This window comes from Sturnira hondurensis, unplaced genomic scaffold (genome assembly GCF_014824575.4).
Source record: "Sturnira hondurensis isolate 20B ecotype Veracruz unplaced genomic scaffold, ASM1482457v3 Scaffold0001120, whole genome shotgun sequence".
NCBI lineage: Eukaryota > Metazoa > Chordata > Mammalia > Chiroptera > Phyllostomidae > Sturnira > Sturnira hondurensis.
Window position 1 is genome coordinate 4,942,349 of NW_028073751.1, and position 143,482 is coordinate 5,085,830.

Genomic DNA, 143,482 nt, shown 5'->3' on the forward strand with positions numbered 1-143,482 from the left:
GTCAGGGTTCAGTTCCTTGTGGCTGCAGGACTGAGGCTCCATTTCTTTGCAGCCTGTTGTCTGGGCCCTTCCCTGAGCTCCTAGGGACCTCTCATGAGGAAGCCTTGTCAACAACAACAAAAAGCCTTTCAGGACTTGAAGGACGGGCCTTACCCTTGTAAGCCTTGAGGTCTCAGGGACTGTCAAAGGACATTAAGCTCATGGCTTTAAAACATAATGTCTCTTGTATTTAGTGGTTGAATATTCAGGTGTCCTCAGCACTGGTGTTGGGTTTGATTACTGTGTGCTGTTCGCACCATCGCCACCTTTCCTGGGCCCGCCCTGCCACTGCTTCCTCGGTGCTGTGAATGAGTTTTCACCGTGATAATTATCATTCTCATGGACAATTCCACCAATTCTCGTGGCCTTTAGAATAGGGTCTCCCTTAGACACATTTGCTTTTGCAGATTTTCTAAAAATCAAATTTATTCAGCTACAGTTTACATATCATAAAAAGCACCTGTGTTAAGTGCACAAGTTGGTGTTTTGTGAGAGTTTGACATCTGCGTGACCACCACCACAATTGGGATTTGCATGTCCATCGCCCCAGAGTTTCTGTGGGGCTCATGCCCGTCAATCCTTACCTGTCATCTTTCCCACCCCAGGCAAACACTGACCTGCTTTCTGTCACCATACAATTGGCTTGTTTTTTCTAGAGTCTCACACACACACACACACACACACACACACACACACATTTGTCTGGCTTCTTTAACTTTGTGTAATGTTTTTGAGATTCATCTATGTTGTCATGTATATCAGTAGTTTTTTCCTTTTTATTGCTGAGTAGATTTTTATTGTATGGATATACCAGAATTATCCTTTTTTTCTGTATTACTAAATTTGTTAACATTTTCTTAAGCATTTTTATACTTATATTAATGAGAGATGTTGGTTTTCTTTTCTTAAATGTCTTTGTCTGGTTTTGGCATCAGAGTAATACAGGTCCATAAATTAAATTGGGAAGTATTTGGGACATTCATTGGCAGTTCCAGATGGCTTTTCTTGGCCGTTTGTTGGGCATTGCTTCCCCAAGGGGCCCAGAGCTGTCTTTCAATGAGCATTTGCACAGAGGAGGGCTCTTGGGGTTTAGGGGCCTGGCAGCAATTCCCCATTTCCGTTTGGGGTATGGGTACATCGGTAGGTGCCCATACACCAACCCTCCAAATCCCTGACCTTCCAAAGAACTTCAGCCTCCCACTTGAGTCTGGCTGCTCCTGCCCCTCTGGTGCAAGGCGGAGCCCCCCCACTCCTTCTGCGATGATCTAGCACAATCCTCCTAAACCAGAACGGCAGTCCAGGTGTGAGTGGAGGCATCAGGGAAGGGGCTGGGAAAGGGCTGGCGAGAGGGGTAGGAATGCTCACACCTTTAAGAAACATGTAGGCCTTGCCTGACGGTAGAATGGGGAAAGGAAACACTCCATGTTCCCTTGTAGGTATCCAGCAGCAAAAATTCAGGAAAAAAGTTAGTTTTCCCCATAAACATTCTCTATCAAACCAAGGAAAATTTAGATCCATATATAAACTTCCAGGAAGGGGTCTTACACATCACATAATATCCCTCCTCAGCCACGTATCCTTTGCAAACATGGAGGCTCTCCCTCCTCTCCATCCCTCAGACATAGCCAAAGATATTTGAAAACTACTATTTTATTAGGTTTGGGGGGGGCAGGCAGATAAAATTCCTGCTGAGCTAGGCTGATACCCCGAGTTGGCATGCAGATCGTGGCCAGCAAAGTCGGGACAAGGAACGCATGATGACGACTTGCAGCCCAGGATGGAGTTCGCTGCATTATGCCATAAAAAACCTATGATCTTCAAGTGCCTTTGTTGCTGTTTTTGGCTAAATATTACAGCAAGGATCATCATTCTCAATATATAGGTTCTAATTCTCATTGTGTGAGTATAAACACACATGCATTTGCAGTTAATAGAGTCATCCTGTGAGTAAGACATTAGCATCTTAAGAATGTTGAGAGTGTGTTTCCCTGTGCTGTTTGGGAGACTCACCATAGACTCCTGAAGAGGCTGGAATGAGTTACCTGAACCATGGCCACTCACAGAGACTCAAGGGTGTCAGTCCCTGTCACCAGGTAGCACCACTGCGAACCATGCATGTAGCTCAGATAGGAAACCAGAACTGCATGGGAAGTTTACAGGAAACACTGACTGGTTTATCAGAGGAGTTGGAGTTAGACTGTGAGTATAGCAAGATATTGGGATCAACCAGTTCTCAGGAGCCAAGGAACCAAGATGGTGCTGGGAGGCCAAGTAGCAGAAAGCCTGGAGGAGTGAAGCTTAGGATGGAGTGAAGGAATCAAGGCCTTATTTTTACGAGTAGCAGCTTGAGAGAATGAAAAGTACAGAGAGCAGGGAGGTAAGTTACCAAGTTCAGGTTCTGCCTTTGCCACACTATAGTCTTGTGGCCTTGGCCTTTCTTCACTTACTCTCTCTGGGCCTTAGTTTGCTCATCTCTAAAAAGAAAGTTAAAGAGGTCAGTGATTAGATTATGTCTAGAGTTCAGGTTCTAAAGCTGTACGTGAGGACATGTGTTTATTATTGTCTGTTGGTTTTATAATGTTCTTTGTCAAGTTGGTAGCTGGTCTGCAATGTTATCAGTGGGAACAAAAAAAGGAGAATTTGTCTCTGCCTCCATGAAGGGCAGGGGTCAGGCCCAGCCGAAGGCCCTCAGAGAGGGGCCAGGAGTCGAGAGACTGCTCAGCATTCATTCATTATGGAAGATTTTTCTTGCTTTCTGTAGAAGATTTTGTATTTTGTTCAAGCATATGGCAACTTTGCTGAAGGAAGCTAGAAGTTGGAACTTGGTTCCAACTTGGTTCCCTAGTATCCTAAAAGTTAAGAAAATTCCACACAATTTTGTAATTTTCCTTATAATCAATAATGTAGGTTCTATGCACAATTATACTGAGTGTAAATATTGACGGCTCTTAGAGTGGTTAGCATACTGTTTTACCTAGCTCCCCAGCTTTCAAGGAACCATGCCTGTCTCCTGGGAACTGCACCCCTCACCTGCCCACACCCAGTCCTCTAGCCTCGGGGAAAGCAGGCCTAGGAATGCAATGTGGTCACTATCTCGACACCGACACCTTCTCCTTGCTGGAAATCTGCTTTGAGACCGAGAAAACATCACAGGAGTCATTTTGGAATAATTTTTGCTTCAGAGCTCAGAATTTTCATGAGTGAAGATAGGAGGAGGAATAGATTTGGGACTGAGGAAGGGACATCTACTGACTTTCAGATCATTTGCCTTCATCCACCTGGCCATGTCCAGAGGGCACTTGAACTTACTGACCCACAGCCCCCAGCAAAAGTAGAGACACAGCTTGGGAGTCATCAAGAACAGGCTCTCTTCTAAAGCATGGGAACAGCTGTAGTCATCCAAGGAGAATGGAAAAAGCCAAGAGCAGACCCTTATGCAAGAGAAGAAGAGAAAAAGCTGGCAAAGGATGGCCACGGTTGTGGGCCAGGCCTGTGTCACTGTCCTTTACTCTCTGAGGAGTCAGCTTCTGGCTCACTTATGTGCCCTCTGTCTGTTTTACAATCACCAGTTTCTGATTTTTTGTGTCCAGTATGTTGGCGTTTCCAGGATATATCAATGTTCTGCTTGTCCAGCAATCTGTCCACATGCACCATTCACTGCTAACTAGGTGAAATAACTATCTGGCCTTTTTGTGTTGGCCACATTTAGCAACCCTCCCGTTCTGTGCAGATTGAAAGAAGTGGCCAGATTGAAAGAAGTGCCCATTTGACCCATTTGACCTTCCCTCCCTTTGGAAGGGATCCAGGGGCTGGGCAACAGTGCCACAGCCCTGGGGACTTGCTCTAGGCTGAAGAAAATAGGAGCGTTAGAAGCTGTCTTTTGCACTCATGATTTCTTATTTTGATGGAGAAAAAATGGGCTCTGTAACTTTCTTCTTGTAGGGAACCAACTAAGGAAGGGACTCTGGTTCTTGTGAGCAAATGAGAATGCCAGAGATTCAGACACGATCTATAGTTTTGGATCCTGCCCTTGGCCTTTGTGAGATCCCTTGGGACCATGTCCTTAAGTCTCAGCAGATTCTTCCTGCTCACCAGGAACAAGATGGGAGCTGGATGCCTTGCTCCTCTAGAGCCAAGTGTCTTGCCCCTATTTCCGTGATACTAGAGGCAGACTCACACACATAGAAATAGTGGTTTGGTTGGGTGAATACTTTTATGTTTCATCACAAAAGGTAAATGAACACGGCTTCAGTTTGAATTGTATTCCTATGGTTTATTTATGCATTTAAAACACAAGTTTAGTTTGCCATTGAGTAAAAAAATAAGAGGAATACTTTGTGACTCAGTTCAAAAGTCACAAAATGTGCAGTTTTTGGTACACAGGATGGTTCAAATCCTTGGCTGTCTCCTTCAGAGAGAACTTGGGTAACACCTTCCCGTTTACTAGGAAGGTCCAGGAAAAATAGGTGACTTCTCATTCCTACCATGCTCTCCTCTGGGTAGAGGTGAGTACGAGTACTCCTCAGTTGGGTACGCCGAAGGAGGCCCTCCTCTCCTTGTTCTGTCCTTCCTGTTTTGCTCATGATCTGGCACACTCTCGTGGTAGGATGGGGTCATTCCTCAGGCCAGACGTCGCTCTCTTTCTGTCTGAGGGTTCAGGACAGAGCCTGTACATCACCCCTGAGACGCCTGCCCTTGTGAGAACAGTGAGGAGGTTAATGAGGTGTTGGTGCGATGCTCTCCAACTTTTTAATTAGGAGTCCTGATGAATGGCTTGCTCATAAAATCCTTTTTCCCTGGGTGACACCCTGCCCAGCAAGGAGAGGTGAGGAAGTACATCGTGAGATAAAGCAGGACCGTCCATCTCTGTCTGCTTTTTCCCAAGTTTGTCCAGCTCACATCCAGGGCCTGTCACTGCCATAAATAATGTCCCAGGGGCTTCCAGAGGCTTTCAGAGGCCACAGCTGCCAGGGTGACATGAATTACCGTGGAAACATGAGATAGCTGGGAGCTTACATTTCTCTCCTGCAGATCATTGCTTTGGATCCAGAGTTTCCCTCAGCATTTTTCTGTGTTTATTAGATGAAGCCTTAGATTGGGACTTGTGTGGGACTGGCTACTTCCAGGTGCTACTCACAGTCACGACACCAGGAGGTTTCTGGGGCCATTATTATTAAACAACCCAGGAGACTTTCACTGGGAGAACACAAGTTTTGCCAAGTTTATTGCTCAGAGGAAGCACGCTGATTGTTCCCTTAATTGTATCGTGATGGATGTGTGTTCCAATGATTCCCAGGACCCTGCGGATGTTACCCCTGGGACCCAGCCACATTTCTGGTTCCCAAGTGAATCAAGTGTTGTCCAGGAAGGGCACCAAGGCTCGACGGACAAGCAGCATGATTCTGTGTGGATGGATGAGGTGCAGGGGAAAAAGTCCCTCCTAGGAATAGAAATACGGACCCTTCGTTATCATTTTACAGAGCATGTTTCCCAGGCTGTGATCTTTGGACACTTCAACAGCTACAAGAATCCATGGGAAGCACGGGCGGCTTGGGAGGGGAAGCAGTGACCAGTGGTTACAGGAGCAGCGGTGGCCCGTAGTGCCATTGCTCCTTCTGCCCCACTTTTTAAATTAAATTTATTGGGGCAACAGTGGTGAATGGGATCCCATGGGTTTTAGGTGTATATTTTTATGGTACAGCATCTGTACATTGCATTGTGTGCCCACCACCCAAAGTCAGACAATCTCCTGTCACCGTGTATCAGGCCCTTGCACCCTCACTACCCCACCTCTTCCCTCTGGTGACCGCTGTACAGTGCCGTCTGTGTCCTGAATTTCACTTTTATATCCCACGTACGAGCTCAGTCATGTGGTTCTTGGCTTTTTCTGACTGAGTCATTTTGCTAGCATAATATTCTCAAGGTCCATCCATGTTGTCGCAAATGGCAGTATTTCATCTCTTCCAAAGGCTGAGTAGTATTCCATAGTACGTATGTACCATTTCTTCTTTATCCTGTCCTGTATTGAAAGACACTCTGGTTGTCTCCATGTCTTGGCTGCCGTGAATAATGCTGCAATGAGCATAGGTATACCCCACTTTAAAAAATGTACTTCCCAAAATTTTTGTTTTTGTAAGTATATTTTATTGATTATGTTATTACAGTTGTCCCAATTTTTTTCTCCCCTTTCTCCCCACTCTGCCCTATACTCTTCCACCCTCCGGCATTCTCTACCCCCTTAGTTCATGCCCATAGGTTGTGCATATAAGTTCTTTGGCTTCTCTATTTCCTATATTATTTTTAACCTCCTCCTGTCTAATTTATGCCTACCTTTTAGGTTTCTTATTCCCTCTACCTTTCCCCACTTTCAAAAATTTTGATGAGTAGCTCTGATTTTTAACACATGTGTAGATTAACGTAACCACCACCACAATCAGGGCGCAGGACAGTTCCAGCGCCCCCACCAGCTTCCCTTGTGCTCTCCGCACGAGAACACCTTTCCCTGCACCCCCAGCCCCTAGCAACCACCACCTGTCCTCCATCCCTATAGTTTTGTCTTTTCAAAAATGTCACATAAGGACAATCATACAGTGTGTCACCTTTGGAACCTGGCTTCTTTCACTCGGCACAATGCCCTTGAGATTAATCCAAGTTGTTATATGGATCAATAGTTTGTTCCATTTTATTACAACATTTGGAAGTACCATAATTTCTTTATCTGGGCACCTGTTGTAGGATGTTTGGGTTATTTCCAGCAATTTCAGTACCTTATTTAAAAACGTTTAATTAATTTATTTTTAGATAGAGAGGAAGAGAGGGAGAAAGTAAGGGAGAGAAACATCACTGTGTGGTTGCCCCTCGTGCATCTCCTACCGGGGACCTGGCCCACGACCCAGGCATGTGCCCTGATTGAGAATTGAACTGGCAACTCTTTGGTTCACAGGCCTGCGCTCAATCCACGGAGCCACACCAGCCAGGGCTTTAGTACCTCATTTTAAAATATTGCTGTAAAATATGTGTAATATAAAATTTGCTACATTAACCATTTAGTGTGTGGTTCCATGGTATTAGTTACATTCATTATGTTGTGTGGCCCTCACCATTTCCCATCCCCAAGCCTTCCGTCTCCCACGCAGACACCTGGTCGCCATGACACAGCAGCGCCCCCGCCCTCCCCCCCTGCCCTCGGGCACCTCTAATCCACTTCTTGTCTCCGTTAACTGGGCTACTCTAGAGATCTCGTGTGAATGGAATCAGATGGTATTTCTCATTCTGTGTCTGGGTTCTCTCACTGAAAACAATGTTCTCAGGTTCATCTGTGTTGTCGCACTGTGTTCCTCTTTATGGCCAGATAACAAAAGTCCCTGGTGTGTACACACCGCATTGTGTTTATGCCCTCACTTTGGATGCTTCCACCTTTTTGCTAATGCAAACCGCACCGCTGTGAACGTGGGTGCGCAGTGTCTGTGTCCCTGCTTTCGACTCCTTTGTCACCTCTACTTTTTAGTTTAAATTGATGGGTGGGGGCATATGTGTCTGGAAATTCCATTTCCTAAGAATCTGGTATTTCATGTGAATCTTGTCATAGTCCTTTGTATTTGCTGTTCCTAAAGATTTGAGAAATTCCACCGGTTTCTTTCTTCATTAGTCTCCATGTCCTGGGAGAAGGAGGAAGGCAGTCACACTTGAGGTATGGGGACAGTGGAGCCCGCCTCTGTGCGTGCAGCGTTCTCCGGGTGCAGGGTCATGGCTCTCCGTGTTGAAGTGGTCTTTGGGAAGCACTTCCTGGTCTACTTTATCTGGCCTTTGCTGCATTTTTCTTATTCAGGAGAGGATGTAAGGATGGGGGCAAAAAGTACCAAGTGAGACGTGGCTTTCTCACTCTGCAGGATCTGCTTCTGTTTGCAGACTTAGCCTGGACCTACATCGGGCAACCCAGGTAATTTCTATCCCCAACTTAGGGTACTTGGAAATGGGGCAAGTCTGAACTATAAGAAATCTGGGGGCTAGATTATGATAACCTTCAAGGATATAGCTTTGGGACCAAGAACTTAATAGACTTTACTTATTTAAGAGATACCTTTTGATTTCTGGCCAAGATGGAGGCGTAGGTAGACACACTGTGCCTCCTCGCACAACCAAAAGAAGGACAACAACAATTTAAAAATAAAAAACAGCCACGACTGATAGAAAGTTGAACTGTATGGAAGTCGAACAACCAAGGAGTTAAAGAAGAAACATCCATCCAGACTGGTAGCAGGGGCGGAGATGGGCAGCTGGGCGGAGAGGACTCGAGGTAAAACACTGGCTAGCATACCCAGTGAGGCAGCAGATAGTGGAGCGGGACACTCAAGGCAGCAGCCAGTGGACCCAGGGAAGCAATGGGTTGCGGACTGGGCAGTCCCATATTCAGGCTCAGTTAAACTGGCAGAAACAACTGGGAAGTGGGACAGACTGCACAACCCAGCATCCCAGCATCCCAGTGCAGGGAAATAAAGCCTCAAACCACTCAGTGAAAACACTTATGGAGGTTGGGGCAGCAGCAAGAGAAACTCCCAGCCTCACAGGAGAGCTCATTGCAGAGACCCACAGGGTCCTAGAACATACACAAACCCACCCACCTGGAAACCAGCACTAGAAGGGCCCAATTTGCTTGTGGGTAGCAGAGGAAGGGACTGAAATCCAGCAGAGAGAGGAGCAAGCGCCATTGTTCCCTCTCCACCTCTCTCCCAAATATAGCATCACAACCCAGCAATGTGGGTTGCCCCACCTTGGCAAATACCTAAGGCTCCACCCCTCACTACATAACAGGTGAGTCAAGATTAAAAAAATGGCCCAAATGAAGAACAAATCAAAGCTCCAGAGAAAATACAACTAGGCAATGAAGAGATAGCCAACCTATCAGATGCACAGTTCAGAATACTGGTGATCAGGATGCTCCTAGAATTGGTTGAATTTGGTCACAAATTGGATGAAAAAATGAAGGCTACACTAAGTGAAATAAAGGGAAATGTACAGGGAACCAATAGTGATGGGAAAGAAACTGGGACTCTAATCAATGTTGTGGACCAGAAGGAAGAAAGAAACAACCAAACAGAAAAGAATGAAGAAACAAGAATTCAAAACAATGAGGAGAGGCTTAGGAACCTCCAAGATATCTTTAAACATCCCAACATCTGAATTATAGGGGTACCAGAAGGAGAAGAAGGAGAACAACAAGTGGAAAAGTTATTTGAACAAATAATAGAGGAGAACTTCCCCAGTCTGGCAAAGGAAATAGACTTCCAGAAAGTCCAGGAAACTCAGAGAGTCCCAAAGAAGTTGGACCCAAGGAGGAACACACCAAGGCACATCATAATTACATTGCCCAAGATTAAAATGAAGGAGAGAATCCTACAAGCAGCAAGACAAAAGGAGACAGTTACCTACACAGGAGTTCCCATTAGACTGTCAGCTGATATCTCCAAAGAGACCTTACAGGCAAGAAGGGGCTGGAAAGAAGTATTCCAAGTCATGAAAGGCAAGGACCTACAGCCAAGATTGCTCTATTCAGCAAAGCTTGCATTTAGAATGGAAGGGCAGATAAAGTGCTTCTCAGATAAGGTCCAGTTAAAGAAGCTCATTGTCACTAAGCCCTTTTTATATGAAATGTTAAAGGGATTTATCTAAGAAAAAGAAGATAAAAAACATTAACAGTAAAATGACAGCAAATTCACAATCATTAACAACCACACCTAAAACAAAAACAAAAGCAAACTAAGTAAACAACTAGAACAGGAACAGAGCCACAGAAATGGAGATCACATGGAGGATTATCAGCAGGGGAGTGGATGGGGAAAGAGGGGGGAAAGGTACAGAGAATAAGTAGCATAGATGGTAGGTAGAAAATAGACAGGGGAGAGTAAGAATAGTATGGAAAATGTAGAAGCTAAAGAACTTATGACACATGGACATAAACTAAAGGGGGGGAATGTGGGTGGGAGGGGATGTGTAGGGTGGAGGGGAGTGAAGGGAAGAAATGGGACAACTGTAATAGCATAATCAATCAAATATATTTTTAAAAAAGATCCTGGAGGGAGTCAGGGGCACAGGAGACTAAGTGTTGAGTTGGAGGTAAGCAGAACTATAACTGAGACTACTACTAACCAGGGTTTTCAAAGAGTTACACTGTCAGTAAAGGAGGGGACCGGAGGGAAAGTCTACCATTGGCCTAGGGAGGTGGCTGTCCTCCACTCCATATCATGAAGAGGAAAGGTTTCCTCTAAGAATTTATAATTTTGGATCTGTCTTCAAGTAGAATTGGGCTATAAATTTATACCACCTTCCCGGCCTAGGAACCCCTTGCCTTCAAAATTAATAAAAGACAGCAGTCTGTGGTATTCTCTGGACACCAGGTGAAAGCAAACAAAAAACCTCTCTGCAGATTCAAAAACCCAAATTAGGAAGTATGGTTTTTCCATATTTAATGCATTGCCAATCACTGCTCATAATCCAAAAATTACCTATAAAAAGTTAAACGAGAAGAGTCAGCAGGTACAACAAATGACACCACTGAACACCTGAGAACTTCAGATACTGGGGTGACTGGATGTCAACTGGATGTAGACCATAAATTAAGTATATTTAAAGTAATGAAATACATGTTTCAAAAGCAACTTACAATTTGAGAAATAAAAGGACTATCATGAACACAAGCCACATTTAATTCAGAAAGCAATCAAACAGAAATTCAAAAGAAAAATAGAGATACTTACATTGAAAATCTAATGGGTGGACTGCTTCCAAAAATGTCAGAGGAGTGAAGTGGTCATGAAACACTCCCAGAGAAAACAATGACAAAAACAAGATTTAAAAAGTCTTTTTTTAAAATGAATAACTATTTAAAGACCCTGGAGAAGTTCCAAAATCAGACAGAAGTAGAAGGGAAGTTTAATTTTAAAAATCTGCCACATGAAGGGGTAAGAGTTGAGAGTTTATGTCTTCCTGGCTTGCGAGTGGTGCCCAACTCTTACAGCTATAGCTATAAAAAATCGCAGTGGAAAACCACAGCCTTACCAGCTGAAGCAAAGCTATCGGGGCTTAAGGCTGGAAATGCATCTAGAAATCTACAGGAAAAGTACTGGCAGCAGGAAAGCCACAGAAGGAGGACTGAACTCTGAGTAGGAACTCTATCCAAATGCTTGGCCAAGAGCTAAACTATGCATGTGTGGGAGGAGGCCTTAAATGGCTTGGTGAAAAAATGGGCAGAAACCAGAAAGAAATCTGCTTTTGAATAACAGAGCTAGGCATGGCCCTATCTATAAATTCACTGCCTTTTTATATATATTTTTTAACTAAATGAGCTTCCTAAACATGCACAAGTCAGGTGCCAGAAAGTTGAATCTCATAGGCTTGAAATGTCAGAGACAGAGCCCCAAATCAATGAAACAGCTAGAAACTGGGGCGAGGGAAGTCTCTAGAAACAAGAAAATAAAAAGAGAGTGACCTTCATCTCTGTGGAAATCCCTCAATAACCACCCAATTACACAGAAACATGGAAAGCTCCCAGAGGGCCAGGCAAGAAAAAGTAGCCATAGGAAACCACAGGACAGAGATATGAGCTGGTGTATATCAAAAGGGTGACAAAGTTAGAGTCCAGGCAGGTTAATTGCCTATTAGAAGGAAGAAAACAATAAGCCTCACAAGAATATCACAGACTCTAGAGTTGCCACAGGTGTTATCCACTTGGCCAAATTTTCAACCAGAAATGACCAGACCAGTAAAGAAACATTAAAGTTCACTCTCTACTTGGGAAAGGGCCGCCAAGGGAAACTGACTCTGAGTGGCTCTAGATGCTGGATACATCAAAGACTCTAAAGCAGTTACCAAACATATGTTCAGAGAAGTAGAGGAAAATATGGTATCATGTTGAATGGACAGCCAGGAACTTCCAGTGGTTAAATGGAAACTAAATTAAAAAAAATGAAAATTCCATAGCTGAGAAGTACAAAAATTGACATTTTACAAGTTCCCTAGGTGGGTTAAATTACCTATTGGATGTGGCAGAAGAAAGAATCGATGAACCTGAAGATAGAAGTGTTCAAACCAAACAACAGAAAGGATCAAATTGAGGGGGAAATGAGGAGAACCTCAGAAACATGGGGGAACAAACCCAAATGTTCAACACATACATTTGAACATACAATTATGTTCAATAATTGGAATTCCAGAGGCAAAAGAGAAAGAGAAAGAACCAGCAAGAAATATTTGGAGAAATAATTACTGAAAACTTCCCAAAGGGGCACAAGAAAACTCTCAGTGGTGGTGGAAATGTTCTGTATTTGCACCATGGTGATGGTTCCAAGCGTGTATACATTCATCAAAACTCATCTAATTGTTCAACTTAATCAGGTGTACTTCATGGTACACCAATTATAGCTCAATATAGCTGATTAAAATGGAAAATAGGAGATACACCCCTCCCTTACCCTTAAAAATCCTAATAGATGGGTTAAATATTATATTGGACATGTCTGAAGCGAGAACATGTGTAAACAGAAAAATTACCTGAAAGGAATGAAGCAGAATGTAACATGGTAAGATCAATGAGAGGTCAAGAATCACAGATAAACATAATGGAATGAAAGGAGGAGTTGTAATGTAAGAGAAGAGGGTAAGTGTGGACCAATGGGGCTGGGAGAAATTTTCACTGAGAATGTTTCAGTTTTGATGAAAGACATGAATCCTAAAGTTTGTGCAGCACATGTACATAGTATGTAGTATGAATTACTCTGCATCTAGACACACAGTTGTGAGAATGGAGAATGGTGTAGTGAATATCTTAAAAACAGCTGAAGGAAAGACAACAAAACATTAATTAAAAAAGATACACACCCCTATATACATTGTAGCATCACTAGTAATAGTAATGTAGGTATAAAAGCAACCTGGTTCCATCAATAGATGAACAGATAAAGAAGATGTGGTATATACAATACAATGAAATATTATTCAGCAATAAAATACAATGAAATCTCGCTGCTTGTGACAACATGGATCAACCTAGAGAGCATTGTGCTAAGTGAAATAAGTCAGAGAAAGACTAACACCATGTGCTCTCACTCATATGTGGAATATACAAATCAAAACAAGACACAACACAAACACACCCACAGACACAGAAAACAAAATGAATGCCAACTGGGAGTGAAGTGAGAAATGGGGACAAAATAAAAGGAAAGAGCAAGTACGTATAAAGTGGCATTTACACCAGCAGCAGACTTTTCAGCTCAACAATAGTGGCCGACGGAGAAGAATCAGGTCTTCCCAGTGTTGATAGAAAGTCGATGTCGACCCCTCCCAAGCGGTACCTCGTCACCAGCTGCAGAGCCGTTCCTGAACAGCGCCTTCTGTTTGCAGACTTCACATCACCTCGTCGTTCCCAGTCTATCAAAATATGTCCAGTCTCTTAAACTATTAAGGAATTTTATTTAAAGTAAACAGTGTTAATGTGTTAAGGGTGTTAATGACCTAATACTGTGAACTGCCAGTGTTGACCTAGCCATTTTTATTATAATATTATGTAAATATGCACAAATACATAAAACTAAGTATAAACTCTTATGCTTATAGTTCTTATACAACTATTAAACCAAGTTTTTGAATGATTTATTTATAAGAAATTAAAAACAAAATTACAGTGCCAATAAAATACAACATTTTGCTATAAATGTGACAGATGATGCTATTTTGCTGAGATTAAATGACTGAAATGGTGTTTAATAGCAGAAGATGTAGTTGTGTGTCTTCTGTTTCACGGAGGTAGGCTCAGATGGGTGTGTCTGGAGTCAGACTTCCCAGGTTGAAATCTCACTGTGTGATCTGGGCAAGCGACTTACCTCTTTGAGTCTCCGTCCTCCTCTGTTAAATGAAGGTAATGAGCACCTATGCACAAGGAGGTTGTACGGGTTAAAGGCAACAATTCAAGGAAAGTACTTAGCCCAGTGCTCTAGCACATAAAAAGAGCTTTGCGTGTTATTGCCGTTGTTATGATTTGTCCCTTTTGATAAATAAACCCACTTTAACTTCTCTTCCATTATTTGGAAAGGCCAATCAATTTGATGAGGTATGCCCAAATACAATACCACACAATTTCCATTCCAGGAAAAAATCCTAATGAACTTGGGGCCTACAAAGCTAACTCTGCGGCACCTTCATGGGCAAAGTCAAAGGCAGCAGCCACCTGGGCTCCTGGGCTTGGGTTGCCTCTGTGAGCGCTCTGTGCATCCTGATGACTGCACATGCTCATGCTGTGTTCTCTCCGAGCCGCCTGAGTGGGATGTCGCTGGCCTCTCCCTGGCCCCAGAGTGACGTGACTCCTGCAAACCTGGGAGCCCAAAGAGTGGCCAGGCTGTCACTCTTAAAGATCCTTCTTAAAAAAGACACACACACACACACACACACACACACACACACCCCTCCATGCATGCACCACTCTTAGATTTAACACCTTCCTGAAAATAAAGGGTTTTAAGTCACAGGGTTATGCCAGCAGTTAGAACTGGACTTGGAGGTGGCAGGCTATAGAAGGAGGTTGGTGAAAGGTGAGGTTTGTCATCCTTTAGAGACAGAAGAATGCTTATAACGTTTTTTAAACCCACTGTATAGTCTGTCTATTAAGAGGGCAAGCTAATCTGTACAGAATAAAACCTTTTAAGTTTCATTTTTATGGAATGGCAAATTTATGATAAGAAAGGTTAGGCTGAACTATCTCTACAGTTTGGTCAAAAGAAATTTCATTAAAAAACTAACAATACCGAAAGAGAAATTTTCACTGCTTAAAAATATTATTGTTCTATTGTTAAATAACTTTAATCACTACTGTATAGAAATGCAGCCACTTAAAATATATCAAAGGCATCTCTTTTTTAAAAATATATTTTATTGGCTATGCTATTACAATTGTCCTATTATCCCCCCTTCACTCCCCTCTACCCTGCACACCCTCTCCCTCCCCCACCACTCCCCCCTTTAATTTATGTCCATGTGTCATAGTTCTTTAGCTTCTACATTTTCCATACTATTCTTACTCTCCCCTGTCTATTTTCTACCTACCATCTATGCTACTTATTCTCTGTACCTTTTCCCTCTCTCCCCTCCTCCCACTCCCCTGTTGATAACCCTCCATGTGATCTCCATTTCTGTGGCTCTGTCCCTGTTCTAGTTGTTTGCTTAGTTTGCTTTTGTTTTTGTTTTAGGTGTGGTTGTTAATGATTGTGAATTTGCTGTCATTTTACTGTTAATGTTTTTTATCTTCTTTTTCTTAGATAAATCCCTTTAACATTTCATATAAAAAGGGCTTAGTGACAATGAGCTTCTTTAACTGGACCTTATCTGAGAAGCACTTTATCTGCCCTTCCATTCTAAATGCAAGCTTTGCTTAATAGAGCAATCTTGGCTGTAGGTCCTTGCCTTTCATGACTTGGAATACTTCTTTCCAGCCCCTTCTTGCCTGTAAGGTCTCTTTGGAGATATCAGCTGACAGTCTAATGGGAACTCCTGTGTAGGTAACTGTCTCCTTTTGTCTTGCTGCTTGTAGGATTCTCTCCTTCATTTTAATCTTGGGCAATGTAATTATGATGTGCCTTGGTGTGTTCCTCCTTGGGTCCAACTTCTTTGGGACTCTCTGAGCTTCCTGGACTTTCTGGAAGTCTATTTCCTTTGCCAGACTGGGGAAGTTCTCCTCTATTATTTGTTCAAATAACTTTTCCACTTGTTGTTCTCCTTCTTCTCCTTCTGGTACCCCTATAATTCAGATGTTGGGATGTTTAAAGATATCTTGGAGGTTCCTAAGCCTCTCCTCATTGTTTTGAATTCTTGTTTCTTCATTCTTTTCTGTTTGGTTGTTTCTTTCTTCCTTCTGGTCCACAACATTGATTAGAGTCCCAGTTTCTTTCCCATCACTATTGGTTCCCTGTACATTTCCTTTTATTTCACTTGGTGTAGCCTTCATTTTTTCATCCAATTTGTGACCAAATTCAACCAATTCTAGGAGCATCCTGATCACCAGTATTCTGAACTGTGCATCTGATAGGTTGGCTATCTCTTCATTGCCTAGTTGTATTTTCTCTGGAGCTTTGATTTGTTCTTCATTTGGGCCATTTTTTTAATCTTGACTCACCTGTTATGTAGTGAGGGGTGGAGCCTTAGGTATTTGCCAAGGTGGGGCAACCCATGTTGCTGGGTTTTGATGCTATACTTGGGAGAGAGGTGGAGAGGGAACAATGGCGCTTGCTCCTCTCTCTGCTGGATTTCAGTCCCTTCCCCTGCTACCCACAAGCAAATTGGGCCCTTCTAGTGCTGGTTTCCAGGTGGGTGGATTTGTGTATGTTCTAGGACCCTGTGGGTCTCTGCAATGAGCTCTCCTGTGAGGCTGGGAGTTTCTCTTGCTGCTGCCCCAACCTCCATAAGTGTTTTCAATGAGTGGTTTGAGGCTTTATTTCCCTGCACTGGGACCCTGGGTTGTGCAGTCTGTCCCACTCTCCACTTTCACCTGGTTTATCTGCACACTGATGTGGCACTGCCCTGCACAATGTGCTGCCTCTCTGAGTCTACCTGCTGCTGCTTTGCGAGCCTGGGTCTGACAGCCATCCTGCCACTAGTCCGCTCTGTCCCGCCTCCCTGACTCCGCCCTTCCTACCGGTCTGGATGAATATGTCTAACTCCTTGGTTGTCGGACTTCCATACAGTTCAATTTTCTGTCAGTTTTGGTTGTTTTTTTGTTTCTAAGTTGTTGTACTTATTTCAGTTGTGCGAGGGGGCACAGTGGGTCTACCTACGCCTCCATCTTGGCTGGAAGTCCTTCCAGCATCTTTTAATACCTCATTTACATGATTACCATGAGACATGTGATGAACACCAAGTCTGCCAGTTTCCACATACTGCTCTGGTTTTTCATTTTCTTGTTTAATTTATATTTTTATTCTGGGAAATTCTTAACATAAAAGTAAAAAGAAGGTACAATGCACACTCGTACACTCATAATCTGTGTTTACTAGCACTAACATTTTGCCATATTTGCTTTATCTGAGTGTATGTGTGTTTGCTGAAGCATTGTACAGGAAATTATATACATCACAACGTTTTACCCCTATGTACTTTAACTCGCATCGTCAGAAATTGAGGCTTTTTTTTACAAACCCATTACTATTTTCATACCTAACAAATTGTATTGATCAAGGATCTCCAGAGAAATAGAACCAATAGAATGTGTATCTCCCTCCCTCTCTCTCTCTCTGTATTGTGTGTGTTTGCATGTGTGAGGGAAATAGGAGAGAAAATGAAATAAGTAAGTGGAAAGAAAAGAATTATCTGAGAAATTTTACCAGAAAACTCCCTGGAGCCAAAGGTCATAACCTTCTAGATTGAAAGAGCCCACTAAAAATCTAAAACAAGGCACGGTGTGGTAATATTTCAAACACTGGAGCCAAAGAAGATATTGAAAATGGCCAGCGAGGAAGAGGTAACATTCAATTGATCAGGAATCAGAACTATGTCATGTGTCCTCACATCAGTACTGTAAGCTTAGGGGACAAAAGAGTGATGCCTTCGTGTTTCCGAGGAAGGGTGATTTCCTGAGACTTTCACACCCAGCTAGACTGTCAAACAGGTGTAAGGTGAGAATGAAGACATATTCAGGAACAAAGGCCATCTAGAAAGTAAGTTTCCACTAAAAAGTGGGGGCTAAATCGAACAAAAGGATTGCATGGGACCCTAGAACAGTGCATCTGAAACGGCACAGAGGGACAAGGCGTCTGAAGAAACCAGCGGTGGGAAGCTGCAGGGCGACAGCTGGGAACGGCCTCACAGGTGGGGTGGGCCCAGGAGGGGCATCTAAGCGAGGAACTGAACAGATGAACAGTGTGGTCGATTGTATTTAGAGGTTTTTTTAGAGTTTCTCATAAAGTTTGAGGCAGAATTAGTTAGCAATGAGTAAGTTGAAAATGGAGGAAACGAAAACCAAAAACTTGTAGAAGAAAAGACATGCAATCATCCATGCGACTTATATCTAACTAACTAATAGTTATGTAGTCTTACTCTCATGAACACTGAATCCTGAACTAACCAGTGATGTACTTTATGGGGGGTGGGAAGGGCCCTGGGATGGACTGGAGGCTCGTGTACAGCTGTCGGTGAAAAGGGTAAAAAGCTACATCCCTGCCTTCCACAAAATGAAGCCAATACATATTGTTTAAAAGAGGAAAAATCAAGAAATGCAACATCAACATGTTGTTGAGAAACACAAAGTGAACTGCCAGGAGCAACGAAAGCAGCGGCCTCGGAGAATAGCACAGATGTGCGGTGGGAGAGGAGGCTGCTGTCTTCCCCTGCACGGCCTGCAGTGCTCCGTGCCTTTCCAAACTACCTCCCTGCATTCCTTTGATTAAAGAGGTTTTAAATGTAAAATTAGAAACCATCCATTTCACCACTTTAATATTCTTTCTAATTAGTTGACAGAGACAGACATCACAATGCTTCAGAATATCACTTTGTTGGTAAAGTTCTCAGCTATCCTCACCTTCTGCGAGGGCCGAGTATTCCGCCTCCGAAAGGTGGACTGTCCAAAGCAGCCACTAGTTACGTGTGGATCTTTAAATTAATTAGAATGAAATAAATTCAAACTTTGATTCTTCAGTTGCCTAGTTGTATTCCCAAGTGTTCAAGAGCCACATGGCGCTTGTGGTGACCACAGTGCCTACAGGATTCAGCCTGCAGGAGCTCAAGGGCGGGCTTCGTCACTCACCACCTGTGTGACTGTGGACACGTCACATAATCTCTCATTGCTTCAGTTTCTCCATCTATAAACTGGGGATACTAGCAGCACCATCGCCTCCTAGGGCTTTAAGGAAAGACTGTGATAATGCATTTAAATGAAATCCTTAGCGCCATACCAGGCACGTGGTAAGCACTCAGTAAAGGTTACCTGCTGCAACTAGACTTGTCGTCATTATCCTCATCACCATCGTTTTCATCGTGCTGTGTCATATATCCCTCCAGCCACCTCTGAGCTCATGCGCAGCCCTGACAGACCGTCCCCATACACACTGACTGCATCCACCTCAAGGGGATGCACCTCACCTCTATTTCTTTCTCTCTGCCCAAGAACTTCCGTGGCTGTTGCAGGGGGTGCTTGGTCTGGAGGCAGAGCAGCCCAGAAGTGCCTCCGGAGAGAAGGCACTAGTGGGGATAGAGAAGGATGGCACTAGTGGATAAGAACCCCGCTTCCCTTGTTGGGGCCACCCTGGGTGTGCCCTCCACAGCTCCTCCACTTGTCCACGGCAGTGGCCTGCTCAGTGGTGCACCCTTTCTCCTGTGTGCTTCTTAGCATCGTCCCCCAATCTGCACCCATGCTGTGGTCTCAGGGTCTGTTTGGGGGGAATCCTAGCTAAGAAAATCATCACTATTACCCTCGCCACCACCATCACAACACCACTGTCTTCATCATTGTCATTGCCATCGTCATTGTCATCATCACCACCGATTCTGGTTCTTATTATCTCAAAACCAAGCCCCCTGACTGGTTTTCCCATCTTTCCACTGCAGCCAGAGCTACCTCAGTGCAATGTAAATGTGGAGTTACGATTTACCTGGTTAAAGTCTCCATTGGTTCCTCCTTGCCCAAAGGCAGAGTTTAAGCTTAGTTCTGCAATCGAGAACCCTCACAGCTTCTCCAGAGCTTACCTAACCAGCCTCACCCTTGTGTAATGATGCTGCTCCCTCTCCTTTCAACACCCCATTCTGCAGCCCAGGTCCTGACACATGCTCTCCCCTCTGACTGGGGTTATGCTAAACACCCCTCCCACCTGGGTCCTGTGGGAATTTCTTTCAGCCTCGCCTGGGCTGCATGCTAACGATTTGTTTATATACCCGGGTCTCCTGCTATTTTGTGGACTCCTCAGCAGGGCCCTTTTCTTTCCTCATTCCCGTGAGTTGGGTTACCCTCCCTTCTCCAAAGTGGGGATTCAGGAAGTATCTTCTTTTGGGGGGGGTTGTCAGGAGGCAGGTAGGTCTCTGGACCTCCTAGAAAAGGGAATGAGATCACTTCAGAGTGGTTGACAGATCGCATCCGTCGTGTTTCTTACAGAATCCAGAATACCAAAAATAATCTATTTCTATCCACTTTCTGTCTCTTTGGTTTCTTTGTTCTTTATAGGAGGTCACTTTTTAAAAAAATCCTCATCCAAGGGTTGATCGACCTTAGGAAGAGAAAGAAGAGAGAAAAAGATCATCGATGTGAGTGAGAAACTTGATCAGATGCCTCTTGTATGCACCCAGACCGGGAGCCACATGGACAGTTTGGGTATGTGACCTGCCAGGGAGTGAACCTGCACCTTTTTTTTTTTTTTTTTGGTGGGCAGGATGGTGCTCCCAGCAACTGAGCCACACGGCCAGGGCTACACGAGGTCACTTTTTNGTGGTTGACAGATCGCATCCGTCGTGTTTCTTACAGAATCCAGAATACCAAAAATAATCTATTTCTATCCACTTTGGTTTCTGTCTCTTTGGTTTCTTTGTTCTTTATAGGAGGTCACTTTTTAAAAAAATCCTCATCCAAGGGCTGATCGACCTTAGGAAGAGAAAGAAGAGAGAAAAAGATCATCGATGTGAGTGAGAAACTTGATCAGATGCCTCTTGTATGCACCCTGACCGGGAGCCACATGGACAGTTTGGGTATGTGACCTGCCAGGGAGTGAACCTGCAACTTTTTTTTTTTTTTTTGGTGGGCAGGATGGTGCTCCCAGCAACTGAGCCACACGGCCAGGGCTACACGAGGTCACTTTTTGACCATAGGACTTTAAGAAGCCACTGTCTGTGGGGTAATTGGGCTACTGAGTTTCTTTCCCTTAGATTTGTATAAACATGTTTATATTATCTATTTCATACCCAGATTAAGACATCTCCAGCCAGCCAAATTCCTCCCAAAACCCTGAGACTGGCACCATCTCTGAAGAATTTCCAAGTTGCCTTTCTGTTTTTCTATCTTGTGAAGGATGTGGTTTTTGGTTGTGTGATTTTTTTTAAGCCGCTTCATTTATTTTTGGACTGATTAATAGCATAGCTACCCAAACTTGGACAGAAATGTCAAAACCCAGAATTTCTGGAAGCACAAAAGTAAGAAGCAAATGAGTTCATGTTTTCCATGTGAGTGAGACTCCAATACACAATCACTGCTTCCTGTTGCATCTCTCGTCCTTGGCTGTGCTGGCCAGCCTTGCTTTTCTCTTTGGATGCGAGGAATTTGTTGGGGCGAGAAAGCGCTTTCCCTTACTCCACCTGCTGGATGGAATGAATGAAAGCCCCGGGGAGAGATCTAAATACTCAGCAGACACAAACCCAGCCCCAAAGTTCCAAGTCTGGAATACATTTCACAGTCTCGGAACTGAACCCAAGCCAGAAACATGCATGTTGATACTGACTATTTGTGTCCTTTGGCAGAGGGTTTAGAAAAGTTCTGCAATTCAGTTGCATGGGGAGAGAGTAATTATGTACATATAGCTTCCACCTGGCTATCCACAGCTGTTGGAGAATGGAGTCCGCCTAGTGTCCGTCACTGGCCTCTGCCTTGCTGTCTGGCCTCAGCTCCCACCCCCCTCTGCCCCTTGCTCTCCACACGTGGGTCTCACTGGCACTGTGTTCCCTCCGGCTGCAGGGCCTTAGCGCACGCTGCTCCCTCTGTCCAGAATGCTCTTCCCAACGCACACTCCACTGCTTCACCTAGTCCAGCCTTCCTGTCCTGTGAGATGACAGCTCATTTCCTCATGGACGCCCCTGAGTCAGTTCAGTGTCCCTGTTACACATTCTGAGGACACTGGCCACTTCTCCTCCGTAGACACTCGTGGTACTTGCACCTTTATCCTTCTCTATGGGATCCTCTGGGCAATTGCTGCCTAAAGGGCAGTGTATGCATATGACACAAGGAGTGCGTATGCAGACGTTCACTTTTCAACTTTAAAGTCACACTTTTATTTTAATGTGTATTAGAAAAAAATATCTGTATAGTCCTTTCGTGAATATTTTTGCTGACAGTCGGCCTGAAGTAGATAAAACTGCGAATCCACCTTCCATAGCCATGTGAGTTACAGGCACTGGGCATATAGGCAACATTTCTCAAAGCAGTATGCAAATAACTAAAATTTGGGAAATATGTTCATATATTTCCCCTCCCTAGATTGTAAGCTCCAGGAGAGAGCTTTTTTGTGCACCATTCTACCTACTAGGTGTGGTACCTGTTTAGGCCTCAATGAATATTTGTTGAAAGACTGGACAAGTGACTGGATGAACAGTGTAATGACTCAACCAGGGCCCCTCCCAAGTGACATCAGGTCAGCCACAGATCAGATCATTAGAAAGAAGGGTGAGGTTTCCTTTGAGGCTCATCCGTACGGATTGCACGCAGTAGACACAGGTTGGAACTCTGCCCACGTGGAACATTCTGGCTCCAAGGCTATATGTACATTATGTTGATTCGGGCGGACTTAAATTAGGGAATGATGTACCAATATATGGAACATACATGGTCATTTTCAGAGTGCTTAGAAAGATAGTAGCTTTTTAAAAATGAAAAGCCAAAAAAATTTGGTCCTGAATTTCACGTCGAGACTTTCTTCACTGTGATCATAAGCTCTTCTGTGGAAAGGACCACAGTTACCCATGTCTTCACACTGTGTCGGGCAGAGGGTCTCAGTCGTGGTTCAGCCAGTCCGGGGTGTGTGGCCTCTGCTCCAAGTCCGCCTCCTCTGCCACAGTTGGTGACACTGGAGCTGGACCCTGGGAGCGTTTTTCCTTTGTCAGCTGGTGCAACTTCAGCTTTGTCAGCAGAGGGCACTGGAGAATCACTGCCAGAGAAAGGGGCTTTGGGGTTCGTTTGCTTCGCTTCTTGCTCCTGTGACATGGTGACCAGGGACAGCTTCCTGTTGGAGGCTTGGTTGTCCCCCACCCCAGCACATGGCTTCCCAAGAGTTCTGCTGCGACCCCAGTGGGAAGCTCCTTGAAGCGCCGAGATCCTCCACTGTCCTGGGGACCACAACTGTCCCTTGTCCTGTGGAGTCTGCACCTTATCCTGGAGAGGAGACCAGCTGTTGGGTTTGTCTCCTCCTTCAGGGCTTCCTCAGCCTTGGGGACACCACCGGCTTCCCTACACCTACCCTTCCAATATCTTTAGCGATGCCTTTACCCCTCTTGGTAGTTAATAATGCTTTCCACGAAAATTTTCCCACTCAAATTTTTTGGTGTGGTTTCTATCTCCTGATTGAACCCTGGCTGACACAATAGCAGACACTCAATAAATGACTGATGAACGGATGAGTCAGTGAGGGAATTGAGGAAAGTGACTTCATTTTCACCTTCTTGCTGCTGTTAATTCTTTTTTAAAAAAGATTTTACTTATTTATTTTTAGATGGGGGGGCAAGGTGGGGAAAAGAAGGGAGAAAGAGAGAGGAACATCAACCTGTGGTTGCCTCCCCTACTGGGGACCTGGCCCACAACCCAGGCCTGTTTCCTAACAGCAACCCTTTGGTTCACCGTCCGGTGCTCCAGCCACTGAGCCTCACCAGCCAGGGCTGGCTGTTGGTTCTTGAGGACCAGACTGTTCAGGGTAGCCCTCTGCCCTGTCAGACTCTTCCCAAATGTTCAGGTTGCTTGGGAGTTAAACATGTTTAAGCAATCTATAAAGTCCATCTCTCTTCTCCACTTCAATTAAATGTTCTATGACAGATCCCAGCAGCACCAGGAACACAGAAATGAGGTTTGCCTCTAATTTGTCCCCTCAGCCCAACTGCCCTGGACTTGTGATTTTGTCCTGTGTTATTAGGAATCACCTGGCCAGCCCCCAAACCTGCGCCATTTCCCAGGTCAGAATCAAAATTTCTAATACAGACATTCTATTTTGAGAATGCCATAGATTTTACTGTTCATTTCACACAAAATTGCTCAATTCTTAACAGTTAGTCGATATTCCCAGGCTATAAACACTCCTGCTTTTACAATCTACACAGAACAGGTTAGTGTATAACAAATGTTCCTACAATTTATTTTGGAGAAAAAGTTTTGGGCTAAGGCGTCACAGTGAGATAACCTGACATCTTGCAATCATGTATCTCTTGGTCAGACTAAAATAATTTTTTTCCCTACGGCAGGAAAGCATGAGATATGAACATCACAACGAAGGGTGTTTCTGTGATGGTTCGCACACGCTGCCTGCCTGCGTCCACATCTCCACGCACAGCAGCCAAGGGGGCCAAGCCTGAATGCGAAGACAGTTCCAAATAGGGAGGGCCTAACCCTTCGTGAAGGCTGATAGAAAAGCACATCAAGGACGTGGTGAGGTTTTGCTTATTTATGTAATAAAATCAACACCCATGTTTAGCTGCCGAAAGTGTAAATTTAGTGTGTGTGATGGTGGGAAGCTGAGGGAAAAGGAAGCAATTTGGCACCTGCCTCCTCCCCACAGCACAGGCATTCTCAGAGCCGTCAGAAGACCCAAAAACTGGGCCCTACAATACATGCATTTTGTAAAGCAACCCCTCCCCCTCGGCTTTAAGCCGTGTGTGACTTGGTTTCTCTTTTTAATTTTATAACTAGGGTGGAAAGCTCACAGTGTAGCACGTCATGGTCAATATGTCAACCACAAAGTGGGTACAATGTTACAGAAAGATCCCAATTGTCCTTCAGTAAATGTCCCTGGTGACTGGAGAGAGTGTCAGGTGAACCCCCGGCGTAGAGCGCCCAATGTCAGGCCCCATGTCTCAGGCCCCAAGTTCTCTGGATTTTGGAGTAAGTCGCACATGCAGCAGCAACAGGGGATTTTTTAGGGGTTCCTTTCCAGGGTGGAGGACGGGTTTCGGGATGCTGCTTTTTACGGGCCATCATCTCCATTTTAGTGGTTGTCAAGTCCCTAGCAACTTTGAAGTGGAGAACATGCAAGTCCCACTGCTTGGTAGGGCTTAAGCGTCCCTACACTGCACTACTCATCCCGGACGTAGTTTTTGCTGCTACGTGAAAGTGCAGTTGAAGGCACATATTTGTTGGACCTGTCATCACTACCATACAAGTTAATATAGCGGCCCCGAAGTGCTAAGGTTGAGGGTTCCCCTCCCCCGCCCACCCCGTGGTGGACAGGACATCCCTCAGACACATATGAAAAGTGGTGACTCTACTCACATCGTTCTCTTTGTGGTCCAACTCACCCATCAGAGGCCAATTCTCAGCCACCCTAAGCCCCTCGAACACTTAGAGCATGGAGCTCCTTTTCTTAGTTGATTCCACAAAGATGAGACTTTTTAAATCCCCGTGTAAGATGCACACTGGTAGCGATGGTGTTTATCTCATGTCAGTCATTTTGGGTAGAGACGAGGGTAGAGAATATGGTGATTTCTAGAAAGTGTTGGGGGATGAGTTTCTAGCTTTTTCTTGGCTCACCCTCCTTGTCATGTGTTGATTAGAAATGGTTATGAAGTTGGATTTGGGTGGCAGCGGGCGGCAAAAGAGAGGAACGAAGACTGTGGGAGTTGGGGAGGGAGTGACCCAAAGCGATGAGAACCCCAAGAAAGGAGGGGGGTCCAAGCTCCCAGGGCTCTGGGGGGGCAGGAATCTGCCAGGAGGAGCCCTGGGCACCCCTGGAATCGGCAGCATTTCATTCATTTCACACGATTAGTAGCAAACCAGCCAAAAGAATTCACCAAGCCCTTCGAAATGGTAGTTTCTGGGTAGCAGGAGATCCACGGGCCTTGTTTGTTCGAGAATGAACATAGGATTTTAACTGAGTCGTGTCTGGGGGAAGGAGGATGTTTAGGGCATTTTTAAAACTTCGGTTGTTACCCATTAATGTTGTGGCCCAATAGAAAAATCTAAGTGCATCTCATATACATAGTTTTGTGACTTTTTTGTGTTTTGATTGTATGTGTATGTACAAGAGTATGTATTTGCTGGGTTGTGATGGAAAATGTCATTCATAGTGTGAACCAGACTCCAAAAAGTAGAACAATATTGCTTCAGGCAACTTTAAAAGGAAACAGAGGAATTGATTTTGGTATTTAGTCGGCAGAGTGAGCAAACACCACCCAACTTTTTTTCAACTGTTGCACGTGCATGTGTGAGTATGAGTGTGTGTGCACAGGGATAAATGCACGTGTGCATGTGTGTGAGTGTGCACGTGTGTGATCTGGTTCTGCTGTGACACTTAGGCAAAGGGTACTTTCACCTGAGAGTAAGAAGTCGTAAGATTCAGAAGTTTAAGGAGACGTTGCTTAGTGTGATAATTTCAGAAAATCTGCTGGAAGAACTATAGCCCCACATTAAGGCTCTTAGATGTAAAAGATGTACCTCTCATCACAGAGTTTTAATTGTGAATCAGTCCCTGAGGTTTTTTTAGATCACAATACCTTTGCCTAAGAACAGGCCGGTCAACTCCACAACAGTAGCATAATTTTGTCTGACTTACACCATGAACATAAATTGTCGACTGAGTTAGTTATAGTGCTTGGCTCTTTAGGCGGCAAATTTCCCGAAAATGTTTCCCTAGTGGATCCCTAGGAAAGCATCAATATTGCCTTAGGTTCCCAAACAAAATGAGGAATGTTGCTACCTTACCTTTTCCTGTCGGCCTGTAAGGTTTCGTATCTGGCCAGCTAAGTGTAGCAAACAAAGCAGTCACCCTCAGGAGTGCCAGGGAAGCCTCTTCCACAGGAGGAGGGCAGACCGTGGAGCAAAGAGACTCAGAGACATTATATTATGATCTATTGGAACATTTATTCGTACTTGTAAGGTGCAAACAAAGAGAGAGACAGTGATGTGAAATGACAGGCATCTTCTTCACCAGAGTTCTGCTCTGCAGCCCGGGAGCTCGGTTGGTTCAGGCATCATGTCTACAAGGCCAAGGTCTTAGGCTCTGTCACCTCCAACGCAAAGCAAGGACCTGACCTTCGGTGTCATGTGATGCCCCAGCAGTTTTTGTAAGTACACGCTGTTGGCCATAGGAGGCTTTATCCTCCCTTCAGAGGAAACAAGTCACCACCGCCTCCACCAGCACACTGACAACAGTCAAGAGCAAACACATTCCTGATGTTTCATATAGGACATCAGGCAGCTTGTACCAGTTGGCCTGAAAATGACCCCACACAAGGGGCCCGTGACAGGCAGATGGCTGTAAGACTGAGTCAAGGATGAGAGAGAGCTACAGGGATGCTCCACATTCAAGGAACGGGAACATGTTCCAAATGGCGTGGGGGCCACTGACTGCTCCCTTCCTCCCAGACCTGACTGGCTCTCCTCCTGATCAGAAAGTTAGCCGACGTGGTTCTGCAGTTGACAAGGCTGGGCTAACCTTGCCATGTCCTCTGACACTTGGAGAGGGGTTTTGGTCTTATGCCAGGGGTTGCTAATTCTTCCCCCATGTGGGTTTCTGGGACCTGCTATTTATTCAGCAGGAACCTACAAAAGTCTGGTTTTACTTGACTGAAAAAAATGAATCCACAGCATCTTTCTTCATACATCCAATGCCCTGGAAGCGAAGACAGCAGCAAACCAGACAGACACACTTCTCAGGGGCCCCAGTACCCAGGACAGTGCCGGACACACAGTAGGCACTTCGTAAATACTCGAGGGCGAGTCCACGAGTGGTGACTGGCCCAAGGGTGCCAAGGTCACAGCAATGGTTCTTCCAGAAGGCTCTGGGCCTCTGAGCCCACAGGCTTCCGTCTCGTCTGTTAGCATCGGCATTTACATTTTTTTGGCTAGTGTTATATTTGAATTTGATCCATGCACTGAAAATTATGGACCATTATAAATATCCTGGATTTCCTCTCTGGGTACCTTTTTCTGGCCAAATCTTTGAAGTAAAGAGATGTCAAGCCACACTGTACTATCCCTAACTTGCCTGCAAAGATTTATGAATGTAAAATAGAATTGTCTTACCCAAGTTACAAAAAAAAGTTATGAAATCATTTTGCTGTAGAAACAAATGCAAGATGGTATTATTCACAGTCATGTTAACTTGGTTCAGTTCCTCAGTCCCACCACTGCTTCGAACGTTCGCCAGGTGTCATTTTTCTTCCATTCTCGATATGACATCTCAACTGGGAATTGTTTTTCAGTGAATAATAACTTCATTTCCTTATAAAACATGAGCTAAAACTCTCATCAGTTTTTATCCACAATTATCACATCATTACTTAAGAATCTCCATTTTCAAAGAAAAAATTTCTAACAGCACAGTGGAAAACAAAGGAAAAATCTCATTTTACAGGTAAATGTAGTAGGAGTAGTAGATAACCGAGTAGCTTACACATTGTATCCTAATATCACTCTCAGTGGCTACATGCTAATCAGTTTCACTGCCTTCGAGCTATATATTTTTTAATGTGATTCAAACATACAGTCTCACAGTAAATTTAAATGGCTTATTAAACACCTTTATAGGGCAACAGTATCACATGTCAAAGATGAATGGTGTTTCTAATTTGCTAGCCACTGGGGTCAAGTTTACTTTCAGCAGGAAGCACATTTATACAAGTGATCGTAACACAAATGGTCTCCTGGGAAAAGCTGTTTGTGAGGGTTTAACATTTTTGGAGTATGCTTTTGTTTATCTTCCAAGTGGGCGTTTTACAGGCCATGGGCCGAAGCACCTGGGCACAGGCGTAAGGCCGCAATGCTGCCCGAGGGCTGGTGTTCCCTGGGGGGTGAGGGAGAGGGGCCGGTGGCAGGGCTGAGCCACCTGGGCCTGGCTACCACCCGTCAGACCTCCACTGAAAGACTGGTGGGGGACAGCAGCAGCATCCACAGCGCCTGGGAGCTAGAAATGTCACAGCTGCACCCCAGACCCACTGGGCCAGAATCGACATCCAAACGCACTCCCCCGTGTGGTCTCTCAGCACCGCCCTGAGACCCAAAAGCCTTCTTCATGTCCTGGTGGCCAGGCTCAGCTCGGGGCGTCCCTCTCTCTTTCATTCTCACTTCTAGACCCATCCAGTACAGAAGGTAACGACCCCTCAGCCTGTGTTTCCCTTCCTTTCTCATCACTCCCACAGCCACGTCCTGGACCCAGATGAGTGCACCAACATCCAATGTCCTTGATCAAAACCCCACTTCCCCTGCTGTCCACCGGACATCATCCAGGGGCTTCCTGGTGTCCAATAACTTTTGGAAGGCCAAGGCCTCATAAGGACTTCCATGGCTTGGCATTTATTCTGCTTTCTTGTGCCTGAGCTTCCTATTCCCTCACTGACGCCACATTGAGATCCCATCCCTCTAAGCCACCCACCAGAGGTCTCCCCTTGCCATTTTAATCCCTTCCGTTCTTGAGGAAGGATTTCTCCATCCCTGTTTCTACTGTGGAATGCTGCCTCCCGCTGACCTAGCCGTAAGCTTTTCTGCTAATGTTTGCGGGGCATCCAAAGGACAAAAGGGAGTCAGGCTGGATGTTTGGGGGAATTGCGGGCAGGGCTTACTCAGTAGAGGGAATCGATTGCCCTTACTAATGACCCACTCAGCAGCCAACGAACACACTTTCTTTGGCCCCACCTGTGCACTGAAAGGCCCAGCCTGCAGCACCCAGGTGCCCAGGGACAACTGCACCTCCAAAGCAGACCCTGACCAGCCAGTCCATTGGCCCCTCGAAGCAATTTGGTCCCCTCTGTTCCAAACTGTGCGGGGTAAAGAGCTCTGCAAGAAAATGAACTGCATTTTAGAAGTGCATTGCATACAAATTCAGGCTCTGTGGGCCAGGGGTTAGCGTAGCCAATGGTCAAAGGAACAACCTGGGGTCAGCTGGGGAGGACCCTCTGGGGTGGTTGGCGCCCAGAGCAGACAGACCTCTTTAATCAGAGTTGACTGGCAGGGGGAGAAACAAGATTGCTTTCTGGCCGTAGTGAGTCCGGGGGCCACGCTTGCAGCTTCCATTCTTCTTGAGCCCCACGAACCAATTCTTTTCCGCATGCTTCTTGGACGTGTAGGTGTTGTAATGGTTTTCCTCCAGCCTTTCCAGGAACAAACATTCCTCATTTGGTGTTTGCTACAAAGTAAGACCAGAAGACAGTGCAACTATCAGTGAGTAGTTTTAAGTGGAGTTCTCTGCTTAAAGCTGTGTGACCCTGGGCAAATTACCGAGGGTTTCTGTGCCTCAGTTCCTTCTGCAGTAACAGTGGGATGCTAATGGAGCCTAGCTCTGGGCCTGGGAACGAGTCTTGGAACAGGACCCAGCACCTAACCAGCCTTCAATACACATTATCGTAAGCTGCCCTTCCAACTGCTGTCCTCAGGACCCTGTGGTGTGCCAATGGGGAGATCCTGAGTGACCATGAGCACCCTAAGGGCAGGGCGGGGCGGGGCCTTCCGTCTCTGTAGTTGCCTGGCACTCAGGCCTGACCGTGAAAAATGTTCAGAACAGGTACAAGCAGACTGTGGTACAGTGGAGGCTTTTAAGTTTGGACTTGAAGAATGAATGAAAACCTACTACAGTTAATTTCCACTCTGGTGATTTTCACTAATGAGAGCAGGATTTTTACCCTAGCATTGTTAAGCACGTAAGTGCTTGCACAAAATGTGCCCTAAGTTCAAAGTGTATCCTGGAACTTAAAGTTTAAAAAAATAGCTTTCTCTTTTAATATTGATTTTTAAAATTGTACTTTTGAAAAATTACAATTTTACTTTAAAAAAAGAAAGAAAAAAGGAAAACCACCCAAAGCCCGCCCACCCACCCAGAGGTAGGTGTTCATGGTGGTGAACACCCTCCTTGTGTCTGTGTGTGTGAACACACGGAGAGAAGCAGATAAGACCAGATGGGCATAGACTTACGATGCTATAAAATGGCATGCTGTGTCTGTTGTTTTAAAAATGGGCAGTAAGCCTATGAAAACATTCAATCTCACTAGCAAGAAAATGCAAGTTAAAAAATGACATAACATATGTTGGCAATGATATCTGCAAAAAAAAAAAAGATTTGCAAGTTAGTACTGGTGGGAGTGTAGGAAATAGGCGCTCTCATGCCCTGTTGGTGACGCACATTGGTGGAAACTTTCTGAGGGTAGTTTGGCAAACTGTATAAAGTCTCAACTACCCACTGCCTGTGATCCAGCAATTACACTTCTAGGAATGGACCCTTAGGAGACAGTGGAGCAAGTATAAAACTGTATTTTCAAGAGTGCTCTTTGGATATAATGGTGACAAATTGGAAGCAACCTAAATATGCATGGAAAGGTGATTGCTTAAGTAGATAGTAATACATACATATAGTGGAATCCAATTCAGTTATAAATTTATTAAGCTGGAAAGATAGCTATAACATATTTAATTGGGCAGTTGCTTTAAAAAAGTCTATCAACTTTTTTTTTACTTGGAATGCATTTGTTAGAGAGTGGGAGGGACCCTGGTTAATTGAACTTCATATTTGTCAAGATTTTAGAATACATTTATTATATTTGAATATAAACCAATTAGGTGCGTTAAAATACTTATGCTGTATATTGGCTTTGCTCCAAGTCCAAGTCACATGGTCTCTACGGTAGTTGGTGAGCCCCTTTCTGGTAGTTTCCAGTCCTATTCGTCGGTTCTCCTACTGGGAGGTTTTTCCCCAGTAGGATTCTCTATTTGGGGGCACATTTGTCTGTCAGACTGGAAGCCCATCAAGGGAAGAGGTGGGGTCCTATCAGCCTTCTATCCACCCCAGACGTAGAGCCCTGCAAATAACAGGTGCTTGCCAACGAGGCAATGACCTCGACCTTGGAGCTGGTGGGAAGCCCTCAGAGAAGTCGTCTCTAACTGGCGAGGAGCCCCACGTGCTGCGGCCTGTTCATTCCTGGTCGAGCGCAGTGACAGCTGAGACACCGGGCCATTTTTGAATTAAGTGGGACTCTGCTGCCTCTAAAGGAGCTTATCCAGACATTGGCGTTGGAGGCTCCTTGTCGGGGCGGGAGGAGGTTGACAGCCTTGGGCCTGTGGGGGTTGCCCACTCCCCTGTAGGGTGGGCTTGCCCTGTGACACCCCTTAGTGGGCCCTGGGCCTGTTTTCTGTGATGAAGCCGAGGAGGGCCACACCCCCACCCGGTTGCTGTCTCTACTGCCCAACAGCAGCAGACACACAGAGGAGACCAATTCAGAGGCTGAGTCAACAGGCCAAATCCAAGGTGCTGCATCTGCCCCCTGCCAGGATTTGTCAGCCCCTCCTACCCATCTGGAGCAATGCCAGGGGCCTGGGGAGTAACAGCTGATGCATGGCAATTGTTTCCATTATTTTCTTTTTTATATTTAGCATGCTTCCCCCCCGCCCACCCCCCATTACATAGGGGACATATGCCCACTGTAGAAAATTTGGAAAATATAGGAAGGCATTCACATATAATAAAATCAGTCACCGACCAACCTCTATCATTAAGAGATGAAGTGATGTTCTGGTATATGGCCTTTCAAACTTATTTTTAAAAAATAAATATGCCCTTTTCACACACATACAAATTTGTATCAGGAGGGACTGATACCTAAAACCAGGTAAGAGCACAAGGCAGAGCTCTGAGGTATGTCAGGGCTTGTCTTTATCAGCAGGGAAGAATAAAAACTATGAGGCCTGGTATATTCAGATCACCCTCTGAAAATTTCAGGTGAACTTCAGTGACAGCCAGGACTGTGGAGGGAGGAGGGGGTGTTTGGAGCCTAGGGAAAATCAGGTTTGGGAGGTTCTCCCCCAGTACTTTTATACGAGTGAAAGAAGCTTACAACAAACATCAAAACTGATTTAAAGGAGGAAAACCCATAAAGCTGCATACATAACCTAAGAAATAATGAGGGCAAGGGATGGACGTGGACCATTCGTTCCACAGCTGCTGGTGACGGAGCGCCAGCCTCACCGGCCCCGGGCCCTGCTCAGTCTCTCCACGCCTCAGAGCCTGGGGCAGCCATGGCTATGCCTTAGCCGCCTCTGTTCAGACGAGGCTCCGAGTGGGGAAGGCACCCGCCCAGGTGGCAGAGGCGTGAGGTTGGATGATTGATTGGTCAGCTGATTTCATTGCAGACTGCAAGAACCACCCTGCAAGAAGTGTTCAGCAAACAGCCTGCTCGGAGCTACAGCACCCACACCACCGGTGACCCCGTCTCCTGACCCCCCGTGGGCAGCATGAGAAAAAACTGAACTGTGTTCACCTCCCAAATCCTGGCTGAGATGAGTGTCGAGAAAGGGTTTCCTGTGTCCGCTGCCTGTTGACAATTTGATGTAAGTTAAAGGGAGCCCCAGACCCAAAGCCCCTCCTGGCTGCCTTTCGTCCGTATGTTGTAATGCAGGGAAGAAGGGCGTTCTGCTTGGGCTATGCCTTACAGCTGAAACCTCATTATCGGTTGTTAGGGTATGGAGAAAGCTCATGCCAAACCTGGGGCCACTGGCTTCAGCACTCTCTCCAGTCAAATCATTTAGCAGAGGCACCAGTAAGGGAAGAATCATGTTATTCCCTGTATTCATGTTCTTTTCTCACACGGACCAGCATATACGCAGTCAAACCTGCATAAAGCACTAACTGTAAGAGGGATGGAGGAGGCAATGGAGAGGATGTGAGCTTGTGGACAAATTCTCTGTGCTTCTCCAGGGCAGGGATGCGGTTCGTTCATCTCTACATCCTTGTCAAGGCCCAACCACACTAAGACATGGGAGGCACTGGGTAAATCTCTGTGGAATTGAGTTACTCAACTTTTTCTTTAGGAGAGCCTTCCAAAATAAAAAGGCCACTCTCAAAGTTTTGCGTGTGGCATGCAAACTACTAGAAAAAGCACAGGGGACACACCTGTGACAATGTGCTGGGTATTTAAGAAGTGTGTCTGCAAGGAATGAATGAAGTGGAACTAGGTGTTCTGAGATGAGTGACTTACCAAAATTTCAATCAATGCCCCCTCTATGTCTGTGGGATAATACGTTTTGAGTATTGTGAGAGAATACCACAAGAAACTTTTTATGTTTGTGCCTAAAATAAGGCAGGGAAGAGGGTGGGAACTCGACTGGAAAAAACAACAAACAGAGACTAATTGTTGCTTTATCGTGTGTATCACTCAACGTAACAAGATTTCTGGAGACCACAAGCCTTGGCCGAGCCTGGAAGCTTGTCGGCCTCATACTTACTGAGCCGTACAAAAGCCCGTCGGAGTCCATGGCCAAGTACTGGCCACTCCCGGTGCTCTTTATGTACACCTCCCCCACGCTGTCCGCGCTGAGCTGCAGCTGAACTGAAATAAAAATAACATGAGAAAAAGTAAATAAACACTAGGCCTTTGCCAACAGGGCCCGGCGGCCAGGACAGTCGGCCATGGAAAATTCTGCTCATTCATTTCAGGGCCCTCAAGAATGAGCCTCAGATGAGTCAACACAGAGAAATACAGTTCCTTGTTCTTTGCCCTCCAAAGAAAGCCGTCCCCTGGGAATTACGTTTTCCAGAGAAGGAGAGGTGAAGCAGGAGTGCCCACCTGTCCCTGCCCCCCATGCCTCACCCAACCCACGCTGTTTTGGACCTTCCTCCTTTCCCCTTGTCACCTGGAGGGGAATAACCAGGGGAGGAAGCTGCATTCATTTCCCTGGAGTCCTGTTCCCAGAGATGCTGGGGTGCTGTGAAGTGCACCCCAGGCCGCCCGACCGTGTTCTGCCTCAGTCATCGACCTGCCTTGAGGGGTATCTTTGCACAGCCCCAGCCTTCTGGGTGTGGGAGCTTCTCGTGGACGGATTGCATCACCCCCCACCCTCTGTGGCAGCCCAGCGGGTGGAGGTGGAGGGAAACCATGGCTTCTGGTTGGGAGAATGACACACTATACCTGGAATTGCAGGAACATGAAACTGTGGTTTCACCTGGGGGCGATTTTGTTCTTCAGGGGACACCTGGCCATGTCTGGGGACTTTTTTGGGTTGTCCCACCTGGAGTGGGGTGGTGCTGTTAGCATCTAGTAGGTAGAGGTCAGGGGTGCTGCTGAACACCCTATAGTGCACAAGGCAGCCCTTCACAGCAAGAAGTTAGTGAGCCCGGAGAGTCACTAGTGCAGAGGCTGAGAAGCCTCCAGGTCCAGGGTGAGAACACGAGTTCCCCAAGTCACATTCTCCCAGTTTGCACTGACTGCTGTGCCCGCCGCTGGATACGAGCCAGACTCCAGTGCCCATTTGATAATCACTCATTTTTCTCTCTCTCCCCAGGGTGGCTGGAGAGGAAGGTGATTTTTTCTTCTTCTTTTTTTTTTAATTCTCACCAAGGACGTGTTTATTCTTTTGGAAAGTGAGGAAGAGAGAGAAAGAGAAACACTGATGTGAGAGAGAAGCATCCATTGGTTGCTTCCTGTACAAGCTTCGACCAGGGATTGAACCTGCAACCTAGGCATGTGCCTGACTGGGGATCGAACCCATAACCTTTTGGTGTAGGGGCCAGTGCTCCAACCAACTGAGCCACCCAGCCAGGGTGTGGAGGGGGGTATTTTGGTGGTTTATATTTGGGAATCAAAATTAATTTTGGACTCTTCTGGTCCATGTCTTTGGTCACTGACTATCATGACCATCATTAGTTATGACTGGGAGTGGAATTGAGAGCCGGTGTTTCCACGGAGGCACGTGGCCCGCTCCAAGGGTCGGCTTTGTCTGATGCCGGGGGCCAGGGGGAGCTGGAAAGAACACTGAGCTTTGGCTGGCACATTGAGACCCCTCATTGCTTTTTCTTCATTTTTCTTTCTTATTTAATTTCTTTGAATAAGAATTATACCCTATGTTTCAAATTCGGAAACAATATAAGAGGAAACAATAAAAATGTCCCCCACCCCTTCTAGCCTCCCATTTGCAACCGGTGGGGATACAGCAGTAAACAGGACAGGCAAGACCCTTGTCCCGTTCCCAGAACACCTTGTCCAGGGGAAAGACAGACAGACGAGTAAACCGCTCCTAGGTGTGTCTTAGATGTATCCTGCTAGAGAAGTTTCATGCCTAGTGAGCAAATACATGTTTTCCCTCCTGCCTTTTCCTACGCAAGTGCTAAGATACTATACGCACAATTCTGCACATTGGTTTTTGTTTGTTGGGCTTATCAACTAATTGGAGATCTTTCCACTTCATTACTGAAGACGGTCACCTCCCTCTTTTTCACCAGTTGAATTATGTTCCATTATGTGGCTGTACCACCATCATTTAACTACTTCCCTGTGAATATATCTGTATTTTATTTCCTTATCTCCTGTTTTCCTTATCTACTGATTCATTTCTAGGGACACACATAGTTGCATCACCCTATTGAAGCTGCCTGTCCTTGTCCTTGGACGTCTTTGCTGCAGAGACTTGGGGCCTCCTCTAGCTTCCTGGGGAAAGTGGCGTTTATCTAACTCCTACGGAGGAGAAGGGAGGCGCTGGTCTCCTTCCCCACGGGGGCTCCCAACTTTGGCTAGCTCCGAGAAAGCAGGCTGCAGGTCTCCACTGGTGTCGGGCCCTCCCCTTTCTAGCCTCAGAGCACACCTGCTGCTCAGTCAGTCAGTGCTTTGCCCATCCAACTCCTTCAACACACCAAGCTCTTTACCGCCTCAGGACCTTTGCATGTGCTCAACCCTGTGTCTCGCACCTTCTTGGTCCTGATACTCACAAAGCTGTTTCTTCTCCTCCTCCAGGCCCCAGCCTAACACCCCCTCCTCAGAGAGGCCTTTCCCACCCCAGTATCCTATGACAATCTATATAGTAGGTCCTGTCACCCTTCCCATCTCACCCCCACCTCACTGCCCTGCCACCTTGGTCCCCACATCATCATCCTTCTCGCCCCTTGTTTGTTTCCTTCATGGCACTTTATACAAAGCACAATGGTTTTTTTGTCTCTTAGGGTTTGCTCATTTATTTCTGCCTCCCCAGGAGCATGTGCAGCGGGACAAAGGGCAGGGACCTTGTCTGGCCTGTCCCTGATTAGGTCTCTAGCACCTCGTGCCATGCCAGGCCCTGCCCTCTGGGTGCAGCTAATTGTTGAATGAATAATGTCCATTCAACAACAAGCTGTGAGCTTTCAACTATGTTTCCAGTATCACCTTGTGGAGTGAAACTGGGACCAAGCTGAGAGCTGGAAGACTCAAGGCCGGGCTCTGCCACCAGCCCTCTGTGCGACCACCTTGGCCCGTGAACCTCTGGGCCACAGTTTCCTGTCAGTACAGTGAGAGGCACCTGGGCTCAGCCTCCCAGGTTTTCTCCAGCTGTAACAGTCTATGAAGCAAGTGAATACAGTTGATAACAATACCATATACAATGGAATATATTGTATAAAAAAACAAAGGAAAAAAAGGAACAAAGTACTGACATGTGCCACAATGTGGATGAATTTTGAAAACCTGCTAAGTGAAATAAGCCAGTCGCAACAGACCACATAGTTTGCGATTCCATTTAAATGCAGTGTCCAGAATGGCAAACCCACAGAGACAGGAAGTAGATGAATGGTGGCCAGGGGCTGAGAGGGGAGCGGGGGAGAGAGAAGGGAGAGTTAGGGGGTGTAGGGTTTTTTGGGAGGTGATGAAAATGTCCTGAAGTTGATTGCAGAGATGGTTGCCTAACTCTGAATATAAGAAAAACCACTGAATTGTTCACTTTAAATGGGTGAATTTATCTCAATAAAAGCATATTTAAAAATTCTCCATGTTTTCATGTATGGTTTTCACAGAACTTTCACATACTTTTTTCTGTCAGTTTCTCAGTGTAACCCGGTATGCCTAAGAGAGGCTGAAGGAGGGGTAACCATTCACCGCACCTGCAGTGTGCCAGGCAGAGAGCACGCTAGGTTGCACCTTGGCATAAACACTGTAAACTTGGAGCGTAGGCTCCACCTCAGCCTGCACGAAGGCAAGTTCTGGCTTGGCTGTGTGTCAGTGGTGCGGTCATTGGGCGAGTCGTTCTCTGCTTCCTCGTCTCCCGTGGTGGTGCCTGCTTCACGGAGTAGTTGTGAGGGTTAAATCTGGGCGCAGCACCCGGCAAGTGCCCAGTGCTGCCACTTCCCTGTGCTGAGGTGGCTTCACTGCCCCTCAGAGCATTCTCCAGAGGGGATGGCACGGGCTCTGTCCTACGGGTGAGACGACCGGAGCTCGGCGAGGGGGTGGTTTACCTCGTGCCGCAGTCAGGGGTGAAACCAGGACCTGAAACCGAGATTAAGCATTCCAAGGATCCGGCTTCTTCTCTTTCATAAAACACTTGAGCTCCACGTATGGAAACACTGGTCCAGATCAAGCCATACTCACCCCCCTCTCGGACTCCCCCATGTGCAGGTCAGGCCCGTGCAAGGTGCAGATGGGTACCAGATTTCCTTCTGTAGCCACAGCACACAGGGTGACGTTAGTTCCCTGGGACATTTTTCCAGCTCCTAATTTTACTTGTTTATTTTTTATTTTTTAATTATATTTTATTGACAACGCTATTACAGTTGTCCTGACTTTTCCGTCTTTGCCCCCCTCCACCCAGCAACCACCAATCCCTCAGGTAATACGCCCACTCTCATTCACGTCTATGGGTCAGGGTCCTGCACGTAAGGTCTTTGGCTACCCCCTTTCCCACGCTGTACTTTACATCCCCATGGCTGTTCTGTAACTACCTATTCATAGCTCTTAATCCCCTCACCTCTCACCCCTTCTCCCACACCCCTCCCATCTCTTTGTCTTTAAACTTTGGCATTTTAATTGTGATGTGTCTTGGGGTACTAACCCTATATTTAGATATTTAGTCAAACACATCCTAGGTGCAACAGAAATCCCAAGGGGCAAACCCTTTTAGGTAATCAAAGAAGTTGTTTCCTTAAAAGAGCCCGTCTTTCAGAGCAGTTCCAGGCTCACAGCGGAAGTCGGGGAGGCACAGAGACGTCCCCTGTGCCCCGCTCCCAGACGCACAGCCTGCCCAGGTCTCTGCGCTCCCCACCAGACGGGCAGCTCTGTTGTAACTGATGCACCTGCGCTGGCACGTCATTACCACCAAGGAAGACTCTGTAAAGCTTTTTATTTCCTAGTTCATTTCCGTTCTTTGCCTTAAACAATCTCCATCCGTGTTGCCGTGGGGGTGAGCAGAGCCGCGTTGCCGGCTGCGAGTCCCCTTGGGGCCGTGCGAGGCCTCGCAGAGCACGAGCCAGCGTGGCGGCGGAGGCACATGAGTCAGTTCTCGGCCAGAGCCCCAACACCGGGTTGTTACACTGGTGAGAGTTCGTCTCAAGAGTTTCCTCTGTAAATATTATTTCTCCAGGATGTCCAAGTTTCATAGCTCATTTTCACTGGATTTCCTTCTGGCTAAGTTCCCTAAACATATATCCTTCTGCAAGCAGGGCTGGCAGGAAGGAGTAACACCCAGCCCGAGCTGCCCGTGTAACCGACTAGGTGTCCAACTCCCTAGTGTGACTTCATTCCAGTTTTCCAAGCCCACATCCTCCCGCAGCTGCTGCCGAGCAAGAGTGGAAAGGGGAGAGCGAGAGCAAGGGGCTCAGAAAGAGAGGGAGGAGCTGGCCACACGGCCTGGCCGCAGGCCCAACTCCTCCCTCTGGGAGCCGAAGGCAAAGCCGCTCCATCAACACAGACACACGAACCCGCTATTGTGTGACGGGAACTGAGCTTGGGGCCCCGCAAGGGCCCTGCCCGCAGAGGCTTACACTCAGGGCTACAGAAGATCCACGAATGCTAAAGCAACAAACAGCGCAAACCCGCTTGTTTTTGAGCTAAAGGCGATCAAAAGTGCAACAACAACAACAAAAACACTCTCCCTCCCCCCATATATATGTATGTATATATACAGAGACTATATATATCTATATAGTCTCTGTATATATATATATAGAAGGAGAAGCAGAAAATAATGTATAGGAAAAAGAGCAGATTCTAAAAGAATATAGTAAAACCTTGATGAAAATGCTATTAAAACAACAACAACGTGTATCGCTCATGGTCTGCAGGGAGTAAAATAGAAAAACGGACCCTCTCCAAGTCATGCAGCAGCTGCTCTGGGGAGCATGGAAAGAAGGCCTAAGACTGGGGAGGGGACTCACAGGAACCCTAACTCTTCATTTCTTTAAAAACAATTCTGAGACAAGAACCGCTCGCTGGTAACACTGGGTAACTCAGGGTGATGGGGCTGGTGCGCTGGTAGAATTCTCCTCTGTACTTTTTGGGGGATGGTTGACATATAAAGCCCTGCTCTTGGTCAGTGGGCACGTGTTCAGAGCTGACTTGCATTTCTTGCTCCTGATACCCCCTGTGGTGCCCCATGACCCAGCACAGGCTTGACCCCAGGGACCATGTCGTTCTGAACACAGGTGTTCGTAGAGGAGAATGTTCTCCAAGGCAGGCAGGGGCCCGGGAAGCTGGTGAGGCACTACAGGGGTGGGCACCTTCCACCAGGTTAACACCAGGCAGGGAGGAGCACCTCCCCTTTATCCTATGGGAAGGCAGGTACTTGCTATGCGTGAGCAGGAGGGTCAGTGGCTCTACCGCACCCCGAGCCTGAAGCGGGGAGTGCTTTTTGAAAAATGAGGTAAGCTGCTGGTGCATAGCACCCTTATTGTTCCCCAGTTCTGAACTGCGGACAGCAGACAGCAACTTTTGACCTAGCAGGAGAAACAGAAAGCAATATTTTTAAAAGCACTCTAGTGTTAGACATAAAGTTCTTAGAGGAATCAAATTGACAAAGTACTATGGAAATGTGCTATAAGAAGGTTGGGAGTGTTCGCTTGGTGGGTTTGTGTGCCCCTTCACTAGGAATACAAAGAGCAGGGGTCTCCAACCTCTGGCCACAGACGGATCTGGGCCTGTTAGGAACCGGGCCTCACAGGGTGGGGTGAGCTTGAATGTAATGTGCTGGAATTATCCAGAAACCACCCCCCACCTTGGTCCATGGAAAAACTGTCTTCCACAAAACTGCGCCCTGGTGCCAAAAAGGTTGGGGCCTGCTGCATTAGGTTGTGCTGATTTGAGAATGGCCTCTTGGTCAAAAATAAATGTCCGGCTACGGAAAGGTCCAAGGTCACCTTGTAGATTGTGCTCCCCGCTGTCCCCCTGCTCTTCCTTTAGACTCTTTCATGGGTCTTAGAGGAACCTGCATAAAGGTGAACCCTTCTGAGTGGATATGCCAGCCCCCCAGCTAGGTGTTTGACCTTTTTTTCTGAGCAACTTTAAGTCTGTGTCTCTGGTTTTCTCTTTTGCACCTCAGAGCCTGCCGTTGACTCTTAGCAGCAGTTTATTTGCAGTAAGATACGTGATTCCTGCTTTCCAGGGGTGGAAGGGGAAGGTCACGAGCCTGTCGGCACCACTGTACCTCGTGTCCGAGTCCGGGGCCATCCTCACTCCCATCTTCCTGTCCTGCTCTAGGGGTTTTTTAAAATACGATTAGAACTGGTCGTTTAGGGAGACGCATGTGCCAAGGGCTGTGGTGCTTCTGCAGCACCCGCGGCCTTTAAGCGCGCTCTCCACCTCTGCCCTCCAGAGAGCCAGGAGAGATTACGTGCCCGGTTTATTCTGGGTCGAGACTTCCCGTCCTCTGCCGTGTTTACCCAGAGTGAGGTCAGCCTCATTCAGAGCTCTGTGAGGTTGTTTTATGTCAGTCGCATTTATAATTAAAACGTAGCCGCAAGCCGGGCTCCATAAAACATTAGAGAAAGATGGTGAGGAAAAAAAAGTTGAGTTTATGGAAAAAAAATTCCAGTGGTTTGGAATACATATATATCTGAAAAAGACTTTTCTTAGAATGTGTAAAGGCGTCTGCTTCCCCTTTCGAGTCTGAAAAAGGTGCCTGGAAAATTTTGTTACAGTCCATGGACTGTGTGATGTACACACATTTTTTAAGTTTATCTAGAAAAATCCCGTTTGTATAACCAGATAAGAGGTGTGTGGGGAGGTGGGCTGGGGAGCCTTCTGGCATCACATCCGACCAAGGCGAGGACACCCCACTGGGGAGCCTTCCCGCCTGCAGCACTGCTGTGCTCTCAGCCTCTGGCAGGAGGGTCCGGCTCTGCCCACGCTGGTTTTGTGAGAAGCTGCTTTGACTTTTGGCCCAAGATGGTGGGAGCAGAGCACCTTTACCATCAGGCTCTGAGTCTCAGCAGGAGAGAACGGAAGCCTAGATGCCTGGATGCCTGGCGACCAGGGGCGGGTGGGGTTTCCCTGAAGAGAAGGAGCCTGCCCTTTAGGAAGGGCTGCAAAGTAGCATTCTTTTGACCAGCCAACTCCCCTAGTGCCTTTAGGATGTGGTTTGATTTATAAATATTTGATTGGCACACACTTTGCTCAGAACATTTCCATCTGTGTGGTGAGCGGTGCCAGGAATCCTGCTGCGTACTCAGCGTCTTACATGCTGGGGAGGCCAGGGGTGCAGGCTGCAGGAGGGGGCCGCAGGTGGGGGACCCTCGTGAGCTTATTTTTATTCTCCAGCTACTGTTCCCGTTAGGAATCCCATTGAGGAATAAGTTGTGGGCCCCATCTCCAGAGCGGAAGTTCCAGCAGGAGAGGAGTCTGACAGGGAGCCTATCCTTGCTCCGCTGGGGACGAGAGGCAGGGCGGGGCTTGCTGGGTCCCTGCCGGGTAGCACCCAACCTGTTGCAAACCCAGACCGTCCCAGAGACACTGAGGGGGAGAGTCGCCCTCCGCCTGGTGAGCACGCATTGCGGTTATTTCATGTAACAGACTGAGGATCAGATGGCTAGAGGGGGAAGGCCACGGAAGCTTAGGGATGATGAGGAGGACGGTGAACCCATTTTCGAGCACTTACGGTGTGCTCGGTGGTGTTTGAAACACTTTTACAAACATCCTCACACTGAAAATGCCTACTTTCCTGTGAAACAGATACCCTTGTTATCCTTGTTTTTTATTTAATCTAAATTTGTTTATTTAAGTATAGTTGGTATAATTATATTAGTGATATAATTTTAAGGTGTACAATATAGCAATTCAACATTTTTATACCTTGCGATGTGATCACCCCACTAATTCGAGTCATCATATGTTCCTGTGTGAACTTATCATAATATTATTACATTTGCCTTTACCTTTTCATCCATCCCCCATCCTCCTCTCTTCTGCTAACCATTCCTTTGGTCTCTGTTTCGTTTTGTTTTTATCCCTTGTTTTCTTCTTTAGGTCCCACACATGGATGAAATCATACGGTATTTGCCTTTCCCTATCTGACTTACTTCATTTAGCATGATACTTTCTAGATCCATCTGTGTTGTCACAAATGGCAATATTTTCATCCTTTCTATTGCTGCATAGTATTCTACAGGATGTCAGTACCACCTATGCATCCGCTCATCTACTGACGGACACCTGGGCTGCCTCCATAACTTTGCAATTGGCAACAATGCTGCAATGAACAGAGGGGTGCATATATCTTTTTGAAGTAGAGCTTTTTTCCCCTTTGGATAAATATGTGGAGGTGGGATTGCTGATACATCTATTTCTAGTTTTTTGAGGAATCTCACTACTGTTTTCACAGTGGCTGCACCAATNCAAGTATTGCCCCCCCCCTCGGACCCTTTGTTCGGTAACATCACTACTGTTTTCACAGTGGCTGCACCAATTTGAAGTCCCCCTGACCGTGTACCAGGGTTTGTTTTTCTCCGCATCCTAATCAACACATGGTATCTGTTGACTTTTCGGTAATAGCCATTCTGGTTGGTATGAGATGGTGTCTCAGTGTGCTTTTAATTTGCATTTCCTTGATGATTAGTGATGTTGAGCATCTTTCCATAGGTCCATTGGCCATCGATCGATATGTCCTCTTTGGAGAAATGTCTTTTCATGTCCTCTGTCCATTTTTTTTTCAGATTGTTTATTTATTTAGGTTCTTGAGGTATATGAGTTTCTTGTATATTTTGGATCTCTGCCCTTTATTAGCTATATCATTGGTGAATATATTCTCCCATTCAGTGGGTTGTCTTTTTGTTTAGTTGATGGTTTTGTCATCCTTGCTTTGAAAACAAGGAAACTGAGGCACATGGAGGGGAGGTGACTTCCCCACGGTGACTGGGAACTATAAGTGGTGATGGGACCCGTGCCCTTGTCCATCTGATCCACACGCAGTCTGTGTGAACCCAGCGTGGTCATTCAGTCCCCTTGTGGGGCAAAACCACAGCCACGGTGCTGCTGTCGGGGCAGCAGTGGGGTATGGAGGGAGCTTTGCTCTTGGAGGAAGCAGCCAGGCATTCTGTGCGATTTCTCAGTCACTTGCTTGTCACACACCCCCTTAGCTCAGTGTTCACAGAGAGATGATCATTTGTAACCGCAGGGATTGTAGCCAGGCAGAAATGTAAGCGTCTAGTCAGAGCCTGGCCCACCCAGGGGCTCAACCAGTATTTACTTATTATACTGTTGAATTTGGATTTATCTGCCACCAATACAATTCATTCACTCATCAAATTAATGTCCATCAGACACCATACCAACTGCCGGGCGTAGCGTTAGCCACAGCAATTACAGTGCTGGGCTCGGAGTCCCCAACCACAGGGGGCCCATGTGGCAGAAAAGCATTAAAGAGTCACACAAACAAATGTGAAATTCCAACTCAATGGAGAGCTGTCTGGCATACTCCTCAAATAGCCATCTTTCCGGCATCTGTTCCTCTTCCAGGGTCCTCCCTCTCCCCCTGTGACGTCTCCATTTACCCGTTGCCCAGAGGAAAGCCCCTGGAAGTCGACATGGATCTTCTCACAACCGGCCCCAAGCCCCTTCTCACAGCCCGCGGCTCTTGCTTTCTGCCTTTGCCTGGCGTTTGTGAGGCAAAGGCAATGGAACAAGCTCCCGGCTGGCACCGCCTGCAGGGCCGGCTGCGGACCACGTAGTGGGAGTTGTTGTGAAGGGCGGAAAGTCCCACTGGTGGACACACCTCACTCAGAGCCGCAGTACAAAGCCTGCACCAGTATGGCGCCTGATCGTGCTCAAACTAGTGATCCGGAATCAGCCAGTCAGGGATCACGCACTCCATGCCTGTCCAGGTTGATCGTTTCGGAATCATCCTTGAAATGGAGAAGGGTTGTGGCAGTACCGCCACTGAGCAGAAGAGGGCGACAGAACCATGTTCAGTGGGTGCATCCAAGCCAAGGTGTCCTCTTGGCTGCAGGATCTCATGTGTTTTCAGTGTTGTCAGTACACATGGCAGTGCTATGACGGCCATTCCACAGGTGGGGGAACTGAGTCTCAGTATTTTCCATAAGGACAGACAGCTGGGAGCACTGGAGACACCCACAGCTCCAGATAGGGGAGATAATCGGAAGGGTCGTGGCGCTGGAGGCTCGACCTTGCTTTTGCAGAGCTCTTCATGCAAAATGGAGAGGATGAGAATGGTCGATTGTTAGAAAGTGGCGGCACAGGAATATGATGAACTCAGGCTTTCTGACCCTGCAGCTCAGGCCCCTGACTCCGGGGGCATGTGGGTGATTTGGTTCTCCCCGCACTGGCAGGCACAGGGGTGGACTTCTGCTCACTCACCGCACTCACTCTGATTTCTGCCCTCAGGGACCCTTGTTTTCCGTCGGGCCTAGAGTGAGTACAGAGACCAACACACTAACTCTGAATGTTGCCCAAGAGGCATTGAATCAAAAGCTGAAGCTAAGACCCCCTGGCCTTCCTGGAAAGCAGTATTATTGAAGAGAGAAAACCAGAGGAGGTCCTACGCATTAACTCCATTCTGTGTGCTGGGTGGAATATACATCAATCTTCGTGGTGCTGACAACGACAGCAGGGACGTCAACAACAGCAACACTAACCAACACGTGCTTACTCTGTGCCAAGGGACAGTGCCCAGACTTCTCACTACATTATCTGACTTAGTCTTCTCAAAAAACCTGTGAGGCAGGTGATATTGTTATTGTATAAGTGAGAAGAGTAAGGCCAGAAAGGTTCTGAAGCTTTTCCGAGTTCACTTGGCAAACCACTCACCCAGCATTACTTGTACTTGCAGACCCCTACCCCCCCCCCCCCCGAGGTTGCCTGCATTTCAAGGGTCCCTGATATCTTCCGTGAAGCAGCCGAATCCTCAGCACTGCTCAGAAGTCCCAGTATTACCTACCCAGGGTGCAGTCTATATGTTGATGATGGAATGATGACAATGAAAACATATGCCATTTGCACAGAAATTCCAATACTTGGACATTGTCACCGTAACCTCTTGTTACCCCAGAATTCTAAGTTTCCCAAGAGAGCCAGCTTAGTCCGGAGGAGCACGTCACCGAGATTGTCTTTCTCCCAAGATTCTGAGGACCAGAGAGCATTCCTGTCAGTTCAGAAGACTGATAAAACTTATTAGAGATGTTTAAAACCTTAGAGAAATTAAAGCTTGTTCCCTGTGCTGAGTGGGACAGACCACACAAATTGCATGTCTTGCCTCACACAACAGCCTACAATCTAAGGTGGTTTCTTTGCAGTAAACCTTGCTTCTATAGAGTTGATATTGTGCTAAATAGATTATTTCTTTTGCCTCGCTCGGGTGCCTATTTTTCATCCAGTACCAGGCATTCAGAAGGTCCATTTGAAGACAAGTCACCAAGACAAGGCCCAAGACATCTACCTCTGCAGCTGCCAGCCCCGCCCTCTGCAGGAGCCCTGACTGGAGATGAAAGCCACAGCCTCGTGTCTCCTGATTTCACCCCCACCTTCCTTCTCCCCACTCCTGACAGGCTTGGGCTTTTTGATCCTCTTAGCGCGGATCGCATCTGACTTTTGGCTTCTCTACAACATCTAACGCCTCAGGGCAACTCAGTGAACTCCGGATAGCCTGGCATGGGACCCCGACACCTAACCTCAACACAGCACTAAAGCAGAAGGAAGACATTTTTATTCTTTGATAGTCAAGAAGATTCTTTTCTCTGAAATTTTAACCCCGTTTATCAACGCCGCCGCCTGAGAGCTGGGCTGGCAGGAAAGCCCGGAAGAGATATTCAGCTTCTGGCTCAAATTGCTCCTGCTCTCCGGTTGCTATAAGGTCTGGAGAAGGACTTCGCCCTGCCTGGCTACCACGGCCGCACTGCAGGATGTGCGGGGCGGAAGCTGCATAATTTATGATGTGTCAGACTACAATTTGGACTAGAATTTCACAAATCAAGCCCAGTGGAAAGGTAACCCAGAGAGTCAGGAAACTTGAACCTGAGCCCACGTCTCTATGCAAGCTTTACTGCCCCTGCCTCACGCGGCTCTGCCCCTCATCCAGCAACCAGACCCTGACCAGCCTTGGGGGCCAGACGGCTCACTAACAACAGAAATCTGAACAATTAAACACTGGCTGCCACCTCTGGTCTCAAAGCAGTTGTATAAGTCAACAGAGTCCCCTTTGGGCCAGCGGTGGCTCTCACAAGTTTATTTTCCATACCCAGACCCTTCCCACATTTCTATCACCTGCCTCCAAGAGTGTCATGCCTGAATAGGACCCTGCAGAAGAGGGCACCAGGCTTAGATACCCTCCCTCCCACGACCCTTGACTGAGGAAGACAACTGAAAGGCGAGGGGCTCCAAGGAGATGGGTGCTTACTGTGCTGGTCACTCTTGTCCCTCGTCCCATCCACTGTACCATCTGGCAGGATCCTCAGAAAGTGGCCCCCATTGCTGCAGTAGAGAAGTTTGGGCTTCTTGTAATTCTCCAGAGGCAGATTAAACTTCTCGGTCAGGGCTGTGAACGTGGTGACTTCCCCTTCGGCCATGGCTCAGTGGCTGCTGGTTAGGGCGTTTTCGCGGCTGTAAGAAATCAAACAAACCTGTAGAATGTTCTCCCAGCAAAGGTGCAAGGCACACTTTCGAGAAGGGACAGAGAGCCTCGGGTGCAGGGCTCTGGTCGGCCTGGAACCACCGACTAGCCAGGGGATGCCCACGACGCAGGCCCTGCGCGGTGGCCGCTGGTTAAGGAAGGATGGCCCGGCATGGGAGGGATTGTCGGGGCATTTCTCACTTCCCAATTGGACACAGCTTTGAATCAAGCTGTGCGTTTTTTAGAACTTTAAATTTAATCATTTGGCCAAGGGAAAAAAATAATGTGTTGGTCCCTCCTTCTGATCCACACACATCCTCAAATTAAATACCGAGTTGCCCTAAAATAACACCCAAGGTCAGGCCGAAACCCACAAAAGCCGAGAGGCCGGCACTGAGGTTTTGCCCTCTCCCCTCCCACTGTTTGGACTGCGCGCTGCCAGCCCAGGTGCAGAGGCAGCTCAGACAACCCAGGGCCTGGAGACCCAGCGGCCTCGCCTGGGGCCCCCAGCCTCCCACAGCAGGGACAGCCAAGGGCTCGTGTGTGGAGGAAAATTCTGGGTTTGCTGGTGGGAATGGAACCGGCACTGGGGAACGGCACATGGTGGTGTTCGGTGGGGGTTTTAAAGGGCGGCCACAGAACCACGGGGAGTGTTCTGAGACACCCTTGCGAAGGCCAGGCCAGTCGTTGCCTGCTTCCACAGCTCACATGTCCCAGGTCACAGAGAAGGTGTCTCTCGTCCCAAGGCCATATTCAGCCTAATTATCATCTAATGAGACATGCCTATTATGACTCAGAAACCACCGTATTGCGTATTATAATCCTCTAATTTTGTTTCTGCCACTGCATGCAAATTTACAATGTACTAGAGCCAAGAAGTATGATGAGCATAAACCCTTATGCTCCAAGCATTAAAAAGCAGCTGCATGTCCCCACCGTTTAGGAGAATGACATGCTGGGTGGCCACAACAGCAAGGCAGAGGCCCAGAGACCAGGCCACCAACATGGGACCTTCACAAGGGTGAGAAGGTGCTGGTTGTCACATTGGTTATCAACTGGCCTTATACTAATAATGACCATCATCACTAATGTCTTCCAGGCTATGAGTTAATTCATGTAATCTTCACTGTACACCTTTGAGACAGGTGTTAATAGTACCCCTGTGTGTTTTTTTAAATAAAACGAAGCCAAAACTTAGAGATGTGCAGTGGTGTCCAAGGTCCACCGCTGGTAAGTGATGGAGCCGAGCCTGAAGACGGGTCTATTGAGACAAAGCCTAACTTGCCCTCGGTCACCAGGAAAGGTGCCGCGACCTCTCCTACACTGTGGTGTTACAGTAGTTCTCCGCCCCTCTAGCCACGGTTTCCCTTTCTGTGGTCTGAAAATATCAAGTGAAAAATTCCAACAATGAACAACTCCCAGGTTTTAAGTGTGCAGTACTCTGAGTGGCCCGATAGGACCTCCCAGCGTCCAGCCCCTTCCCTCCCGGGACAGGGACCCAGCACATGCACACTGTTTCACACTTAGCCGTCTCGGCTATCAGAGTGTTGTGGAATCAGGGTGCTTGTGTTCAAGGAACCCTGATTTTACTTCATGATGGCCCCGAAGGCATTTACCTAGCTCTTATTACAGTATATTATTATACTTGTTCTGGTTTATTATCAGTTATTGTTGTTAACCTCCTACTGTGCCTCATTTATAAAGTAAAGTTTATCATAGGCATGTACATGTAGGAAAATGTAGTATGTAGGGTTTGGTACTATCTGTGGTTTCAGCCACAAATTAAGTTATTTACTTGTGACCCAGACGTTGGTAATTACCACCGGCAGCGCTGGCCTTGGCCCACATGCCAGTCTGGCGGTGGGAGCCTGGCAACGCCTCCTCCCCAGGAGGACCCACGTCACCAGGCGGTAACGGACCCCGTGAGTGTTGCGGAAAGCCGGCCAGCCCCCTGCATCCCCCACACTCACCGCCCACCTGTCCCTCCATCCCCAGAACAGCCTCACGGAGCTGCTCCACAGAAATTCCTTCTGCTCTAAACAAAGGCAACAGTTTGCATAATTTGTCCTGGTGACTTTGGAATTAGGATTTGTGGAATGGAAACATCCTCTGCCCCAAGCACGTTAATGTCTCTGGTACATCTCTCCCCATTGGCCAGTCACATGGGCCAGTCACACCATCCCCAGTTCCGGTTGTCATTTGAGGTCCCTTCAAGGACATCCAAAGAGAATTCTGCATGCGCCATACAAACTATATTTAAAGTCCAACCACCCCAAATGCCCTCTTTCCACATGGCAATGCCCTCTCTCCACGGGCTGTTCGCTCTTTCACACCTCACCTGACAGGTAGGAAACTGAGTTTGCACCCACTGCACACGGCAGACGACTGCATTTGCCTTGCTCAGCACGCCGCATTTTCTTCCCAAACCCTTATGCTTTCTTCCAAACCCTCCTCTTTCATCCACAAGCCCCCAGGTCTCTGTGTCCACCTCTCTCCCCCTCTCTTTCTCTCTCTCTCTCTCACTTGGTCTCCCTACTCAGCCCTTTTCCCACCCAGCCTCTCCATCTCCCTCTCACTCCCCTTGTGCAGGATCCCTTCTGACGTAAAGCAGTTCAGTTCTTCCAAACTTGGATCCCTTCACCCATTGCCTCTCCATTAACATACAGATCCTCCTTCCTGAAAGTACAACTAAAAGATAATCAGTGCCTTTTGTTTTATCAATTTTTTCTGAGCACTTACTAAGCTTTGTCCTTACTTTGGTGCAGGAAGTAATAATTATGTGGTAGTGGCTGCCATTTAACTGTGCAAATAGCCATTGTAGTGTCAGTCTTCAGTGGGTGGGATTTTGTTTCTTCTTGTCCCTGGGCACTTTCTCCAGTGGAGGTCCCAGGTGCCCCCCATGGTACATGTCAGGGACAGCCTCCCTTCTGGATCCAGCATTTGTGGGGAGTCTCCATTGAGACGTTTCTAAGTGTTGGGCATGAATTTGGTGCTGTCTGTTGGCATTTTTGCTTCCACCTCTTGGTGTGGAGGGGAACCGATGCACGGGTGGGCTGGGTGAGGTTGGAGGCACCAGCTCTGGCCAGGCTTGTCCTGACGCTCCTATTCCTGGACACTGTCCCTGCGGGGCTCTCTGTGGCTGAACCACCTTTGCCAGAGGCCACCTGCAGTTACACAAGGCCACAAGTCTGCTCTCTGCCTGCTCAAGATGGTCAGGGATGGGGTGGCTGTGCTGGCTTCAGATTGCTCCCGTTACCCTCCTATGCAGACCCACACCTGGAAACCTGAAGGGGATGGGCTGACTCCCGAAAATAAGCCTTGAGTCAACCTGAAATCGGTAGACTGTGGAAGCAGCATTTATACATCATGCAAGACTTTAAAACTTTCCTTTTGTTGCTGAAGGAAAACCCAGAGGCATGAAAAGCCATTATTATTATTATTATTATTATTATTATTATTATTATGCTTTATTACACAGTTCCTTGCCAATGCTGTATTTATTAGAGGATGGGAATAAAGGGAGTCTGTGACGTGATAAGCCTGTTAGGTCTTAGCAGGCCCTTGGGGACTTATACAGATTGCTCTAATAAATGAATCCATTAACTACACAAAATCAAGCATTAAGCATAGTGGAAATTTATAAGCTGTGCTTCTTGTGATTATTATCTTTTTGTTGGCTGTCAGGGGAGGGGTTCTCTCTTCCCACCCCCCTGTGTGTATGTTTGCGTGTGCACGCTGGGAGATGGAAGAGATCAAGCCCAGTGGCCTTTATGTCATTGTTGAGTGCTAAGCCCAGGCCTCTGAAATCTTGGGAAAACCTGAAGACATTCTCGCGTTATCAGCGACACCAAAGCGAGGACACCGAGCCTGTTGGAACGCCTGTGTTGTGGCTGACATAGTGTGTCTGCTGCAGCTTGTGGAAGAGAATGCGAACTCTGACACGTGACCAGGGTATTAAGCATACGCTCTTATCCAGGAACACAGGAGTCACGGCTCCGTGTGGTGCTGTGGGCGGTGCTGCGCAGCCCCTGTCCACACTAACTGGCTCTGGGGCCCTGCGCGCATCGCGCGCTCCTCCCTGCCTGCCTCAGAGTTGTCTGAAGGGCTAAGCAGGCTCAACAGTCATCTCGGAAAGAACAGACACGGGACTTGACCTGGAGGAGACAGGACTACCTGGTTATGTTGAACTAGTCAAGCCTTATGTGGTCTAGGTCAGCTGTGATTGAAGGCTTAACTTAAGATAATTTTTCAACTGGTATGAAAATAGAATTTTTAAAGATTTTTATTTATTTATCTTTTAGAGGGGAAGGGAAGGAGAGAGGGAGAGAAATATCAATGTATGGTTGCCTCTCATGCATCCCCTGCTGGGAACTGGCCTGCAACCCAGACATGTGCCCTGACTGGGAATCAAACTGCAATCCTTTGCTGCGCAGGCCTGTGCTCAATCTACTGAGCTACACCAGCCAGGGCTTGAAAATAGAATTTTTTATTTCCTTTCACGTCGGGCAGAAATTAGCTAAGCCTCCCCCTGGTCCCCTCATTCAAGCCACCAAGAGAGCAGAGAAACGAAGGAGGCAAAGGTCACCGTTTCAGGCTCAGTGCTCAGCTCATCCACAGTCATGAAGTGACATCTGTGAAGCCTCTTATATGTAGGAGACCTCTGTGCTCATTTTGGCCCTGGCGACGAGAAGGGAAGACTTACAGTTCTAAGAATCAAGGGGAGGCAAACACTGATGTTAATTTTTTTGTTTTGCTTTTAACCTCTGTCACTGCAATGCAGAATACTCATGGAAGGAGATATTTTGCAAAGTGTATAAAGCCACTGAAGGTGGATGCATAGGTATCTGTTAAGATGATAATTGGATATATGTCCTCAAATCCAGCATATGTAAAACAGGCTTCGACTTTGGCTCCAAATATGCTTTAGTCCTTGCCCCCGACCCCGTCTCTATGAGTGCCATCACCTCAAAGCTTAACTATTCCTTACACATCTTAATTAACCTGATCTCGTAAAGTCAGAATGTGTGTTAAATATTAAGGGTAACCACTGAAAGCAAACATACATCAGTCAGTTCCAACCAGCAACTGGTAGAGATAAGGGAAATGAGACAAAATAAACAAAACTGTATTTATCGACTTCCGCCAAGATGGAGGCATAGGTGGAAACACTGTGCCTTCTCCCACAACCAAGTTTGAATACAACAAAGGTTTGGAGAACAAAGACACAGCCAAAGAACAGAAAATTGAATTATACGGAAGTCCGACAACAACTAACCGTTCAACCAGGACAGTAAGAGGGGCGGAGCCAGCAGCGGAGCAGGGTAGGGCAGGACAGATGCCCCGACCTAGGTGCGCAAGTGGCCCAGACCTAGTCAGGGTGTGGGGCAGACTGACCGCGGTCGCACATTCGCACACAGTGAGACGGACCCCGCAGGCCCCAGGGGGCGAGGGCTGACGGTGGTGGCACACTCGCGTGCAGTGGGACGAAACGCGTGGCCCTGGTGACGGTGACAGCTGCCGCACCTGTGGGGGCCGAGGCAGGAGACGGCAGATGGACGCCATTGCTCCTCGTTGACCCCGCCCCCACACAGAGTGTCACAACCCAGCGACTGAGTTGCCCTGCTCTGGTGAACACCTAGGGCTCCGATCTTGCTACGGAACAGGCATGAACAGCCCAAAAGATGGTGCAAGAAGAACTCAAAGTCCCAGAGCCGATAACTCTAAGCGACCGAGAAATTGCCAGCCTCTCAGAAGCACAGTTCAAGACACTGTTTATCAGGATGCTCACAGAACTGGTTGATTATAGTCACAAATTAGAGAAACATATGAAGGCTAAACTAATTGAAATGAAGGGATGTCCAGGAAACCAATAGCGATGGAAAGGAAACTGGGACTCAAATCAATGGAATGGACCAGAAGGAAGAACAAAACATCCCACCAGAAAGGAATGAAGAAATTAGAATTCAAAAAAATGAGGAGAGGCTTAGGAACCTCCAGGACATCTTTAAACGTTCCAACATCCGAATTATAGGGGTACCAGAAGGGGGAAAGAAACAGCCATGAGTGGAACACTTATTTGAACAAATAATAGAGGAGAACTTCCCCAATCTGGCAAAGGAAATAGACTTCCAGGAAATCCAGGAAGCTCAGAGAGTCCCAAAGAAGTTGGACCCGAGAAGCAACACACCAAGGCACATCAGAATTACATTAGCCAAGACTAAAATGAAGGAGAGAATCCTAGAAGCAGCAAGGGATAAGGGGACAGTCACCTACAAAGGAGTACCCATCAGACTGTCAGCGGATTTCTCAAAAGAGACCTTCCAGGCGAGAAGGGGCTAGAAAGAAGTATTCCAAGTCATGAAATCCAAAGACCTACAGCCAAGATTGCTTTATCCAGCAAAACTTTCATTTAGAATGGAAGGACAGATAAAGTGCTTCTCAGATAAGGTCAAGTTCAAGGAGTTCATCATCACCAAGCCCTTATTATATGAAATGCTAAAGGGACTTATATAAGAAAAAGAAGATAAAAATATGAACAGTGAAAGGACAGCAAACTCACAGTTATTAACAACCACACTTAAAACAAAAGCAAACCAAGAGGACAGCTAGATCAGGAGCGGAACCATAGAAATGAAGAACACATGGAGCGTTAGCAACAGGGGAGTGGGAGGAGGAGAAGCGGGGAGAAGGCACAGAAAATAGCATAGATGGTAGGTAGAAAATAGATAGGGGGGAGGGCGAGAATAGTGGGGAAAATATAGAATCTAAAGAACTTGAGACACGTGGTCATAAACTAAGGGGGGAGAAGGGTGGGGGAGGGAGTGTGCGGGTGGAGGGGAATGAAGTGGGGGGGAATAGAACAACTGTAATGGTATAATCAATAAAATATATTTTAAAAAATAAAAATAAAAAAATAAAAAAACAAAAAACCTGTATTTATCTACAAGAATTGAGAAAAATAGAAAATTTTAAGAAATTATTCAAAATTAGGTGGTAGAAATAAATCTAAAATATTTATAATCACAATAAATGTAAATGGGCTAAATTTACTAGCTACTGGATTTTTAAAAATTTCATCTCTGATTACAAAAGACACATTTAAAATGCAAGGATGCAGAGGTTAAAAGTAAAAGGATGAGAAATAGATACCTAATGATAACAACAAATTAAAAGTTAATGTGGCTATACTAATATCATATAAAGTAGGTCTAAGAAAGATCAATCAAGGATAAAAGAGATCACTGCATAATGATAAGTGGAACAATATAAAGATATAAAATGTCAAAGCTTGTGTAACAATGACATGGCCTCAAAATACATAAAACAAAAATCGACAATCCACAATGATAGTGAGAGATTTTAATACATTTCTGCCATAAATTGCAGAGCAAACAGACAAAAGCATAATAACAGAAGACTGAAATACACATTAACAAGCTCAATGAATGAGCGTAGGAGAACTCTGCACCCTACAGTCAACGAACCCCATTCTCCTCAAGGACGCCTGGAGCATTTAAAAACACTGAATGTGTGTCAGGTGAAAAGGCAAGACTCAACACAAATGAAGAACCCATTGTGTTCAGGCTGTTCTTTGGTAGCACAGAAATCACTCCCAGCCGTCCCACTGGCGACAAAGCCCCTTCGATCATACCTTTGTAATGTCTCCAAAAACAACCTTCTTCATTCCCACTGTGGCTGCCCTAGTGCAGGCACAGTGCCTTCTCTCTCCTGGGCAGCTGCCCCTGGCAGCAGCGGTGGTCTCCCTCCTCCAGCGGGCTCCCTTTTAGTCCCCTCTGGACCCTGCTGTGAGTGACCTTTCTAGCACCTGAACCAGATCATCACTCTCTTGCCAAAGCTCTCTGACTGTGTCACTGGGTCTCCTTCTGCCCTCAGGACAAATAGAATCCAGACTGGAGAGCTAGCTGGGAAGCCTGGCCCTGCTGCCTTTCCCTTTCTGACCTGTTTTTCCTGTAGTCCCCCACAGCCTCACGCCCAGCAGCATTCTTTCTCTCTCTCCCTCCACCCTTCTGCCCCAGACTGGCTAAATCATACTCACGCCTCAAAAATTTATCTCAGGTATTTTCTCCTCCAGAAAGCCTATTTGGACACCCCCCCCCCCCCCAGCCCTCGCCTCCCTCGCTTCCTCACACCGCATGTGCTGCCCTAGATGAGTTAATTCCCTAAAGCCTCCACGGCCACCCTGGATCCAGCGCAGCACTGGGAGTCAGCCCGCACGGCCCCTGCTGAGGCCCTCGTGGCTTCCTGCTGCTCTGAGATGGGACCAAGGCCCAACCACTGTGGGGCCCTTGAGGTCCAGCCCCGTCTCCGGACCTGCCTCATCTCCCGCCACACTCTCTCTCCAAACTAACCTTTCATTTCCTGGAAGCCGCTCACTCCTCCGTCCACCTCCCCCACCCCCACCTCTACCCAAACCATTCCCTCTCTCTAGAGGGCTGTTCTCTTGGCCTTCTCCCTACCCCAGTCACCCAGCTCTTTCTTGCTCTTTCTGCCAGTCAGAGTTCACTTGCCAAATCCTCGAGGAAGCCTGTCCTGACTTCCTCAACTGTGTCACTTTCCTCCAGTCCTCAAAGGACCAATGAACATCTCAGAGTTCTTACTTCAGTTTTTAACCACACTTTCATTCTTTTGACTGTTTAATTAATGTCTCTCTTCATGACTGTGCTATCAGCCTCCTGATGGTATAGATCAGGATGGTATAAATCTTGCCCACCATGGTGTCCCAGTGTCCCGAAAAATGCCTGGTACCTAACAGGCACTTGATGAGTATTTGTTGAATGAGTGAATGAATATAATCTAACTGTGCTTACATAGATATCTCCTTCATTAGTCTCCGAGACTCTGGGTTATGCCTTTCTGCCCCCTAGACTCAGCACTTGGCAAATGCCTGCATACAATGTGTCCTGTTGGTATTCATTGATTGGATACCAGACCAGTTCTTTCTCAGGATACTAGAGTGGAAATTCTGTCAAGAGACCCAATTCTTAGCTATTAATAGAGAAACTAAGCCATGAGCCTAAATGTATTTTAACTGTGTTAAAATTTGGCTAGAATATTCTACCTTTGGTTAAAAGTAGGCCCAAACCCGGTTCTTCTCTTGTAGAAGAAGCTTACTTCCTTCCTTCTTCGAAGGAAGTATTTTAGAAATCAAAAATCTAAAGGAAGGTATCAGATCCTTTGGTCTCAAATATGAGCATCTAATACCTTTATATCTGACCAAGACAAAGTTTGTGTGGTCTGGAAAAAACAGCCCAGGTTTTGTGATTTCTTCCCAGAGTGTCAGGTTGGGGAGGCCCCACTTGGTGCGCTCTGGGGAAGGAACCTTTGCCTGAAGGAAGGGAGGCAGGGTGTTCTCCCTTCCTTCCCTCTGCTCCGCCCTCAGTGATGGGAAGCAGGGCGGAGGCAGGAAAGGAGCCGCGGCTGGCTGGCTGAGGATGGCCTCTCGGCACTGCTCCCCAGCCAGCCCTGTTCCGAGAGCTGAAATCTCTCCTCCTACCGTTGGCAGTAAGCTGTGGGTGTGGCCGCGGGGTGGACCCGATAGTGGTGGGCCCAAGAGATGGCTCCTACAAGGTTGTAAAAGCCAGTTATGTAAATATGCAGGACTTTATGAGCCTGCCAGAGATCAGCCCTAGTGTGACTACTTAACACCACAGAAACAGTATAACTCAGGGCTTTCCCCCCCTCTATTTTCAGCTTTCCTTTCCCCTTCCCTCCCACCTTCCCCCAACCCTTTTCTTTTCTTTTTTCTCTCTGATAGCTGGTTTACCAACACACTACTAATCTTGGCTTTGAGCCCTGGCCAGACACGTGCTAGCAAGTTAGTCATCGAGTCTCCGTTTCCTCATCTGCAGAGGGGGGTTCCGCAGCAGCAGCTGCAGTGCAGAGTCGCTTTAAGTGTTAAATGATAACACGTACTAAGTGCTGAGCACAGTACTCGATAACTTAATAAGCAATCAATAGATGTTAGTTTGGTTAACCTCCCCCATGTAGCATACTGTTTAGTTTTGTCCACCTGTGCTATTGATTTTGGATTGAGGAAACTTGATTTTAAACATTTAGTAATATGTTGGCAATAATGGAAAAATACCATTTTCTATATGTAGGTTAGAAAGGTTCTTTATCACTTATGTGTAATGATGTTCTCATCTCATTCGCTTGGGTGCTGACTTTGTGTACTAGTGACCAGTTCTCAGCATATGTCATCGGTTTTTGTGCGTTACTGTCCGGGATGACAGAGAACCTAGGGTTCAATAGTCTTTATCACCTGTGCTTTCATTCCGATCCTTCTAATTCTATAGAATTCCCCAAGTCGCCGATAATAAACTGTCCCCTGATTTCCAGAATCAAATATTATTTTCAGGACATCAAGATGTCATACCCTAGAATACCAAACACCTCTGCTCAGTACCTGCAGATGCCCTGGAAATATAAAAAAGAAAAGGAAAGGAAAAAGGAAGGTCTGAGATCTCTAATCCGCAATTATAAAACGCTAAAGGCTCCAAATACTAGAGCTCTCTCATAATTCAAATGGTGGCAAAACCTGACCCAAACTGCCCTTCGACTAAAATCTTTACTTATTCCACTTAGTGTTAACATTCATATAATCTAGTGCAGAATTAGTAATGGGTTCGATTATACAGTACTACTCCCAACTGGAGTTGTTCCATAATATACACTATATGTATCGTACTGCCTTCCTAAAATCCCCCAAATTCTGCATGCTAAAATATATGGCTCCCCAAGGCTCTTCAGAAAAGGGCATCTGGATCTGTGGCAGACACCAGTGTCTGCCTTGGAGGGGTTGGCACTCTGGCCACAGCAGGCCCATGGAGCCATGCTCTCTGCCTAAGAAAAGAGGAGCCTAGAAGCCTGGAGCAAGCGTAGCTGGCCGGAAGTGGCCCCCCAGCAGCTCAGTCCCAGCCTGAGCTCTCATTCTCCTTAATGAAGAGTAGAAAATGTGAGCAGATGACTCCCTCCCCTGCCATCAAGGATCTCCTCCAGGACCCTTTATTTCTTCCCTTGATTCTGAACCTTTAATTCTCTGCAGCCTGGCTTTTCTAACCTCAGAACACTTCCTCTCATTGAGCATTATTCAACTGGGGGTCAGGAATTCTTTCCCCTCGGGGAAATAATTTCTCAGGGAAATAATTTTCTCTGAGTGCTTAGAGAAAAAAGCCTCCAGTCCCACAGGAAAAACGGTGTGCTCCCCGGTGCAGTGGCTGTTCTCTTCTGCCTGAACTTTAATGCTACACCTGGTCCAGAGCATCCTGCAGCCTCCCAGGCATCCCAAAGCCCTGAGTGCATCTTAAACAGACATGTCCTTCCTGCAGGCTGGTGCTTTAAAGCCCCAGGGCGTCGAGCCAAATGCAAAGTGATTCTGCAGAGGCTCCAGCAGCGCTCACCCCGCCTTCTAACCTTCTCTGACTGATGTGTCTCCACAAACCCTTGGACTCTGTCTTATAGGTTACAGTCTCTAGAACCAGCTGAGCAGGGACTTTTCTTTCTCTGAGTCCACACACCTTCCAGCTCATAGGGAAGGTGGTGTGTTTACTGGGTCTTTCCTCCTCTTATTTCCTGATGCAGACAATTAGGCTTCTCCAAAGTCAATCTCTGAAATGCAAAGGGCTTGTTCTACTTTCTGTTTCACAATAGCTTGCTTTGGGCATACCCATAAATAATAAAATAGGTCCATAAATAATAAAATGGTAACCTTTTCTCAAACATTTACTATGTACCAGGTATAGTCCTACGTGTTTTCATACATTATTTTACTTAATCCTCAAAGACATTCTGTTAGGTAGGCATACTTTTTTTCTTTGCTTGTTTTTAAGCCTGGGAGGTAAATGAATAGAATAAAATTTTCTAGTCAATCATTTACCCTAGCTGGTTCAATGTCCCAAAGTTTAATGAGCAGAACAGGGACACTACCTTGAACTGAACTCAAAGCATTTGCTTTTTTATGCCCCATTTTCCAGTTAAGGACCAGAGGCTCGGGGAAATAATTTCTCTAAGGTCCCATAGCTACTGTATTTTTTGGACTATAAGATGCACCCCCCCCCCATATTTGGGAGGAAAATGCAGCAGCAACCCTGCTCCTGCCTCCTGTGACCCCGCTCCACCGCCGCCTGCACCCCCACCTGCTCTCAGTGAGCCAGGCAAGCTACATTCAGACTATAAGATGCACCCCTCATTTCCTCCCAAATTTGGGGGAAAGGTGCATCTTATAGTTTGAAAATAGGTAAATGAATGTTAGAGCCCAGATCTGAAGGGAGGGTTGTCTGACTCTAGAGTTCATTATTTTAACTGCCAAGAAACATGGGAAAGAGAAGAAAAAGCCCACTGGGCCGAGTAACCCTTAGATTGTCTGTCCCCTTGGCCCCACCAGCCTCCGTACCTCTCGAAGCCCTGTGGACAGTGTTCTGAAAGAGACTCTTGTTTTCGTTGAATGGAGTCTTTGCCATTTCCTGCCTGGGCACAGAGCTGTTCTCGTTCACAGCCATCCAGTGGCTTCCTGATTGCCACTCTGCCACTGTCCCCAAGACCCAGCCTCATGTTGTGAGTCTGTCTTAACCTTTGTCACAGTAGAGTCACTCGCCACTGCTGATAACGGGGCTGGGCCCGGGCCAGAGACCTCTGCGGGCACTGAGCAAATGGTCCTGCTAGGTTGGGAGCCCCAGGAAAAAGGCAAGGTCTCACAGCCTGAGCGTCCTAGGCCTGGGTTTTGGCTTCTGCTGGTTCATTAACTACTCGTGTGAGTCACTCACTGTTTCGGATCCCCAGCTGCCTCATGTGTAGAGTGAAGCTGTTGTGGGAACAGATCTGGTCACTGCTGTGAAGAAAGAATAAAGCAAGGCCTAGGAAGGGCCTTGCGTACAGTGAGTGTTTGGGAAACAGAAGGTGTTGTTGTTAATAAGAGCCTATGTTTTAGTGTGTTGACTGTTTACATTTTTAGAGCAATTGGGCTTCTACAAAGCGTTTTATGAGTAAACAAGCATCTCTGAGTGCCGGTTGTATAGGCACTACATTAAGTACTTCATAATCATTCTGTATCTGCTCTTCCCTCTGTTATACAGGTAGATGCAGTTTCCTTTGTTCTCCAGCCAAGAGAACTGTGATGCAGAGGCTGAGCAGCTTATCAGGGCAAATCTGTGGTTTAGCCAAGAGTAAAATCCTCAGTCCTGAGACGTCAGTTTATCATGTCACCGCCCCGTAGGGCAGCCTCATGTTTCAAGGTCTCAGATTCACTCAAAACATTACATAATACAAAGGATGAAACTCACATTTCTGCTGGACAGATGATATCCAGCCGTCTCTGGAAGAATGGTTAGTAGTCCCTGCATGCGGTTTGTGTTTTAAGGTGCTTGGATACAAAAGAGGAATGTAAACTCCATGGAGCTCATTCCACAAGCCAGAGTCTATTCTGGTTCTTGAAAGTGGGCCACCGAGGCCCCGGCTCTGCCCGGGGGCTGCATTCCTGCAGAGATACCCAGCAGAGGCAGGAGTCCTGCAGGGAGTAGGGCCCGGGGTTTGCAAAGGGACCCAGTGAAAGTCACAGCCAAAGAGCAGGAAGAAAACAGTCACCTGCCCCAGAGCCAGCCTCCCAGTGACTAGTTTGTGCAGTGCCTACTTCAGGAGAGTATGAAGCTCGTTTCCTTTTACATTCTTTCTTTTTAAGGACTTGGACTATTTTTGGAGCTTTGTTTTACTTGTCAACTCTTTGACCTCACATGAAAAGTCCACAAGGGACCATGCTCCCATTCTCACTGTTTGCCTGTGTCAGCACACCTGATGGCTCACACGGCCCTGTGACCCCTCGTTGGTAGTGCGCACACACGTCTGTGCACAGCCCAGCTGCTGGCGCAGGCCAGGTGTGTTGGGAGGAGATGGAGCAAGAGAATATGACTGCAGGCTCTGAGAAATGACTGCTGTTTGATAAGGGGTGAAAACGCTTGGAAGTGAGTTGAAAGCTTGTGTCCAAGAAGCTCAACTAAGAAATATCTGCCTTGGGTGTCTAGCATCCAGGAAGGTGCCCGTGGTAGAAAAGAGGGCAATTACCAGAGAAGTCACAAGGGCAGGTAGGTACCGATACCCGTGACAGTGCACTCATCTGTCAGCTGTGGTCTCCCCCAGCCGTTCCCGTCCACTTTGGCAGGTAGCTCAGAGCATGGTGTCAACTCCACATGCTTTTCCTCTAACTGACCTTTCAAAGCCATTAACACCCCCCACTCCCACTGTCCAGTACTCCTCTCTCATGTTTCACAGATCAAAGCACCCTCGGTTTGGGTGGGGTGGTTCGAAGAATGGAGAATTCCTTCGCTATGGGCCTTTGAAGGCAGATTAGGCAACAAAAGTACGAAGAAGTGTCAGAGTGACTTCTCCTAACTTCTCTGGCTGCCATGTTTTTGCACATAATTCCTCTCGTCTTCTAAAGGTCCTGCATTCCTTGGCTCCTCCTTGGAGTTGTCAGGTTCAAGGGGCTCCTCTGGAATTTGATAAATCTGGACATCTATAGATGGGCCTAGGGGTTAGGCAGACAGAATGTTTCCCAGTGTTTCCAGGATGTATTCTTGAATCCTCAATGGTAAATAACTTTTCTATAGGTCAGTTCATATAAAAATAAACTAACAAATAAATGAATGCTGCCTTTTGAAAGTGCTCCCCAAAAGGAGTTGTAAAATTTCACACACTGTAGGGAGCTTGATTTGATTTTCAAAGATTTTTAGCACAGCATTTTTCTTTTGTTTTTCTTTTGTGTTTTAGAGAGAGGAAGGGAGGGAGAAAGACAGAGAGAGAAACAGACCAGTTGAGCCCATAACTGAGGCAGGTGCTCTGACTGGGAATCGAACCAGCAACCATTTGGTTTGCGGATGACACCCAACCAACTGCACCGCACTGGCTGGGCCTGGCATAGCAGTTTCAGCAGCATGACTATTATGGGCTGCCCTGAGTCTAGTCACGTCAGACCCACTGTATCTGGGGTAGTTCTTATCACTTCCCTGTCCTCTATTGCAGACCCAAATGTGTTTCTTGTGTAGTAACATTTATGATAAATGATGATTTCATTTATGATAATTTGTGGCTTCATTTGTGTGTTTGTTTATTTACTATTGTTGGTCTCACTCCAATACACCACATACACACATACACATACACACACAGGTTTGTTTTGCTCCCATCACGGGTCAGCCCCTGAATCGGCGTCTGGCACATAGTAACTGCTCGGTCTGTGTTTGGGGATGAGCGAGCTCAAAAACTGTCCTCAGAAAAGCTGTTGGGCTAAAAAAATAACCCCAAATAACCTCCATGGAAACAGGTGATGTTTAAGGCTATTTTCCATCTTCACCAGGTCCTTTTGAGTCTGGTGAATAGTGTTCGTCGGAGAGTTGTGATTCCCACGGAAGGGGTTGGGATGACTGGCCATCCCCGAAGTGTAGGGCCTGCACTTTTTTCTCTTGGTTTCCCTTCTCTTGACCCATCCTTTCTTTCTTCCTTTATTTGCTAAATGCTAAATGAGTACATACCAGGCATAGTAAACAGGGGTAACACCACACAGGGTTGTTGTAAGACCCAAATGAGATCATTGTGTTTAAGAGCTCTTGGCAAAGTACCTGACACAGTAAGAGCCTGATAAATTATAGCCATTAACATTATCATCAGAAATATTTATGAAGCAACTGTTCTGCACCTTCTGTTTCAGAGTCTCCAGGATCAGCAGAAAAGATTTGTGGTCATTTATGTCATCAGCTTTCTTTCCATAATATCTGTTTTCAGAGCAGAGTGTTACATGGTTGCCTCTTTGCTTTACAGGTGAGGAGGGCCAGCTAGCCAGAGCAAGAGTGAGGAAAGGAACAAAATATAAAAGTTTTGAATACTACTGATTTTTACTTTGTGCCTCAGGCTCCTTATACGGCTTGGCCCAGCACTGTTACTGATTCTGTCTTTAAAAAAATTGATATTATGCCCTGGCTGTTGTGGCTCAGTGGATTGAGTGCCAGCTTATGAACCAAAGGGTCACTGGTTCAATTCCCAGTCAGGACACCTGCCTGGGTTGCAGGCCAGATCCCTAGAAGGGGGCATGCAAGAGGCAAACACACATTGATGTTTCTCTCCCTCTCTCTCTTCTTTCCCTTCTCTCTAAAAATAAATACATAAAAATTTTTAAAAATTGATATTTTGTTCATCACAGACATTTTTGCATGAAATTTGGCTTTTAATAAATACTACATTGACATATTATTCATCCTGATTTCTGAATAGATTTTCCATTCAAAGCAAGTGCCTCCTCGTCTCAGCCTAGTCCCAGTGTTTTTAGCTAGTCCAAGTTTCTCTAACCTCTCAAAATTGAGCCCTTGGACTCTGGTTTTGGGTTATCAAATTTATGTACTTATCACCCACCAACATCAGTGCAGCCCATCATCAGTTCTTGGCTTAAATTCTGAAGTAGCCCCTCTTTTGTTCCCACCCCCCGACCCCCGACCCAGCCACTCATTGCTATACACAAAGCCAGAGCGATTTTTGAAAACCTCTATCAGATTGGCCACTCCCTTTTTTAAAACCTGTGGCTTTCCATTTCCATAACCCTGACCATGGCCTACAAGACCCCGTGTGGTCCGGCCTTACCTCCTGTTGCCCACTGCATTCTAGCCACGCCTGTCTCCTCTCGGATCTGCGATCCGCTGTGACCCACACGGCCGCCTCCATACTGATTGTTGCCGACCCATCATTTGCAAATTAAAGACCCACCCCTGTGTGAAGGTGACGTCCATCTCCCTCACTAGACTGGAAGCACCTGGAAGGCAGATGGTGTTTAGTCACCACCATCTCCCCAGTCCCTAAACTGTGCCTGGCGTGGGGAATCGATCCACCATCTGTTTACGGGAACGAGGGAGGGCGTGAGGGAATAAACCAGCCTTCAGCTTGTAAATCCTGACCTTGGCGCGCGGCCGCGCACTGGGGGACTTACTTTCCTGTCCCGTTCTGCTCTCTGTCGTAATGAACTTTGCTCTTCTAAAGGACGTGTTTTCCCCCTAGATTATATTTATAGAAAAAAAGTGAAGCAAATATAGAGATAATTATTGATTCTCACTCGTGAAGTCCCTGTTCCCTATCACCAACATCCTCCTGAGAGCCTGCTGCAGGATTCCTGGGAACCACAGGAAATAAGTCCACTAACCACTTGAAATGCTGTTGCAAAAATAGACCAGACTGGCCTTTCTTCCTGTGGAAGGGCCTCTTTCCACAGGGCGCACGTCGCATCGGGATTTTATCTGCTCTGAGGCGCCTCCGTCCTTAGTCATCCTTACTGGCAGCGGTGTTTATCTGCACACGCTCAGAATCCTGTTCTGAGATTGTCCCCACTACTAGGTCAGCCGGGGCAAATGGCTTATTTTACAATATATATTATATACGGCTTGACGGTCTGGTCATTTGTAACGGGACTTCATTCAGAACATTAGGATTTTCCCGTCATTAACAAACATAGGTCTATACCTCCGCTTGTAGTGGCTGCGTAGGGTCACACTGTGTGGACGCACAACACCGGGTTGACTAGTCCCCCGTCATCGCACATCTGGGTTGCGTAGAGTTCGGCAGCGCTATAAACGCGGGGTCTGGGGCGGGGCTTCCCCCTGCGGCCTCGGCAAGCCTCCTAGGGGACCCTGAGGCATGCCAGAGTGCAGAATCGCCTGGTCTGGGGTAGCCTTTTCTTTCTGTGTCAAGAGAGAGGAGAGGAATTCAGCCTGGAAGGGACGGGCCAGCTTGATTATGTTTCTCCTTTTAGCAGGGTCACTGAAATCTCTCCAAATCGACTCTCCTTGTTTTCTTTAAAAGCAGTAGCCCAGGGGACGCGGGCCATTTTGATATATTTATTTTTTTCTCTTTCTTTCCATTACTCATATTTCCTTTACTGAAATATTGTTTGTCCCTGTGAGGGGGTAGAAAATAAAACAGGTTGAGGTTCCACAAGTGAAGGCTCCAGGCCCGGCCCTGTTCCGCTGTGTGCGGCCGGGGTGGGAGGGCTTCCTGTCTCCGAGGGAGGGCGCGCCTTGACTCGACTTGGATGGCTCTGAGGCTCTGGTTTGTGCATTATGGTGGCGCCTGGGAGAAGGGCCCAGATTTCTCTAAACGAAGCTATAAACTAGTTCTGAAGAGTTGACTGGCACCTAATCACAATGTATGAGCCAAATCAGGGTGAGGAAGGGTATATGGCTCAGAATTTCAGTGAGGTTTGAAATCACTGAATTTAGTGAATGGAAACTGTGTTTCTATTTCTCTCTGCCTCTTATTTTAGTGGTAAAGTTGTTACAAGCTGTTCAAGATCCGAGTACTTAGTCGATCACTGGGTGCATATTTAATGAGCACCTACTATATGCCAGACGTGAGGAATGTAGTGGAGAAGAGGAGACTCCCTCCCGATGAGGCCCTCGTTAGTTCACGTTCCAGTGGGGAAGAACCACCATTGAATAGATGCCCAGTGAACTGCATGTTACAGGACCAAAGTCCAAGGCACCATGGGAGCCAGATAACAGCTGACCTACAGAATCTGGAAGATGGGAAGATCCTGGAGGAAGAGACATTTATATTCCTAAGTGAAGAGGGAGAAGAAGTTATTGGGAAGAGCACGTGCAAAGGTCCTGGGCCCAGAAAATGCATATTTCATTTGAGGAACTGGAAAGAACCCACCGGGGACCAGAAGAGAGAGCTACCGTTGGAGAGGCTGGAGGGCCGTTCCATGCAGGGCCCTGCAGGCCCTCATCTATAGGACTGTGGAGAACCACTGAACTGTGCGGGCTGAGGGGAGACATGATCAGATGTACATTTTAAAACTGTCCCCCTGGCTGCTGAGTGAAGGGACGAGAGGTAGAAGCAGGGAAACGAGATGCACCGCCCCAGGGAGAGGTAGCGGGACCTTAATTAGGATGGTAAACGTGGGTGCAGGCCAAATGTGGTGTCCACTCTTCACAGCATCCTGCTAGGGTATTTTGGGCATACTGGCCCACTAGCCTTCCCTGAGAGAGACAGCAGCCTTTAGCCAGTGCACAGTATCAGGAGAAGAGCTAAACTTGGCTTTGAAAGTCCCACTTCCAAATATGCCAGGAAATAGAACTTCCAGGTGAGATAGTGCTGCTTATTCATCTTCAATAGCAGGTTTGGCAGTGAGGCACCAGGTGACATAATAGATGACCAGTAATTCTGTGGAGCCGGAGTACCTCTCTGCTGGCCCGCCAGGCTGGGTGGGCGTTAGGACTCTGGTCCATGCTCTTCTCCATCCTGTCCTGACTCACCAAGTGGCTGGACAGATCGTCTGTCCCTCAGCTGCGTGGTCTGACCTTAAGAACTGAATTTCCGAGTCATGCTACTATACTCTCTGAAACCTATAAGGGGAGTCCTCTGTGGGAAGCTGGAGGGCAGGCCAGACACCCTGGAAGGGAAGGAGGGGAACAACTCCCTGCTGCCTGCTGGTCTGTGATTGGGTGGGGCTTGGGGACACCAGAGGGGATGGCTGAGGTCATCTTCAGGGCACTTCATTCATTCACTCAACAAGTGGTTATTAAGAATCTGTGTTCCTGTCCCTGTTCTCCTGTCCCTGCAGAGTCTTACTGCCATGGAGCCGATATCCCAGCCATTTCCTCAGGCGCAACCAGTGCCCACCCTGCCCCCAAGCTCTCCTGGTTTTAGTGTTGAGTTAGAAGCCCCAATAGTTCCCTGATGTGGAATCCACCCGTGGCCTCTAACAAAACCGGACTTCTGGTTTGCAAATACACCAGGTTTGCTTTCACCTCCTGGCCTTTGCCCTTGCTTTTCCCTCGGCCTGGACCTCGCTTTGCCAACATTGACACCAGTCCCCTCTCAACCCCCAGGGTACCCTTACTTCTGCAGGCCCCACCTCAGATTTGCTCAGACAAAACTGCCTGGCCCACTGGCTCCAGGCCCAGGCCCAGCACCCCAGCCTGGTGCCCCTTGCCCCTCTGTGTTGCACTGGAAGTATCACTGAGCTGTTTCTCCCCCTTGACTTTGCCCCCTTAGGGCAGAGCCCTGGTCCATTTTTTCCTCCAGTGTCTTGCACAGGCCTGGTACATCATATGTGCTTCATACATGTAAGTGGAGGGAAAGAAGGGTGGGCGCAGGGAGGGCCCATCTGTGCCATGCTGTGCGGATCACTGGTTTTGCTGGGAAGACACACTCTACACTCAGAAGTACCCCCAGGAACCAAGGTGGGAAAAACTATACAAACTTGCCAGTTGTCATACTGAACCCAAGTATGAGTATTTTTGATTAATTGAATCAACCTGAAATTAATTCTATCTCTAAAGCCATTTATCCCTCCCCACAAAGCCAACAAGCAGACCAGAGATAAAGAAACTGGGGAAGAGATGAGTTGAATCAGTATATTAGTATTCATTAATTCTCTCAGCAAATAGTTACTAAATGCTGTTATTTATCAGGCACTGAGGCTACAGAGGTGAACAAAGAAAGCAAAGCCCCTGCTTTCATTGTCTGTTTTTAAGTTTTAAGAAAGTGGACACACAGCCGAGTAAGGAAACCTGGAACCGCTGGCTCCTGCATCTCTCTGTTGAAATCAGGTTGTGGTGGCGGGAGGGGAGGTCACCCCAGCTGGTGAGGGGTGGCCAGGGGGTGTCTCTGAGGAAGTGACCCTGGGCTTGGGGAGGAGCAGGAGTCCAGCAGGGGCGTGTGCAGGGCCACATGCCCCCAAGCCCACCTCACTGGTGGGGAGGAGGTTGTGTGGTCCTCCCGGACAAGGAGCTGGCCTGTTCCAGGGAGAGAACATCAGCCTGTCAGACCTCCTTCTAATTGTTGGCCCAGAACCAGGCAGGGGACTCAAAATAACCCACCATTTAGGGGCCCGCGAAAGTTAATATAATTTATTCAAAGGACAAACACTTCTCAGAGGGCCAGTGTTGCGTCTGTTCCAAGCCTGTCCCAACCTCACCAAGCCGAACTCTGTTGTTCCCTCCTGAGAGCACAGACATTTGCAACCCCTGGTTGGCCTCGCCAGTGAATTTTCAGCTCCTCCAGGTCAGGAGTTGCATCTCACGCACCTCCTTCCCCCATCCACACACACTCTCACCTTGCACTTAGTAGGTGCTCAGTGAGTATTGTTGACCTTTCTTAAGTTGAATAAGATTTCTGGCTAATACTTTGAAAACACACTTACTTTTAAAAGCGTTTGATGTGCGGGACAGGAACGATAATTGTGGAGCATCGGACTTTTACAGGAGACCCGTGCATGGGTGGTTCTCGGGGAGCACGTTGAATGCCACAAGGCTCTCCAGTGGTGGGGGCGGGGGTCGTGGGGGCCGGATAAGAGAAGGAAGTGGTGGGTTCAAAATGGAGGCCAGGCAATGAGGACTAAGTGGACATTTGGCTATTTAGGTCAGTGGTGGTAAAAAGCCATTGAAAATCACCTGCATGCTCTGTCCAAAACTATGCCACAGAAGTTCATGCTTGCTCTGAGATTTCTGCTGCCTGGTTGGTTGGTTTCTTCATTTGGGATTTGTTTGGGATTTCTTGTTTCCTCTGTCATTTTCTTTGTTTGAGGGTGTTTATTTTCTGTAAATACAGAGTGTTTCATCCCGAGTAATCTAGATGTATGCAGCTACAATGTCTTTTTTGTTACTGCTTGATTAGTATTTTTAAAATTGCATCAGTGTTCAATCCAGAATTCACAGCAAGTGGAAACTGAGTATCACCACTGAGACTATAAAACCAGTATCGTTTGCCTCGAAGGGAATTGTGGAAAGAAATAGGACTAAATAAACTGTATTATGAAATTAAAAAAATAAAAAGTATACAACTAATTAAACTTAATTTATCTGTATGTCTTACTAAGTACTTCTTAGATGTCAGCTCCTGATTTCATTTAGCAACGTTTCAGCACAAATACCGTCACTCTCTGTTCGCAGATGGAAACAGTGTGGGGCGGTGTTTTAATCCGAGTGACCATTTACGTTTGTTGTTTGCAAATGGATTATTGGACCTAAAAAGTGGAATTGAAAGTGAGACTGGAGATCATTAATTGTTAAAATAGGCACAAATGTATTGTTTAACTGTCTCCTTTCGTAAGTAAAGATAAAATCTAAAGAAGCAGGAGAAAAACAAAGCAAAAAATTGAGGGTAGGAAGGAGCCCTGAACTAGGGGAGCTAGGTACAGCATCAGCTATTGCCCCCTGGCTCCCTGGGTCACCAGGTAGATGCACTTGGCAGTGACAAACCTCAGTTTAGGGCAAGGAATGGCCCAGTAAGAAAAGGATTCTGTGGAGACATGGAAAGAGAGAAAGAGAGGAAGGAAGGAAGGAAGGAAGGAAGGAAGAAACTAGGTACTTTGCTTTCCTCTTGGCTGTAACTTATTAACTGAATTCAGGTTCATTTCCCTTGTCCCCTTGGGCTGGGAGTAAAGTCCTGCCAGAGGCCTGAGTATAGTTCTTAGGGGCCTTCTCGGGGTCAGAAAACTCACGTGCAAGCAACTTTGTTTACATCAGCAAACCCAGCTGCATTGTGCAAGCACTTGACCGGCCCCTGACTCCCAACATGAAACAGATGTTTGGGCAGCCAAGGGAGAATACATGAGGCTCCAGAGCTGGTAAAATTTTTTCGGATGAGGTGGGAAAACAGCAGGAGATGGGGGTGGCACGCGTGTGCCAAGAGGTGACGACAGCAGTGACTACGCAGACCCATCTTTGTGCTGGCCCAAGCCTCGGGGGCTCGGGAGCAGACGCTCTGAGGCGACTGTGAAGGCCAGACTGCGTTCTTTCTGGAGAAAGCCATGTCGCTGTGTGTGTTGGACCGTGGGGTTCCGCACTGCCTTTGACCGGGATGTGGAATGAGATGGGGTCCCCCAGGCCAGCGAAGGGGACGTGGGATCAGAACCAAGATCCCACTTGGTGCCCCATCCCAGAAACGGCTCTTCTACTTTTGTCTGCCTAACCTTGCGGAGTGTCATCCATGTGCTAGATTAGGGGGTAAACACCTCCCAATACATAAACGGTTGCCTGAGTAGGTTAGTCATTACGTTAAGCATGTTTCAGGTAACGTTTACCAGCTAGAAGTATCGATAAATAACGAGAAACCAAGTCCTCCTGAAAGAACCAGGCATGCGCGCCGTACCCAGAGCCCACCAGGGGTCGGTGTGTCGGCCGCCCTGCCATTCGGACGCGTGCCCTGCGTGCCTTGCGTCCCTGTCGGGCGCTAACTTACTGATACTGGTTCAGTAAGTTCACGAAATTGGATACTGTGATAAAATTCTCCCTTGAGGTAAGTGATGAAACTGAGACAACAATTATTTAAGATATTAAAAACTGTGATTTCAAAAGACGATGCCTACACATATGCATTGGAAAAAATGCTGTGGATTACAAGCCCCTCCCCCAAATGTGGCAATAGCTGTCACTGGGTGGTAAGATTACAAGGGTGTGTTTTGTTTTCCTCTTTTTTCCCCACATTTCCCTAATTTTTAAAAGTAGTGTGTATTATTTGTGTAGTCAGAAATTCTTATTTTAAAAGTCCATTAAAATACTATATATACCTCTTGCTTCAGTCTAGGGGTCTATACCTTGAGTTAATTCCTGTAGCTTGACTTGGGCACAATTCCTACAGTTCTTGGTTCCCCACACCCGCTGAGCTTCCGTGGCATATCATTAGTTACACTGGTTATCACGCTTTATTATAATTGTCCGATTCTCCTCCCCTAGGCCGGTAGCCCCCTAAAGCCATCTAGACCACTGCCTTATGCCCATCACGGAGCAGAGTGCCTGTCACGTAGTAGGCCCCCCCAAAATGTTAGAGGAATGAATGAATAACCGCAGTAGTTCCACTCGGAGAACCAGGTAACTTGCCAGCTTTTTGATAACAATTTCTCACGTAAGTTCCCGCTAGGGCAATGGGGTTTCTTCCCCTGGGATAGGACTGGAAAGTTTCTAAGCAGGGAGCAACAGCTGACCTTGAGATTCAAAATGGTACCCATGAGGGAGGCGATGGCCAGGGGATCAGACCCCCTATCCTTATTTTGTACGTAACATAGAAAGAAAAAATATTCTCTCCTGTGATGACCATTTTTTTAACCTGACCCTCCCTTGTACCTGTCTTCCGGCAGCAGACTCTCGGTTACAATGAAGCAGGTCGGCATTCGCGTCCCGGCTCCACAACTTGCTGACCGACCGTGGCCTTGGCCAAGTCCCTGCTAACCTTTGTGCCTCCATCTGCCCGACTGCAGACGAACAGGCCTATTGTGAGGACTGCATGAACGAGCGCACACAAGCACCTGCGAGCGCAGCAGTGAAGGCTGCCCGTCACCACTGCCCCACTGAGTGCCCAGCCAACTTTCCCAGCCATCAGGCAGAGAACACTTGTTCTGACCCAGAGGTTACTCTGTCTGTAATCTCAAGCCGTACACTGGAAACAACGGCCTTCAGAAAGGCCTCAGGCACACTCGAATGAAAGGAAAGGCTTCCTCCTTACCTGCTGGCACACAGCGTGTCCCCCACCGAAGCCTGGGCGTCTCTGCTGGGGCCGTGAGCCACACTCACCAAGGACACTCCTGAGAGCCTGGCTGCCGGGCCCGGGGCTACGGGCCTCAGGAAGGCAGGGCCCCCTTTAAGCTGTTCCTCTTGGGTTCTATGACTCAGACCATCTTAGGTCATTCTGAGACAGCCTGCTCCTCCCCACCTTCCCTGCTGCTACCTGGACATTTGTCATCCTTCTGACTGCCCAGATCTGAAGCCCCCTCCCACTTTTGAGGGCTACTCACCCCTGCATCACACACACACACACACACACACACACACACACACACGTGCGCGCACATCTTGGTCTGGCTGGATCATCCTTGTAGTGTGCTGCTGGGCCACCATGCCTTCCCAGTGACTCTGGGGGCGACCCCAGGCTCTCCAAAGTCTCTTTCTGCCTGTGTCAGTCAAAGCCAGTTTCAGTTGTTTGTCATTAAGAAACCTAGCCCATTCCTCCATGTCCTTCACAATTCCTACAGCTCTTGGTTCCCCACACCTGCTGAGCTTGTGTGGCATGTCATTAATTACACTGGTTATAACGCTTTATTATAATTGTCCGATTCTCCTCCCCTAGGCTGTTAGCCCCCTAAAGCCATCTAGATCACTGCATTATGTCCATCATGGGGCAGAGTGCCTGGCATGTAGTAGGCCCCCCCAAAATGTTAAAGGAATGAATGAATAACCACAGTAGTTCCACTCGGAGAACCAGTTAACTCGCCAGCTTTTTGATAACCTGGCACCATTCCTAGGCTGATTCCAGGGAAAACCAGATTTCCTTTATTCTTTGGCAAGAAATAAGATACTCCAGCAGTGTCCTGAGTGGGAGGGCATGAGGCTGGCCATGTCCCGAAGTGGGTGAGTAATGCCCCAGGCAGCACTTGGCTTTAACCCCGGCTTCCAGGGTGCTCATCTCCTGGAGCTCCCCGCTTAAAATGGAAAGTGGCATTACTCATGGAGAAGGGCAGACAATAAACCAACATTTAGGTGGGGCCCGACACAATGGCTGAGTATTCCCGGTGACGAGAGCGCACCGCCGAGTGCTCACAGCCCCGCAGACAGCTCATCACCCAGCACCGCACTCATCGAGGGTGTCGAGAGACCTTGTGTTTCTCACCCTACTGCAGGCGTGAGGGTAGGAAATGTCCCTGTATCACTGCCAGAACATGGCACAAAATGGTGTTGATGGACATAGACTTTGGCATCCGACAGTCGTAGGTCTGAATCCTGGCTCTCCTATTGACGAGTTCTGTCACTCTGAGTAAGTTACTTAAACACTCTGATCCGCAAGTTTCTCATATGCAACATGGGGTAAATAACAGTACCTACAAGGTTACAGGAAAAGTTAATCACAGTCTTCCTGTGGATAGAGCAACAGGAAGCTGCGAGAAGGCTTTAAGCAACCCAGGGGAGTAATCCGGTGGAAGCCCTCTGCTGTAGGGGGCAAAAGTTAGCACAAGGAGGCAGGTAAGAAGTGCTGGTGGTTTGGAACGGAGCGGCGATCACAGAGAAGATGGATTTTGGAGACAGAACAAGTAGAACTTGTTGATGGATTGAATGGGCAGTGAAGGGGGGGAGAAAGAGTGGCCTCTCTGTGTGGGGGCTGCGGCACTGGGGACATTTACTAAGTTTGAACTATTTGAGAAAGAAAAGCTGAGGAATTGGACAGCAGGAACCAAGAGCTCTGTCTGTGCCGGGCGGGGATGCTGAGCAGGAAGCGTGTGAGAAGATCCGGCTACGCATCACTGTTCCAGCCTCACCCCCCCTTCCCTGAACCCATTATCTGCAAGCCATCCTTAATTCACAGTGCGCTGTTTCTAATTCTCTCCCTGCATCTTCCCTGCTCCGTTCCTTGCCCGTGTCCTGTCCTCTGTCCAGTGTAAGTGCTAATCTTGGCCTTTTGAGACCCTAACCATGTCTGCAAACCATCTCAAGTGATCCTTCCCTTCCCAATGTCTCCAGCATCAATGGTTTGTGCCTCCTGGGAATTCCCAGTAAGATACGATGCCTTATTTGTGACATTCTTCCCATCCTCCTCCTCCCTGTGTGCAACACGCTCAGGCTCCGGTGCCTCCACGGCCTCACCCCACGCCTCTCGTCCCTCGCCCTTTGTGCTCCACGTGCACCGTCGTCTTTCCTCCTCTTCCTTGAACTCACCCTGCCTGGGCCTGTGCGGCACCGATGCGTTTGCTGCGTCCTCTGCCCAAAATACTTTCCCCTCCGCCTGAAATGCTGCTCTCCCCTTAGGCCTTTGTGTGTCTGTCCACCTCTTCACGGCCCAGCTCTTGGCTCAGATGTCATCTCTGCAGAAGGACCTTTCCTGTCCACCCAAAGGGAAGCTCACCTTCTCAGGTTTTCTCTATCTCAGGACTCAGAATTTCCCTTTGTAGCGCTTGCCTGAGATGCTCTCCAATATTTGTTTAGTTTTCTGTTTAATCACCACCACTTCCAGTAGCATGTAAGCTCCACAAGAGCTTTGTCTCATTTACCCCCAACTCTTCCGTCTCTAGCAGCGTCCCAGCCCAATGGAGACTCAGCAGGTATTTATGGAATGCAGGTGCCTGAGCCGCACACCCAGAACTCCTGATTCACTTATCTGGGTTGGGCCAGGCAAAAAAATAAGGGAATTTATTTGATTTTTTTTTTACCATATGCACATTTTTTGTTTGGTCTTCTCCCCTCTACCCCTGCCAATATTCTATGGTGACTTATGCAAAAAAACGCCATACGGAAAGTTAAAAAAATACGACCAGTTTATGATTGATGTAAAATATGAAGATAACCTTTGCTGCACCTGCTGTGAGGATGAGGACCTCCTGGTACCAGGCTGCCACACCCCAGAAAATGCCCACGCTGCTCTGAGGGGGGCACAGTTGTGTGGAGGGCCCCAGAGGCGCCCTGCGGAGGGGCTACAAACACATCCCTGCAGAACTCAGACTCCTCGGAGGGAGAAAGAAGAGGCTCCGGCTGACCAACAGTGGGAGAGTAGGAAGGAGCTGGCCGCCTCTCGCACCACCTGCAGCGAGTGCGGAACACGACCGAGGTGGGACACTGGGCTTCTGGACCAGATGAGGTCTCTGTGTGCTCACTGCCCCTCAACGTCCTTACTCAGGAGAACGGTCCTCTTGTTGAAATCGGAAACTTCTTGGGGTAAAAATACCTCTGCGGGGTTCAGACGAGGTCAGGCTTGCTTGTTCAGTAACTCAAGCCCAGAAAGATGAGTTAATTCTTAAAGGAAAGGATATTAAGTTTGTTGTATTGAATTGCGCTGCTTTAATTCAGTGAGCCACAACAGTGAAAAACAAGGCTATCAGAACATTGTTGGACAGTGTCTGTGTTTCTGGAACAGGGCTGGGCTGGCAGGCTGGTGAGTGAGGTCTAAGTTGTCCAGCAACCAAAACAGCAAGGTGCTGGACAACTTCTCAGATTTACTTGCAGTGTCTAATTTTATCATTTTATTAAATGTATTGGGTGACCGTGGTTAACAAGATCATTGGTTTCAAGTTGCTTTCCTATGACACCCGATGTGTATATTGCACTGTGTCCCCACCACCCAAAGTCAAGTCATCGTCTGTCACGGTGTATTCGGCCCCCTTTACCCCTTACTAGTCCCACCCCCTTCCCTCTGGTGACCACCATACTGCTCTCTGTGTCCCTGAGTTTCAGTTTTATGTCTCACATATGACTGAAATCATGTGGTTCTTAGCTTTTCTGACTCAGCACAATATTCTCAAGGTTCATCCATGTTGCTGCAAATAACAGTTTTTCACCTTTTCATATGGCTGAGTAATGTTCCATAGTGTATATATACATATATCACATCATATTTAACCCTCTATCGAAGGACACTGTGGTTGTCTCCATGTCTTGGTCACTGTGAATAACACCACAATGAACACAGGAGATGCGTATATCTTCTCAAATAAATGTTTGAATTTTTCGGGTCGATGCCAAGAAGAATTGCTGGGTCACATGGTGACTCTACTATACTGTTTTTCATAGACATATGCACATTTTTAAAACCATGTCATAACTAGTACAGTCCCTAAATGGTTCCAATTTGTAGACAGAGTTAAGATCCCTTCACCTAGAGAACAGAAATCTCTCTAGCGTGTTGCTCCCCAACGTGGGGCCCTTGCACCAGCAGCACAGACATCACCCAGGCACTTGTTAGAAATGCAGAATCTCAGGCCCCTCCCCAGACTCGCAGGACCAGAACCTGCCGTTTAACAAGATGCACCAAGTGATTCGTACGCACATTAAATTTGAGAGGCGCTGACGCAGCAGAAATACAGAATTCCCAAAGAATTTGGCAGGTTGAGGGTGCTGTATCTGTAGGACATTGAGAATACGTCCCTCAGAGAGCTGGAAATGTGTTACTGAAGCCACAGAAAGAGAAACTCAGGAGGCAATGAGCATCTCCATCAAAAAGCTCAAGAGGTTGGACCAGGGGCTGGTGAGGTCAACTGTGGTGGGTGTTGGGAAGCCCCATCACGGGTGTGAGAGAAGGGATGCTGAGCTAAAGAAAAGGAGGTTGCCTTGTCTGGTGTGGCTCAGTGGATTGAGTGCCAGCCTGTGAAGCAAGGGGTTGCTGGTTCGATTCCCAGTCAGGGTACATGTGTGGGTTTCGGACCAGGTCTCCAGTAGTAGGCGCACGCAAGGCAACCACACATTGATGTTTCTTTCCCTCTTTTCCCCCTCCCTTCCCTTCTAGAAATGAATAAATAAAATCTTTTAAAAAAGGAAATAAAAGAAGGAGACTGATAAAGAATACTTACAAAAGTCAGAACAGGACATAGAGTCAGGAAAGGGGTGACCATGAGCATCGGATTCTGAGGGAAAGTCAAAAAGCCCAAAGACCAAGAAACGACGTTTGAGTTCTGCCCCCGATGATGGTGGGTGGGGAGGCCAGGAGGGGTAACAGGCCCGAGTCAGTGATGAAGAATTGAAGGCGGCGAGCGAGTCCACAGCACCCTCCAGGAAGGGCTGGGTCCTACCGAGAGAACAGTCACGTCTTGAGTTGAGAATGGAGAGAGTTGGAGGATGGAGAAGCGTCTCGAATGAGAGACCCGAGGATGTCTGCACAGGGAATAGGACTGGCCGGACTGAAGATCGAAGACAGTTTAATTGAAAGGGCGAGGGGAGGGGAGAATCGGATTGGATGTCCCCGTTCATTAACGTGGAGGCTGACCCAGACGGTGCAGGTGAGGTGGCAGTCCCCCGCCTTCGGGGGAGGGAACTGGGTGACAGGGAAGGCAGGGTCAGCGTCCTTTCTACCTGAGAAAAACAGAAGTGGTAGGACACACCTGTGTGTACTCTACCCAGATTTAGCAAATGTTAACGTTTTCTCAGATTTGTTTTGTAGAAAAGAAATAAAACATTAGAAAGAAAAGTCGAAGTTCCCCGTTTCATAACATTTCTATCTCCTCTTCCAAGACAACTATCAGTACTGCTCTGAATTGTGTGTGTGTGCGCCTGAGTCTAAGAGGCATAAACAGTGTACTTTGTATGATGGTTCCGCAGTTTGCTTTTGTCCACTCCATTTCCTATCTGAGATCTGTCCATTTTGATGCGTAACTGTAACACTGTAAGTGAATTCCATAAGTAAGCTCTGCCTTGACCAGCTGCCTGCATCGCGTGTGCCTCTGCTCTCTGGGGACGGGCGCTTGTGTCACCGTTTGCTTCTCGGGGCTGCCCAGACGGCTGCCGTGAACGCCCCAGTGCACCACAGCGGTGCTTCCGCTGCCCACTCTTTTGAACTTTCTGCTTTTCTTTACCACGTGCATTTTTAACAGGTGTTTTAAATAAGAAAAATAGATTTTCTTTAAAAAACCCACAGATTAGTGTTTCTCAAAGTATGATCCAAGGAACACCATAATCAGAATTATGTGAGGCATTTGTTACAAAATGCACGTCGCTGCCCCAGCCCTGCTGCGCCTACGCTGCAGTGAACCTCCCCAGGTGAGTCTAGGCAGGGGCGCCCTGCAGGCTGGGAAGCACCAGGCAGACAGATGCTTCCTCTGAGAGGGGCTGAGGCGGAAGCAGATAGGTGGCAGGAGCAGGGTGTGCGGGAGGGTGGGAGGGAGGGATGGAGAGTACCCCTGATTGACAGCTCCCCTCTGCCAGGTACTGTGCAAGGCATGACATCTGAAATAGATGGAGCAGGAATCCATGGCATTCGTCAAGACAACACGTGCAAAAGGCCAGCAAAGTGAGCCCGGCAATTAAAACAGTGTGTGGAATCTACTATCAGTGGCTGTGTGCCCTTGAGAAGTCCCTCAACCTCTCTGAGCTTCAGCTTCCTCATCTACAAAATGAGGACATAATCTGAACTTCCTCAGAAAAATTCTGTGAGAATCAAATTCCTCAAGCAGTAACCTGCAGAATGTGAAACTTATTCTGTGGGCAGTAAATGAAGACAATGGCGGTGAGAATGAGCTAGTAGTTGTTAATGTTTAACCCCTGTCTAATCCACGCCTAAACATTTTACAGTTTGGCTCATAGCCTGGGTATCTGAAACTATGTCGGAGTTTACGGGAACTGGATTTTGCTTTAATGTCTCATTATTGATAGAGATCTTAACTACGTAGCCTTCAGTCACTCTATTCTTCTCATGGGAAAACGTGATCAACACATACGATCAGCTGAGACGCATATTGTGAAATGAATAAGGGGGAAAATGGGGATTTCCTACGCTGTTGGGGGTGGGCGGGCTGAGTCAGGAGGAACAACATTTTAAAGTGTAAATATATGTTCTAGCTGAACACACACACCCGTTCCTAGCGGGCACACAGCCCGGGTTATCCCCGCCGAGGAGCTGAGGGTGCGTGAATGGAGGGGCCATGGTGCAGCACGTCCATCCGCACCTCCTTCCCGCAAACACCTTTCCTTTGGGCAGGGCCAAGGGCTCAGGGAGGCCTTGGTGCGGGGCGGGTGGGGACCAAGGTGGGGACTGAGGTGGAAGGGAAGCTGCTGCTAGGGCTGGGGGCTGCCTGTAGCCCCCGGGGTGCCCAGGGCCGTGCCTTCCTGTATCCCTGTGGCTGAGGGGAGGGGGCAAGACCCCTGGTTCTGAGCTCCTACACAGCAAGCTCTGAGTCTCAGCCCTGCCTCTCAGCAGCTGTGTCACTTAACCTTTCAAAAAATTAATAACTTTTTTAGAACAGTTCTAGGTTCTCAGCGAAATGAAGGGGAAGGTACAAAGAGTTCCCATATGCCTCCTGCCCCACACACGAACAGCCCCCCATTATCAACGCCTCACCAGGCCAGTACACTTGTTACACCTGACGAGCCCACACTGGAATGTCGTAATCAGCCCCCCGTCCATACTTCACACCAGGGTGCACTCCTGGCGTTGCACGCGCAAGGGGTTGGGAAAGTGTGGAGTGACACGCATCTACCGTGTTACAGTACAGAGCACCCTCACTGCCCCACAGGCCGGCCGCTACTGTGCACCCGTTCGTCTGCCTCCACACCCCGCCCCCAGCCCCTGGAAAGCCCTGATCACTTGCTACCTTCGTTTCGTCTTTTCCAGAATGTCACACAGGTGGAACCATACAGTGTGTAGCCTCCTCAGATGGTCTCTTTGCACTGAGTCATATGCACTCATGTGTCCTCCACATCTTTTCATGGCTTCAGAGCTCATTGCTTTTCGTCACTGAATAATGCTGCATTGCTTGGACATGCAGCCTTTCCTTAGCCTCGGTCTCCTGGGCTGTGATGTGGGGGTACTGGGGAGCACAGACAGGGAGAGTTCGTAATACTGTTCACCAAGAAGCTTTAGTCAGTGCTCGGGACCAGGCGCTGCACTGGGTGCCTCCTTCTGAACCGCCTCATCTAGTTCTCCCTGAGCCCGTGAAGCAGGCACTGTGACACCCCCCCCCCCCCCCCCATTTTACAGATGAAGGAACAGAAGCCCAGGGAGGTGAAGTAATTGCTCCAGGGCTCAGATTCAGGAAGGGACCGGTCTGGGATTCGAACCCGGACGTTCGGACTCTGCGTCTGAGTCCTGGTACTGCAACTTCCTGGGAAGGTTCTTAGCCGTGTTTGGCACATGGTAAAAACCTGTCACCAAACATTACCCCTTACTATTGTTAATATGTTTGAAGGAGAGCCACTTAAATGGCAAGGTCACAGTTCTTTTTGAATGAGAAATGTTAGCACTGAGGCGGGCTGCGGAACTGGGACTAAAAGCCAAGGGTGACAAGAGCCTCTAAGCCGCTCAGAAGAAAGTACTGGTTGTTTTTTTTTTTAAGCTCCCATTTGCTGAGTACTTACTGGACAGGCTGTTCCATTCAGCACTACGACAGCTCATTTTAGGGAACACAGCTGCCCCAGGAACGCCAGCCTCACTCTCCAGGCTCCCTGCAGCCCCTCCCACATTGCCTTTTTCCACCCCAGCTCCCCACTCCCCATCTCAGCCACGGGCCAACATTTGACTCCCGGGCGTGTGTCCCGGCCCAGCAGCAGCCCAGGAGCACCTGGGCCTGTTCAGCGTCTGGCCCGAGGTGGGCACCTGGGCAGCCGGCTGCAGACCTTCCTCATGCACTGGAGGCAGTGCACCCCAGTCCCCAGGCGGGTGGCCTCGGCCAGGGCACACCTGCTCACTCCCTGTCCCTTCCATTTCCTCCTGCCTGGATTTCCAGACAGAGTCAAAAATGGGTCCACATCAAGTAAGACTGGTTTTCTCCCAGGGTAATTTTCCATTTATAGACAGCCTGCTCTCGGGAGGCCCTGTCCTCCTCCCTCTGTCTCGGTTTTTTCTGGGTACTTGGGGATAAACTCTTGGTGGTGGTTTTTGAGACTTGTGGTCAGCAGCCCAGCTGGTCATTCATTCAGAATGTCTCCCGAAAGCCAGTGCTTACTCTGACAGGAGTTTATGCTCATTGCTGTGGCCTTCGAGACCTCCGCGGAGCTGTGTCCACATGGCCAGTGGGAAGCGAGAAGAAATGTCTGGCCTGGGCCCACAGGGTCCTCACTCACAGACTCATCCTGGGGAGATGATGAGGTTGGTAATTGCAGTAGTAATAACAGCCGATACAGCTCACACTCTTGGTGCTAAAGGGATCCACTCACTCCTACAAGGTAGACGATGCTCTGATCCCCTTGACACAGACAGGAAATGAGCACACAGACATGAAGGCCATGGCTGACTAGGCCTGACGTGGGATATGGCCCTGCTGACCTCTGTGGCCCAGCCACCCCACTTTCCCCCTCCAGCCCCAGCTCTGGCCCAGCTTTGCTTTGGTTCCATGAATACACTCTGTGCTCTCCTGCCACAGTTCCTTTGCACATGCTGTCCCCACTGCTGGACCACTGTTCCCGCCACCCTGCAGCTCATTCACCTGGCACATCTTTCAGACCACAGCTGCAGCTTCCTCAAGGATGCCCTGCTGGACCTGGCCAGATGCCCCATCCAAGCTCAGGTGGCTCCCCCTGCCTCTCCTCCAAGGGACTGGTCAGAGCTTAAATGCTACTTTTATTTGTGCAGTTTTCTGATTAACGTCTGGCCCTTTTTCCAGACCATGACACCATGACAGCAAAGGCTAGAAAGCGGTGCTTCGTACGCCATTCCGTCATTGCACTCACCACACTGGACGGCAATGATTTATTTATTCACCAGTCTCGTCCCTGGGTCTGTGAATTTCCTGAGGACACGGTCCAGTCTTTTTCTAACTCAGTGCTCAGCTCAGTAAATATTTGCTGAGTTAAATCAAATGGACTGGATTTAATTGAACAGTGTATCTGGGTAAAGAGAACCTGGAAGTTTAGAACTTTTGATGAAGCAAGCCCATAAAATATACCTGTTCTGAACCATTCCTTTGGAAATCAGGAGTGATTTCAGAGAAAAGATTAGCTTTTTTAAAAGCCAAGTTCACATACACTCTGGACAGCAGACTAGAAGGATGTGTGACCTCCCCAAAGAAGCTCCATACTACAGTTGTGAATCCAGGAGAAGTGAGGGAGAATGTCCGTGTCCCTCTCCGAGGTCCATCTGAAGTTTAGTGAAAGTCAGAGAGAGCGTAACGAACCAGTGGGTCTCCCTGGAAGCTGCATTGGGACTTGACTCCTCATAGCCCTTGGCCTTGTGCCATCCCCCCGTCCGTCTCAGAGGACCTGGCCTGGCCCACCCCCCGGGGCTGCCCCTGCTCCGAGGAGGTTCCGCTCTTGCTGCAGGAAGGGCCGCCTCTTTGGGGTTGGCCCTTTTCAGGACCCGATGCCCCTCTGTCTGGCGAATGGCTCCCGCACCTGAATGAGCAAGAGAGAGAAGGGGGCTTCTGCTCCGTCTGGAGGATGAGCAGGGCGAGGTGTGAGCGTGGTCCCCAGGCTCACTCACTCAGTGGGGACTATGAAGCCAGGGCCAGGTGACCGCAGGCTGCCACATCTAGACAGGCCCAGCCTCGGCTCTGCCCACCCTGCTCCAAGCAAAACAGGCAGCTATTTGGAAAAGCTGTTTCCTTTCATCCTGCCTTGTCCTTTCCATCCTAACAGACTATGAACATGTTTCTTGGAGGATTGAATAGCCCCTTGTAAGAAGTTAGAAAGAAGCCATTTCTGAGTTGAGAGGATTAACCTAGTTAACTTTAATGGTAGCAGGACATGATACAGTAACCGGTAATTTGAAAGCACATTATTGAGGCTCCAGTAACCCACTGTGATGCTCTTAGACTTCCAGGCATTTTGCGATAAAAGCACCACCTAGTTATCACACACGATGCATTAAAGTGACACCATCCTCATCCTGTTCCCTACCGTGAACCTGCTCCTAGCACTCTTCCTGGCACATCATAGGTGCTCAGCAAATATTTGTTAACTGAATGGAGGACATATCAGGCTGACTTAAGGTTCTGACAACTTTGTAGGATGAAACAGAACCCTTCAATCTGAAACATGCTTTGCTCAAATGCATTGGGTAAGGACACCTAGAGCTGTTTGCCCTTCTCCTTTGGCTTTTAGACCTATTCCTACTTTTCCAAAATCACAAATGCATTCCGGACAGTTACCAGACTTAATCAGAATCCCGTGACTTAACCCAGATTGAACGAGGGTATATTTTAAAAATAGTAACCAAAGGAATCATTTTTTAAGAGGAGAGTGAGTCCTGTATAACCTGAAAGTATACACAAACATTGAAAAAGACCATCTTAGGGTGTCAGTGGCTAAGGCAGAGAAACTCAAAGACAGACGTGTTGACGTTAGAATTGGAGCAGCTTTCTGAGCTCTGAGAATCTCACGAGTCCTGTGCTTGGTGGGCGGGACCGGGCTGGTGCGGCGGAGCGCAGGTCCAGAAGAGGGCGCGCTGAGCTAAGTGTGCGGCGGCCATGGAACCCGGCCCGGCAGGGTCTGTTTACAGCTCTGTTTCTGCCACTTGTTCGGTGTGTTTTCGTGTTCTCTGTAGGCACAAGAGTGGGTCCCGCCGCCCCCCACCCTCCCCGGGCTCTGTGACAGGAATGATCTTCTGACAATATAATCAAACTGATGATTTCACAGAGTAAATGCCAAGTCCCAGGAGTATAATCTTGTTTAAAAAATTTTTTGATGGACTTCAACCGTTGGTCTCCCTGAAATCTGTGAACAAATTTTCCCATACTGTGACTCCGTTTTACACTTCACTGGGCCCTCGGGAACCAGATTCTTCTCCAGGTGCTGACTCTAGGCCTAGGAGATGGATGCCCAAAGAAGGGCTGGGTGGAACTTTTCTCTAGTTATTTGTGTTTCTTCCACATGAGTGAGAGTTACCTATTAATAAATACGGTCCTACCCACAATGTCTTGATTAAAAAGAAAGCTGTACAGGGTGGGGCAAAAGCCAGTGTACAGTTGTGAGTTCATTATTTACTAATTTTTGTATTGTTTTCCAGGAGACACTGTAAACCTACTTTTGCCCCACCCTGTATTTTATAAGCAGAACGTGTAGTTAGATTAGCACTTAAAATGTTTGGATTTAATGTGTGTGGTGTTGAACATGTCACATAAATCTAAGACGACATTTGTCACCCAGCTCCCGCTCTACCACAGGGCTGAGGCAGTCAGGAGCGGTCCGCGGGAGGCCAGCATCCTTACGGGAGCGACTGGGGAACGACCCCCAGGTTCAGTTCAGACACACAGTAAGTAGTTCTGCAGTTTTGCTGCGCACGGACAACTGCGGCCTGAAAACACAGGGCGGGGCAAAAGCAGGTTTACAGTTGTTCCTATGAAAAATGATACACTAATCGATACCTAATAATACAAGAGTAAACTGTGTTTCCTGGACTCACTACAACCCTCCTGGGCCCCGCCCCGTGTACCCTCAGGTGGAGGTACTTTAAAACCTTGTTTTCAGTCTACCAGCTTCCTTGGACGTATGTCTTCCCTGCACCCTCATTCCCGCCTCCAGGGGAGAGTGAGCGGATTGAAAAGTCCGTAGAGAAAGCAGCACACTTGACTGGTGGGTCCAGTGCTAAGAATCTGCCCCAGAGAGCAGCGCGTGAGGTTCACAGCAGCGCTGTCTGCAGGGGCAGGAATTTGGAAGCCGTGTTGCATCAACAATGGGATGAGGAAATAAGTTACATCGCCCAGCGAATACCAGGCAGCCAAAAAAAGAGCTAGATGTATATGTGCATAGATGAGGGGGGGGGGGCAAAAGGCTCTGTAACAATATGTATGGGGTTATCCCACAACTGATCTTTAAAATTATGTATGTGGACATATAGATAGAGATCTGAAAACATGATTACCTCTGGAGAGGGGGATGGAGTAGGTGAAAATACATTGCAGCCTTACTTCTAATTTAAAGGAAAAAACAGTAACACCTTTAAAGTCCTCTGAATGTACTCAGTCTTTCCCATCAGCCCCCAGACTTGCTAGATCCCTTCACCTGCAGAATCAACCCCCTCCTTGTTCCTGCCCTGCTGGCAGCTTGGCTTGGTCCAGCATCCAAAAGAAAGTCTGAGTCTCCAGTCCCCAGCCCCCTGCCCCCTCCTTCCACCAAAACTGCCCTTGGGAAAGCTAGCCCATGGGCTCTGTCAAAACCAGGGTTGTAAAGTTGGGACTTATGAGCCAGATGTGGCCGGAGGTGGTTTGCTGGAACCACTATTGGTTGTGGTTGTTCTTAATTGATTTGACATTTTCCATTTGGGAGATTTCACCTAGAACTCCTGCTGTCTGGCTTCTCTTTAACCACCAGAATATCAGGCCCCTGGCATGCACCTTCCCTCTTGGCTGGAGATGAGAGGCAGCCTTACCCAGGGTCTCCACAGCCCTCTCTGTGGGCTTTTCTGCTTTTAATCCCATTCTAGACTGTTCTCCTCTCTCTGGTTTCAACAACAGCATTGACTTCCAGGTCACCTTCTTTCTCTTTAACTGCCCCTGCTTGGCATCCTGTCCTGGCTTCTTTTCCTTTAGCCACCCTCGGAAGTCCAGCAGCCCTCAGGGACCCGGCCTAGCTGTTCCCGCAGCGATTCCTGTGTTCTCCTTGTCTCCCTGGGTGCCCTTGTCTGCCTCAGGCTCTACCCAGGTCTCCCAAAACCCCAGAATGCCTCTGCCTTCATTAATGACAGGACAGAGGTCACCAAGTAACCCACACTGCAGACCTTAGTCATATCCCCTTTCCCTCACCACCCACAGGCATCTCCTAATGACTCGACCTAAATATTCCTTACATTTTTATTCCCTTCTTTCTCTACCATTGATGTCTTGGGTCCAGCCAACAAAATCTTGACCCCTATCCAAGGCAACTGCTTCTAATTTTACCTCATGCACAACATCGCAGCCTTGTCCTCCCAAACCACACATCTGATTGCGTCTCCTTCTTGCTCAGGCATCCTTTGGGATTCTTCACTGCCTGCTTGCCATAGTACGTGCCTTCATTCATCCAGTAACAAACAGAGTGCCCACCCGCATCCGGCCTTGGAGACACTTTTGTAAAAAGTGTCATGGTCATTGCCCAAATGGGACCGCATGGTACCTGGGACTTTACAGACCACACACATGAATTAAAGGACAAAGAAATTTCAGCATCAAGAAACTGAATCAAAGAATAAAGAGTAAAGCCAACTTTAGAATAGTTGTCAGGCAAATTGCCTTGAGGAGATGATGCTCAAGAGACCTGACAGAAGAGAAGGTGCAGAGATCTGGGGAAGCTCATTCCAGGCAAAATCTCTGCCCACGCCGAGCTCTCTTCACTCCCTTTCCCTCCCTACTCTCACTCCACGCATGCTGACCACGGTCTGGTACCTGCATATATTGTTCTGTGGGGGTGCTGCTGCTCCGACTGTGAACTTCTCAAAGAAGGGAACTACCCTGTTTATCTAGGTCCCTGGTGCCTGACATTTGATAGGCTCAGTAACTGTGAGATGAAAAACTGGATGGGTGGATGGAGGATGGGTGGGTGGGTGGGTGGGTGGGTGGATGGCTGGATGGGTGGATGGCTGGGTGGATGGATGGGTGGGTAGATAGGTAGGCTGGCCAGGAGGTGGGTAGGTGGAAATTCACATGCTTTGGGCTGATCTGGGTATAATGTCTTTAGGGGACAATCACAGAACCCACAGAGCCGAGGCCCCGAGTTTGCTGGAGGCGGCTCGTGCTAGGGGAAGACTGACTGCAGAGTCCTCATCCAGCTTTCCTACCACTTTGGTTACATGTCATTTTTCTATTTAACCATCCTTATTGTGAAATGGCAGTATCCTTTTTTACAAATATAGAACAGTAACATTTAAGCATTTTGCTTCAATAAACAGCTCTTAACCAGATCTTGCTTCCATTCTAAGGGGACATCTCAGGCAGGAAAGATGAGAAGCAGAGCACGCAGAGCCCGAGTGCGGGGCTGCTCTGACCCCTCACCCACAGAGGGCCCTGGGGAGGCTCACCAAGCACTTGGTTTGTCTGTGAAATAGGACTAACAATAGAGGGTTTGGGGAGGATTCGATGACATGTGTAAGTGTGAGCACAGCACCTGAAGTAAACTAAGGGGTTGGACTCCCCACCCAGATCAGACCCACTAAGGGGTCTCTGCCTCCCCACCCAGATCTGCCCCTGGCCCGCTGTGGGGTCACCCACCATGGCCAAGGGGTTGGACAGCTGGTGCCCCTGTGTGGGGAGTGATGTTTTTTCAGCCTGGTCCAGCCAAACGCCTCCATACACTCCTTTAAAAAAATAGCAGCCAGAGATGACAGAGGGTGCGCACTTTGAGCTGTTTTTCTGGCTAAAGAGAAATTCTCTTACCCAGATGCCCCTGGACTCCAGTGAGGGCCCAGGAAGTGGATGCAGACACGGCAGGGCTGTTGGGCTCAGGGCAGGGTCTGATCACCCTACCCCCACCCCCTCTCCCACTGCCCTGCGCTGGGCCAGTCACTGCTATGCTGCCTGCCGTGGACAGGCCTTGGGGCCGGGGCGCCTGTGTTGTACCAACATGGCTGTAGTTTCTTTCTCTTCACTTGGCTGTAACCTGGGCTTCCTGGCAAGACCCCACCTCCTACGTAGCTGAGAAACAGCTTCAGTCTCATCCAGAGCAAGAGACAAAGCCTGTTCAATTCTGCTCTGCCCCTGAGGTCCCTCCATCTCTGCCGGCCTCCCTGCTCCCCACTCTTCCATTGACTCTTTTCTCACTGTGAGGAGAGTGGGGTGACTCAGCCTCCTGCTGGAGGAGTCGGGACCTTCCCTCAGCGGCCGTGGGAGCCCTTCGCCTGCCCTGTGACTGCCCACCCATGGCCTTTACGGCTCAAGCTGAGGTCCTGGTGTCTTATAGCTTGGTCAGGGTGCAGGGCGGCTCTTGGCTGACCAGCCCTTGCTGACGGAGGGCCACTCTGGGTCTCTGCCTCCCCACCCAGGTCTGCCCCTGGCCCGCTGCGGGGTCACCCACCATGGCCTCTGGCTCTCGTCTCGGCCTCAGCATTGGCATCGCCCAGGGAGGGCAGGAACCCCAGAAGGCAGACTCATCCGCTTGCCCTCAGATCACACCCGCCCTCGCTCTCTGTCCTCCGGGACGGCCCACGTTGCAGGGCTAGTCTCCCTGCCCTCAAACGCCCCTACACAGTGGTGGAAACTCACGGTCTAGCTGCTGACCAGCCCTCCCTGTGTTAAAGGGGAGCTCAAGCAATTTCGCAAATCTTCTCTCCACAAATCCTGGTGGTTGCGCCAGCTGCTTTCTCCCTTTATTCTGTGCTCCCTTCCTTCTCCGGCTCCAGCCACTCGGCCTCCTGACCTAGCCTCTAGGAAGGGCAGCTCCAAGTGGAACATGGTTTAAAGGCAGCAGGATGGGGTAGAAGGGACCAAAAGACATTGCTTCACATTTGCAAAATACTCTCCCTCCTACAACTATTCCCTCACCAGGCCTGTCATAGCTAATGGAACCAACGCTCTTCAAGGCACTTTCAGTCTTTGCTTCATTCTTAGTTATGTTCACCCAATACCGTGACCGAGCATGTGAGACACGCGGGCTCTGTGCTGGGGACCAGGTCTGTAGCTGCCTCACAGGCACAACATAGATGTTGTCACCGGCACGTGAAGAGACGGTCAGCATCATCAGCCGTCAGGAAAATACGAATCCAACCACAGGGAGATGCCACTAGCCATCCACTAGGGAGGCTGTGATCAGAAGACGGGTCACAGCCCGTGTCAGCAAGGACGTGGGGAGATCAGAGCCCTCAGACTGCTGGCGGCAATGCCAAATCGGTGCGCCACTCAGATAATAGTTTGGGAGGTTCTCAAACGGTGAGTTGTAGAGTTACCTTATGACCCAACAATCCCACTCCGAAGGATATACCCAAGAGAAAGGAAAACATTGTATAAAAACACAGGCACTAATATTCCTAGCAACAGCATTCATAGCAGCCAAAAGGCAGAAACAGCTCAAATGTCCATCGACCCACACACAAAATGTGGCGTGCGTGCGCACGCAGTGGAGTGCGTCTCAGTTGCAGGAAGGACTGCCATACTGACCGCACGCTGCGGCCTGGATGGACCTTGAAAATGTTATGCTAAGAGAAAGAGGCTGGTCACACAATACTATATAGTGTGTGAATCCTTTACATGAAATGTCCAGAATAGGCAAGGCCATAGAGATAAAAAGTAAATTAGTAGTTGCCGGGCACTGGGAAAGGAGGGAATGAGGTGTGACTGCTTAACGGGTGTGAGGTTTTTTTTTAGCATGATGAAAATGTCCTAAAAATAGACAGTGGCCAGAACTGTTGCCCTGGACGGTGTGGCTCTGCTGGTGGGGTGCCGTCCCACAGAGTGAAAGGTCGCCTGTTAGATTCCTGGTCAGGGCACACGCCTGGGTTTGCGGGTTTGGTCCCTGGTCAGGGCGTGCGAGAGGCAACCAATCGAAGATTCTCTCCTTCTTTCTCCTTCCCTTCCCCTTTCTCTAAAAAATTTAAAAAATAAGAAAAAGAGTTATAGAACTCTGTGAATATAGTAAAGGCCATTGTGTAGTTTAAATGGGCAGATTTTATGATACATAAATTATATCTCAGTAAAGCTGTTAAAAATTTATCTCATTCTCTGACTCTTTCCTTCCCAGTTTCTTAGCACTTCTAGGACAAACAGGAATTTAGCTTTTAGTCACTTCAAGGTTTCCCCCAACACACTTACTAGAATCCAGGGCTAGGTGGCTAGGCACCAATTCAGTGAAATGACCTTTAAAAATTTTTTTAAGGTCATTTTCCATTAGAAGGTAAACTCCAAGAGAGCTGGGATTTCTGTTGTGTCCCCTGTTCTATCCATCATGCTTAACATGGGGACCAGCACACAGTAGGGTCTCAGTAAATGTTTGTTGAGTGGGCGGCTTCCTGGGGCTCCCACCCCCAAAAGGACACAGAAGCCCCGTGATGCTGGCGTGTGGCAGGAATGAACGAGCAGGCATGTCTGCCCGTGAGGAACTCAGAGCAAAGGAAACCTGGACTCGGCAGGGTCAGCACTTGGATCAAACACTGAAAAGAAACATTCAGTAAAGCTGTACCTAGGCTGAAAGTGGGAAATGTGTTAAAACTCCCCTTAGTGAGGCTTTGTGGGAAGTCAGGCTGAGTTGAGACCGTCACGCCAAGAAAAAGAAGACATTGTGGAGGGTAGAAGATGAGGCAGCAGTAGGGTCATCGCGGGGGCAAAAGAAAAGGAACGAAAATGGGCATGTTCCAACAGAATGGTCTTCCCAGTGAGGAGGCACTTCCAACTTGTGATTTTAATTTCCTGAAGTGGGGAGTGATATCGGGAAGGGGAGAGCGCCAAGTACCATCTTTCATCTCAAGTGTTGGGAAGGCTTTGAGGGGAGATGGGAAGGGAGAGTGACTCAGCGGCTGGAAGGCGGGGGGAAGGGTGTCTCCAAGAGATGAGGAAGATCTTATTACAGAACTGCCTTCTGCACTATGAAAACCACGGGAAGGAGAGCCAAGAGGTCAAGACAGAGGGCGAGAGGATGGGATGATGACATAAGTTGGAAACCAAGAGGCTGGCTTGCACATCCAGAGCCCACAGTGGGTGACAAGACCTTGAGATTAAAATTAAAGCAAGAAAACTCGTCCAGTTGACTTTTCCCACACATGCAACCTCCTCACCGCTCCACCTCGTTTGCCCCATATTTTTGTTTTAACACGCAAGGGTTCTAGAAAGTCTTTTACGGGGAAGAGGTGTGAGACGGGGCTAAGAAGTGGTCCGTGCACAAAGGAGGCTCTTGAACAAGGCAGGGTGAGGCCAAGAGTTATGATCTGGGAGGAGGCAAGGAAGATGTTGGAAGAATCCAGTCCAGGATCAAGGGTGATGTTGCAAAACCTGGAACAAATCACCAACTAGAGTTTGGAAGAGGGGAGAAGTGGGTCAGAGAAAGACCCCGGAGTGAGGAGACTTAGGAGCCAGGAGATGCAAGGGCAGAGCTGAAGGGATCATCCCGAACTCGGAACCAGAGGACACATGTCCAGAGCTCAGGGGCAGCTCGGGACTCAGAGCCCAGTCACAGACGATGCTGTGAAGAGGAACAAGGCAAGGTTTTGTTCTTTCTGGAAGTCAAGTGCCTCCATTGTGTTCCTGCTTTGCCCAGCTGGCTGCCCACCGAAAGAAACAGATGACAAAGGCACCCTATCTCCTACACGGCAGCGTGGTTAAGGACAGGCATCTCGCGGCAGGACGTTGCCAAGGACAGATCCAGGCCCCGTCGCTGACCACGGGCGCAGGCTGCTGCCCTGAGCCCCGCGTCCTCTAGTGGGGGTGAGAAGAAAGGGCTGTTGTTGGGAGGAAATGAGATAGCAGAGGCAGACCTGCTAGCTCCGCACAACGCTGACACCGTGTCACCACGCCTCGGGGCACTTTCCTTCTGGTATTGCAACATCTCTGAAACGAGGATGCCCTGTGTGTTTTTCTTAGTGGTACATGAAATGATGCTGTATCTTACAGTGGATGGTGTCTCGGGTTTGATAACATATGGAAGCAGACATCCAGTAAGGGGCAGTGGGGGTGTTGTGTGCGGTTCATTTTCTGTGCTACACGCGTGGCTCAGTCCATGTCTGGAGTTTCCTTCTGCTCTTTAGGCCTTTTCTCTGGGGGACAGGAGCCGGGCCCTGGGGTCACCCCTGAGGGCAAGTCTATGGCTCACCACCAGACCTGCGCTGGGCAACACCACCCCTTGAGTCTTGCTTTCCTCTCCTCCACAAGGGGGTTAACAATGTGGCCTACGTGCACAGGGTTCTTGTGAGGCTAAATGAGATAAAGTTTACCGATTGCTTGGTCAGTGTGACGCTGCATTGTATAAACATTACATGATGATGATACAAATCATTCACTAATAAGATTACTTTATGTAGCAAGATTACATTTTCTGGAAAGTGTGATTGTTGTCATTCCTGCAACACCTCAGGAGCCCCGCTGTAAAACACCCATCTCGGACCCTCAGTGGGAAGGGGGCTCAGGACCTGAAGCAGCTCTCCAGCTCTGCCTCGGTGTCTAGGCTGCAGCCCCCCACCACAACTTGAACCCTCCCCTTCCCCACCCCAGCCCCCCTGACCTCTGCCTGCCATCGTCCTTTCGGAGCTAGCTTCCCACCCACCCAGCACTTTCCTCCTCAGGACTCCGGACCCATCACTTCAGGACCTTTTTACCTTGGAAAAGGGCTGGCTCGCTTCCCCTGGAAAAGGCTACCACAAGCCCTGGCTGGGATTTTCTCAAGCAGTTTACGGCCCAAGACCTCCCCCAACAAGGCTTTTCTCTGTCCCTGCATCTTCCTGTCTCCTCTTGCACCCTTGATTGCTTCACCCAGCCTCTGCCTCTGCCCTGACTGGAGTCCCAGGTACACACGAGTGACCTAAATGCAAGTGGCATGTTGTTCTCAAAGCCTCTTACCTCTTCCTAATAAGTCTGTGTGTTGAAATCAATCAAGCTTTGTGTTTATAACATCAACAACTCGCACCCCCACAGCCCGGTTCTGTCTTCAGTTCCCCTCGGTCTTTCCCTTCGAAGCCCTCCAAGGTCCTGGCAGCCACGTCCAGCCTTCTGGAGGCCCAGGAGACAGGCTGGTCCCCTGGGGGGGCTGCAGGGCTTGTGGGGAGCGGGCTTGGCCAAGTCCGTCCTCGAGCGCTGATCCTTCTCCTCATTTCGTGAGCACCGAGGATGGAGCTCACGACTTCCCCGCAGGTCTGGCAACCCTTTTTCTTTCCTGGTAGGGCCTCCTTCTGCCGTCTGCCTCTGTTTGCCTTTTGCAGCTGTCCTCCTTGCCACATCCAGCCCAGGGTGAGCAAAGCCCAGACTTGCATCTGTAACTTTCCTGGATCATCCTCAAGGTCTGGCCTCAAGGGGTCAGACCAGGAGCAGCATCTGGGCCCTGCGCCTCCGGGAAGCCGTGGCATTCAGACTTGTCGCTGGCTTTGTAACACGGTGGAAGGACTCTCATGGTCTAAAACTTGTCAAAAAATCTCTGCTTCCCGAAACTGGTTTCTGCTCAGCTAAGCAGTTCTAAGTCCTGATCAGACTCAGACTTCCTGAGGCAATGTGCTGGGGGTGGGTGCGAACCTCCAGGAGGGGCAGCAGCAGCTGGCACTGTTAACTAACTCCGAAGGTAGGGATCACAGTGTGTGGAACAGTCCCCCACGCTGACTTAATTATCAGTCTGTCCATCTGCCTTTCTGCATATCCGTGACATATCCAGAGAATAATGTGTGGCATTTAAGCCAGGATGTGGAGGACACAGTGTCATATAAAGATATCAGCATGACGGCAAGAGGAGCCAAATGCCAGCCCAGCAAAGAAGCCGAGAGAGGAAAGCCACCCCTTGTCGTTCCTCCCAGGCCACTGGAGAGAGGCAGTCAGTGGGCAGGAGGGGGCGTCCTCTCCCTACCAAACACCCCACACCACAGACGTTTTCTGGGGGGGCTCTATCAGGATGCCGGCAGGCTTTGGAATGGGTGGGAGGGGGCCACCACTCCTGCCGGGTCTCTGGGCATAACTCCTGCCTGGTCCGTGCGCAGAAAGGACTGGAGGAAGCACCCTGCCTGGCCTGTGGTGGCAGCCTGGGTACAACCCCCTGGGTACAGCCCCCGGGCAGCCAGCCCTTGCCCTTTGCCAGCCTCCCCGTCCAGTTCTCCCTTCCGGCCCCTCCCCCACCCCCCTGGGATGCCGCAGAGGACCTGCCCCTCGGAGATCACGAAGGCAGGTCTGTTTGGAGCAGGGCAGGCCCACAGGCAGGGCCTGGGCTCCACACCTCTCTCCTTCCTGAAGGAAACGAACAGGCCCCTCCAGGGTGTCCCGGGAGAGAGTGTTCCCCTCGTTAAGGTGTCCTTGCTCAGGCAGAGAGGCAGCGGCTGCCAGTGAACAGAAAGTTTTCTGCATCAGGCACCTGGTGAGTAAGGCGCACCCCCCCCCCCGCCCCCCCGACCCAAGCAGATGAAATCAGTCTGGGCCAACCAGCTTCCATCTACTCCTTTGCCACGGACTCAGTCTGAACGTCTAACTTGCCTTCAGAAACTGCCCGTGTCCTAGTTCCTGTGTGTAAGGAAACAAGTGACCGCCAAGCTCCCGTCTGTCAGTAGCTGTGACGTGCAGTGTGGCCCTGAGGAGGCTTCTGGGGTGTCGCTGTCCCTATTGACCTCGCTGAGCTGCTCCTATTAAAGACTGTAAGTGCGAGGGACCAGGCAAGACACAGTGGGGGAGTCAAGGGGGTGTTGCAGTCAAAGGCTTGGGCTCTGTAGTCAGGCGTCACAGACTTGAGTCCCGAAAGTCGGTTCACCGTCTGAGCTTTAGAGACCTTACCTGTGAAATGAGGTCAGCGGTAGTGACGCCCACCCCCAACCCCCCACCCCCCAGCCGTGTGTTCGTCATTAGGATGCAATGAAGCAACTCTGGGGAAGCACACAGCATGGTGCCTGGCTTCTATACAGGTCAGAGAGCTTCAGCTCTTATCTTTGTTGTTATGCTCATTCGGGACAAATAAGAAAGGCTCCCTCTCCTTGAGGAAGTGTGACCAGCAAATCCTAAATGAGACAGACTGTGGTAGGTACTGTGGTAAGTGGAGGTGACAAAGGCGGGGAGGAAGGGGTCCAGGAGGGTTCGGTGGACGCCGTGGCAGCTCAGCCGCAAGGACACACAGGCTGTACACTGTGGACCTGGAGGAAAGGGAGGCTTGAGCCAAGGCCCGGGCGTGGGCAGGTGCCGTCTTCGCCCCGCACGGGTGGCTGGTGCTGCGGGGCGGAGGCCGCGTGGGTGCTCAGGGTGGGTGCTGCTTTCGAGTCCGATCAGGAAGGGGCTGGAAAGGTGTCTCTTACCTGCAATCAGTGGGGACTCAGTGAAGATTTTCGAGAAAGGAATTTGGAAGAAGCTTCTGGTGGTACTGTGTAGGGACATCGTGGTTTGGGTGGGGCGAGGGGGAGGACACAGGAGCAGGGCAGAGGCTGAGGGGCACAGTCCCCGGGGTCTTCGTCTCTGAAAAAGTCACTCGGCTTTAAGTCCCGGCCTAATGTTGTCTTTACTGGACGGCAGGCTGGCCTGGGGTGGGGCCACTCCACACCGCTGTATCCCGGCACTGGCCCTGGTGCTCAAGTGAAGAGCTGTCAGGTTGAAATAGACAGAGGGTCCTAACTCAGAGAAGTGAGAGTAGAAGAGAGGGGATGGGGCAAAATCCCTTGGAGAGGAGAGTGAAGAGGATTTGGCACATGGTGTGTGTGCACTCAGCAAAAGAATAACCAGAGGAGACTCGGGGCGTGCTTGGGAAAGACAGGGGGATGGATGGGGAGGCTATTCACTGAGAGACAGGCATGGCCAGAAGGAGCCCATTCAGCAGAGCACAGGCTGAGCTCATGAGGGAGTGCGCTGCATCCGAGGTGAGGGTCACCCATCGACACGCAGCTGAGGGTCAGGCAGGCAGCAAAAGCAGGGCTTTGGAGAGAAGCCAGAGTGGGGAGCCAATGCAGGAAAGTCAGACCGGATGTGGGAGAGTCGGGGCCAATGCAGGAGCGTCAGAGCAGTGAGAAGAGATGAGATCAAGGGAGAACAACTGGGAGCCCGAAGAGCCAGGAGAACAGAGGCAGCCACCCTGGGGGACACCCCCTTTCCCAGAGGTTTCCAGTGCAGGGGGTTGTCTCAGAGGAGAAGCCGCAGGAAACTAGAGCCCCAGAGGTGCAGGACTGGCACCCACGGGGAAGATCTGCACCGACACTTCCGTAATCAGGACACTCGCTTTGCTTCCTGCCTCCCGGGTGCTAAGGCCCACGCCCTCAGCAGAGCACCTCAGTGACCCCCAATCTGGTCTGAAGAGCCTGGCCTCCACCCTGCCACGTCCGATGCTAACCAGGTCGGCTGACACAGTCACAGCTTGGGGACAAAGGCTTCACAGAAGCATTTTCTAACCATGTCAGTTGACACAGTCACGACTTGGAGATGACGGCTTCACAGAAGCGTTTTCCAGCAGGACGGACATGGCATTAATGGATATATGGTGTTGCTTTTATTCTTACTGTTTCTTAGTATTCTAACCTTTACACTTCTGATAATTTGGAATCTCCTAGAATTAATGACCACTCTCAGAGAAAAAACAACAATTGGCTCAAGTCCTAAGCAATATCACCCTGGCTGAATTAAGGCATCGTACTTTACTTATTTATTCCTGTGAAAGCCACCCAAGAAAGAACAGTTCAGGGAAAAATATGTATTCCCACAGAACTGCCTCATAGAATAGCAAAAACCCCTTTAGAAAATAGCCCCTGATTGTTAAAGAGTTGTTAGAGTAACAGCCCCTCCTTTACCTTGAATAGGAATATATATCAATTAGAATTAGACAGGCATAAAAACAGAAGAAGCTGGTTAGCTATTACAAACTAAGCACTTAGAAACAACTACCAAGGAGTCAGAGTCCTCAGTATACAAAAAACATTTTAGACAGCAAGATAGATAGCTAAGTTAGATATTACAAAGGCTTATAGTGTATTTCCTAACCTCTGCTCGGTCTAAGCGTACCTGTTGCCAATGACTATTTCTGAGAACTTTAATAAACAATAAGACATTTAAACTGTATACATAGAACTATTTCAAATTGTCTGATTAATGGTTTTCCTGGTCAAAATAACTTTTGTTTAACATAACTGAAACTATGGGAACTTTCGTATTTTCCTGGTTACCTTTGTATTGATTTTTTCTGCTTAACTGATCATGCTGTACACCTGTAAATGTTAATCTATGCCAAAAATGAAAATATAAAAAATCAGCTTGTACTTGCAATAAACGGAACAGTGCTTCACCTGCCTTTGAGCTGTGTAGTTGCCTGTTACCCAGCGCCGACGCCTACTCTCACCTGAGGACCCTTAGATGGGCTGCGGCTGGACCGTGGCACCACCCGTGTCCTTCCCCCCTCAGCCCCCAGAGCACCCCTCTCCCTGTTGCACCCTCATTACTTCCAGGCCTTTGCAAGCTGGTTCAGGCTATTCCCTCAGCCTGGAACACCCTTCCTTTCCAGTTTCTACTAATGAAACTCCTCTTATCCTTCAAGGCCTGCACCAAACGCTGCCTCCATTGGAAAGCCTTCCCTGATCTCCCCAGGGAGAAGGGTCCTTCCTTCCTTCAGGCACTCACAGTGCAGTGCTTTACCTAGCAATTATTTCATTCTTCCTAAGGTTCCACTGAGTTGTGGGCGTGTCTCTCCCTTGCCCTAGCTTATGACAACATGAGAGCAGAGAACACATTTTATCTCTGAGTCTCCCTTAGCATGATCTCTTACACATAGAAGGCACTGACCAACATGAGCAAAGCATATGAAGAAAAAAATGCCTAAAAGCAGTAGATGCTGGTGGTTCTGCCACTTCCAGTGATTTATTTGGATGTTCTGGGGAGGCCTTACGGTTTTTTGACTGAAGGGATTTTCCCTGTAATTAATATCTTGGCCCAGTGTTGGGTTGCCTTACAACCAGATCTGTTATCCGTGATTTCTAGAGCCATTCTGATACACTATTACACAGGTGCTGAGATTTTTCTGAACATTTTCCATAGTTGAACAAAACGGGAAAAACCTTCCTGGCCGTGGGAAGAACTTCATCACAGGGGATCCACATGATGGCGGCTTAGAGAAATCTCTACCCACTTCCACTAGGGTCCTAAACATATCTCGAGAGCCATGAATTAGGAGGAAAGAGTTTGCCAACACTCAACTTACAAACTCAAAGAGCATCTGTTCATTTAATCACCAACATCTTTTCCTGACCCTCAAACAGGTTCTGACAGTATTTAGATTAAATAAATATCCTGATTTATTTCTCAATACTTGCTGTTTGTAAGGAAAACATGTATTCAAGAAAGGTAGTCAACATGGTTCAAAAGGCACCTACTATGTGCTAGTACCGAGTCTGTGTTAACGCACAGTGTACAATGCACAAGTCGTTCCTTTCGTGGTCTGTTTCCGGGGCTCCACCTTTTCTATTTTGTTACGATAAGCTGAGAGCAGTTTAGAATCAATGTAGAAAGTCCCTTTTTTTTGCCTGCCTTGTTTTTATTTTAAGATAGACAGTTATACAACACAGCTGGCTCCATGGAAAGAAAGGCTACATTTCTTGTGCAGCTGTGCACAACAGAATTTAAATATAGCATCTCTACTCTAACAAACCTGGCTCTTGGCAGGAAAGAAAGACTTCATTGTTTTTTTTAACACTTTAGACTTCAACACACTTGCACAAAGGAGGTGCAGCCAGAGGGTCTGTCGAGTGATTTTTAAACTCATTTTCCTTGGGTCCCACAGTGTAGGTCAGGAGGGAGTTTCTCTCCAAAGCCCTGAACTCGTGTGGCGAGTCTTCCCTCCCCTTCATAATAACAGTGACCACTGAGCACTTGCTGAGCATTTGTTCCGTGCTGGGCAGATGACCAGCAGAGCTGTGGTGCACACCTATCACACAAGGGGAGACTGAGGCTCAGAAAAGTGAACTCGCCTGGGGTCATGCGGCTGCTAGGGGCAGGACTGTTGTATAACTCCGGGACCCATATTTCAGCCACAACCAGGATCTTTCTTAACTTCCGTCAACTGTGGCGGAATTGCACCAAAGAAATACTTGAAAGGTAAGAAATGACAAGTTCGTGTGGAAATGGGAAGGATTCTAAATGACATCTCCTAAGCTTGAAGTGATTCTAAAGGACAGATGCAAGAAACATGCTGGTTGGCCTAGCGAGAAGGGCCCTAAAATAAGTGTTGTTCTGCCTCTGTGTTTCAGTCTCCCGTGTAACGCCCTTTCCTCCCTGATGGTGGGGCAGCTGTGCGTGAGTGACCCGTGGCAGGGTGTTCAGTGCGGCATCATTAATAACAGGGACCACACACTGAATATCCGATAACGGCAGACATTTTAATGCATTATAGTGAAATGTGCTGCCACCTTGAGAATTTCTATTTCAGAAGGAGGGAGACTGCCCGTGATATATTGCTACACAAGAAAGTGAGGTCAGGCCTATAAATACAGTGCGATCCCATTTTTCAAATATACATGCGTATGCATAGGTAGGTGGATAGGCAGATATAAACACAAGAAAAAACTGGAAAGGCATCAATTTTGTCAACATTTTAACAATGATTATTTCTGGATGATGGATAAATTTTTCTCTTCTTAAAATGTCTTAAATTTTATTTTCTGTTGTTACTTACATTTCCTATAATGAAATACTACCTAATTATATAAAAACAATTTTTAAGTAATGCATACTCATTAATTCAACAATGGCATTAAACAAGTAGTTTTGGAGTCTCCACTACATACTAAGTACAGTGTATTCAAAACATTAAAAAACTAAAACCAAAAAAGAAAACAAATGCACTCAAGTCCCTGCGCTGCTAACATTTTGGAAAGACCTTCCGGTCTTTGTCTGCATGGTTTTAAACACACAGTCCTGATGCAAGCAGACGGCAGAGTCCCCCTCAGCCTCCAAGCCCCGGCACGGCCACTGTCACCCTGCACACCCTGTCACCCCCTCTCAGCCTCAGCTCCATCACCCACAGAAGAGTTTGGAGTCCACCTGCCTCATCAGCTCTTTGGAGGACGAAATGGGTTACTTGAAGTAAGGAGCCTTGGGGCATGCAACAAATAATAGCTATCATTGGTATTACTCTGTGTAGAATGGCTACATGGCTGTACTATTTCATTTCTATCTCTTTTCTCCCGAAGAGTAAAACACAGTTGTTTTTTTCTGGGAGAGCAGGGGCCATGGTTCAGGTCATCCAGGCATATAAAGTCGCCTTTGAGTTTGCATGTAGCAGGAACACTCAGTCACAGCCATTGGGCCCCAGGTCCCCCCCAGACAGAAAAGGACAGAGAGCTGCCATGGTTCAAAGAGAGACTGGAATAGTCATACACCTTTCAGAAAATCTGAGGAGCCATTTTTGGGCAAAATCTTACTTAATTGTGTTTGGAGACCTACTAAACATGACTAGTTACAAGCAACAGGATATCTGAACTCTATGGCTCATACTGACCAACCCTGCGGCTTTGGGCCTCAGTGTTCTGCCCTGTCCGTGTGCGAGGGGGACTGTCTGTGGGCTCCGGGAGCAGGGGAAGCCCTGCAGGAGCCAGCCCGTTTGCGGCTGCGGCCCCCACGCTCTCCCACCTCAGCCCCTCCTCGCCCCTCTGCACCACTCCAAGGCCTCCCACTGGCGTCCCTCCTTCCTCCTGCCCCGCTTAGAGTCAGTTCTCCGCTTGAGGCCAAATGAAGGTCTTCAAATGTCAGTCATTGCAGGTCCCCTCCAGATTCCAATCCCCCCGTGGCTTTTCACTGCACGCAGAATAAAGCCTGAAGTCTGCAAGACTCCAGCGCTCTGCACCGTCTGGCCTTTTCACTTTTCTACCCTCATCTCGACCCTCCCTCCCCTGTTCACGCTGCTTAAGGTAGCCTGTTGGACCCCAGAACGTACAAGCTCTTGTCCACTTCTGGGCCTTGTCGCACATTCTTCCCTCCATGGAGAGGGTCTTCCCCCACTTCGTCACGTGCAGGGGCTCCTCCGTCTCCGGGTCTGCACTTCAGTGCCACCCGAGAGAAGCTTTCTCTCCCTCCCTGATTTCTAACAGCTTCTCTTGTTCCAGTGCCTTGCCTGTTTCCTTTATAGAACAGCTCTTGTCACAATTTCTACTTATGTTATATCTTTCTTTGTTGGCTTACTTTGTGTGAGCATGCAATTCTGTGTGTGCGTGTTCTGTCTGTCCCCACTCCCCTGTCCCCATTAGAACGTAAGGTCCTCAGGGTGGGGACTATAGCCAACCCTTTGCATGTGTATTCTCAGGGCAGGACCCCCCATGGAGAAGGTGCCTGGTGAATATGCAGGAAAGGAAATCTCCGAAGAAGGGGCTACTTTTCCGGGCAGCCCCGTTTTTTCCCAGGAACGTGGGCAGTGTCCTGCTCAGGCCTAGCATTACTGTGCAAGTTTAAAAATAACCCCCTGGCTGGAGTGAGAAGCCTTTGAAGAGGATGGGGGAGAGATAATGAGAAACATGAGTGGTCAGCTCAGGCCCAGCAGGATGTGGGACTGGCCAGGAAGGGCAGGGAACCTGACTCGGGGAAAATACTGACTTTGGGGCTACAATAGTCTGACGAGTGTCAGATGTGTTTACAGTTTTTTAAAAAGAGATGTTCCTTGCAATTCCTAAAACAGGCTGCCACACTCACATCTGACGACCATGCTGTCGGAAGAAGAAGGGAAATGTCGGGAGGTAACACAGAGGTGATGAGGCTGCTGTGGCTCAGTCTGCCCCTGACCTTCCCAGGGCCCACCCCAGCGTGGGATCCGAACCACCCACTCCAGTAGGGCCCCAGCCAGACATCCCAAGGTGTAGCCGCCTTCCAAGGTCCTGGCTCGATACTAGGACAGTGCAAGGCAGGGAGGGTCAGGTCAATGGGTCACTAGAAACAACTTGGACATCGTCTTGGAAACGCTCTCTCTCCACTTGTACTGCCTGTACTTGGATCCACCCAGAACCAGCTGTGTATTCAATCCTCAGGCCTCAGTAGGAGGTGGGGAGGCGTCTGGGAAGGGTCAGAGTGGGTCAGGAAGGGGTCCACCTGCTTGATGGGAGACCATCAACCTTTGGGCCTTAGTAAGAGGTCTGACGACCCAGGAGAGCCACAGGCTGACAATCCATTTTCCGAGGCTGACCCTAGCGGTGCTCTGGGAGGGGGTTGGGCAGAGCCGAGTGTAGGGCTGCTAGCATCCCCTCCTCCAGTTTGTGACCCGGACCCCATCCCACGCAGCTCTCCCTGCTGCTCCAGAAGCCCAGGGTGCTCGTGGTCACCTGGTGGAAGGGAAGAGTCACAAACCTCTAGGACAGTGGTCACCATGGGGTGTTTCCTGTATCCACAGCTATGGGATGGGCAGGAGGGCCCCAAGGAAGGGGAGGAAATATGAAGTATTGGGAGAGAGACAGCGGGAGCCTTCGCAGCAGCCTTAATGAAACTCCAACACTACCCTCCAGAGAGGAGCTCCCACAGAGGAGGAAACCAGAGCGGGAGAGGACCGTTCCTCACCCAGGGTCACCCAGGCAGAGCGGGGCGGAGCACTGGCCGCCTGAAGACCAATCAGCGTGCAGTTCACAGCCAGCGGCTGCACGTCGTCCCTGTCCTCCCTGAGGTCCCTGTCCTCCCTGCCCTCAGTCAGCTTTCAAAGGATTGGAACACAAAGCCCCAGGCCAGGGGCCCTGGGGCAGAATTTTCTCAGAGCCCTTGCCCTGAAGAGCTGCACCTGCTGATGGGTGGGGATCCCAAAGGCATTTTGTGAGCCGAGCAAAGGAGCCTGAAGTTCACTGTTCTTCCCTCGCTGGTTGGAAACGCCCGCAGTTGAAAACCACGGTGCAGGGGGCTCCATCTGCTCAGTGCTGAAACCCTTTTAGGGGCTTTTGTGTCCTCGGCTAGTTCTAGGGTCCTGACAAGAGGATTTTAAGGGCTGAAAAAGCATGGGCTGAAAACTGTCCCCCCAAATAAAAAAGACTGACAACGGCAGGGCAGCAAGTGACCTCCTGTCACAGGACCCTATTTCTTTTTAGTTCAAATACATTCTTATGGAGGCTTCCAAAAAGGCTGTAGCCAGACTGCACAGCTTGTCAGCAGGAATAATGACTAATGCTTTATTGAGCCAATACTATGGGCTATGCATTGTGTACTAAAAAAATTGGGGAGCTTTGCATGTCTTACCTCACTAAATTCTTACACCAACCCTGTGGGATAGCAACATCTAACGCTGATGATACGGCATAATGTAATGCTTACGTGCAGTATAGACTTGGCCTGTGTAAGCTCACACACCCCTGTCAGCAGCCCGAGGGACACAGGTGCCGCATCGCCCCTGTTCCCCAGAAGTGGAGAGGCCGTGCAGCGGGGCCAGGGCCGTGGGGCTGTCGGGCGGCGTCAGAGCGAGAATGCAAGCCCAGTCTAACCCAGAGTCCCTGCGCTCCACCAGGGCTGCCTGGCCATCGCACTCTGAAATCCTGACAGGGTAATGAGAGACGGGTCAGGATCGGAAGTGTCAGGAGAATTCTCAATCTCCGTGTCAGCTGTCTTTCCGAGGAACTCAGCCCGCTGCTTCTGAGCCCTCGGCAAAGACGTCCAGGACAGACCTGGCAACTGAGTGGAAGTTTGCTCCTTGGGAAGAAACTACTCTGCAGCCCACCTGCATCTCCGTTAGCACTTCAGACATTCCTGTTATCACCTCAGACACCGCCCCCCAAAGATGGAGGCTTTAAAGAGGAAGCTTTCGTTCCTCCACACACCACCCTGTCACCAGAGGCCAGGAGACCTGGGCCGACTCCACCAGGGGGACGCGTTGTCCTAGGGGCTGCGGACTTGCTGTGTGAACGCCAGGGAGTGGTTCTGGAAAATTCCTTCCCAGCCTCCCCCCAGTTGCCGTGTCTAAATTCTGATGAAGGTTCTGAGGAAGGACAAGAAGAGCCTCGTTTTCTAGACTCTCTCTGTGCCCTCGGAGGGGCCAGCACAGCACTTCGCACACGGTGACTGATTCGCGCCGCCCGCCTCTGCTGTTCCCGCCGCCCGCCTGATGGGGGCGCAGGCCTCCCTGCTGGGTGCCTGACATCTCTTGCTTGCCTTTGATGCCCATCAGCCACCCTTTGGAGAAGGGAGGTGACTTTCAGGAAACGAGTTACTCACCTCTGAGCATGAATAAAGGCAACTAGGCTGGATTTTCCCAGGCTCCCAAGGGGAGTTCTCTGAAGAGATGAGAGAAGCTGACACATAGCGGGGGTCCTGGGGGTTGTGAGGGGCCTGCCTGCTCGAGTCAGGGTCAGAGGCCCTTGAAGGAAACTTGTCAGAGCAGCTTTCAGATGTCAGGGGCTTCTTTCCAGAGCTCTGAGGAGCAACAGAGGGTAGGAGGTCCCACTGCTGTCCTTGGCCTTGGCTTTGCCCCTCCTAAGATCGAATGATCCGCTCATGCATTCTTTGCACCAGTATTTCTGGAGCACCTGCTATGTGTCCCCACTCTGTCCTAGGCACTGGGAATGCAGCAGGGGCACAGAGTTGACAAGGCCTTGCCCTCATGAGGCTCATATTTGAGTGGACAGAATGGGTGATGGCAGGTTTTTAAAACACTGACAAGAGAACTGCAGTCGGGACAGGTGCCAGAAACAGAGGTAAGCTAGGAAGTCACCAGAAGGAAAGAAAAGCCTTCCTGAGGAGCTGAGAGAGATGTGGTCTGAAGGATGAAAGAGCTGGGCGGAAAGCCATCCGGCCGCTGGGGCTGGCAAGGCCAAGTCTGAGGGCAGGAAAGGGTGTGGGCAGCAGAAGAACAGAGGAGAGGTGGGGCAGCTGAAGCGAGTGGGGAGGTGCGACGGGGTAGGGGTGAGGACTGAGCTGCCCGGGAGGCCTCGGGCTGCTGCCTTCCTGCAAGTCTTTTCTCCGGAGTGTGCTCCCGCTGCCCCAAGAGCTTATGCACCCTCGCGTAGCCAAACCCAGTCCCTCTGCTCAAGAGAAAAAGGAAGGGGAATCTCTCGGTGGAAGTAAGGGCACAGTTGCACGGGCGTTCTGTCTTTCAGTGGGACTCCCCTGTGAGTCACACCAGCATTGAAGGGAGGTCCCCCGGGGGTGGGCATGGTGTGCATGCTGGCAGTGGAGGCACCAGGGAGAGCTGTGGACCCCAGATTGGAGCCCCACTGCAGCCGGCATCCAGCCTCAGGCCTCCTCGGTGCATCGTGTGTATAATTATGAATACATTAAAATTTCCTCTCCCCTTTCAGCACTGTTGGCCCCCTTTCCCACTTGCCTCCACCCATGTTCACCCCTGGTGCTCTTGAGGGGTACACCTGGGCCTCCTGCCTTCACCTCATTCCCCTTAACAACTTGACTCTCTGTTATTCCTCTCAGCCCTGCTGAGTAATTAGCCTCCTGAATGCACACACCTGCTCCAGCCAAAGTACCGCAGGCAAAGGGAGGTTCTATTCAGGAGGCCTCTGTCAAAGGACGGGCTGCGGGTCCACACCAGTCTGAGCCTGGCCTGGCGCCACGCTTGCTGACTGACCTTGCTGACAGGAGAGAACTAGCCCTCTTCTTAAACCGCTCCCAGTGGGGCCATGACAAACACTTAGAACATGCTCCATTGAGGGGAGACCACGGCCAGAACACTAGTCGGGAAGTGGCCTAGCACGTCACTCCCCGAAGGCAGTGCAGCCCACCACAGGGCTCTGAGCTCAAGAAGCCTGGTATCTTGCTTCAGGACTGACCCGTTCCTGGCTGGCCAACATAACCTTTGTTGAATTGTGAGTTCAACTCATATCCGTTGGCTTCCTTCTCTGGCTTTGCATGCCTCTCAGCTTAAGAACCTAAATAATCAATGCAGCCACCATGGTCTGGCCCTCCCCTGCAGCTCGGGCTCTGACTATCCCCCCGCACGCACACACATGCCTGTCTTCCTTGGCAGTGCCACACTTCCTCACACCAGGTGGCCTTTGCACGCGCTCTTCCCTCCATCTGGAACACTCTGCCTTCACCCCGATGCCTGCTGACCCTCCAGATCTCAACCCAGGCAGCCGCTCCTCACCAGAGCTTTCCCAGAGCCCCTGACTGGGTCCTGCACTCTGCACGTGCTTCCACGGCACCGCTCAGGAGAGTTACCGCGTGACTGGTGTGGGCGTCCCTGTTGAGCCCCTAATTTTTGTGATGCTCTAGGCTAAGAGTGACAGGCTCTGTTGCAACCCAGAGTTCAGCACGCTCCCGGGCACACTGGAGGCTCCCGGCCACAGAGCTGAATGAGCCTGAAGTGGTCACGGATGGTCCACAAGTACCCCAGACCCACTGTCTCTCCTCTGCCTCCTCCTGCCTCCGATTTCCTTTACTTGCCTTTCCCTCCTCCCTCTTCATCTTTTCTATTTATTCCTTCTTTCTTCCTAGGCCTTGGGCCTGGCTATAGCTCCCAAGAACACTGTTTAAGCCAAAAGAAAAGCACTCAGAGTTAAAAGAAAAAAAGTTCCAACAAAGTGGCTAATGCATTGGACCCCAACTTGATCACCCCGAAGTCAGGGCCTAGAGGAGGAACCCAGGAACCCAGTTTCTACTGCAGTTCTTTGCCAGGACTGCCATCACTTGTGCCCCCACTGGTGGCTCCAACAGCAGAACTCTGTTGTCTCACGGTCGTGGAGGCCGGAAGTCCATCAAGGTATCCACAAGGCTGGTTCTGTCTGCGGACCATGAGGGGAGAACCCGCTCCAGACCGTCACCTGGGCCTGCGGACTGGTCTCCCTGTGTCTCTTCACCTCTTGTCCCCGTTATCCGTGCCTCTGTGTCCCGATTTCCCCTTTTCATAAGGACACACATCACCCTGGAGTAGGGCCCACCCCAAAGACCTCATTTAAACCTAATCACCTCTGTAAGAGCTATCTCCAAATAAAATCACATTCTGAAATACCGGGGCGTAGGGCTTCAACATATGACTTGCAGGGGGACGTCATTCAACCTGAGACACCTGCCCCCCACCTGCCTTTGGCCCTAACCCTTTTGACTTCCCGAGAGAAGAGTAGGGAGGCACTGGGGCACATCGTCTGGGTGGGCAAGTCAGGAACGTGAGCGGAGAAACACCCAAGAGTGAAAAGAAGGGCTGAATGGGTGAAGAACGAAAACCCCTCTCATGGACCGGTTTAGAGGTCGTGTGTCTGCACTGGGTGATCTGCGGGTGAGTCCTGAGTTCACATCCAGCCCCACCACTTACCAGCAGTGGGGCCTTTTCTCATGTGTACGAAATGCGGATGACAATACCAGCTGACCCACAGGACAGCGGTGAAGACGGAGCGAGAGAACAGCACACAAAGGACTCAGTGCCGTGCCAGGCGCGCAGCCCCTCGGTGCGCAGCAGGTGTGCCGGCCCTGTTCCGAGCACAAGTGGAGGCCTCACCCAAGCAAAGTGGCGATTCAGGGCACAGGTGATGACACAGAAGAGACTAGCTGCTGTTGATTCAGGCAACACGACTCCGTGTTCTCATTAACAGGAAGGATGACAAGGGGACCGGAGTGCATGTCAGACCTGGTGTCTACAATGGTGGCCCATGGACCCTTAAAGCGCCAGAATCACCTGGGCCCTGCTCAGGAAGAGCAGGACCCCGGGTGCCTCAGGAGCCCAGCTAAATCAGGGGGACTTCTGTGAGTAGGACTCAGACACCTTATATTTTAACAAGCTCCTGTGTGATTCTTATGCACATTAAACTTTGAAAAACCCTGGACCAGACCAAAACTCTGGAGGGGCAGACAGGAGTCTTATCTGTTAGTAGCCCCCACAGTCCCACAGCCCTGGTGCAAGGTGGGCACGCCTTCCTTGGATGAAGTCAGAGAGATGGTCTTGAGCAACGACGCATAAAATAAATTTCTGTGCGTCGCATTCTAAACGTTCCATTTCAGGGGTCATTCTGACAAGCCAGGTTGTCCACTGCTGTAAACATCAACGCGCCTGGACGCTGCGTGTTGGGTTGTCCGTTTCTCCTCTCTCCACGACTGCAGTCATCCAGTCTTAGCCGGATGCCCTCTGACCTTGGGCCTGAGAGGTGAAAGGAGCCCTGGTCCAGCACTGACTGTGCCTCTGTCTTTGCTGTGGGGCACCATCGCCACCTGGCTCAGGAGGACCTGAGGCGCACCTTGTCCCCAAGCTTGCCTTATGTCTTGTTCGTGGTCCCAAAGGCCATGGGTCTGCAAGGTGGAGATTCTGTCCGTGAGCCAAGCTAAGGTCTCATAGCAGATCTTCAAAACCCTGGCCTACTTTCTAGATCTTCAAATATCACATCTTGTGAGATTCCTGTGACTAAACTCCACCTGCCTGTCAAGACACCTCCAGTGATGCCCCCAAAACACTAATGGCGTTCCAGTCGGGAACACAGCCTGGTGTGGAGCTTGGCGCTGACACTCGGTGCCTGTGCAGCCTCAGGCAAACGGTCCAGCCCCCAAGCCTCAGTCCTGCAGCTAGAACACCCCCCATTTCCTAGGGTTGTTGAGAGAGTTTGGTGAGGTCGTACATGTAAAGCCAAGCACAGTGCCTGGAGCTGAAAAACACTAGTGACCAGCATGGAAGCTCTTCTGTTTCTGGACATTTGGGAACACAAGCAACACTCCACACAAAGCAAAGGCACCTCCATGCTGCCCCAAACATGGCACGAGTGGTCCCTCAACAGAGTGTTACTTCAGACTTTGCAACATGCCGACTCATGGGCAGCTTTTTCAGAACTTGCCTTTCAATAATGATAGTAATAGATAATAACAGCAAGTACTCACATAGAACTCCCTATAAACCAGACACTTTGCTAAGGGTATTACACATTTGATCCTCTCAACAACAAGGTTGGTACTTTATTAGCCCATTTTACGGATGAAGAAACTGAGGCACAAGGTACCAGAACTAGTAAGTGGCAGAGTCTGATTTTGGCCTCTGGGAGCCTGGCTGCAGAATCTATGCTCTCAGCCACTATGTTATGTTGCCTTTCTTAAATAGTGAAATTGAGGAATCAAAATGATTACTATTCTAACCACCCCCTCTCTCCCTATAGGCTGTCGAGCCAGTGCCTGTCCTTGCTCCTGCATCTGGGATGCCTTTACTTTCCACCACAGTTGGACATTCTGCCAGCTCAGGCTCATTCTCTGGTACCTACCCCCCCCTCCGCCCTAGGTAGGTCCCCTCCCTTCTCTGTGGTTGAGTGGGCTGGATCCTGCTACATCTTGAAATGGGATGCCATGTCAGAACTCAGTAAACATTTGTTGATTAGCAGATCCTTCCCTAAGGAAAAATACTCATTTACGTACAATTTATGCATCACGTATAGGTGTTAGATTTACCTAAACCAGGGCGTGCCTGTGGCACAACTGACTGCATATTATTTTTCTAGTATCTCACACTAAGGAGAATCGCATTAGCCAGGCATGTCTATTGGATGAGGTGGAGGAGTGAGCCTCCAGTCCTCGGATCCCTCATCCTGGAAGCTGGCAAATGGTCCAGCGCCCTGCACCTCCGTGATCCCTAACAGTTTATGCAGGGTCCACGGGATGCACGTCAGCTACGGGGACAAGCACCCACTCCGTCCTAGGGTCAGATGTCTGCCCCCTTGCCAGGTGTGGAAGGAGCACATGGATGTCTGTCCCCCACTGTCACTGGAAATAGGGTCACCGAGGCTGGTGCTACTGCAAAGTCAAGCCCCTTGATCCACTAAATCCTGCTTCCTTTTTGTGAACCAGGCAAACCACATATGTGTAAGTACACATCACATTTGGGAAGGCGTTTGCAAGAAACTCAGTGTTTTCTCCCTTCATTTTTTGTGTTTTAACTTGGCCTCTGATTAAGTACTTCACTTGGAAACCCAGGTACTCCTGCTAAGAAAGGCAGTCTCCACGGAAGAAAGTCACCCTGTGTCCACCAGCTGCCCTCAGCAGCACCGTTGGTGATCCGGCCTTCAGATGCCCAAACTCAAAAGGGGACTTTCCTCGGAAGTCCTCAACGACCAGTACAAAGAAAACCAAGGAAAAGGGAATTTGTGACTGTGAATCACAGTCGGAACCCACATCCATACTCGCTGGCACAGATGGCCCCAGTGACAGCTGGCCGGCCCTTTGCTAGACGGATCTGCAGAGCGCGGGCCATGCCTCCAACCCTTCACCAGCCTTGGGCCGGCTCATCCCCACACAGAGCCCGGCTTGCACTCTGCCTGGGTGCTCGTGTCCTCCCACTGGTGTTTGCAGAGCTAAATCATAAACAATCGAATCCCTGCAGCAAAGGGAGGGAAAGTGCCCATCACCAAAGCAGAGAGCAGGGCAGAGGGGTGGGGGTGGGGGGCTTTAAACAACCCAGAAAGCACAGTATTTGCACTCTGCCGAGGCCGAGAGGGAGCTCTTGGACTTGAGAGGTGAGATAAGGTGGGTGCCTGCCCCCTTGGGTCTCGAAAAATGGGTACCTGGTTAAATGCCTGGAATTCCCACCCCAGCACCCAGAGTTCTGAATTTTTCAAGCGCTCCTGTCTGGAAGCCTTGCATACTTTTGCCATGTAATAGTGAGGTGGGTGTGGCCTGAGAGAATGCACCCACTGGCTGTAGCTGCTCCTGATCCTTCTCTGCCGAGGTCTATCTGGAAGGGCACCCACATGGGGATGTGCTTTTCAAAGAAGGTCAGAAGGTCAGGTAAGAAGTAATCCAGGTGACCGCGGAGCCCCCAGAATACCCCCCATCAAAATACATGCAGATAGACTGCCCTGCGGGCTAACTTGTTAATAACAAATGGTTAAAATCTAAGGCACCAACCCAGTCGACGAGCTCTCCAATGCAGCTGAATTTCCAGGCTCCCCAAGAGGGTGAACGTGACACAGCAGGAGAATGCCAGCCACTCACTAAGGCCACAGCCTTCGGCTTCTGCCAACCATAGGGGCTGAGTCCAGCACTTGATGTAAATGAGAACATTCTGCCCCCTCCAGTCCCCATCAGCCAGGTGGTGGGGGAGTGAAGACAATGGGGCAGCCTGGTGCAGGACCATTTTTACAGCCTCTGAACTCCCAAGTGCTGCGTCTACGTGCCTGGGCCACCCTCGGGCCCTCCCCCAGAGCCGCCTGACCCGGCCGGAGGTGAGCTTCCGGGTGCTCCCTGCAGGAATGCTCTCTGCAGGGAGATCTGCTTGAAACATCTCACAACCTTAACTGTTTCCTTTCTTCTTCCCTCTCCATGGAGCCTTCTGCTTGCACTCGGACAGACATGCGCACGCACACACACACACACACACTCAGATCTGGATACAACCTGCTCTTGTTCCCCGGAACAGAAACCTGATTCTTACCTTAGAGCTTGCAGGCTGAGGGCCGTGCCTGCCTCCCTCTGAGGAGAAGGGAATTCGCTTGGCGTCCTCTGCTGTGTTTGTCACTGTCACTGCGCTGCAGTGCTTCCCTGGCAGCCCCGAGCTGGCTCCCGCCCTCTCTCTCAGTGACTGACGCTCTGTGTGGGGAGAGGGAACGGGTCATGGCATGCACACCAGGCTGCCAGTCTGCAGGGCCATGTGGGAGGTGGGGAGGCAGCCTGGGGGCCTGAGGACGTCAGCCTCTCGGTCTCTCCCTGGCCTTGTTTGTCAGCACAGGGGACCTGCCTCTAGACAACCACCCACGGAAGCGTGCACAGAGCCCTGGGTGCCCCCACTCTGGACAGCAGCAGGCTCAGGGACCCAGAGCTGCTGGCCAGCTGGGAAGGGAGGCTGAGACAGCAGACAGTGGCAGCCGCTCTCCCGGGTGTTATTTTAGCGTGGTTTGTATTGGGGCAAACGGCTGAACCGAATGGACTACTGGCCCGTCTGAGCAGAATCCTGTTTATTTTGAGGCCTCAGTTGCCAGGGAAACAGCAGGTCATGGCTCAGAGTCGCTTCTCTGGGATTAGAAGGCTGCCAGATTAAAAGGAGTCCTTTTCTGTTCTGTCGTCTGGCATCCCTGCCCAGAGTGTCGATGTCCGTGTGTGGCAGTGTGTCTGTCTGACTGTCTGTGCCAATCACAGAGCCAAGCCTCACAGAGGGTGTTTTGCAAAGCCTTGGGAGGCCATGCCATTGGGTTGGGGCTGGGAGGGGCTGTGTGAGACTGTTCCTCCCCAGGGGTCAGGCCTCTCCCTGCTGCACTAGGCGGATCCTCAGGTGAGCCCAGCTTCTGGGCCGGGGCTTCTTCAGAGGACCACGCTTGTCTTCTTTATGCCACTGACCAGGAACAGGGCAAGGAACGTTGGAAACTGCCTATGCAAATCGATCTTTGGCTAGTAGGTGGGGGCTGCAGACAGACTGGAAGGATACGGATTAGGAGGCGTCTTTGGAGAGACCAAATGGAAACATGATGAATAGTTTCGATGAAGAGCCCCCTCCTTGTTCATTACGCAGGCATTCGAGCCGGGGCAGTGTGAGTGTGAGAGCGTGTGTGCGCACACACAGGCCTGCCCACCTGGTGAATCAGGTAGAGAGGCGCAGGCTGACCTGTTGGAACTAGACATGTGCTCTCTGGGCTCTCTCTCCTCTGGGAAGCAGGAGGTGTACGTCTGTCCTGCACACTCACCAGGGAGCCCTGCAGGTTCTTCTGTGGCGATGAGCCTCAGAGAAGCTGTCTCCTGTCAGGGAGACCCCCCACCCAGAAGTCCGAGACTGGGGGAGCAGCAGCTGTCCTAAAAGGGACTTGAAGGTCCAGAAAAAGCTTGTTTCTCCAAACTTCATTAACTGGAACCTCCATGAACAGCCCCCCACATAGTCAGGAACTGACCATTTGCTGTAAAAATAATGAGCTTCCTGAGTGTCTGTGTCATCCCCAAGGGCCTTCTGAGGGACAGGAAGGGGACAGGGTTTCAGCAGTGGTCTCCTCAACATCGGAGCGCCGTCAGGCTTCATCGCTGCCCATGTAAACTCTCCTCGACCATGCAGAATGACGGGTCTTACAGTTAGGGAGCACCCTAAAGTTCCAAGGACAGAGGTGCAATTCAGAGTCTCACCCAGGAGCACCCCTAGTTGAAGTCTTTGCTGTGGTGGAAGCTGGGTCTCCCCACCTCAGGGCGACACCCTCGACCCTGCCCACTCATGTCGGTGGCCATTTCTGGGCAGTTCAGCTCTCAGGACTTGCAGTGTGCCCCTCCTCACGGAGGTGGAGAGGCTGTCACTGTGTCACCCCTGCAGGCTGGCAGGATGGCAGTGACAAACAAGTGTGCAACAGAACGTGAGGTCACCTTGGAAACTGGCAATGCACATGTCGGCCCCTATAGTAGTTTTATTTCTCTATTACACCCACTTGTGAAAGGCTGTTAAAAAACAAACTCTGCAGCTTCCAGGCAAATTGTAACCCCTAGCGACTGATAGAAGTGAATCTCTTTACAACATAGTAGGTGTTCAGAAATGTTACTGTCCAAATGCTGGGAATTAAGGATTCCTCAGTTCCTGAAAGGATTGCAAGATAATTCCCCTCAGTGCTGAAATTTCTTAAAAGTTCGCTCTAATGTCCCTCAGGTTCCATATTTGTTTCAGCTTCTATCTCACATATCTAGATTTATCTGTTAAATAATATACATTCAGAAGTTTTCAGTCATGAAGTATGTTAATACTTTTTGGCCTCACTCTTACTGAGTGTGGGAAGGGCCTTGGAGGTTACCTAGTCTAAAAGTCTCGCCTCAGAATAGCTCCAGCTCCAGGCCAGGAAACTGTGCTAAAATAATAGCTGTGGAAGCCACGTGCATACTCAGCGTCCACAGTACGCTCCATCCTATGCAGAGTAAGTCACAGAAACTCTATCTCCCCTCAAAGTTTTTAGATCACTTTTAATGACATTTCTGCAGTGATTAAAACCTTATAAGTGAGCCAACTAGCATTGTAGGGGGTGGGTCTGAGAAAGGAAGAAAATGACAGATTTGGGGGACCAAAGAGTCCTGTTAGCAGCCCACTGGACTAATGCACAGAGGTGTGGCCTTGGCCGGAGTCCCCACATCTGAAATTCGGTGGCTGCTGCCAGACATGAGATGTTTCCTCCTGGGCCCTAAGAGACTGACTCACTCCTGAGCACGTCCACGGTTGCCATCACAGAAGGTGGCCCCACTCCTCTTATAAGAGCTTTCAATGGCAGTAAAGGTAGAAGGTGGCATTTCCATGATTTTACTTATCCGTGCTCGGTGCCTTGAAAGTCAAGACATAAATCTATCATATTTTAACTGCACCAACAAGAAAAGAGTCAGAACATGACAGAATCAGCAGGGTTCAAAATGTCCCCAGTAAATAAATTTTCTTTCTCTCCAAATATAGCATATAAGCCCTGGCTTCTTGTCCTTGAATCTTAAGACTGACATTCAGTATTTGCTTTAAAATTTCCCCTTTGTTCATCCTGTTTACATAAGTGATACAGTTATGTGAAATGCACACCAGACACACTGCATGTTTTTTCTAATCTCATTTGACCTTGATCGGACACAACAAATCCTGATCAGCTGACAGGAGAAACCAGATGCTGCACGCCAGCTCTCCCCCGCAGCGAAAGACTTCCTTCCGCTTATGCCCAATCACACAATTAGAAAAAGGGCACGCTGGGCTCACAGTGAACCAGTGGCCACGACGGAGGGGAGCGATGGGACAGGGCCAAGGGAAATGCAGCAGACATCCACGGGAACTGTGTGAGTTGCCAGGGAGACCTCATAACCACAGATACCACCAGTGTGCAGGACAGAAATGGGGTCCAGCAGTTTTCCAGTGAGAAGGTGCCACACCTTGCCCCCTTTATCGCCCAAGAGCAGGAGTTCGCCCCGCTCTGTCAGCCTGGCTCTCCCTCGACTTCAGGGGAAGGTGCTGGGAGAGGGTCGGACCCGTGGGTGCTGGGCTTCCTCTCTGTGATACTGGTCACCTGTCACTTGTCCTATGTTTTCTACTCTCTCAATTTTTCAATTTTCTGAAACATATTTTATCTTTAAATAAAAGTAATGCTTTGTGCACATCATAAAAATGTGCAATTCATGAAAAGGTGTAAAATGACCTTCACTAACTCCCTCTTCCCCAAATATAACCACTATTAATTTTTCCCTAGATCTTTCAGGGGGAAAAAAGTCTTTATACTCCTGAGTGTGTGTGTGCTTCAAAACAATTCACTATGCACAATGGCCTGCATTGCTGTGTGTTTTTCACTTAATAATAGGTCTTTGTATTTTGTTCCTGTCCATCCAAGCACCAATAGCCCTTGCTTGTATTATTGCAATATCCTCCTGGCTGCCTTCTGTGCTTTTGCCTTTACCCCTCACTGTTCATTCCAGAGGGATCGTGACAAAAGGTAAACAGATCATGTCCCTATTTGCTCGAAACTGCCCAGTGCCTTTCCCTTGCACTAGGAACAGAAGCTAAGCTTGCTACCGCCACCTGCCTCTCCAAGACCATTCCCTGCTCACCCCTTGCTTACTGTGCTCCTGATACAAGCCAAGCATAATCCTACCTCAGGGCCTTTGCACTTGCTCTTCCCTATATCTAAAGTGTATGCACTTATTTTCTGCCCTTTAATTCTTTGCATGGCTGGCTCTTGCTTACCATTCTGGTCTCATTTTAGACCATCTCCTCCGTGACAACCTGTTCTAAATCAGCCTCTCATCACTGTCCTGCACACAGATCTTTTTCTTCGTAGATCCTAATACTATCCAAAAATCACTGTAATCAATGACATGTTTTCTGTCTCCCCTGACCACACACACTAGAGTGTCAACTCCAAGAGGAGATGGGGATTTTATCTGTCTTTCACTGTTGTGTTAATATTTCCAGTAGCCACCCTGGCTGGTATAGCTCAGTGGATTGAGTGCAGGCCTGTGAAGCAAATAATCACAGTTCGATTCCCAGTCAGGGCACATGCCTGGGCTGCAGTCCAGTTTCCACCAGGGAATGCATGAGAGGCAACCATACATTGCTATTTCTCTCTCTCCCTCCTTCCCTTCCCCTCTAAAGATAAATACATAAAATTAAAAAAAATATTTCCAGCAGCTAGACCAGCGCTTCTCAAACATGAGCATGCACCAGAACCACCTGGACGGTGCGTTAAACCATCATTTAAGTTCGGTTGCTGCGCCCCCACCCCGGAGTATCACATTGGGCAGGGTCGGCGGGGCTGGAGAGGCATGTGTCGCAGGTCCCCAGTGAGGCCAGGGGACCACGCTTTGCAAGCTGCCGGTGTGGACCCTGCCCAGCCCACATCAGGTGCTGCACAGACGTAGTGGTCACATGACTGCGTGAATCTGCACACAGGACCTGCCACCTTCTTTGTGGTACCAGTTTTGTTTCCATTTTTATATTTATTTTTCTTACAGCACTGAGCCTCCTCAATTCTTTGTGGTAGGAAGACCTCCTGTTTCTCTAGCTCCATCGGTTTGTCAGCAGGTGATTAAAACCCACAGTTTTACAGTCCACGGGGAGCCAGTGAGAGTCCGTAAAATGTCAAAGTGAAGTGGCGTGACTCTCATTTGACCTATGACAGAGAACGTCCCCCAGATGTCATCATTCAGGCCTCCCCTGCAACTGTGTGACAATGGTCCTGCAGGCACAGATGCTGTGTCAGTGCGTCGGAATGTACAAAGCGTGTCTACATGAACCCCAGGTTACAAAATGTCGAGACCCTGGTGGCTTTTCTGTGAGTCACAGAAAACCCCTTGAGCATCTGACAAGATTTATAACCGTGTGTATAAGCACACGCTCGCTCTCTCTCTCTCTCTCTCTCTCTCTCACACACACACACACACACACAATGCCAACACATTTTTATATTTAATTTCAGGAAGTTATAAGATATCCCCAAGTCCATTTTAATCCCAAATTAAAAAATCCCGATCTAATCAATGGCAAAATAAAAACAAAAACCCCAACCCCCAGTTTGTTGCTTAAAGTCCAGAGAAATAGATGTTTTAAATATAGTGAGGAAAACATTGCAGAAAAGCATTGGAGGAAATCATTGGTTAATCAGATTTATAATCTTAGAATGGGGAACGCCTTTGGAAGCGTGATTGGAAACCCAGAAATGAAAACAGAATCGTGAGGTTGATCCCATAAAACTTTAAATGATCTGTTCAGAGAAGATGGAAAAAACTCCTCCTGGTTGACACTGTGGAGAGATCGATGGGCCCTGTCTCGTCCATGCATATTTTTTCCACGTGAAGTGTCTGGATGGCCCTCTGCCAACTCACTGAGGCAGGACGTTAGCTCATCACGGCAGACAGGATGAGACCACGCCTTTTTCGAAGCTCTGTCACTGGGTTAATTCTTTCATCAGCCATAGTTTGCGTTTGTTAACAATTTTACTGAGATATCATCCATACACCATGCAGTTCACCATTTAAACTATACAATTAAGTGGTTTTAGCATATTCACAAAGTAGTACAAACATTGCCACTACCCAATTTTAAAAGAATGTCGTCATCCCCCAAAGAAACCACACACACACTAGCAGTTGCTCCCCATTCCTCCCCTCCAGCCGGACCCAGGCAACCGCTAACCCACTTTCTGTCCCTGTAGATGGATATGTTCCAGCCATTTCGTAGGAAATGGAATCACACAGTATGGGCTTCTTTCCCTCAAAAAGCACAATGTCTTTGAGGTGCATGTCTGTTGCATCGGGTATCAGAATTTTGTTCCTTTTTTTCACTGAGTAATATTTCATTGCAGGATATGCCACGTTTTACTTTATTGCCACATTTGTCCGTCAGTTTACGGACATCTGACACATGTCCTCTGGTGGCTGTCAAGGACGGTGCTGCTGCGAACATAGGGTACGTGTTTTTGTGTGGTTTTTTCCCTTTCTTGTGGGTTTAGCAGTGGTTTTCCTCTTAAAGATTTACCCGAGGAATTTTACTTAGCCCATCTAATTCTTTTGGTTTTAGTTTTTTGAAAGTATAACCTCATGCAGAAGCAAGAAGCTTGGATCCTAAAGACCTCAGAGCTCCTCCATCCCTGGCGTGGGGGGTGTGGGCGGCCTTCCCTGCTCCTGTGTGGTCTGGGGTGTGTGTGACTCAGGCTCTCGCTGCCTCAGTGGCAAGAACACCAGCGCTGGCTCGCTGGGGCATTGTGAGGATTCTGACACAAATCAGGTAGAATCTGTGCTGGAGAAGATGCTCATGCACATGAAGAGGTTCCCTTGCATCACAGAAACCAGACACCCTCAGGCCAAGAACTCCCCCATCGCTCTCCCCTCATTTCATCAGAAAGTACCCTGCTTTCTAGAGCACTGGAGGCACCTGAGTGACCTCCAGCCACTGTGCTCCTGACCTTCTCATTGGCTCCGGGGTAGGGGTGTGACCCCTCACCATTGGGTACAGTCCAGTAAGGACCCCCTGTAGAGACTGTGGGAGCACAGTTGGCAGAAGAGGGATCCAAAATATCTGAGCTTCCTCCTGCTTCCTAACCACATCACCTGCACCTCTACAGGAAGGTGCACTGAGAAGCAGGTAAATGATGAATTTCACAGGAAATGCAGGCAGGCCTAGGCTCTAACTCCCGCATCATCACTTACTAGCGGTGTGGTCTAGGACACGTCAGTTCTCTCAGACTCAGTTTCCCCATCCATTAAATGGGAGTAATAGCAATAATTGCCCCCTAGGGTCATTGTGAGGATTATCTGACACAATGCCCTTAGACGCTCCAGCACACATTCAGAGTCCAATCAGCATTTGCTGTAGATATTGTATTACTTTTAAAATCAAAATTAAGGACCTCAAAAAATCTAGCCATGTTCTCCAAGCTGTTTACTGAGGTTCATTTTTTTTACTGCTCAATTAATTGAAAGCACTTAATTGGGCACCTACTGTGTGTTCTATAGCACAGAGAGGGCTGGGGATGAAATTTAATTTTCCCCCAGAAATCTAAAATTCAGACCAGGAGAGGAACTAAGATATGTGAAGTTCTTCACGCACATGTACACGGATATACTGAGAGTCACGGCCTCCTGGGATCAGGGTGGGAGAGAGCAGGAAGGGCCAGACAGGCCAGATGAGGCCTCGGAGGGGCGGCAGCACCAAGGCTGGCCCTCGAAAGGCAGGAGGGGGTCAGGGCGATCAGGGGGTCAGTCACACACACATCAGAGCTGAGGGCGACAGGAGTGGGGGAGGGGAGACCTGAGTGAGCACAGGGTGTCAGGTGGGTCTGGACCTGATGGTGAGTCTGGGGACTGAGCCAGAGTCCACCCTTCTGGTGTCTTTCCCATGTCAAGGGTCTCTGGAAACGACATGCCACAGGTGTCTGAGTCTCCTGTTCTGATAATCATCCTCACTACGCCACCTCTGTCACTGACAAATCTGTGTGGACTGTGAGGGGGAAAGGAGGGGGGTCTGTTGGAGGAGCTGTGACTTGTTCTAGATCATGGAGCCGAGCCGCACAGAGTGGCAGTGTTGGCCATCCTGCACCCAGACCCCTTCTCCTGGGCCTGGCACTGTGATCGTCTTTGGGGACCAGCCCTTCATTGCCTTCGGTCCTTGGGCTTCCTGGATGGCGGTGACGACAGCCCCAGGGTGGGATGGGCACAGCACCACACTGATTCCATGAAACGGGGCCCTGAGGCTGAAGCTGAAACTGCTGTGGGGTGGCTGTGTCAGTCAGGTACAGCCTGGTGGCAGCCAGGTGGCAGCCAGTCAGGTGGCAGCCTGGACTTGGCTGCCAGCCATCTGCCACCACAATAGATAAGTCTTCCTGGGGACAGAACACAGGACAGTGAGGCCAAGAAACGGGGAAAGACAAAGGGTCAAGATGCCATTGTCTGTGCGCCTGGACCTGACCATATCAAAGCCCTGGATGTTCCAGCTCCTCGAGGGGGAGGTTTCCTTCTGGTTTCGCCCTTGTCCCTACAAACCGGGTTTCAGTCCATCGTTACTAAAAGAATCCTGATTTATTCAAGTAGTTGCCTTGTTCCCACCATGCTAAGGATAAGCATGACTTATCCTTGGCATAGATATTCGTGGCCCACAGCCGAGGGGTGGTGCGTGTCCAGGAATAATGGCATGCGTGTGCAAGCAGTGGAGACCTCAGTGCACATACCTTAACAGGCACAGGTGAGTGTGTGTCTGGGAGTGCAGAGATATTAGGAGGAGGAACCAAGACTCTGAAAAAGATGTTTCTCTTCTTTGTGCCTTAACTCTACGTGCAGAGCAATTCCCCCCTAACCCTCCCTTCCTTGATTTTGTTGCTCTTGTTCTCAACCAAAGCAAGGAGTTCCCGGTCTGTTAAGTACATTTTGCAGGGCCCTAAGAAGCCAGGAAGGGATGGGGAAGGGGCTGAGAGGACAGGAAGCTCTGCATATCCCGTTTCTGTTTTTTCCCTTTTGCCCAATTACCAAGAATCAGAAGGCATCCTTTTATTTCCTACTTCATGCAGGGCTTTTAAAAACTGTGCATTAACTCTACTGTAATGGGATTTGTCTAACGATTTCCTGTGAAACCTCTCCTTGGATCTCAGCAAAGATAATTCACTTGATAAGAATCACTTCCTGCCTCCCCGCTAAGAACTAGACTTACTCCATTCTTTCTGGGCGCAAAGGGGCCTCCGAACCAGAGAAAGGAGGAAAGGAAAACCCACTCTGGCATCCATCACACAGACTCAGGCCTGCCGAGGAGCCTCAGGTCGCGGAGGAGAGGGGGCGGAAGGGGGCCGGGGAGAGCGTTCACTCTGTGTGCCTGCAAGCCTGAAGCCAGGCAGAGGCCCATCGCAGTCTGAGCCCCTTGGAGAAGCAAATGTACTCACCTCTCTGCTTTGGCTCTGGGGCTCTTTCTTTCTGCGGCCACAGCAGCTGCAGCAACCTGCAGCATTCACGCTGCCCTACCAGGACCACTGCAGACAGGCAGCCACAGGAGGCAAGGAGTTCCCCTCCTCCATCAGAGGGTGTGTCCTTCAACAAAAGGAAGATTCCCTCCCCACACCCAGAGTGGAGACTGTTAGATCCTCTGGTCCTCTCCCTCCTGCTCCCTTCCTGATGTGAATGGAGCTCACAGGAGCCCCAAGAGAAGGGCTGAGTGCCAACCACACGCCCCACCCACCCTGATACAGGTTGTTTTCCCAGCCTGGGAGCCTGGGGAGGAGGCAGCAGAGGGGTCGTGAGGCCACCCTCATGTGGCCCCTCTCCACCGGGCTGATGCTGCTGTACCACGGGAAGCCCAAGGAAAAGTACTTGGTGTTTATTTCTCCCCCTCTCATGTGATCTTATTTTTGGACCAGACACAAAAGCTATTTGGGGGCTGGACAGCTGCCAGGTGAAAGGACGGTTATCCCTCCCGGTTGTCTCCGTGCCTCCTGAACGGGTCCATGTTACCTTGCCCCATGCAAGGTGGAAGGGCAGGGGTCTTGCTTGGAGTCTTACTTTTCACATAACCAAGCAATTAGTCCAAATTACTAACTTTATTTCATCTTTAGTTCACCCCCACGTTTTGGGGTGTCTCAGAGGATAAATGTAACAAACAAAGTCATTGCTCTGATGTCCGAGGCTGGTGGGCACATTGTATGGTCCGCATACACGTGGCCGTCACATACACACAATTTTAGACATGCAGGCCCTCTTGTCAGTTGGGGGGACCCCCCAGCGCTGGGAGGCACAATGTCAAGCAGCTAGACAGTAACGCTGACTTGCACCGATTCTGTCTTCCTCTGGCTTGTCAAACTTACGTCATTTATTAAATATCTTGGTTTTTTCACCTCCAATTCTTCCTCCTCAGACTTGAATGGTAAGTTTGGAGACATTCCTGCCTGACAAAATGCCAGTTCAGTGTCACCGTCGTCAACACTGGCGCTGTTATTTATGGAGAGCTCTGTGCCTGCATTGTCTCGCTCATCCTCCCAGCGGCCCCCTCCCAGCGGCCCCGTGAGGAAGGTGACGTGGTTCTGGTTAACATCCAGGAAGGCAGAGCCGGCTTTGAAGGGGAGCTTGCGGAGGGTGCACTTCCCAGCCACTACCTGTCTGACGCCAGAGGGGAGCCTTCAGCCACTTGGCTCACTGTCTTCTGAAACAATACGTTATTGAGGTGTCACTGTTATTTTCATTTCATAAGAGGAAAAACAAAAACCTCACGGTAGAGTCATCTCCATGACTTCAGTCCTCAGGTGTTTGGTCTGCCCTCCCCTCCCCAGAGTAAGCTCTCAAACGGGAGAAAGAATGCGTAGGGTTTTCATCTGTTTGCAGTCCCAGGTCGTGATTCTAGGTATAGGAAAGGGAGTCTCTGCCCTCCCTTCTGCTTGCAGCCGGTTTCCTGTGAATAATCCACTGCGCACACAGGAGGGGACGGGCTCGGTTGCCCTTTCTCTCCTAACCTGAGGGAGAAACCGGACTTGGAGCTCAACGGCTTGTCCAACACTGCCCTCTGCAGGCCACTGGCCTCTATTACCCCCAGGATGGTGGTCTTGAAGACCTTCCAGGGGGGCATGCACCAAGGATTAGTTTTAGAGAATGTTTCCAGGATCTCCGTTTCTATAGGTACTCTTCCCTCAAACCGATTTGCCTGAGAATGTGTCTGGGTCCGTAATAACCCTTCCCTCACTGGAAGGCATACCCCTCACTCTTCACGAATCTTACTAAGGTGCTGTCGAGCCAAATGTAAAGATCTCAAGGTCCCCAGACTGGGAGCTTCCTTTAGTAATTTAATTCAGCTTCCCTTAACAATGAATTAAGGAATTTTTTATTTAATGCTTTGTTTCTTTCATCCCTTGAATTTGAAGGACAGTAGTTGTTAGAAAGGAGAAAGAGATAGAGCTGGGAGGAGCCAGATGGCCCGATCCCCTTGCCTCCATTTGGAGAATCTGGGCGGCTACCTAGCGAGGGAGGCAGAAACGGGTTTTTAAAAGAGAAAGCCTGGGGCCTGGCGAGGCGGGGGCGGATAGGGAGGGGTCAGTCTCTTGTTCTCCTGTTGCCTCAGGGTTTCAGGGTATGAGTCCGGACAACGGGCTAGGGAAAGGACCGGGTTGCTCCCAGGTGCGGGAAGGTCAGGCTGACCACCGGCCCTTGGAGGCTGGCGCCGGACGTCTATTGTGCAACGTGGGAGAGGGTTTCCATCCAGCCTCGAGCTGTGAAGCGAGTGGAGCTGAATGAGTCCTGAGTAGTCGGGCAGGTCGGAAAGCTGGCCTGAGCCCCGGTGCTATGAAAGCCAATGGTAAAGAATATTGTCACAGCTAAGTTTTTAAATTCCAATATTTGCAACATGCTGGAAGTTATTATCTTGAATCCATATGGACTTAATGATGAACATTTAACATACCAACTTTTAAATGTGGGTACAGATAACATTGTTTTAAATGTTATTTTAAAATTATTATTTTTTATTATTTTAAATTATTATTTTAAAATATTTTTCAAAATTACTTTAAAAGGCACAAGAGCAAAAACAGGTGAGGACTGCTCTTCCCTAGGGCCGGCTACTGCTAATAACAGATGGCTGTCCATCCATCCATCCCTCCTTCCATCCATCTAACACCCACTGAACACCTGGTATGTGTCAGACATTGTTTTGGGCACTAAATATAAAAATGGTGAACAAAATCTCTTATGTTTCATACCAAATTCTCACTTGTGGAAGGTGAGAGACAAAGATTAATTTCATAATTACTCTAGTAAGTGTAAGAATTCAACTTTGATCAGTATTTCCAAGGCGGGGTAGTTGGTAATGAGAGAATTTATACTAAGGATTGACCTCAATCAGGGAAGGTGTCAGGTGGCCCTAGAGAAATGAAATCTGGACCAAGGTATCCAGGAGACTCTGAAAGGTCAGTGGGAACGCAAGGAGAAAAGCCTCTTCTACATGGGAAGATGGAGTAGAAATATGGCCAAACTTTACAGTCCGTTGTCTTTCACAGGGGCCTTTGCCGTTATACAGATACAACCTGTATTATGAATCAGTGCTTCTCAACCAGGAGCAAGGTTTCCTCAGGGGATGCTTGGCAATTTCTGGAGACATTTTTATTGCTGCAACTGGGATCGTACCAGTGGCACCGAGAAGGCCAAGGCCAGGATGCTGCTAAACATTCTACAGCATTCAGACAGCCCCACACAAAGCAGTGTCAGCCCTGGAAGTCAGTTGTGCTCAGGTTGAGAAGTCCTGTGGGAATTGAGGCCAGAGCAGGCCCAACAGGTGTCTACAGTAGATGTGGATTCATTCGTTTGTGCATTAGTTCATTTGTTCACTCATTCATTCAATGAGCCCTTATTTGGTGCTCAGTATGGTTAAGACACTATTCTGGGCATACTCTAGCTATAGTGGCAGCCCCTAACCAAAATTGTCACCTCGAATAGCCTGCCTGGTTGTAATTCCATTAACAACCTAAAATTTCCACCATTCGAATGGTGGCAAAACTGGTCTTAATGTCTGTTGAAAGAAGACATTAAAATGTATGAATATTTGCAAGATGGTCACCGAAGCGTTGTTTGTAATAGTGAAAACAACCTAAATGTCTGTTAACAGGGGAATGGTTACTTCATTATGGCACAGCTATACAATAACACAGTAAGCAGCCAATAAAAAGAGGCACATCTCTTTGAGATGACACGGAAAATAACCATGAAGATATAATTAATCTCATTTGCATGCTTAAAATTTGTTTGTGTGTGTGTTTGCATGTATATGCAATTGATGGAAAAATTCTCACCAAATTTTTATCAATAGCTACCTCTAGGGAGCAGAATAAAACCTGTATCATCATCATTGAGACTAGCTCTCTCCCTAATTTTCTTCTTTTACCTGATTAGATTCTCCCTAGTCCGTCCTCTCCACTACCACCAATAGTCATCCATCACAGCTTCTACAGACCCTTGACCTTCCAGGACAATATCCATTTCTTATAAGTCCAAGCCGCTTCCAGACTTGGAAGTCCTGCCACAGGCTGTTCTTGGGAGCTGCGCTCCCTGCCCCCAATCTTAGAAGTTACATCCTTGAGTTTACTATTCCTGTAGAGGTTATCCTAGAGACCAAAATATGTATCTTTGACTTATCGAAGGCTAATGTTAATTGGTATATTTATCTTCTTTTGTGATGATACAAGGACCTTAAGACTTTTTAACTCCATTTAGCCGTCTCTCCTGACTTATACATCCTTGTTGTGTATTTTTATGTTTTTTTACCCCCCGTGGACATTGTTATGTTGTTTTTCACAGTCTCATGCTTTTGGATTTTCTTGAATTAATCTTTGCATTGTTGTTTATTTCTTCCTGAATCTATAATCTAGCATCTTAAATCATTTCCTTCTCCTTAAAGAACCCCTGTAGTATTTATTTCTGGAAAGGAATCCCAAACATGTCTTAGTTTCACCTTTATTATTGGAGGCCATTGTTACTGGACAAAGAATTCTACATGGGCAGTTATCTCCTTTCAGGCTTTAAAAACATTTAAATTCCACGAATTTCTGGGTTTCATTGTTTCTGTCAAGAAGTAAGCCCACATTTTCTCACCTTTTTTCAAGTAATGGTAGCTGCTTTTAACATTTTTTTCCTCTTTGTCTTTGGTTTTCATTTACTTTTATTATGATGTACCTAGAAGTGGGTATTTATTTATCCTGCTTGGAGTTCCCAGGCCTTCTGGAATCTGTGGCTTGATGTTTGTAGTCAATTTTGGTATTTTCTCAATGATTTCCTCTTCAAGTATCGTTGCTGCCCTATTCTCTCTCTCTTCTCCTTCTGGAGCGGGGGTCCTCCTTCATCTCCCACACCTCTAATCCTGTTGGCAGCGGTTCCCAGCCTCTGTCCTTTCGTCCTGATCTTTCTTCTCACCTGCCTCCCAGCTCACCAGGTCTCTCTTCAGTTCTGCCTGATCAGCAGCAGAGCTCCTCAGTTGAAGAGATTTCGATTCAATTCTAAATCTCTATTTGGTTATTTTTCAAGTCTTCATTGTCCTTTTTCTTTTAAGTTTCCAGTTTTCTGCCAAATTTCCAAATCTTGTCTTCTATCTTCTTTGCATGGTACACACAGTTCCTTTAAAGTCTGTGTGTAGCAGCTCCAGTCACTGGAGTTCTCTGGGGTTGTTGCTCACGTAATTAATTGTTCCAGCTGGATCTTATTCACTGTCTTATTTCCTCGTGTCTGGTTATTTTCACGTGCACTGAACTTCTATGTGAAAAGTCGTTGGTAGAAGTAATGTGAGATGTTATGGTAACTTTTGCTTTTGCTAGGCACTTGAGGATGCTTGTAATTTGGGATCACCTTATCCAATTTGAAGAATTTAGCTCATTGGAGGCTGACCTGAGGCTCTGCAAAATCTAGTCTATCTCCAGTTCATCGGTTTTAAGGCGTAGCCCTTCAGGGTCTTAGCCCAGAATGGGGGTGGGTTACAGCCACTCCCTTTGTCCACTGAGACACACAAAGCTATCTTGGTTCTATTTAGCCTCTCGGTTTCTTAGTCGTCCTTCTGGAAGCCGCAAATGTCCCAAGGGAAACAAAGGCCCCAATTGTTGGCCTCATCTCCCTGAATGCCCATTTCCCCCACATCGTGGTTTGACAATTTTTCATTATCTTTTTAACTTTTTGATGACTTCAGGCTGATTTTAATTTTCTGTCCAGCTTTTCTTATTGCCCTCAGCAGGAGAGCAAGCCCTAATTATCTTGTCTGCCATTACCAGGTGGTAGGAAACGCACACAGGAATGGGCCAGCTGTGTGTGCACGTGCTCACCTTATGCAAGTGGTGGGCACGGGGTGAACTAGAGGGCATGGGCCTATTTTTGCCTTATGAGAATGAGAGTCTTGTGTTGCCAGATTTTCCTTTTTTTTTAAGGAGAAGTAGGAAATGCAAATTTTTAAATAAGAAATCCCAATTTTCAGTGGTGGCTTTAAACACATTAGCTCTCAGCAAACCAAACAAAACACATCTGCAGTCTCAACCCAGTCTGGGCTGCAGTCTGTGTGGATGGGAGGAGAGGGGTGAAGGTCAGTTCGCCTTCATCACACAGCTTAGCCCTCGGCATTTCGGGCTGCTTTGAATAAACTGAGTCCCTCATTCAAAAAATAGCATTGAAGCCAATTTACGTCTTTATCAAAATCTCAAAAATGCCAAGGGGAAGGAAGGATTCCATTCATAACACCAACAACATTTCTGAAAAATCTCCCATCATCCCTCCCAAATCTTCCTCAAGACAGCTCAGCAGCTACCCCTTCCCCTTTCATTCATCTCTTGAATTCCCCCAAGTTCAACCCATGCCTGGCTCTCCAGTCTCTGACCTTCTGACCTACCCTGCTGTAGTCGGTGGTGCCCTGCCTTTTCTTCGGTGGGCTCACTAAGCCCAACCGCCCACCACACTGCACAATCCATAGCCCTTCCCACGCCTTTCTACCTTCTGTGTGGAAAGGCTTCAGAACCCGGCTGGCCAAGCCCAAATCCTCCTTCACAGGAAGTGGGGGAGGGGAAGGACAGTGCCGTATATGCTCTGAAATCTGTGTTTTTTCCTGTCCCGTCAGCTCTGCCATCTGGGGTGGGGTGAAGCCAGGACCAGACATCGTTGGCAGAGGAGGCCGAGCCTGTTGCCGGATGTTTTGGCACCAAGGTGAGTTTTCAGATGGCTGTGGCTCGCATTCTGTTGCAAGGACAGGGCCCCTGCTGAAATCACTGCCTCTCCCACAAATGGGGAGGGAGAAGCCAGAAGAAGAGGAATCCGATGTGGACTTCTCCTGATTTATCTAATAATAGAAAGTTGGCAAAGCATGTCACAGAATAGAAAGTGTTTGATAAATATAGCATCTGTTAAGCTTGGGACTCAAGCTAGAGATTCGGGGAAATGAAATTTTGAAATATATCTTTTCCGTGAGTAGTCCCATACTAGTAGGACAGTTAGTTATGTCTCACTAATGAGAGAGGTATAAAATGCTGCTTTTTGGCCCTGGCTGGCGTAGCTCAGTGGATTGAACTCGGCCCTGTGAACCAGAGAATCGCGGTTCGATTCCCAGTCAGGGCACATGCCTGGGTTGCAGGCCAGTTCCCAGCAGGGGACGCATGAGAGGCAACCATACATTGATATTTCTCTCCTTCTCTCCTTCCCTTCCTCTCTAAAGATAAATAAATAAAATCTTTAAAAAACAATTTAAAAACTTTAAAAAAATAAAAAATAAAACGCTGCTTTTCTCTGACCCAAATGAGTTTCTTTCCTGAGGTCTGAGAGTAGAGGCAGTGTCCCCCAATCTCCCCAACCCCCCACTGGTTGTGGGTGTGGCTTCACCATCCTTGAGCCTGTCCTGGACTTTGGGACTAGCTCTTGGGCCCCTCTCACACCAACTTGTGAGTGGAGAGACCTGGGAGAAGGTTTTTAAACAAGCCAGTGTCTCTGAGTCCTGGGGGGTTAATTAGTACTAGTGAATATGTAGTCTTCTTACTCTGCGGAGGAGCCTCTAGTCCGACGCCCCTCAGTGGAAGGACGAAGCAGACAGGGCTGCTGTCACCCCTCCTCCCTCAGGCAGCTCCCAAAGCGTCTGGGGAAATTTTTCTTCCACACAGTCCCCTCCTGCTACTGAGGCGCCAGGATGGGAACCTGGGGTCTGGCCTTTCTAACGCACCTCCTAGAGCCCTGAGTTACTGTTCTCGTGACTGTCATCTCCATCGCCCATTCTCCCAGGTCCCAGCTTCTGATGTCCTGCTCTCGGTTGAGCTTCCTTTATGGAAAAGCAAAGCTGAGCCAAACTAATAATCATAGATGAGAACAAGTGACCAAGTGGCCCCCTTTGCATTGAATGACCTGGGCTGTTTTTTTTTAATTGTGGTAAGACACATGTGACACAAAATTTCCCATGGTAACCATTTTAAAATATGCAGGTCAGTGGCATTAAGTACATCCAGAACTCTTTTTTCTTGCAAAACCAAAACTCCGTGCCCAGGAGAGTAGACAGTAACCCCCTCCCGCACCCCCGGCTCTTGGCAACCACCAGCCTACTTTCTGTCTGTGTGGATTTGGCGACTCCGAGAGCCTCCCATGGGCGGAGTCAGACAGCATTTCTGTGGTTGTGACTGGCTTGTTTAACCTAGCGTGACGTCCCCTGGGTTCACCCACATCGTAGCAGGTATCAGAACTCCTTCTTGAGGCAAGTAACTCTCCATTGTCGGACCATGGGACCTTCTGTTCTCCATTCATCCTTCGGTGGACGTTTGGGTTGCCCTCACCTTCGGGCCGCTGTGGACACGCTGCTGTGAGCATGGCTGCTCTTTTCCAGATGGGTGTGGCCTGTTTGCACTTGAGCCGGTGCCATAGGAAGGGAGTCCAAGTGCACCGTATTTCAGGGGCCCTCCGAGGCAGGCTGTGAGAGCTGTTTAGGTGGAGACAGACTTACACCCCTTGTGTCAAACCCTGGGTTTTGCATTTCCTCCATGGAAAAGGGTACAAAGCTATGCCTAGTGGGGAGGAAATGTTTCTGGCTGCAAACACGGAACCTCCCGAACCGCTGGCCGTGGGAACTTTGGCAGCGGTGGACCATCAGGCAGTGCGAGCAGGGGTGACAGAGTGAAGCAGGTATAAGGCTTTGGCATCAAATCCAGCAAACATGTTCCCCCCTCCTGGGCTTCAAATCCCTCCTTGTCCTGGCTCTTTAGGGCCTTTGATAATTCACATCCACCCCCTGCCCAAGCTCTCCTGTGTCTTCCACTGCCTTAACACCCCCCCTTCGGCTCGGCAAATCTGTAACAGAACAAAACTGCGCAGCAAGAGCACGGCTCCTCCCTGAGCCCTGGGTCCTTTTCACTGCCACCCTCTCTCCCTCTGCTCCCCTCCCCACCCACCCCAGGTGGGGCGGGGGCTTGTATTCCCTCTCAGCTTCTACATCCCCATCCCGTTCACTCCTAAACCCACTCCACTGGCTTCTGCCCCTCTGCTCGCCTGGCCCTGGGCTCTGATGTGACCCCACTGGCCTGCTGGTTGGAGCTTCTGCTGGACCCAATTTCAGGGCCAGGCATCCTAAGAAGTTTAGAGGGCTTGCTTCAGAGTCTCTAGAATACCAATAATATGTATGTATATGTCTTCCTCCTCAAAAGAAGGCATATGGGCCCTGGCCAGTGTGGGTCACTAGGAGCGTCGTCCCGTAGACTGCAATGTCACGGGTTTGATTCCAGACCAGGGATCATATCTAGGATGCAGGCTCAATGCCTGGTCAGGGCGTACATGGGAGGCAACCTCCCATGCTTCTCTCTCACATCGATGTTTCTCTCCCTCTCTTTCTCTGGAAGTGGCAAAGGAATGTTCTTGGGTGAGGAGTAAATAAAATGAAGGCACATTGTATCCTGGTGAAGGTGTACAGTGTATGAAACTACATCCATACAACATGAGCAAATTATCTTTCAGACAGTGCGGCATAGAAGTTAACAGATTATCTCAGGCCTCGACACTGTTCCCAGCTGCACCACGTGCTAGTTGGGAGACCTGGGCAGCCTCCTTAAGCCCACTGCTCTGCCTCACCTCACCTCGCTTCCACAAATGGCAACGATAACAGCGCCTGCCTCCTAGGGCTGGTAGGAGAAATGAATGAGGCAGTGCGTCAAGTGCCACGCACAGAAAGCATTTTATAAGGAACAGCCCTCCCTTCTACTTTCTACTGGTTTGAATAGACCTTAGTATTTAAGTCTTTCTTGATCCTCACACCTGTAAGACTTGAATGAACTATTATGGTAAGGAGAAGGAGTTCACTGCAAAATTCTCTAGAGAATGATCGCTCTCGTAGTCAGAAACCTGTCGGGAGGACAACAGGAGGGCTCCAGGCAGCACCACCCACACAGGCCGATGATGAAGCAGAGTCCTCGTGGGACACGACCACTGGAAAAACTCTCCGACTACAATGAGATGACACTCAACGGTGTGGCCACCAGATGACCTATCTACTGTTTGATGAGTTTTATAAAACTGTAGATAGACCTCATTTTAAAATAAGTAGACGAATTCCAAGAACAGATTGCAGAGGACATGAATAGGCATGTGAGTCTGATGGAACGGCTCGAACGCAGGCAGAAATGGAAGCACATTGCCGTAGAGTGGGCCCAGTCGCCAGAGGGGTGGCCTCAAGCATGTGTGGCTCTCGAGCACCTGAAACCTGGCCAGTGGGACTTCAGATAGGCCATGAGGGCAAAACACACACAAGTCTCCAAGACTAAGTACGAAGGGACTTCTGGCCAAGATGGAGGCATAGGGGGAAACACTGTACCTCCTGGCACAACCAAATTTAAGGACAACAGAGATTTCGAAGCAAAACCACAACCGAAACAAACAGAAAATTGGACTGTACCAAAGTCTGACAACAGCGAACCATTCATCCAGATCAGAAGAGGGGTGGAGTTGGCAGCCAGCAGAGGAGGATCGCGGAAAAAGCGGTGACTGCCAGACCAACCCAGGTGTGCAGGTGGTGGTTGGCAGATTTCAGGCTTAGGGTGGCAACGGGCAGACGCAGTGAGGGTGTAAGGCAGCTGGCTGACAGCGGTCACACATTCACCCGCAGATAAACCAGGTGAAAAAACGGACAGTGAGATAGACCAGGCAACCCAGGGCCCCAGCACTGGGAAATAAGGCCTAAAAGCACCAATTGGAAAACTTTGAGGGGTTGAGGTGCTTGGAGAGGCTCCCAGCCTCACAGGGGAGTTTGTTGGAGAGACCCACAGGGTCCTAGAATAAACACAAGCCCACCCACCCAGGAACCAGCACCAGAAGGGCCCAATTTACTTGTGGGAAGCAGCAGAGGGGACCAAGATCTGAGAGAGAGGGGAACAAACACCATTGCTCCCTCTCTGACCCTGTTCCCAGTCACAACCCAGCAACTGGGCTGACCCACCCTGGTGAACACCTAAGCCTCCGCCCCTCATACATGACAGGCACGAACAGACCAAAACATTATGACTCAAGCAGAAGAATAGCTCAAAGCCCCAGGGCCAATACTTCTAAGTGACCAAGAGATAGCCAACCTACCAGATGCACAGTTCAAAACACTGGCGATCAGGATGCTCACAGAACTGGTTGATTTTAGGACTTCTGGCCAAGATGGAGGCGTAGGTGGGAACACTGTGCCCCCTCCCACAACTAAATTTAAAGACAGCTAAGTTTGAGAAACAAAACGCAGCCAAAATAGTGAAAATTGAACTGTACAGAAGACTGACAACAACAAACCACTCAGCCAGACCAGTAAGAGGGGCGGAGTCAGCAGCAGAGTTGGGTCAGCAGTGGAGCGGGGTCGGGCTGGAAAAATCGTTTGGTCCGACTGACCCAGGAGCAGAGGCGGAGGCAGTTGGTGGATCCCAGGCGTGGGGTGGCAACGGGCAGACCCAGTGAGGGCGTAGGGCAGCTGGCCAACTGTTGGCATACATTCTGGCTTAGATAAACCAAGCGAAAGAGCAAACAGTGAGACAGACCGCTCAGGCTAGGGCCCCAGTGGCGAGAATCAGAGCCTGAAAACACCAATTGGAAAGACTTTCTTGGGGTTGAGGGGCCAGGAGAGGCTCCCAGGCCCACAGACAGTTCGTTGGAGAGACCCACAGGGTCATGGAGAGTACACGGGCCCACACACCCAGGAACCAGCACCAGAGGGGCCCAATTTGCTTGTGGGAAGCCACAGAGGAGACAGAAATCTGAGAGAGAGCAGAGCGGAGGAAAGCACCATTTTTCCCCCCTGTCTGACCCCGCCCCCACACACAGTGTCACAACCCAGCAACTGGGTCGCCCAGCCCTGGTGAACACCTAAGGCTCCGCCCCTCAAACATAACAGGTGTGAACAGACCAAACATTTTGACTCAGGCAGAGGAACAGCTCAAAACCCCAGAGCCTGTAAATCTAAGTGACCAAGAAATAGCCAACTTATCAGATGCACAGTTCAAAGTACTGGTGATCAGGATGCTCACGGAATTGGTTGATTTTAGTCACAAATTAGAGGAACAAATGGAGGCTAAACTGATCGAAATGAAGGGAAATGCACAGGAAACCAGTAGTGATGGGAAGGAAACTGGGACTCAAATCAAGGGAGTGGACCAGAAGGAAGGAAAAAATGACCAAACAGAAAAGAATGAAGACGCAAGAATTCAAAAAATGAGGAGAGGCTTAGGAACCTCCAGGACATCTTTAAACATTCCAATATCCGAAATATAGGGGTACCAAAGGGGAAGAGGAACAGCCACAAGTGGAAAACTTATTTGAACAAATAATAAAGGAGAACTTCCTCCGTCCGGCAAAGGAAATAGACTTCCAGGAAGTCCAGGAAGCTCAGAGAGTCCCAAAGAAGGTGGACCCAAGGAGGAACACACCAAGGCACATCATAATTACATTAGCCAAGATTAAAATGAAGGAGAGAATCCTAGAAGCAGCAAGAGATAAGGAGACAGTCACCTACAAAGGAGTGCCCATCAGACTGTTAGCAGATTCCTCAAAAGAGACCTTACAGGCAAGAAGGGGCTGAAAAGAAGTACTCCCAGACATGAAATCCAAAGATCTACATCCAAGATTGCTCTATCCAGCAAAGCTCTCACTTAGAATGGAAGGGCAGATAAAGAGGTTTCTCAGATAAGGTCAAGTTCAAAGAATTCATCATCACCAAGCCCTTATTATACGAAATGTTAAAGGGATTTATCTAAGAAAAAGAAGATAAAAAATATGTACAGTGAAAGGACAGCAAACTCACAGTTATTAACAACCACACCTAAAACAAAAGCAAACCAAGAGGACAGCTAGATCAGGAGTGGAACCGTAGAAATGGAGATCACATGGAGGGTTAGCAACAGGGGAGTGGGAGGAGGAGAAGGGGGAGAAGGTACAGAAAATAAGTAGCATAGATGGTAGGTAGAAANTCCAAGATTGCTCTATCCAGCAAAGCTTTCATTTAGAATGGAAGGGCAGATAAAGTGCTTCTCAGATAAGGTCAAGTTCAAAGAATTCATCATCAACAAGCCCTTATTATACGAAATGTTAAAGGGATTTATCTAAGAAAAAGAAGATAAAAAATATGTACAGTGAAAGGACAGCAAACTCACAGTTATTAACAACCACACCTAAAACAAAAGCAAACCAAGAGGACAGCTAGATCAGGAGTGGAACCGTAGAAATGGAGATCCCATGGAGGGTTAGCAACAGGGGAGTGGGAGGAGGAGAAGGGGGAGAAGGTACAGAAAATAAGTAGCATAGATGGTAGGTAGAAAATAGACAGGGAGGAGGGCAAGAATAATATGGGAAGTGTAGAAACTAAAGAACTTGCAACCCATGGACATGAACTAAAGGTGGGGAATGGGGGAGGGGGTGTGTAAAGTGGAGGGGAATGAAGGGGGGGGGAATGGGACAACGATTTGTCCCATTTGTAATGGCATAATCAATAAAATATTTTTAAAAAAATTTCCCCAAACATTGCTTTGCTGGTGAAGAAACTGAAACTCTGACAGGTAAACTAACTTGTCCAAGGTCATGGTGAACACCTATTGGATCTGGGTGGGACAAGGGGAACGTGGGGCTGTCTGGTCCAGTGCAGTCCAAGGCAAATGTAAAGCAAATCTCAAATAGGAGCCATGTGTATAATTTTATGTTTTCTATAAGTCACATTCAAAAAGTAAATAATACCTTAGATTAATTTAATATTTAACCCAATATTTATATCCAAACTGTTATTATTTTAACATATTCAGTATTTTTAAAAATTGCTGATACAATTTATGGGGGGTTTTTGTACTTACTTTTAAAAATTTTTTCAAATATATTTTATTGACTATGTCACTACACTTGTCCCATCCCCCCTCCTTCATTCCCCTCCACCCTACACACCCCCTCCCCCATTCCCCACCTTTAGTTCATGTCCATGGGTCACAAGTTCTTTAGTTTCTACACTTCCCATATTATTCTTGCCCTCCCCCCTATCTATTTTCTACCTACCATCTATGCTACTTATTTTCTGTACCTTCTCCTACCTTCTCCTCCTCCCCTCCCCCGTAGTTAACCCTCCATGTGTTCTTCATTTCTACAGTTCCACTCCTGATCTAGCTGTCCACTTAGTTCGCTTTTGTTTTAGGTGTGGTTGTTAATAACTGTGAGTTTGTTGTCTTTCACTGTTCATATTTTTTATCTTCTTTTTCTTAGATAAGTCCCTTTAACATTTTGTATAATGAGGGCTTGGTGATGATGAACTCCTTGAAATTTATCTTATCTGAGAAGCACTTTATCTGCCCTTCCATTCTAAGTGAGAGCTTTGCTGGATAGAGCAATCTTGGATGTAGGTCCTTGGATTTCATGACTTGGAATACTTCTTTCCAGCCCCTTCTTGCCTATAAGGTCTCTTTTGAGGAATCTGCTAACAGTCTGATGGGCACTCCTTTGTAGGTGACTGTCTCCTTATCTCTTGCTGCTTCTAGGATTCTCTCCTTCATTTTAATCTTGGCTAATGTAATTATGATGTGCCTTGGTGTGTTCCTCCTTGGGTCTACCTTCTTTGGGACTCTCTGAGCTTCCTGGATTTCCTGGAAGTCTATTTCCTTTGCCAGACTGGGGAAGTTCTCCTTTATTATTTGTTCAAATAAGTTTTCCACTTGTGGCTGTTCCTCTTCCCCTTTGGTACCCCTATAATTCGGATATTGGAATGTTTAAAGATGTCCTGGAGGTTCCTAAGCCTCTCCTCATTTTTTTGAATTCTTGTTTCTTCCTTCTTTTCTGTTTGGTGGTTTCTTTCTTCCTTCTGGTCCACTCTCTTGATTTGAGTCCCAGTTTCCTTCACATCACTGGTTTCCTGTGCATTTCCCTTTATTTCGATCAGTTTAGCCTCCATTTGTTCCTCTAATTTGTGACTAAAATCAACCAATTCCGTGAGCATCCTGATCACCAGTGTTTTGAACTGTGCATCTGGTAGGTTGGCTATCTCTTGGTCACTTAGAAGTATTGGCCCTGGGGCTTTGAGCTATTCTTCTGCTTGAGTCATAATGTTTTGGTCTGTTCGTGCCTGTCATGTATGAGGGGCGGAGGCTTAGGTGTTCACCAGGGTGGGTCAGCCCAGTTGCTGGGTTGTGACTGGGAACAGGGTCAGAGAGGGAGCAATGGTGTTTGTTCCCCTCTCTCTCAGATCTTGGTCCCCTCTGCTGCTTCCCACAAGTAAATTGGGCCCTTCTGGTGCTGGTTCCTGGGTGGGTGGGCTTGTGTTTATTCTAGGACCCTGTGGGTCTCTCCAACAAACTCCCCTGTGAGGCTGGAGCCTCTCCCAGCACCTCAACCCCCAAAAGTTTTCCAATTGGTGCTTTTAGGCTTTAATTCCCGTTACTGGGTCCCTGGGTTATGTGGTCTGTCTCACTGAACCTTTTTAAACCTGCCTGGTTTCTTTTCGCACAAATGTGTAGCCTTGGTCAGCCAGCCGCCTTGTGAGCCTTACTGGGCCCAGGTTGCCAGGCACCGCCTCTTCCTGCAGGGACCCCTCTCCACTGACCGCTGACTCCACCCCTCTTACTGGTGTGGATGAATGGTTCATTGTGGGACTTCCATACAGTTCACTTTTCTGTCTGTTTGGTTGTGTTTTTGTTTCTAAATCTTTGTTGTCCTTAAATTTGGTTGTGCAAGGAGGTACAGTATTTCCACCTATGCCCACATCTTGGCCAGAAGTCGTGTTTGTGGGAATCAGAGTAATTAAAAGGTGTTAGCAGAGTGCCTTGCACATAGGAGACAGTCAACACATGTAAGCTGTTTATTTTTTCTCTATTGTTATTTAAACCCAGAGGGCCTGGAGTTTCCTGTATGCCAGTACCATTCTGTATTTAAAGGGAGGCTTGAGGAAGCCCTCACAGTCTACTCAGTGGGGGCAAACGTCTGCCCGCCTTTCAGAACAGTGGCTCTCTGCTGTGGGCAGCTGTGTCTCCCAGGGCCACCTGGTGGTTTCTGAGACATGTTTGACTGTCCAAACCCTGGTTGTGGCTGGCATCTAGTGGGCTTGGCCGAAATTGCTGCTAAATATCCTACAGTGCACAGGACAACCCCAACCGTCCCCACAGTGCGAAGAATTACCACGTCCAAATATCAGCAGTGCCCAAGTTGAGAAAGGATCATTGGCACCACCCAGGAAGTTGTAAGGAAAGCAAATTCTTAGGCCCCGCCACAGTCCTGCTGAATCAGAACCTCTGGGGGTGGCGCGCAGAAATCCAAGGTTTAACAAGTCCTCTTCCAGCCAATTCTAAGGCACTCAAGTTTCAGAAGCTTGTTTAGCTGACAAGTGTTTCCTAGTTACCAATTCCTGCACATTCCAGGTCTGAGCAGTAGGTGGCAGCAAATCCTATGGCATTATTGTAACACCTGCTGAAAACTGAATTGGATGCTCACTCCAAATCAACTGGTGACAAAATTGGGTGCTAGAGCGCTTTTGCCCTAGACAGCAGTTAATGCCAGCTTTCTAATTTCGTGAAAGTTAGGGGGAAACGTGGTTTGAAGTAATTTAAGTTGCCTTCTAGTAGGGCTTTCCTACTGTAGTCACATAGGGCTTCTGGGGTTTTGAAATTGTTCCGTTCCTAGTTATGTTACAAAGGCCTAGTCTCCAACAGATAATTTAGTGAGTAATTCAGTTTGGATTATTCTTCTAGAACACTTCCCACCCTATAAAGTCCCCAAATCATGAGAATAAATCATTTCTACTGTCCCAAGGCACCTTTGGGCCCAGCATCTAACCTGAATGGACTCTTGGTCTCTATTCTACATGTAGATCAGATCTGGTGAATGATGTCATCTCAGGCTTCCTCGGATCTTCTGTCAGGCAGGTACAATTAAATTAGTTGTGCAAAACTTGTTAAGGGTAAGAAAGTGTATTACAGGGCAGGTAATTTTCCACTTCAGCCACAAGGGGGCATGCTCCACTATGCCATGGGCATCTGCAGTCCCTGTAAGGCAAGGACGGTAGGCAGGGACTGTTACTTGTTTCCTGGTAAAAGGTGGCTGAGTGATGAGGCTTTGAGGTTGACCTCAGCCTTGGACTCTAGAGCAGGGTTTTTCAAAGTGTAACCCCATCCCTCAGCAGCCTCAGCAGCAGCAGCAGCGGCAGCAGCAGCAACAGCACCAGCTCCTCACAGGAAGTTGTTAGAAAAGCAGATTCTTGGACCCATCCCAGATCAGCTGAACCAGAACCTCTAGGGGTGGGTCCCAGTGGTCCCTGGTTTAACAAGCATCTCGCCTGCCCCTGCCCCTCAGGTGATGGTGACACAGGCTCAGGCTTGAGAACCACTGCCCTGTGGCCCAGAGCGTCTTCCCAGTTATTGGCCGGGACACAGAACCACGTTGCTATCTGATCTCATCACACTTCTGCCAAGTGGTGAAATCTAAGAGCCCATGTTCTTGATGCCCAACATCTTATTCAGGTCACTCACCTGAGAACAGCCGAGGACACTGAGGTCAGTCACTCTGCAGGAACCTGGGCCGTCCCTGAGCGCGGAGGGAGATAAAGGAGAGCTCAGGCAGGTGCGGCCCTCACGAGCCTCCAGTCTCCTGGGGAAGATGCGATTGCCATGGGGGCCAAAGACCAAGAGAGCTGGATGCTGTGGTTCTGAGAGCAGGTAGAAGCACACAGACTGCGACGTTCCCTGCCCGACCTTCCCGTCTGCCCAGCCTAGGTTTGCCCTAGTTTTCTCTTGCTTTCCCCCAACTGCCACCATCTTTTGTCTTATTCTCCACCACCCACCATTCTGGTTTTGTTTTAAATCACAGACATCCAGGGATAGATCCAGCAAAAGTGGGGACCCCAGATGGCAGGAGGAAAGGAGGGAACTGAGTGGGGAAAGACAGATTTCTGTCCCGGCAAAGACCAAGAACACCCAGCTGCACTTGAATGGTTGTTGCTCCTGTCCCCAGCGCTGTGCAAGTCTGTGGCAGGGAGACGACTCTGGGCTGCAGAGTGGGGAGAAGCTCACGTGGGCAATTGGATGTGATCTAAGGCTTGGCAGGTGAAGGCCACCTGAAGGTGGGCAGAGGAGGGGGAGAGGCCATCTCAGCCCCACAGCAGGGCCAGGGATGAGCTAGGGTGTGAGGGGAGCATAGCACAGCCTCAGCCTGTTGGGGTGTAATGGGGAGTCCTGGGAAGAGAGGCTGGTGAATCCCCACACTGAGGAGGTGCCAGAGTTTGAGTCAGAGGATGGAAGCACTGGGGGTGTCCAGTAGGTTCTTGAGCAGAGGAGCACTGCGCACAAGAGTGCACCATGCTGCTGTTGTAAAGACATTGTCTATGGCAGGGCTTCACAAGCTCAGACCCTCCAGGGCAAAGCAGGCCAGGTGCAGTCAGGCGTGAGGAGTAGCTGCAGTGAGCTGGAGACCACGTGTCCACTTTACAGTGGGCAGGTGCCTCAGAAATTCGGACCGTTGTTGCCATGGGGAAACAAGCCCAGAACTGCCAGATCTCCCTGTTTCTCAAGAGAAGTCAGAACTCTGGCTTTCTTTTTCTTAACGGGAAGTTGCTTCATTTTTAAATACGGAAGCCAATAAAAAATTTAAAAATCTGAGCCCCTGCTTGGGCACTTCTGACCTGCATGTTTCATCTGACCTGGGCATTTGCACCGTGCTCTCCAAATACTGCTACTATTGTTTCTTCTCAGTTTGCTTCCGGCACTTGCCTATGAAGTCCATTTACTGGGAACAAAAATAACTGTAACGTCCACTGAACATTTGAAACGCTCTACTGTTTCAAACATTTCACGTGGGGTGTCCCATTTCATCTTCCCACAGCCTGTGCGGTCAGTGACTTCCCTGTTATAGACCAAGCTGAGGCTCCAGATCACACAGTAAGTGGGAGAGCCAGGCCCCAACCCAGGCGGGTGGATTCCTGAGCCATGCGTTTGACCTGTGTCTTACATCCTTTCCTCTGTGGTTCAGTTACTACGTTTCAGTCATGCCTTTCCCTCTTCCAAGAATGAGTGATATTTGTGAGGCTGCATTTGCCTTCTTGTGTTAAAATATCAGATCCGCTTTTCTTGCTGCCCATGATGGGAGACTGTTCTGGCCTGTTTGACAGTCATGAGTACCAGCGATGTGCCATGCACTGTGCTGGGCACGTTGTCCAGCTTCCGGAGACCGTCTTAATAGGGGATGCTGACAAAGAGAAGCACACCATGGCAGCCTGCCTTGGGGTAGCATGCTGGGTAAGGGCATCTTTAGCACTCAGGGAGACCGTAGAGTGGAGTCTCGCGAGTGTGGGAGCACTGTCACGGGGCTGAGTGTCCAAGAACTCCGAGGGATGGGAGACCCAAGAGGCCAACCGCTGAAGGCACTGGAGGGTACAGGGGAGACCAGGAGAGAGGTGACGAGGCATCCAGGGGAGTCAGGGGACAGCAGGGTTGACTCTACTCGAGAGGGTGAATACATGGGGAAAGAGGCCAGTCCACGAGGAGGCGGTGTTGAAAGGCTGAAGGTGGACCCCATGGAGAGAGTAAACATCTGTTTGTAGAGGCGGTGGATGAGAGGAAGCAGCCGAAAGGCTGGAGGAGGGCAGGCCCTCAGCTCAGCCTGGCACGTGGGAAGGCTCCTCTGCCTCTGTCCGTAGGACTGTAGGCAGGCTGCTTTGCCTCTTTGACCCTCAGTTTCTCATCTGGAAGATGGAGTCTCTTGCTCATACAGTTTGGTGAGCATTGCATAAGATGCCTGGCCCAGGGCAATCACTCATACCAAGTGAGTCACTAATATCATTGTAGGCATTTGGTAACTGTTTGCTGAATGAATGAAAAAGCAATGGTGTAAGAGACCCCAGTGATACCCACTGGAGGTGAGTGACCAGGACAGGAGCTAACGTGTAAGACCAGCCCATGATTCCATTTACATTTTGAGGACTAGGAAATAAAAGTTACATTCATTTGAATGGGACTTCAACTTTATCATAAACTCCAAATGAAGCCATCTGGTCACCCTGAAAAGCAGCCTGCCTGACAGGCAAGTCTGATCAAAGATCGTGCAGTTGAAATCAGACATCGTTTAGTGCTGAGGCTGCAGGATTTTCCCCAGAGGGTTTGTCTTCATTCAGGCAAACATAGCATTTCTTTAGGTTACATCATTCCTGCAGGTGCAGACAGCCCTGCCATGGAATCCTCTCTCCAGGGCAGCTGCAGCAACCTGGCACCTGGCACAGAGGAGCCCATCTGGTGATACACAGCCATTCAGGATGCTTGCCAGCCATGCCAGTTTCCGGTGATTGGTGGATACAGCTGCTGCCCTTGCTCCCAAATAACATGGAGCAGGACAGTCTCCGAGCCAGGTGGGGAGCTCCAGATGACCTTGTGGATTCCCACTGGACCCAGGAGAAGAGTGAAAAGCTTTGTAAAATTACTGCAGTCATGCCTTCCATTTCTGTAGTCACTTTTGTTTAAGGATCTCAGCTGCGGGGGGGTGTGTGCAGTCTTCTCCGTGGATTCTATGCCAGCAGCATTGTGCCTGGATTTTCAGGCAGTGATGCAGTGCCCTGGAAGAAAGGACCTGGCAAGGTCCCTTCTAGTTTATTTTTATTTTTTAATATATTTTATTAATTTTGCTATTACAGTCGTTCCATTCTCTCCCCTTTTATTCCCCTCCACCTGACACACCCTCTCCCACCCACATTCTCCCCCTTTAGTTCATGTCCATGGGTCACAAGTTCTTTAGTTTCTACGTTTCCCATACTATCTTTGCGCACCCCCTGTCTATTTTCAACCTACAATCTATGCTACTTATTCTCTGTACCTTCTCCCCCCTTCTCCTCCTCCCACTCCCCTGTTGCTAACCCTCCATATGATCTCCATTTCTATGGTTCCGCTCCCGATCTAGCTGTCCTCTTAGTTTGCTTTTGTTTTAGGTGTGGTTGTTAATAACTGTGAGTTTGCTGTCCTTTCACTATTCATATTTTTTATCTTCTTTTTCTTAGATAAGTCCCTTTAACATTTCATATAATAAGGGCTTAATGATGATGAACTCCTTGAACTTGACCTTATCTGAGAAGCGCCTTACCTGCCCTTCCATTCTAAATGAAAGCTTTGCTGGATAGAGCAATCTTGGATGTAGGTCTTTGCATTTCATGTCTGGGAGTACTTCTTTCCAGCCCCTTCTTGCCTATAAGGTCTCTTTTGAGGAATCTGCTAACAGTCTGATGGGCACTCGTTTGTAGGTGACTGTCCCCTTATCTCTTGCTGCTTCTAGAATTCTCTCCTTCATTTTAATCTTGGCTAATGCAATTATGATGTGCCTTGGTGTGTTCCTCCTTGGGTCCACCTTCTTTGGGACTCTCTGAGCTTCCTGGACTTCCTGGAAGTCTATTTCCTTTGCCGGACTGAGGAAGTTCTCCTTTATTATTTGTTCAAATAAGTTTTCCACTCGTGGCTGTTTCTTTCCCCCTTCTGGTACCCCTATAATTCGAATGTTGGAATGTTTAAAGATGTCCTGAAGGTTCCTAAGCCTCTCCTCATTTTTTTGAATTCTTGTTTCTTCCTACTTTTCTGTTTGGTGGTTTCTTTCTTCCTTGTGGTCCACTCCCTTGATTTGAGTCCCAGTTTCCTTCCCATCACTACTAGTTTCCTGTGCATTTCCCTTCATTTTGATCAGTTTAGCCTCCATTTGTTCCTCTAATTTGTGACTAAAATCAACCAATTCCGTGAGCATCCTGATCACCAGTACTTTGAACTGTGCATCTGATAAGTTGGCTATTTCTTGGTCACTTAGTTGTATTTTTTTCTGAGGCTTTGATCCAGTCTTTCATTTGGGCCTTTCTTTTTTTGTCTTGGCATGTCTGCTACATATAAGGGGTGGAAGCTTAGGTGTTCACCAGGATGGGGCAACCTACTTGGCTGCATTGTGACACTGTTGTGGGGCAGGGGTTGAGAGGGAACAGTGACGCTTGCTCTGCTCTCTGCCGGCTTTCAGTCACTTCCCCTGCTTCCCACAAGCAAATTGTGCTCATCTGGTGCTGATTTCCAAGTGGGTGGGTTTGTGTGCATTCTAGGACCCTGTGGGGCTCTCCAAGAAACTCACCTGTGCGGCTGGGAGTTTCTCCCACTGCCACCTCAACCCCCAAAGGTGTTTTCAATTGGTGTTTTGAGGCTTTATTTCCCTGCACTGGGGTCCCAGGTTGCGAGGTCAGTCTCGCTCCCCAGGTGTTCCTCCTGGTTTATCCGCAGGTGAATGTGGGACCACCGACTCCACCAGCTGCTGCCTTATCTAGTCCTCTCCACATGCCTGTCTCTGCCCCTCCTACTGGTCTGGATGAATGTGTCTTCTTTAACTCCTTGGTTGTCGAAGTTCCATGCAGTTCTATTTTCTGTCCGTTGTGGTGGTTTTTTGTTTTCAAATTGTTGTTTTCCTTCTTTTGGTTGTTTGAGGAGGCACAGTATGTCTACCCACACCTCCATCTCTGCTGGAATTCTACATGGCTAATTTATTTTGTTTGAATGAAATGATATCCATGGCAGTGGGTCCCAAGCTTAGCTGTGTGCTGGGTTCCTCAGTGGTGTAGGATGCACTCAGGGCTGCAAGTTCTCAATTAGTGGGTGAGCGGCCAGACCCAGACTCCTGTGTAGTTAAACAGCTCCTTAGGCCTATATCCAATCACCTAAGGCCCTTATTTAAAAGTGTAGGAGTTTCAGCCCCACCCCAGACTCACTACATAGAAAACCCTGGGGTGTGACCCATTTCATTTTTAACAGGTGACTTAACCGCAGTGACTCCTGAACACACTCAAGTTTGAGAACGGTTGCACAAGAGATTCTGATGCACCACGACGCTGGGAAAGCCCTCCCTCAGCAACTGAGCGGGAGGTTGGCCAGCAGAACACAAAGAAACAAAGAAAGTAGAAAAGTGATGTAATCTGAGGCCACGGTGAGTGTGAGGCCAGTGAGTGTGATGGAAAAACACCAGGGCTGCTCACCTTGACTGGGACAAAGCTTTAGAGGGTGTGAAGGATTGTGTGAAAACTGTTGACACTACAGCTCTTTGGTGAAGGGGACTAGTGGTCATGACCAACCTCA

General features: G+C 48.6%; 1 protein-coding gene and 1 non-coding gene across 4 annotated transcripts; both read right to left on the reverse strand.

The window, feature by feature from the left end:
* Positions 1–26,802: 26,802 nt before the first annotated feature.
* Positions 26,803–120,728, reverse strand: FGF1 (fibroblast growth factor 1). Of its 3 annotated transcripts, XM_037062949.1 has the most exons (5): positions 120,350–120,728; positions 110,944–111,098; positions 47,513–47,715; positions 34,169–34,272; positions 26,803–30,086 (listed from the first exon to the last, which is right to left on the reverse strand). In XM_037062949.1, the coding sequence occupies exons 3-5, from the start codon at positions 47,679–47,681 to the stop codon at positions 29,892–29,894; spliced, it is 468 nt and encodes a 155-aa protein (XP_036918844.1). In that variant the 5' UTR covers positions 47,682–47,715; positions 110,944–111,098; positions 120,350–120,728; the 3' UTR covers positions 26,803–29,891. The 3 variants fall into 3 exon arrangements, with proteins under 3 accessions (XP_036918844.1, XP_036918852.1, XP_036918860.1); XM_037062957.1 differs by lacking the exon at positions 110,944–111,098; XM_037062965.1 differs by lacking the exons at positions 110,944–111,098; positions 120,350–120,728 and adding an exon at positions 60,138–60,276.
* On the reverse strand, positions 59,567–59,697 carry LOC118998877 (small nucleolar RNA SNORA36 family). The gene has a single exon (XR_005068968.1). It is a non-coding gene; the product is annotated as a small nucleolar RNA SNORA36 family (small nucleolar RNA).
* Positions 120,729–143,482: the final 22,754 nt, after the last annotated feature.

Coding starts and splice junctions, on each gene's coding strand:
- FGF1 (XM_037062957.1), bottom strand. CDS start 47,681: ATGGCCGAAGGGGAAGTCACCACGTTCACAGCCCTGACCGAGAAGTTT. Junction 34,273..47,512: donor GGACAAGAGTGACCAGCACA/GTAAGCACCCAT, acceptor TTTTTATTTCAG/TTCAGCTGCAGCTCAGCGCG. Junction 30,087..34,168: donor ACGGGCTTTTGTACGGCTCA/GTAAGTATGAGG, acceptor CTTACTTTGTAG/CAAACACCAAATGAGGAATG.